This window comes from Haemorhous mexicanus, chromosome 19, assembly GCF_027477595.1.
Source record: "Haemorhous mexicanus isolate bHaeMex1 chromosome 19, bHaeMex1.pri, whole genome shotgun sequence".
In the NCBI taxonomy this organism is placed as follows: Eukaryota; Metazoa; Chordata; class Aves; order Passeriformes; family Fringillidae; genus Haemorhous; species Haemorhous mexicanus.
In genome coordinates this window covers 5,543,167-5,665,062 of record NC_082359.1, presented here as the reverse complement: position 1 = coordinate 5,665,062, position 121,896 = coordinate 5,543,167, and the positions used below count along the sequence as shown (strand labels likewise).

Genomic DNA, 121,896 nt, shown 5'->3' with positions numbered 1-121,896 from the left:
CACCGCGCAGGAGCGCACTGCTGTGTATTCTCCCTGACCGAGGGCCTTGGGGTGGTTCAGAGCTAGTCCTGGCCCAAGCGTGCCCGGAGGGGCTGATGCTGCTCAGGACAGGGGGCACTGCTGCCCACGTCCCTCCGGCCGGGCCGGCATCTCTCCGTACCCACACGGAGGCTTTTCCCGTGGATTCCTGGAAGCGGGCTGAGCAGCTCCCGTTTCCGCAGCACCCAAGGCCGGGCTGGGTCACGCTGCCGCCCCGCTGCCGTTCACCCGCCGCTCCGCTGCCGTTCACCCGCCACCCCGCGCCCCGCAGAGCCGCTCCCCACGTCCCCAGGGGCCGCCCCCGCCCCGCCCCGCGAGGATGTGACGCCGCCGGGGCCGCCCCTCGCGGGCGCGGCTCTGAAATAGGGCTCGGCCGCCGCCGCCGGGCAGCCGGAGCCGCGGAGCAGCGCGGCCATGCCCGCCCCCGCCGCGCCCCGCAGCCTGGCTGCCGCCGCCGCCCCCGCCGGCAAGGCCAAGCTCACGCACCCCGGCAAGGCCATCCTGGCAGGTAAGGGGATCCCGGGGCTCCCCTGGGGACTGGACTCGCCCCGCCGCTGCCAGCGTGGGCATCCGGCTGGGCGGCGGCTGCCGGGCCCGCCCCGGGGCGGTGGCGCTCCCGCAGGTGCTGCTCCATCCCGGGACTGCCCGCGGAAGGCGACCCCGCTGGACCGGAGTTTCCCTTCAGCCACAGCCAAAGAGCTCCCGCAGCTGCATCCCGAGCCTGGACGCTGGCTGCGGGCTTCCGCGATCCGCGGAGACCCCAGCGTCTCGCCAGGCTGTTCTGCACCCGGTGTTCCAGCCGGGAAGGTGCTGGTGGGCTCGGGCGTGACGGGAGTCGAGCGGCACTCGGGGGTTCAGCGGTGTTCAGCAGGAGGGAGCGGAACTGATGGGAGAGGCTGGTGCCAGCAAGGGCCCCACATGATCCCCCGAGGGTGTTGAGGGAGAGGGCTGAAGCAGCAGCAGTCGGTTGTCCCTGCCCCAGCTGTGTCCCACAGGCTGCGCTGATACAGCTCCTCTGAAGGCTGCTTGGTCCCTCCTTTGTGCCTGAGCATCAGTCTCTTGGATCAGGGCGTGTTTTCCCGTCCAGTTCTGACCACTTCCATGGGCTCAGAACAGTAACTGCACCGAGGGCAGCAGTAACTGCAGAGTTAACGTTCTGCCTTCTGCTTGTGGCTCTTTCGAGCTCTGAGCTGAATGGAGTCCAAGACAGTTGCAGGCTTGTTAAACTCCTTTGTAGCTGTTCATTAGCTCCCTGGTTTCTCCTGCCAGTCGCAGGACAATTCCCAGAGTGGAGATTAGCGTCTTTGTTTTGAAATGAGCCATCGTAGCCTCGACATGATTGGCATGTTTAGAGCTTTTGTGTTTTCCAGCCAATTCCCCCTCCTACGATTGTGCCTTTGTTTGTCTGTCCAACTCCCTGCTCCCCTCCAACCCCTCCAAGGGCAGAGCTCCAGCCTCCAGTAGCGGGACCGGGGAGCAGCGGGGCTCTGCCCGCACGGGGAGCGGAGCCGCGGCCGCTCCGCTCTGCCCACCGGCCCTGCCCCCGCCCGGCGGGCGGCCTCCCTCGCAGCCCCGGGAGAACTGGCGGAGGTGGATGCGGCCGCTGGAGCGTTCAAAGGGTGCCGAAGCCTCCCGGTGTCACGTCTCCGGGAAGGGACTTTGCCATCATTCAGCTGCCTGGCCAAAGGGCTGGGGCCAAGGAGGAGGCAGCCTCCAACGAGAGGATGACTTCTCACTCAAGTGAGCCCTTTGGTGAGACCCGGCTTCTCCGGAGCTCTGTGCTCCTCTCTGCTGCTCCATCTCAAAATGGGTTGTTTTTTTTTTTCAGGCCTCTTGACTTAAAGGTCCTTTAAATAGGACTTAATCCAATTTTAGGGTGGGAAGGACTGGCTCCTTTTTGCCCACTCTTCCCAGTCTTTCCCAACTTGCTGTTCATGTGCAATGAAAGCATCAGGTTGTCACTGCCTGGACCAATGTACCAGGATACTTTCATAGATCTTGTGTAGATTTGTAATTGGGATCATCAGTTTACCAGCATCAGCCTCCTGTGAGAGAGGCTGCAGCAGACTTGCAGAGGTAGAAGGACTCTATTGAGATGCTGGTCTTCTCCTCACAGGCTGTAATCAGAGTAATTGGTTAATGGGCAGAAGTCCAGCCAAGCCTCTGTGGCATCTAATTGTATTAGAGAACCACAGAAATGAGAGAAAGCTGCTGTTAACTCCCTGTGCCCTGGTCTGCTCAGCCCTCCAGCCCCTCACTGGGGGATGCAGTGCTGTTTGTGGCTGTCTCTGCTGACTTTAAGGGGATTGCTGACGCTCTCAGAGTTTCTCATCTGACATCTGTCTGTGCAACAGGGATGTGTGCTCCACGTTCTGGTGAGCTGGAGGTGTTAAGATGGAACATTCCTGCTGTGCTTCATCAGCCTGTGCTGGTGGAGTTAAATAAGCCATCATCTCTCCCTGGGTGCATATCTGCTCCCAGACCCGGTGGGTAATTGGGATCCTCTGCCAGGGAGGCACAGCTCCCTTGGCTGCCCAGACCTCAGCAGGCTGGGGTTGGCTCTTTTCTGAAGAGTAAAGCTCTGTCTGCCAAGAGCTCTTCTCCTTCAATTGTCACAACAGACAAAATGCAAGGTTAAAAATTAATTTGCTAATGGGCCCTCCTTTGTCCAAGCAGCTGTTGTGTGCCAAGGCAGCACTTCACCTTGCAGTGACAACGCTGCTGGTGCTGCTGTGGCCACGTGTGGCCTGAGCACATGAAAGCAGCTCGGGCTCTTCTGCTGGATGACAACCTGTTAGCAGGTGGGCCAGGAGCCCAGCTCTGTCTCCGGCCTCCTGCAGCCAGCCTTCCTGTTTTGTGCTGTGGTTTCCAAACAGCCCACCAGACTCCTGTCCCTCCCACCAGCATCCTGAAGGGCTCGGTGCTGCTGGTCTGCTATGCTCCCAGCACAAGGCCATACTGAAGTGGGGAGCTTGAAATTAAGGCAGTTAAGTGGTGAGACAAGAATGCTGGTGTCAGAGCTGGTGCCAGAGTCATCATTCACCTCTGGGAATCCTGAGAGTGCTTCTTCACTGGGTTTTTGGATGCCACGTTGGCAGCTCATTTTGGTGCTGTTGGATCAGCTCAAGTCAGCCTGCAGTGTGGGCTATTTCCAGCCCAGCACAAATGGTCTTTGCCTCGCACCCCTGCCCTCCTCTTGAGACCTTTGCTCGTGTTTATCAGTGCTCATTTGATGAAAGGCTCTGCCTGCCCTCACCAGAGTTAAGTACAGCCTTATTCTGTTTCTAGCCAGCTTTGAAGCCTGGGGTCTGCTCCCTCCCACGGAGAAGCTCCCAGCTGCCTTGTTCTCTGCATGGTATCTTTGCTCACCCGGGGGCTGTTGCACAGTTGCTGTTCCTACCTACACCTAATCCTGCCTGGCCAGGGAGATAGGATGCCTGGATACTGTCCTGCATGGTGCTGGATTTGGAAAGAGCTCACAGGGGTTGTGGCTGCTACCCTGGTGTTGAGTCCCACTGGCAAATAACAGTGATGTGCACCAGGGTCCTAGGGGGAGCACGGGCAGGGAGGGGGGGAGTGCAGGGAGAGGATAGGGCATGAAGCAGGGTTCAGCAAGGGAGCCCAGGATCCCAAACAAAGCAGTAATTGGAGCTTCAGTTTCCTCCTCTTTGTTAATCCTTGATATTATCTTTCTTAGGAAATGCTGTACCGGCAGAGGAGAGGAGTCAGGGACTGGGTGTGAAAGCTGAGACTTGCCTTTTGCAGAGCAGGTCTCCTTTCCCAAAAGTCCCAAGTCCATCTGGATTTCCAGGGCCATTGCTCTCAGGAGAGGGTGTGAGGGAGGTTGTGCTGCTGTGAATGGCTATGGTCCAGCACACTCCCTGGTTTTGAGATAGGTGCCTGGTGCTCACAGCAGAGTAGGGGATGTTTCTCCCTTCATTCTGAGCTGGGTGGAGGCCAAGCTCAGCCAGGGGAAAAGATTGGAGAGCGTGGAGGGAGCCAGTCCTGCTGGCCCTCAGTACATCACTCCTGGCTGTGGTTTCTCCCTGCAGTTGCCTCCTGTGGCTATCATCTGTTTGGGGAGTGGGGCACAAAGACCATGCTAGCCTTGAGTGAGTCCCTGCCTGCCTGGGAGCCCTCATGGGCTGCAGTGGAAACCTATAAGAGCCCCAAGGCTTCTGGTGGGAGGAGGATGTCAGCCCCAGGACCAGGAAACTGTACTGGTGTGTCCCTTTGGTCTGAATGGATTCTGTTTGAGCTGGGGTTAACCCTGGGCTCTGAAATGTGAGTTTCTGAGTTTTTCACATGCCTGATGTTCTGCTTGACATTCTGCAGGCAACCATTTTCTCTGGGTTGATGTAAACGATTGGAAGGAGTCGTCCGTCTTCCCAAGATGATGAGCACCATGAGCTGACAGCCTAGCATCTTTCAGCTCTCATGGTGCTGTGTGGCGCATGCCAATGCAGCCTCCCTGCTCCTGCTTGTGCCCTGAGGTCTCAGGTCATCTCTTGACAGCAGAGATTGGGGTTTTTTGGCCATCTTTTCTCCCTCTCTGTGCTCCAGTGCTTTGTACAGCAGTCACTCCCTTGTGCTGGGGGCTGGGAGATCAAAGCCTGTCCCCAGGGAAGTCTCAGTCCTGGCAGTGGCTCCTTCATCCAGCTATGGGACTGTGCTGGGGGAGTCATCCAACAGCCCTGGGCTCTGACACTGGCTTCCTGTTCCATGTCTTAGAGTTTTTTGACACTTGAAAAGTTGGTGTCTGAAGTGGTGGGATGGGCAGGAGGCAGCTCATGGTGACAAACCCGGGGCCATGCAGTGTGCGGGGCAGTGGGGAGAAGGTGACTTGAGCAGGACAAAGAACCTGGCAGTCCCCAAAGGTGGAATCAGCACCAAAGGCAGAGGACTGCTTTAACTGTGAGCATGGGGAAATGGCTTCTGCCATTATACTCACAGCTGAGAAATTTAAATTGTAAGAATGATTAATTGTCATATTGAGAGGTAAATGCAAAGAGGTGATGAATGAGTGAGTTGTGAAAGGACAGCCTGTTCAAACAGGACAGTTCCAGTAAGATTCAGGACAAATGGTCTCATCCCATCCATAGCGTTATCTGCAGCGCTGTTTGGACGGGGCTGTTTGCCCACAGTGGCACAGGGCACAGAGGGGCACCTCTCATGTTTGCCATTCTGTTTCACTGGGGGTTCAGACTGTTGCTAGCCTGCCTGTAGCACCATGACCAAAACAGCTGTGAATGTCTGCTTACTGCTGGGCATGCTGAACCCCTGTGCTCCCCACTGGCCTTGCCCCTGTCAGATGGGAGGGAGGGAGACCTTCCTAACCCCAGCATGGGGACAGACTCCCTCTGAGCCTGCTGGCCTGTTGCAGGACATGTTTTTTCCCTTCTAACCAACACACTGTTAAACTTCTGGCAGTCTGGTTTGGGGAAGCAGCCTTCCCCATCTCAGCACTGCGTCAGACTTTTGGTGGCAGAGCTGCCCCCGTGGTGGTTTTCCTCAAGGATGTGGCTGCGGATGGGTGGTGAAGGACTGTCCTGGCCGGAGGAGGTGCCCGGGTGAGGACAGCAGTGCTGGAGCTCTGCCAAGAGCCAGCTGTCCTGGAGAGCTGCAGCCCCAGCGAGGCTCCTGCCTGCTCCTGAGCCCCCAGTTTCACAAGATGGCCAGTGGTGGGAAGTGCCGGGAGGGTGGAGCTGTTAAACCCGTTTCACCGCTGCAGGCAGGCAGGGCAGGATTGCTCCACGGCAATGGATGGGTGAAGAGCAGCCTGGATGGCTGCCAGGGGGGTTGGTCCCTCGGTGAGGGGAGCAGGCGGCAGTCTGGGCTACAGAGACCTGTCACAAGCTGCAGGTGGGTATTTCTGCCTTCCTGGTTTGTAGCAGCCTGATAGTCTTTGGTTCTTGGGGTTTGTTCTTCCTTATCTCCCCAGCTCCAAAAGCTATGTTGGCTAATTAAAAGGGCACCAAGTGCCCTTGTGAGAGTGCTGAAACTGTAAGCACAGCATCCAGGAGTTGGGCAGGATTGCACCCTGTGCCTGTAGTGTGTGGTTGGTGTCACCCGTGTCAGCTGCTCAGCTCACCCCATCCAGCTGCACCTTCTGCACGTGGGCTGGGAGCCCCCAAAATGGGGAACTCAGGGCTCAGCCTGCACTGAGAGCCTGTTTGTGCTTTTCCACCATCTTCAGCCACCTGGCTGACAGAAGGAGAAGCTCCAGGCATGGGCCCTGGGAGAGCTCTGCTGCTTTGATTCCAGACCTTAGGAATAACTTCCTCTGGCCTGAAAGGATCCTAACGAATCTGAAGTTAAAAGGGGTTTTTTATATGGAAATCAGGTGCTGGTATGTCAGCATGTGAAATTACTCTTAAAATGGAGAGCCTGAAATTTCTCCCCAGGTGCTCACTTCTCATCAGAGCTGCAGAGACCTGCTGCTCCATCACTCTGCAGGAGCAGGATGCTTTTGCAGGCACAGCCACTTGCAGGAGTCGCAGAGGGGCCAGTGCCACCCCCTGCCCCTAAGTGGCTCCCAGACAGGGCAGTGGGTGTTCATTGGGGTGCTTGCCTCTGGGTAGGAGTTTGCAGAGGATGTCAATGCCAGTCCTGGCTGTGCAGCCTTGGTTTGTGTCAGTCCTGGGGCTCTGCTTGTCTTCCCCATTGCAGCTGCATCTTCTCACCTTCGGTGCTGCTCTGGTCTGGAGCTGGGTCCCTGGGTCGGGGTGGTCAGTGGTGTCCCAGAAGCTGCTCATGGACCGTGTGTGGAGCTGAACCTGTGTGTGCTGATGCCATCACGTGTTGTGTGAGCATTGCAGGGGCAGCACCCTCCCCCTGTCCCCAAAAAACCCTCTTTTCCCTCCTGCCAGCTCTCCCCAGCCGTGCCCAAGGGTTGCAGGCGTGTCCTCAAAGGACGGCCTCCTCGGGCCTCTCGGCTGGGGAAAGCTGAACTTTTTCTAGGAAAACTCTGCCAGGGTATTTTTCCCTTCTCTCCCTTCCCGCTGAGCCTGCAATGTCAGGATAGCTGGCAGCTGAAGCACTTGCAGGCTTGCTGCAGGCAGGGAGCCATTCCTGGTGCAGGGAGTGGGATCCCCCTGCCGGGGGCACCTTCCCTGGGGCCGGGCAGAGCGACCTTCCCTGAAGGTCGTTCCCTGTCCTCTGGCTCCTGCATCCAGTGAGCAGCCAGAGCCTTGGCCCGGTATCTCAGCTGCCCCGAGTGCCCTTTCACCTCCTGAGTGCTGCTGTTCATGCTGACTCTGTGGTGTTGCAATAGCTGGAGCTGCTGTGTAAAGTCCGGGTAAACAGGTTGCAAAGTCCCTGCAGCTCTGGAGAGGAAGGGGATTGGATAAAGCTGCTGCTCATGGGCAGTGGGGTGATTTATTTGCATAGAATGAGGTTTCTGCTGGGGCAAAACTGTGTGGGGAGAGGAGATGACAGCAGAGCAGGACCTCTGATGGGTCTTGCTTCCAGGGGGCTGCAGGGCAGGTAGCCTGTGCCACCCCATCTCTCTGTGGGCAAAAGAAAATGGACTAAAATTGCCACAAGTCATGGAGTGTGTTCACAGTCCCTGCTCTCTCTGCACCTTCCCATGGGATTTTAGGCCAGAACAACACTGGGGAACAGGGAGGGGACCTGGCAGCATGAGTGCCCTGTTCCTTCATCCTTGGCTAGGGCAACCTCATTGCCCCAGAAGCTGCCAGTTCCCAGGAACAACGTGCTGTTCCTTTGCTGGGCTCCTGTGGATAGCTTTGCCCGTGGGATGCTGAGCAGAGCCTCTGCCTCCCCTGCATGGGAGTGTGACCACTGAGGCTGTAGCAGGTTGCAGGAGGTGCAGCATCTCTCCCTGTAGCATTTGGTGTGGCTGCCATGAGCTGAGGTGCTGGTTGCCCCTGGGCTGCTGCTTTTCCTGGGTGCTTCCCTGCTGTCTGGCTTCTGGGTGTGCTGACGGAGGAGCTGGTGCTGGGGGACCAAGAGAGAACAAATATTTATGGTGCTTAAAACACCCAGCACTTCAGTTCTGCAGTGTGTGAGGGAGGGAAGTGGCCTTGGCAGCGCTCAGGGTGTTCGTGTGGCTGTGGTGGCGCAAGGCCGGTGGCACGGTGGTGTGTGGCGGAGTGGAGAGGTGCCAGCTGGTGCTCAGCTTTTTGGGGACTGTTGCACCAAGCTGGAGCACATTGTTCCTCATCGAGCTGCTCTCTGGGCCCTGCCAGCTGCTCCTGCAGGAGCTGTTTGTCTTTGCAGGAGAAATTAGTGTTCAGCCAGCTCCCTGCCATGGGACAGGCGGTGCCTGCCACTCTGATGGACACGCCTAGGGCAGGAGAGGGCTGGGGAGGCAGCAGGGGTGTGCTGGGGACTCTGGGGATGGTGGCTGTCCTCCTGTGATGCCGCAGGGGAGCTGTTGGCTGGCTGCAGTGCCGTGAGCTGGCTCTGTGTTTCCTCCCAGAGCAGCGGGTGCGCAGAGGCTGCCAGTGGTCACCCAGCACCGCCTCCTGAGGAGCGCCTGCCTGGGCTGGGCTGGGCTGGGCAGCTCCAGCCCCTCTGGGAACACAGTGGGAAACAAGGAGCCTTTGTTTGCTGTGGCAGAGCTGGGCTGGCCTCATGCCCTGTCCCCACGGCTGGGATGCTGCCCAGCTGGGCTGGCGAGTCCTGCCTTGGGTACTCAGTGCCACGGTGTCCCCATCCCTGCCGTGCCTGTGGGAGGAGTGGGATGCTCTGTGAGCACAAAGCTGAGCTTTGCATTGCCCCAGCTGTGTTGAGGCTGGCCTGGCTTCTTGGCTTCCTGGGTAAGAGGTGCAGCCTGGTGCTTTTTGTGCTTGGGGGGAAAAAACAGCATAAGGCTGTTTTAAGATGGGTGCTGCTCTGCTGCTGGGGACTGGGCTGAGAGGAGGCAGCAGTGCTCCCGAGGATGCCAGCTGCCAGTGGCACCAACAGGGTGGAGCTGGCAACACCAGAGAGATCTCTTGCATGTGTGAGGGCCGTGCAGAAGAAATACAACTTTGTGAGGAAGTCGCTGGTCCAAGGAGTTGGTGCTGCCTGTTGTTGTCACAGGGAACAGCCATGGGCCTTGGTGTCCCCTATCAGCATCTCTTCACGGGGGTACTTTGGGGGGATGCTGATAAGCAGAACTGTGCCACGTGGCTCCAGCCTGTGCTTCACTGCAGAGCAGGATAACAACCTCTGCACCCAGTCCCAGCCTCTCCTACAGAGGCAGTGTGCTCCCTGCTGGGGTGTCCCCTGGGCCCTGATGGGCCTCCAAACCTGGCAGTGGGGGCCACAGGCCTGCTGAGTCACACCAAGGACATGGCCAGGCTGGAGGAACCACTGGAGGCTGTATAGGAGAGTGGGAGTCCCAGCTGGGGGCTGACCACACGCTGCACCCCAGTGAGCTGGAGCATGATTCACCTTCCCTGGCCAAAGAGCAGGGAGGTCCTTGGGGTGCTCAGGGTGGTGTTGGCCCCAGTGGCAGCATCCTGTGCCCTGTCCTGGGCGGAGCAGGGTTGGCCCTGTGAGACCTGAGGGAGCTCAGCCCTGTGCTTCCTCCTGGTGCTGCCAGCACAAAGGGCTCCTAATGCTCGGCAGGGCCTGGGCACACTTTGATGCTCTGTGATCCATCATGGCCGGATGGGCTGAGCCCAGCTCCCCCAGCACAGCTGGGTCCAGCTACAAGGGCTCCAACCATGCTGAGGGGAGCTCCAGAGCTAAGAGCCAGCATCCCTTGCTGCCCAGGCCATCAGGAAAGGCTGCAGCCGATGTAATCAGTGCCCAGCAGCCACCACTGTGGGAGCCCAGGACAGCCAGACAGGCTTGATTATAATTGTGCTTCCTGCCAGCACAGCCAGGTCTGCAAATGGGCTCCTGCTGGTGTGGGGAGTGGTGCTGGGCCTGCCACAGCACTGATGGGTTTGTGCATCCCAGTGCTGGCAGCTCACCTGGAGGTGTGAGGCTCCAGAGAGGGAGAGATGCCTTTGAGGGGCAGCACACCAAATAGGCAGCCATGGATGTGGTGTTTTGCCCTGTTTTCCCACCCCTTTGCCCAGTGTCCTTGACAGCTCTTGCCATGGAAGGCCAGTGATGCCCATGCAAGGCACCAGGTTGGTACAGGGCCCTGCTGCTGCGTGGAGTCCTCAGGGTTTTGGTGAGGACAGGGATATTGTGTCCCATCCCAGACCTGGCTGCCAGAGGTCCCAGGCTCAGCCGTCATGGAGCTGGGAGCAGCCATGTGGCAGTGAACGGGCACAATGCTGCTCCTCCCTCAGTGTCCTTTCCTCTCCCATGCAGGTGGCCTGGCTGGAGGGATCGAGATCTGCATCACGTTCCCCACCGAGTATGTGAAGACACAGCTCCAGCTGGATGAGAAGGCAAACCCTCCCCGCTACAAGGGCATTGGTGAGCAGCCCCTCTCTGGGTTTGGGGCTCCTGGGCAGCCTGGCTGGTGCTGGGGGATTTGGCTGGGCGGTGGTGGGTGGTCCTCGGCGTGGCGGGTGACAGCGGCCCCGCTGTGCTCTGCCGCAGGGGACTGTGTGAAGCAGACTGTCCGTGACCATGGCATCCGGGGGCTGTACCGGGGGCTCAGCTCGCTGCTGTACGGCTCCATCCCCAAGGCTGCCGTCAGGTACGTGCCCCCGTGGCAAGGGGTGAGTGGGGGGGACCCCCAACAGCAGCAAGCAAGGGGGTGGCTTTGCCCTTGGTGTCTCTGTTGGTGTTTTACCAAAGCCATGTGGTCTCCCAGGCAGGGAGGGTCCTCTCACAGGGTGTGCAGCTGCTCCTGGACCCAGAACAGGGGGGTGCAGACCCCTGTCTGGGTGCCCAGGGGTTGGCACAGTGGCTCCTTTGCAGGTTCGGGACATTCGAGTTCCTCAGCAACCAGATGAGAGATGAGCAGGGGCGGCTGGACGGCACACGGAGCCTCATCTGCGGGCTGGGGGCTGGCATGGCTGAGGCTGTGCTTGTGGTCTGCCCCATGGAGACTGTGAAGGTGGGTGGGTGTGCCTGCCACTGTCCCCTGCCTTGGCACCCCTCGCTGGGCTGGGCTGGGAGGGGACAAAATCCAGGGATGCCCTACTTTTGGGGACCTGAGGGCTGTGTGCATTTGCCCAAGACTATTTTGTAGGGGTGGATCGGATGCTGGAAAGCCCTGTGAAGGTCAAGTCAGGTAGCCCTGGCCCCTTCTCTGCTCCAGGGAGGAGCCCCACACCCAGGAGCCATCTTGTCACCCATTTCATGAGTGTAGGGCCCACATGGCTGCCTGCAGGAGCAGTTTCCCATGTTTTCCTCTGCCAAATGCACTGCTGGCCATGGGCACAGGCTTCCCCCATGATCTCTCCCAGAGCTGCCTGGCTGCGTGGGTTGGCTCTGGTCTTGGGATGTCCCTGGAACAAGGCAGGAGGTGGCTGCCAGCCCTTGGGGCCATCACATCTGCATTACCTCAGCCAGGACAAGCACATCATCTCCTTGTAGGTGAAGTTTATCCATGACCAGACCTCTCCCAACCCCAAATACCGTGGTTTCTTCCATGGCGTCCGGGAGATCGTTCGGGAACAGGGTGAGTCCCAGGAAAGTGGCACCCTGACTCCCTGAGTACTGCCATGCTATGGGGACAGGGTGGGAGGTGGTGGACGGGCACAGACTGGGACAGGTGGCCTGGGGAGATTTTTCTCTGCCACTTGAGGCTGGTTTCCCCTCCAAACACCCTCTTCTTGCAGGACTGAAGGGGACCTACCAGGGCTTGACTGCAACTGTCCTCAAGCAAGGATCAAACCAGGCCATCCGCTTCTTCGTCATGACCTCCCTCAGGAACTGGTACAAAGGTATGGTGCCCTTGGCCCCCCAGGCCACCCTGGCTGTGCCTCTGGCTCCGTAGCCACCCTTGGGAGCTGGGATGGTTTTTCCTTCCACACACCTCCTATTTCTCATGCCTCAGTCACTTGGAATGGAGGAAGATGAATACTGGGGTGGGGTGGCACCAGCTTGTGGGGCTGATGGGTCCTAGTGCTGGAGCATCACTGTCACACCCCCCTGAGCCCCACAGTGCGGTGTGGGCTCTGTGGGGCAGGTGCTGCTGGACAGTCCCCAGCTCAGCACTGCCCCCTGACCACAAGCAGCCAGACCTGGGACTTTCCTTCCAGGCTCCCTCGGGAATGTACGTGGGAATCCCACCACCGCTCTGCCCTGACCCTCTCTTCCTTCCCAGGGGACAATCCCAACAAGGTCATTAACCCCATCGTAACAGGGGTGTTTGGAGCCCTTGCTGGAGCTGCGAGTGTCTTCGGCAACACTCCCTTGGATGTGGTGAAGACCAGAATGCAGGTACAGCGCCAGGGCCTGGTGTGGGACTGCTCTGCCTGCAGCAGACTGGGGGCACCCACTGCCTGGGAGCTGTTTGCTGCTGTCCCTGGGGCAGGCACACAATGCCCACGAGGTTTGGTTTGGGACTTGTCTGGGATTGCTCCTGGGCCGTGGGGAAGGATTGCACGGAGTGGGGACATCCGTGTGGGGTCTGATATTCTGCAGCAGTGGAGAGAGCTCAGTTCCTCATGGCACACCCCCAGTTCCCTGCCTCTCCCCTGAAATCCCCCAGATGCATCCCTGGCTCTGGCCTCTGATCCTGCTTTTCCCTTCCCACAGGGGCTGGAAGCGCACAAGTACAAGAACACCTGGGACTGTGCCTACCAGATCATGAAACACGAAGGGCCCCTGGCGTAAGCTCTGCAGTGGGGGTGGCTGGTGGGGAGGATGGGCAGGGAAGGGGCTGTGAGAGCACCCAGCCCCACTGCCCCCCTCTCTATTCCTGGCAGGTTTTACAAGGGTACAGTGCCTCGCTTGGGCCGTGTGTGTCTTGATGTGGCCATTGTCTTCATCATCTACGATGAGGTGGTCAAATTCCTCGACAAGGTGTGGAAAACGGACTGAGGGGCCGGGCCAGGCAGCCCCCACCTCCTGTGCCCCACAGGGCTTCAGCTGGAGAGCAGAGACCAAACCCACACCCACCTGCGGCACTGCTGGGGCCAGGTCTGCCCTGCACACCCCAAACCTGGCCACCTTTATCTTTAGGAACAGGCTCTGAAGCAGGTTAAATTACTAGTTGTGTGCTGAAAGGAGCAGGGAGGGAGCTGCTTCCCATCATCCCAACCCCCAGCATCCAAGTCATGCCCACCCCAATCTCCTGGTGACACTTTCCCCCAGCCCCACATCAGCTATGTGTAGTAGTTAACCAGACTGAGATGTCCCTTGGACAGTGGCCTTGGGGCTCCCAGCAACCAGGAACTCCTGACTGCCTCAAGAGCAGCTCTTTTGGGGGTGCTGAGAGCCCCCTCAAGCCATGTGGGTAAAATGCCAAACTGTACATCACAAGCTGACAATGGGGCTGATACCATGGCAGGGTCACAGCAGCTCTTGGAGGGGGCCCAGCAGCCCTGCACCCCCTGGGATGGGAGAGCAGTGACCCCCTGGTGTGACCCCAAGCTCCCTCCTCCCTCCCCGCCAGCACCAAGACCACTGGTGTACAACATCCCATCCTGTCCCGGGGATCCTGCTCAGCCCCGGGCTGCTGAGCAGCAGTTGCCCAAAATTGCACATCCACCAGGCCTTTATTCTGCTCACTGTGGGCTGGGGTTGGGGTGAGCCGGGTGCCCCCTCACCTGCCGTTTACAGCCGAGACGTGCGTGCGAGCCGGGCAGGAGGTGCAGCCCCAGGCCTCAGGCTTGGCCCCTCGGCCAGGGGTGCAAACCCCTTTCTTCTGCCACATTCCCTGCATCCGCCCTCCCGCCGCGTTTCTGTGGTGCCGTAGGTGATCCCGTAGCTTTTGGAGCTTTAGAGCTTCACGCTGACTCACTAACACCCGTGGCCATGGGGCTGGAGCCCTGCCCTGCCCATGCCAGGCTCGCCCCACTGGATTTGTGCCAAATTTCTCCCTGAGGGAGCTGGGGGTGCAAGAGCCAGGGCTCAACCCATCCCTCGTCCCCCTTGTAGCCAGCGATGAGCTCAGCCTTAACACTGGAGGGTGAAGGAGGAAAGCCTGGGCACGGTTTACCTGCGGCTTTTGGCTCTGAAGCCAGTGAGGGTTGCATTAGGTTTTTTTTATTGTTATTCTGTTTTACATTCGCAATTTGAATAAAATCAGTCTGGCTTTAGCGGCTGCGTTGCGTCCGGGCTGTGCTGAATGGGCAGCGAGTGGCTCCTGCCCTGTGGGTGGGGGACGAGGCTCCCCATCATGCCAAGATGGTGCTCCTGGGGGAACATCAGCTCCATCCCAGCAATGCCCACTCACAGATGCTCCCAGGCAGGGTTGTGTTGTCTCATGCACGGTGCTTTATTAATAACCCTGGTTAATTGTATGAAGTCCTTGCCCTGCCATGGAGCCGAGGGGCGGTGGAGCAGAAGGGAACGAGCTTTGTCCCCCCGCCCAGCCCGGGGGCGGTGCGGCACGGCCGGAGCTCCCCCCCGCGCAGCCCTCGCTCCTCATCCAGTGTCCGCTGGAGCGGGGCAGAGCCATCATCCCGCGGGGCTCGCAGGCTCCCGGTGCCATGCGGGGCCCGCTGCTCTGGGTGGGCTGGCTGCTGGCCACCGGCTGCCTGGTAGGAGCCACGGGCAGCTGCCGGCACCGCTGCTGTCCCGGCAGGAACAACGCCTGCTGGGCCCCCGGCACCCGCCGGGCTCGCTGCTACTGCGACTCGTACTGCCAGCGGACGGGAGACTGCTGCCAGGACTACCTCAGCACGTGCCGCCGTGCCGGTGAGTGCCGGAGGGGATGGATGGCACCGGCCTCTGCTGCTGTGCTCGGTGCCGAGTGTTTGCTGTTACCTGTTAGCCCCGTACTTTGAGTCTTAACAGGATGTGTCTGGGGGTGCTGCCTGCGCTGGATTTGTAGCAATGTCCCCGTTGTCCCCTTTTTTTCCTCGCTGTATGTCTGGCTGGCCCCAGTGCAATGGGAGAGCTCGAAGGGGCGGTCTCTGCTCTGCAGCTGATGGTAGTGCTGTCACCAAGCCTGAGTGGTCAGTGTGGGACCCAGCAAGACAAGCCCCGGTGTCACCTCTGCTACTGTCACAGGCAGTGCCTTGCACAGAGAACCGGGGGCTGCACTGAGGGTGCGAAACAGGGCTCATGTGCTTGGGGAGTGCAGAACCAGCCTGCCCCGGGGACCCAAATCTGAGTAGGCAGGCGCCGGCCACGGCCCCCTGGACAATTGCAGCAGTCAGCCCTTCCTAATCTCGGCGGAGATTAGCAGGGTCCCAGCTCAGCGCGATGCACACAGCGATAAAGTCCTGCGGAAGCAGCTCACAAAGCCCCTGCACTGGGGTCGGGGAGAGGGGCTGCTGGGGTCACTCTGGCCCTTGCCCTTCCTCCCCTCTCTGCATCCCCTGTGTTGCATCTCCCCTGCTCTGCCCTTTCCGTTGTTCATGACACTGAAACTCTTTCTTCTGCCTCTCCTCCGTCCCTGGCAGCGGTGGGCTGTGCCGTGGGGCCCTGGGGGCCGTGGAGCGGGTGCAGCTCCCCATGCGGGGTTGGCAGCAGGGCCCGCAGCCGCCAGGTCACTGTGCCGCCCCGGCACGGCGGGGATCCCTGTCCTGACCTCAAGCAGCGCCGCGGCTGCCTGGGGCAGCACCCGACCTGCAGGACGGCCGAAGGTAACTGGGCTGCCTGCTGCCCTCCTACGTGCTCTTCCCTGTGTGCTGCCGTCCCGGGGTGCCTTTAATCATCCCCCTGCCCCTCACAGCTGCTCTTCTGCCAGAGGTAGCCAAGATACTCCCCAACTCCTTCGGCCAGGGCTTCAGAGATCCCTGGCGAAGAGCTGGGCTGCCACTGCCGGAGGAGCTCTCTGGGTACGTGTGGGGCCGGGGCCCCTCTGTAACCCCCGTTCCCAAAGCCGGGGCCCCTCCTGCACCCCCTGCGGTCATGGCCTCTTTGCACCCCCAGACCCAGCGCCTTCTTGCTCCCCCCAGCCATTACTTTTCTCCCTTCCTCAAACCATGGCCCCATTGCATCCCCATACAAAACCATGGCTCTCTGCATGCCCACAGAACCACCATCCTTCCCACCCTCCAAACTAGGATCCCTCTGCACCCCCCTAGAGCCATCACCCTTCCCACCTTCCCAACCGAGGCCCCTCTCCCACCCCCCAAACCCACATCCCCTTTATACCCCAATCCATCAACAACCCACCACAACCTCGGCCCTACCTTCCGACCACCATTTTCCCTCTTTTCTCCTCCCATGTTCCCTCCTCTCCAGCTCCCCCCATCCCAGCTCCTGCGGATATTTCCGCCTGACCCAGGTGGGGTCCCTGTGCCGCGGGCGCGCCTGGAGCCGCCGGCTGCAGCGGGGCAAGCAGGTGTGTGTGGAATGCTGGGGGAATCTGCCCCACCGCCGTCCCCACTGCACCGGACACGGGCTGCCAGGAGCCAGGTAGGGGCTAATCTGTGCCATCCCCACCATGGGATCTCTCCTGGAACATCCCTCCCTGTCGCTAAGGCATTCTCCTTTTATATTCTAATTATAATATTTGTATACAAAGCTATAATTATGTTAAAGTATGCCACAATGTTATAGTATACCATCATATTATTAAATGAATCAATAACATGTCCTATAGACAGAGATAATAATATAAAAATAAACATATTTAAATAGAATTTAATATCTCTGTTGGAAGGGACAATGATCATCTAGTCCAACTGCCATTACTATATATGTAATGTAAACCCATATATAAAAGTATAATTGATTTTTTAAAAATGTATTTATTAATGACACACCCTAGTTCTCAGTGATTTTCCCTTCCAGGACATTTTGGGTGGCTGCTTCTGTGGTGGGGTGCCAGGGCTTGTGGGTGCAGGAGGGACTGCGGGAGGGCTGTGTCTGCTCCCCACCAGCTCTCATCTTTGTGTAGGATCCCCCTGGGAAGGTGAGCTGAGCCTCCCCATGGCACCATTCCTTGCTGGGGAGGTGGGGAATGAAATAAAAATGTGGTGTCTTTCATAATTTCACCCTCCTACAGGTTTGCTGTTCACCCTTGGTGCCAGCTCCCTCTGTTTTCCATTAAATATTTTGCTGAAGAATGGAAAAACCCTTCTTATAAAGACTAAAAATAAGGGAATTGCTGAAGTGTGGTGATTAATGGTAGAAGAACAGCATGATGAGGTTAATCCTGGGTGAGAAGATGATGTAGCAGTGACATGGTGTGATGATGTCACACTCAGCCATGACATCATACTTTCAACAAGCTGCAACTGGCAAGCAATGTGAGGATGGAGGCAGCATCGTCCCCTTGTCTGAGCTCACTCACTGCAGTCCCAGGTGAGCCATGCAGGGCACTTCAGCCCTGCTGGGCTTTGCAGAGAGGAATTAAACAGACACCCAAAGTCTGCACACGGGCCATGGTGCCGGTGTCCAGTTCCAGCCGTGGGGCTCAGCAGCCCCCACTGGAAGGAGTGAGGCTGGGCTGGGTGGTGCTGCTGCCCTTCCCCACTCCTCACCCAGCACAACATGACCTTGCTGTGGGGTCCCTGCTCCAGCTTTGGGTGGTGCTACCACAGCCTGTGGTGGGAGCACGTGCCATGCCAGGGCTGGATCTTGCTCCACTGCAGGCGGTGGCTGTTGTCTGTTTGCTGCCCAAGGACATGTCTGGCTCCTGCAGCCTGCTCTCACACCACCCTCCTGGGCAAGGGAATTAAAAGGCTTCAACACTGGGAATGTTCTTGGCCTCTTTATTTGGGAAAAAAGCCCAGGTCGGCCAAGGACCAAAGTGCTGGTTAAAAAATCAGGTGCTGGGAGTTGAGCATGAGGGGGTGTGAGAGTTCTGGAGCTCAGGTCCCCTCCTGCCAGCCAGAGTTGAGGGCAAGGAAGCCATGGACATAGGCCAAGGCAATGCTGCACTGGAGTCCTCAGCTGCAGAGTTAGAAACTGGGAACAAAAGTGTGTCCCACACTGAGAGTGGGGTTCCCCTGAGTTACACCACCAAACCTGCAGGCCTGGCTGCTGGTCAGAGAGAGCATCCAGGAAATGGAGGGAGATGGCTGCAGGATTTTGTGTCACACTGCTGCATGCCTGGAGCTGTCAGTCCCCAACAGTAGTCCCAGCTCTCCTGGTGCATTGTCCTGCTTTGGCACAGGAGCCAGCCCGTGCTGCACCAGCAGCCCCTGTACCAGCTCCAGCTCCTGCTCCAACTCCTGGGAGCCATAGCCCAGGCCTGGCGTGTTGGTGGCACCTTCCCCCAGCACCCGCAGCACCTGTGCCAGCAGCCGGGCCCTCACCAGCAGCAGGGCCAGGGCTGTGTGGAGTTTGGCACAGCCCAGCGCCTTCATCCCCCAGCGGACAGCAGGACCTGTGGGAGAGCGGGGAAGGAGCTGTGAGTGTGGCAGGGTCTCCTTGGGCAGAGCTGGCCTGGGGAACAAGGACACTGTTGCTTATCCCAGGCACTCCACGCTTGCCATACCTTGGCTCCAGCAGTGTTTGCAGTACTGCAGGTCCCTCAGCACGCCGGGGCCTGTGGCTTCCAGCCACTGCAGAGCCGAGGCATGGACTGGGCTGCCAGTGGGAGCCTTCTCCAGGAGCTGCACCAGAACAGGGAGCAGCTGCTGTGCCAGGACAGCTGGCTCTGCAAAAACATTGGGTTCGTCCTCCTTGTACAAGCTGGCAGCTCTGGGGGGAAAGCAGAGGTGTGAGTGAAGCCAAGGGCTGGCCCCATGGTACCCCACAATCCCTCGTGCCAGTCCACAGGTCCAGCAACTCACTTGTTGGCCTCCAACTCCTCCACAACACTCCTGAGATCTAAGATGGGGATGTGTTGAAGTAGTGAGTTGAAGGTGTCAGGGTGCTCCCCGAACTCTCCCAGAAGGAGCTCTAGGAGGCTCTGGAGCCCCACATTGTCCTGCACAAAGATGCAGCCATCTTGGAGCAGCTCCCCTGGGCTCTGCTGCAGGAGGCTGGCGAAACCTGAGGCCTCATGCCGGACCTCCCGCTCCTCATCTTGCAGAAGGTGAATGGCCATGTTTATCAGCCTGAGGAAAGGGAAGAGAAGGGAAGGGACGCATACTGCATGCCCCAAAGCATCCCAGCCGCCTTGGAGAGGAGGATGGGACCTCAGAAGAATGCTGTTCTGAGGGACTTTTTCCCTGGACTGTGAAAGACACAGGCACCACCCAAGAGCTTGGGAGGGTAGGGGCTGTGCTGGGGATTGAGGGACCCAGCAATGCCATCTGCTGCTCATAATGGACTGGCCACTTGTATTAAAATGCCACCCACACACTTTTTTGTAGGCTGTGAGCGCTTAAGTGCCACTGATTTTTGAATGAGTGGGGTTTTCTTCAACACCTTTGAGTTTCTGCAGGGGACACCTTTTGCAGAGTCCATCAACCTGCAGCAGGCTGGGGCTGGGGCTGCAGGGAGCAGTGCTGCAAGCACAGCCATCCCCAGAGACGAGCTGAGTGACCTACCGCAGAGCCACGGGGACGAGCGAGGGACGGGCAGCACGCAGGGATGGCTGCAGCACGCCGGGCCCTGCCAGCTGCAGGGAGCGGGCAGCACGCAGGGATGGCTGCAGCACGCCGGGCCCTGCCAGCTGCAGGGAGCGGGCAGCACGCAGGGATGGCTGCAGCACGCCGGGCCCTGCCAGCTGCAGGGAGCGGGCAGCTGCCAGCCGCTGCACCTCAGACCAGGTGCACCGGCTGCACTCCTCCAGCGCTGCACACCAGCGCTCCACCAGCGCAACGTCCTCGTCCCCACACCTGCCAAGGCCAGAAAAGGAGAGCGAATTCAAGCACACCTTGCTGCTCCATTAGGGGACCAAAGGTCACCGGCTGTCCTGAGATTGCAGGAGCCAAGTGCAATGCTGTGATTTATGGGAGGGAAGTCACGGCTGTTTCTAGTAAGGACTCGGGAAGAATCTGCTGGAAGAGTTGGGCAGCCCCCCAGCAGCAGCAAGGACCTACTGGTGGGCAAGCAGCAGGCTGGCAACACACAGTGCCTGGAAGAGGAGATCAGGCCCAGGACACTCAGCCTCCACCATGTGCAGCAGCATCTCCAGGCATGATCTTGAGGAGCCCTGGAGCTTACTGGAAGCTTCCTGGGACCATGATGAGGGATCTCTGTAAAGATGCAGCAAAGCCTCAAGGTACAATCTCAGGAACTCTTTATCCCTTCTCTCTTGCAGCACCGACTGCAAGCTCTCCTAGTTGACAATGGGAAAGAAGGTACATGGTTAGTGGTCCTAGCACTGTGCGACCAGGCAAGTGCACTGCACCCATGCACCCTCAGCCTGGGTAGCACCAAGCCTCTCAGCAATGGGATCTTAGGGGTCCCATCTGTGTGGTGCACTGGGGGCCCCCCTGCTTTACTTGGCGACTTTTGAGCCTCATCATACCAGCAATGTCAGCCCAAGAGCGTTCTCCACCTCCTTGCATGATCCTCCCTCCCCAGCAATCACCCAGCTCAGGATGGCAAGCTGGATGTCGGGGTTGGGCTGCTGGAGAAGTGAGCAGACAGCACCAATCCGCTCGCTGTCCGCCAGCCGGGCTGCCTCGCTGCACATGAAGTGGGCCATGGATTGGTGGAGGATGGCTGAGCCCACCTGCAGGAAAAAACCAGGATTCCCCTTCCAGTGCTCAGCCTGGAGCAATGGCTCCCCCTGTCCCTGCCCAGGCTCACTGCCAGTCAGGCACGGCCATGACTTTCCTGGCAGGAAGCGGTACCTGTGGCTCGGCACAGCCTGACTTTCCCCCCCGCAGGAGGCTGCCCAGCTCGGTGCTGATGGTGTCATGGATGTACTGAGCGAAGCCAGGGCTGAAGGATGTGGGCAGGAGGGCAAGGACCTGGAGGAAGGCAGCACGGACGAGGGGGCAGCGCTGGGCAGGGGTGAGCAGCCAGCCCCGTGCCTCCAGCTGCAGAACCACGGGGTGCAGCGCCTCGGCCAACAGCCTGCATGGAGACACAGCCTCACCACGGGGCAAGCACCGAGATGGGCATCTTCTGTGGCCAAAAGGCTGCATTTGGCACAGAGTGACCCCAGCTGGGGAGGCAGCGTGGTACACTCACCCCCCGGTGCCCCTGGCAGAGCCCAGCAGTGCCTGCATCTGCAGCAGGTGCCCGTGGACAGCGTTGTGCGAGCGGATGTGCCCGGGTGCTGCAGGGAGCTGCCGGGCCAGCTGCAGGAGGAGCCTGCAGCGCTGGGGAGGGGCGACAACGGGCACCAGAGCCTTGGCAGCCATCGCTCGTACGGCGTAGATGGGGCTCTCTGCCAGCCCTAGCAGTGGCCCCAGGAAGGGAGCAGAGGGACTGTGGAGCAAAAAGGGCACCATGTGGTGATGCTCTGGCTGGAGTAAAGTCTCGTAAGAGCCAGGGCCCTGAGAGCCCTTCCGACTGCAGGAGCTCTTGGCTGAGGCACAGCATCCCCACTGCCCCCATACCTGCCGGCAATGTCAGCGCCAGGCTGCAGCTGGGCCAAGAGGGTGAGGATGGCATGGAGTGCAGGGTGCAGGCGGGGCCCCCCTGTTGTGGGTGCTGTGGCCACCTTGAGCTCTCCGAGCAGCACAGCGCCCAGCTTTGGGTGCTGCCCGAGGAAGGCGTGCAGGCTCAGCCCTTCTGATGGGCAGCCATCCCTGTGGCTCCATGGCTGTCCCAGGAGCCGGGATGTGAGGGCGCCTGCAGGGACAGAGAAGGCAGTGACAGGTCCCATCCAACCCTGCCAACCCCCTGCACTTCACCCCACACAGGCTCTGAACCCTGGGGGCTGTGGATCTCTCTCTGTCAGTACTCACTGAAGAGCTGGATGGCTGCGTTCCTCATGGCCCAGCAGGGTGAGCCCAGACCCCGCAGTGCCAGGGCCATCATGGGTGTGGCATGGCACAGCACTGCCCCGCCCAGCCCCGCCCCACGGACCAGCGTCTGCAGCACGTGGAGGGCACACACCTGGGGAGAGCACAGGGGCTCAGGGGCACCATGTGGGGAGGGGGCTCATGCTACCATGCCAGGGGAAAAGGGTGGGAAAAGACAGGGGAGCCAAAAGGCCACCAGCTCCCAGGCTGCCAGGCTGGAGAGTGTGACCAGGGCTGTGGGTTTTTGCCCACTCTGAGTTCTCATGGTCTCACACTGGGTACCTGGCAGAGCTCCCTTCAGGGGACCCAGCACAGATCACCCTGTCCCCAAAGGGGCTCCAGCAGCCAGGGGTGCCACACTGACCTGCGGGAGGTCGAGGGTCTGGTCCCAGTCCTGTGGCAGTGCCGTGGCAGCCAAGGTCAGCAGTGTCTGGATGCAGTGGGTCAGGAGCGGCCGTGCCTGCGCCGGGGCCTCCCCGCTGACGATGCAGAGGAAGAGCATGGGGAAGCCGGCAGCACGGCGCGTGATCGAGCTGCTCCGGGGCCCACCCAGCGCTTCCAAGCCCTGAGAGAGAAACAAAATCCATCTGAGATGTGGCTGGAAACCTGTCACCTGGAACCTGCAGCTACCCTGCCAGGAGGGCACCAGCTTGCACCAGCTCTGCACTAGCTCCTCAGCTGCCAGGAGGGTGCTTGCCCCAGGGAGTGCAGAAATGCCTCTGGTGCTCCCTGGGGCACATGGGAAACAAGAGGCACCATGAGTACTGTACCTGCTCCAGCACAGCCCGTGGGATGGCCTGCAGCTCTGGATCTGGGTGGTTCAGCAGTGCAGCACAGAATTTGGTGAAGCCCATGCTGCAGCCCTCCACTGCTCCCTGGGGGAGAGCAGTGTCAGGACAAGCAGCCCAAAGGCTGCACCCACCAGACCCCCATGCCCCCAGACAACTCTTTGTGAAGGGGAAGAGCAAGTGAGAAGACATGATGGTGTGGGGATGTGACAGGGTCTGGCACTGGGATCCCAGCCAGAAGACTTCCAGCCATCCCCATGCCCTGCCCCACAGCAGACCCTGCCCCACTGCACTCACCCTCCCTCCACCCCAGCATGCCAGGGCAGGGACAGGGCTGCAGGGGTGGCCAAGGGCCCAGATCTGCCCTTACCCAGTGGCGGCACCGCAGCAGGATTTCCTGGAACACCCTGGTGGCCATCTGCAGGGTGGGGAGTGGCAGGAGGGGCCCCACTTCAGCAGGCAGTGCTGGGGATAGCAGCAGCTCAGCCAGGCCCCCCAGGAGCAGCCCAATCTCCTGGGAAGAAGAGGAAGGTCAGCAAGACTGGCAGGGAGGAGGAGAAGCTGGGATAGGTGTCAGCAGGGCTGCAAACCAGGTAGCCTGGCTCTGCCACAGCAGGGGACTATCAGTGTCTGGGAAGAAGCTGGGCTCCTTAAGGGCAGGGAGGGGGCTGCTTTTGGGGAGCCTGATAGCTGCATCCTTCCTGGGAGGGGGTGAGGACATCTGTGAGAGCACTGAAGTAAGGACAGAACTTCTCCCGTGCTCATCCTCAGCAAATGCCCCAGGGGGAAGTGAAGCTGGGGAAGGCTGGATGATGGGTGCCATGCTGGGCTGCTCCTCTCCCAGTACCATGAGGAGGGGTTCCCACCTTCACTGACACCCAGCAGCACGTCAGGATCAGGCTGTGCTCCTCTGACAGCAGGACTGAGTCACCCTCCTCTTCCTCTTGTCCCTGGCCCTTCCCCAGCATGATGAGGGAGCCAATGGCATTCCCCATCTCTGCAAATGATGGGGCAGCAGCTGCAAAAGGAAAAGCCAGGTCTGAGCAGGGCGTAGGGCAGTGGGAGGGGGATGCTGCTGGGGTTTGGGAGGACCTGTAGTCCCCTGTCAGAATGCACACAAATGGCAATGGCTCCTGCCCTGCCACATGGCCCACTCAGGAATGCAGCTGCATTTTTCCCACTGCTCTTTCCAAGGCCTGTAAGGTCTCTGCCAGCCCCTTCTTTCCCAACTGTTTTCATCTGGCAGGTGCCTCGCTGCTCCTGGAAGGCTTCTGCCCCTAGTGCTCCTGTTCTCCCATGGAGTTGAGAAAGGGACGCAAAGCCGGGCCCAGCCCCACAATGGTCCCCTGTGAGAGGAACTAAGCCCAAAGCAAGTGCATTCCCCTGGGGATGGAGGGCTGCTGGGCCAGGAATGACTGTGATGGAGTAGTCAGCAGCTCCCAGGGATGGATCCCAGGGCTGGTTCTGCCGCCATGGGGACACACTCACCTTGCACATCAGCACCAGGGCCTTGCTGGCTCTGCAGAGCCCCCAGGAGGAGGGAGGTGATGTCTCTCACTGTGGTCACGAGGCAGGTGAGGAGCTCCTGCCAGCTCTGCACCAACTCTGCTGCCTGCATGGAGATGGCCACCTCTGGCACCTGGAGCAGGCACCTGCGCAGGGCTGCGATGGCTCCTGCAGAACACCCACCTCTGCTCACTGTGCTGTCAGCACAGCCCTGGCTCTCCTGCCTGAGCCCGTGGCTGACGTGGCTCAGGGGCAGGGGAGTCAACAGGGCCCTGGGTGAGGGCTGTGCAAGGCAGGGGCAGTGCCAAAACAGGGAAACCAAGGCAAGGATGTGGCACCAGCAAAGAGGGGGGTGGCCAGAGTCCTGCTATGATTCTGGCCTGCTCCAGGTCCCAGGAAGCTGCTGCAGGAGCTGCTCCCTGCCCTGCCCAGCCCAGCTGGGGCCGTACCATGCATCGGTGCGGTGGCTGCTGCACACAGCAGGTCCTGGCATGCCACTTTGTACTGGGCTTGCAGCAGGTGCAGAAGGTGCTGGGCAAAGCACAGCCCTCGGCCGGGCAGTGTCAGGGCTGCCTCAGCCTCCAGGGACAGGCTCTTCATGGTGCCACCGTCTGACCTGGGGACACAGGCAGATCCTGCTGTGAGTACCAGGGAATTTCCTGCCCATCTTGTGCTACACAGCTCCTTCCTCCCCCAGTGCAGACTCCTGCACCTCAGCCCTCCCCAGCTTCCCACTGCAAAGCTATTGCAAACCCCATCCATGACCACAGAACTGGTGAAGCACCAGGGCTGCCAACACTTTCTTGGAGGGTCCTGTGCCACCACAGGGAGAGGGAGGGGCATGCCAGAAGCTCATACTTCTGGAGGATGGTCTTCATCAGCACAGCTCCAGCTTCAGCCTCCTGCACTCGGGGGCTGCCCAGGGTGTCCTGGGCCAGCTGGAAGAGAGCCAGGGCAATGGGCTCAGGGAATGTGGTGGGGAAGTAGCGGACAAGCAGCTCCGAGGCCAAGTCTCTGATCTGCCAGGACAGAGAAGACATGGGGAAAAGTGGGACATGGGAGAATGGGAACCATGGTGGGCTTCTCTGAGCCTGCTTGAGGCCAAGGCAGGCATCTTTATGACCTCCCTTGGGCTTTATGAGGCTCACCTCGTTAGTGCTGTCCTGCAGGCAGCTCAGCAGTGCCAACAAATTGGGCTGGGAGAAGAAGTCCCAGCAGCCCCTCTGCCTGGCGTAGCTCAGCAGTGTGGCCATGGTCCCTGTGTTGGGGACACGGGGCAGTGGCGTGGGATTGGCTGGGAGTAGCCCCACTGCTGCAGATGATACTCCAGGTAGCTTGCCTGTACTCACGTGGGGGCTGGCCTTTCTTCCTGTCGGGGCTCCAGGTGTCTGTGCAGGTCTCCAAAACAGCGGCCAGGAGGAGCAGAGCCGTCTTCTTCCTCTGGTAGTTGGAGCCTGGGCTGAGTGAGGCGATGCTGAGCCGCAGCAGCCATTCCACAAAGCCTGTGGGCAGAGAGCATGGCAGCAAGGGATGCCGAGCACACGTGAATCTCCCAGGGCTGCGGTGCAGGTGCTCAGTGGCCGCCTCACCTACTGCCTGGGCGAGCTGCTCAGCTCCCTCTGCCGGCCCCGAGAGCCGCGGCGCCTTCCCCCGCAGCTGGGCCAGCGAGCTGTCCCGCAGCCGGACCAGCGCCTTCCTCACCGCTGCCTGCAGCAGCTGCCGGAACGAGGAGGAGGCGCAGTTGAGGTTGAGGGGCAGGAACTCCCGCAGCAGCCGCACCTCGGTGCCCGAGAGGGGCTGGTTGGTGTTGGGGCTGCAGCAGAGCAGGCCCAGCGCTGCCAGCCGAACGCCCTCCTCGCGGGTGCCCAGGCAGCGGGAGAGCCGCTCCAGAGCCTCATCCCCCAGCGGCAGGGCCCCTGTCACACTCTTCTGTGCCTTCAGCACGGACACCCAAGCCCGGAGCGACATCGTGTCCTGGCCGCCAAACTGGGCGGCCAGCAGTGCCTGGGTGGCCGGGAGCTGCCGCAGGGTCCAGGTGAGGAGGTGGTTGGCACTGTTGCTCTGCAGGATGGGCAGGGGAGAGCAGAGGCCCTGGGAGAGCAGGGGGAGCCAGCACAGTGCCCACTGCTCTGCCAGGGCCTCCTCTGTGCCCCGCTGCCCATCCCGCCACTCGCTGCACTGCTGCCGCACCAGGACCTTGTACACCTCGGCAGCAGCGGGACACAGGTGGTTGGTGGAGAGGCAGCTCAGGAGATGCTCTGGCAGGTCTGGGTAGGCATCCAGCACCTGGGAGAAAGGCAGGTGACCCTCATCTCCCTGTAGGGCTGAAAGCTGCATTTGGGGGAAAGACAGATGGGTACAGGCCACACTGCAGTCACCCCTGGCACTGAGTTTCTCTGGGACCTCAAAGCTGCTTCTGGTGAACTTTTAGTGGGCAGTGACAGGCAAAGCTTTCCTTCCCACTGGCACTCCCCAGGGATGCACTGCTGTAGCTCACTACCACAGGGATGCTAAAATAGCCTCTCTGGGTGGGAAGGTTCCCTGCCCACACAGCTGAGTTGGGAGAAGGTGACAGGCAGTGGACGGAGGCTGTGACACCTCAGCAGCAGAGCCAGCTGACACCAAGACTCCCCATACCCCTGCCTTCCCTACCTGCTGGCTGCCCATGTAGGGGACGATGGCACACAGGGGCACGTATCTTGCTTTGATCTGCCATGGCATTGAGACCACCCTCTGCAGCATCTGTTGGTAGAGGGGTCTTTCCTGGTCCTGGAAGTGCTGGCACTCCAGGTGGTAGATCTCCAGGAGCAATCGGAAGGAGCTGTGGATGAAATCAGACACACCTTCCACCTGTGGGAGAAAGACAACAAACAGGGGGGTTAGGGTGGGCTCCCCCTCATGTCTTGCTGTCCTGTGGCAGGTGAAGCACAGCGACATGGCCCTCTAGAGCCTGTGTGTGACAAATGCCACGACCTCAGCAGTGTGACTGTCCCTGCCCTGGCAGCTGCACGCAAGGGAGTCTATTTGGCTAATGGAGCTGAACAGGCAGGGATGTGTTATGGGCTGGGAACAGCAGCTGAGCCAGGTGAAGGAAGAGCTGTTCCTGGCTGCCACACTTGGTGCCCTTTGGCACTTACCGGGGTCTCTGCGTTGTTCCACAGCAGCTGGGTGAGCTCCTGGAGGAGCTCAGAGTCCTGGGCCAGGATGTGGGTCCCCGTCAGGTGCCAGAGAGCAGCCAGGCCCTCCCGCAGGCGCTGCAGCCACAGTGCACAGGCTGCCAAAACACAGAGCTCAGCTGCAGCCCTCCCCCAGACTCACCTGCACCAGGGCCAGCACAGGCTGTGGCCTTAAGCACCCTGTGTGCAGGGGCAGCAGTTCCCCTGTTAGGTACACAAGACCCCAAGAGGGCAAGTGTCCATTGGGCAGGAATAGAAATTAATAGCAGTTTCCAAACCAGCTACTAAGACCCAGAAAAGCATCTTCCCTGGGAAGCATATTCCCTGCCATGGCAGGATCAGTCTCCTACCTTGGAAGCAGTAGTAGTGACAGTCCTTCTGATCCCTGGTCAGGGCACACACTGCAGGAAAGACCATGTCCAGCAGCAGGCAGGCCTGCAGGGGCACAGCAGCTCAGGGAGAGGGCAGGCATAGAATTTCCAGGGGGAAAACCCTGCCATGAGACAGGCAAGGAGAGTGCTGCCTGGTTCTCCTGCTCTCACAGAGCACACCTCTGCTCCCTGCCTGGCAGTCCTCAGCTCTTGAGGACTTGGGAGAGGCTAGAGCTGGGCAGAGATGAGGCTGTGCTCTGCAGGGACAGCCCCAAGTTCACGCCATGGGAACACAGGGTGAACACTGCTTTGCTTGTATAGGGGCTTCTGGCATCTCTTTGTTTCCCACATCCCCAGGAAAGAGAAATCCCTGCTTGGATGTCTTTGGAAAAAGCTCTTTGGCCAACTGGCTGAGCTCAGCGGGATGCATGGAGCTGCTGGTGTGGAGGGGTGCAGCCTGGCCTCATCCCCCAAAGATCTGCAGGCACCACAGGTGACTGCCATCCCTCTCCAAGGGCTCCCTCAAGCCCTGTCCACCAGGTTTGTGCTCTCCTACCTTGTGGGGGAGGCCCTCCAGCTGGCAGCTGAGGATGTCCATCTTGCAGCACGTCAGCACACCTCTGGTAAGCACCAGCTTCTCCAGCCCATCTGGTTCCAGGACAGGGGGCACTTCCACCACTAGCTCCCCAAACTTCAGCTCCCCAGTGCCTGCTGGAAAATGGCTGCACTGGATGGAAGGAAGGTGGCAAACCCAAATGCTGCTCTGAGAGCAACTGCCATGGCTCATTCCAGAACATCCATGGGAGCTGGCTGGAGACAGCTGGAGCTCCCAGACCCCGAGACAGGCACAGCAGCAGAGTCCAGCCTGGCACCAGCCTCTGTCCCCTCACACCCAAACATGCCTGCCACCCTTTGCCAGAGGCCCTCCTCAGCTCAGGAGAGAGCACGCACCTCGGCTGGGGAGCTGGAACAGGGTCAGCACTGCACTGGCCCCACGCTGGGGCTGGGGGGCCGTGTTCACCAACATGCTCAGGGCTGTGCCTGCCAGCAACCTCGTGTCCTTGTTCAGGGCCTGGGCTCACAGGGAGGCAAAGGCACAACTCAAAACAGCATTTAAACCCCAACCACATTTAACTGCCCCTGCAAACAGCTACATGGGGTCCCTCAGACATGCCAGACACTGGGCTGCCTCTGCAGGCTTGCCCTGGGGAGGGGAATAGGGAAAACACCCGGGAAGGACAGCACTGCTCTGCTCCTTGGGACAGACAGCTCCACCCCTCCCAGGGCTGTACCCACCTTCCCCCAAGCCACCTCCAGCAGCAGTCCCAAGAGGCTCTGCAGGGTCTCACTCTTTCCTGATGTGCTCCACACCAGGGGAGCCACATCCTCTGGCAGCACCTGGAAGACCTGGAGGCAGGCCTGGAGGAGCAGGAGGTGCCACAGGGCTGATCAGTATTCCTTAACTCTGAAAAAGCAGCAATGCCCCAGGAACGGCCACTCAAAGCAGCTCGATGCGTTACATCCCTCTGGACACTGCTGCTGGTGCCCGGCCTGGCCTTGCAGGTACTGATCCCTCCTCTGCTGCCCAGTGTGGCTCTTACCTTGATGACCAGGTAGCCCCAGGTGCTGCCAGGTGTGGGCTGGCCCTGCAGCACCCAGTGCAGGGTGCTGGCCAGGCGCTGCAGCAGCAGGGCCAGGTTCTGCCGCCAGTGCTGCCGGCCCAGGCTGCTCTCCTCCAGGAACATGGACACTGCGGGCAAGGGGACAGAATCAGCCCCCGGCCCTCCTGCAGCCAGCCCTGCTCCCAGTTCAGCCAAGGGCGTTGGTGAGTGAGGTATGAAGGGGCTGGGATGCAGGGGATGCTTTGGCTTGTCTGGTTTCCAGCTATGGGTGGGCAGAGCTGGATGCTGCTGGGACCTCTGCAGAGATCACATGGATCTGGCTGATCCCCACTCCCCTCCCATGAGCACAGAGGACCCATTTTGGGTGGGCAGGAAATGTTCTGTGCACTCGTGGTGTGAGCTGGGAGAAAACCCCAGAAGGTAAGGAAGAGAGGCTGACCTGACTGAAGGTCCTCAGGAGACAGCACCTGCAGGGACAGAGGATAGTTTGTCCTGTGTGACAACATGCTGGGGCCCAGTGCCTTGGGCAGGAGGGTTCCGCCAGTGCCAGAAGCTGCCCCGGGGATGAGCAAAGGGCTGATGTGATAGCCAGCCACATGCTGCCAGCTGCAAGCAAGGGCAAATCCCCAGAATCATGGGAAGTGAAGTGAAGGACTGGAGGCAGCTCAAACCAGGAGGTCCCCATGACACGTGGTCTCCAAACAAGTCCCCATGAAAGCCAGTGACACTGCACAGCCAGGGTTCTCTCACCTCTCCCTGCAGTGCCAGGCCAGTCAGCAGTGTGTCCACCTCCTGAGCCAACAGGGCTTCCTTCCCCACTGCCAGCTGGGTCACCATCTGCCAAGAGACACCCCAAGTCAGCTGCTCTGCCCAGACCCCTGGGAGACACCACTGCCAAGTGCTACTGGGGGAGCCTGCACCACCTCTGAGCCCCTTTGCTGCTAAGGATGCCAGAAAGCTCCAGAGCTGTGCCAGGAGTGGGCAAAGCCAGCCCAGCCTTACAGACCTGTTCCAGTTTCTGGAAGGAGCTGCAGCTGCTGGTTGCCTCCATCTGGAAAGCCAGGACACAGCGGAGCAGGGGTCGTGCCTCTGCCTCACCCAGCGCCTGCAGACCCTCGCTCAGCGTCCGTGTCAGCTGGAGAGCCTCCTCCAGGTGCTTCTCTTTGCATCTCTTGGCAGTGCTCCTGGAACAGGACAAGGGCAGGGGTGAGGATACCCTGGCTCGGTGAAGTTTGTAGCGGGGGAATAGCCTGACTCAGTGGGATCCGGGCTTGGGGTGCCCCAGCCTGCGGCTCTCCTCCCTCCCAGCCGCGCTCAGCACTGCACTGGAGCGGGCACGGAGGGACGGACGGAGGGCGGCGGGGGGAGGGAGCTACACGAAATCCTCAAAGCTCAGCGCATTGCAAACCCTTGGTGGGCAGAAGGGCACGAAAATCCTAAAATCCGCAGCCCTGCTGCTGCTGAGCAGGCTGGAAGGGAATGGGGAGCACCGTGAGCGTGGCTCGAACCCTCGCTTGGGATGGATCTGCCCACCCTCCCTTCCTCTCTCCCGACCCGCGCCCGCAGGATGAACGGGCGCTACACCCCGGGGATTTCCCGGTGCAGCCGCCGCGGGGGGATAGCGGGAGCTCCCTCCCTGCGGCCCGCCCTCTTACCCCGCGAAGTGCCGCAGGCAGCGCAGGCAGGAGAGCACCGTGGGGGCGAGGCCCCGTGTGCCGTAGAAGGCGGCGCAGGCCCGCGCCTCCCGCTCGGCGCCCATGGCGGCCGCACCACAGAGACGGGCCCGCGGCTGCGCTCGGCGGCGCCCCCTGGCGCTGCCCCGGCGCAGCACCGCCCGCAGCGGCAGGCCCGGGACCCGCGGCGCTTGCTTGCTTGCTTGCTTGCTTGCTTGCTTGCTTGCTTGCTTCCTTCCTTCCTTCCTTCCTTCCTTCCTTCCTTCCTTCCTTCCTCCCTCCAGCTGCAAGGCAGGAGTTAAGAAGCATCATCATCCCAAGCTGTTTCCGTAGTTGGGGAAAAGCGAGACAGCCCAGAACTTCTGAGAACTGGGTGCTGCCTGCCAAGCACAGAGGGATTTGGACAGCATGAGGCGGTTCAAGATCTCTGAAATGCCAGCTGGAATGCTCCAGGGTGAAGCAGTTGTCTGATCTCGTCGTGGTTCGTTGGAGAAGAGGGGGTTTGGTACCCCCCAGTCCTCGTGCTCCACCACGGACACCATCTCTGCCAGCCAGCACCACTATTGGTAGCATCCCTACTAGCAGAATCACTAATAACACTACTACCCAGTGGAGAGATTCCACTTCTTCCTGTGGAATGAAATGGCCTTTGGGGAGAGAGAGAGGTTTATTGTAATTATCATCAAATCAAAATGAGTTTATTAGAACCCTTAACGTTAGTTGGCACAGGGTTGAACAATTTTAATTGGCACAATTTTAAGATCATCTTTGAAGGCCCCTTTCAATCCAAACCATCCAATGATTTTACGACTTCTGGTTTTTTATTAAACATAGTTTTAACACCTGACTAGCACATCCCACTAAATTTCAGCTACACAGAAAATGTTTCTTGGTTTTGATTTTGAAGGCTTGTTTTTACCCTGGGTTCTTTCTCACAGTGATTCTGGATCGAGTAATGTGCATCCTTTGCTTGGATGAGTCATGGCACGGGCAGCCCAGGAAAACACAGCTGGCATGCACCAGTGGCTCCACTGGGTGGCCAGGAAGGCACTGAGACGTGGATCCCGGGCTGAGCACTTCCTTTGGGGATGGAAAGCCCCTGGACTGTAGTTTTTGGCAACATTTGTCAGCAGCCACCATTTCTGTTCTGCTTTAGAAATCAGTCTGGAATCCCAAATCCAGCCAGGAGTCCAGGTTTGCCCTGACTGCTGCCAATATCAATGAGTGAAAGAGCCCAGGATTTGTCCCAGGTAAGGCAGAGAAGTGCAGGGGGATGGTTTCATCCTTCCCATCTGATCCTCCATTTCCTCAGCATCACAGCCACCCCACACTGGTGATAGGGAGTGGGCAGAAGCGCTGCCAAAGGAGAGCTCCCATGGGTGCCAGCACACAGGCAGGGGCAAGGCAGAGGAGGGTGCTACCATGCTGTGGGTTTTCCAGTGTTCCTGTCCCCATCACCTTGTGCTGCCTGCAGAAGGGAGGGGCAGAGGAGGGAAATAGGGATTTTTTTCTTGTTTCACCATAGGAAGGATTTTCAAACCCTATAAATTCACTTTTGACAAGTGAACAGCTAAAGCAGATTAACCTTTTTGCTAATCCTCTATAATGGCTTTGGAATCTCCTTAACCAATAAGAAAATTATAAGAACCTGTTTCTTTTCTTTTTATCTATATCTATATTGTCTTCTCTTGTCTGCATGTTTTTTTCTTTCTTGTTTTATTTTCCTTTCCTTTTCTAATATGAAATAGCCCAGCGATCCTATCTCCCAGAGGCTCAGTAAACAGTACATCAGAAATCCCCTTCCTTTATTCCTCTCTGGTAACAGGGTGCAGAGAAGTGTCTGCCGATTGGGATTTGATTACCAGCAGCTATCAAAAGTCTCTTTGTACAATCTGGGTCCTAAATCCCATAATTCTTTGATAAAAGAAGTATTACCAGTCCATTTTCTGTAGTGAAAGGTATGGGAGGAATGAAAGAAAGCAATCAGCAGAGATCCTAATAGGCTAAGTGCGTGTGTGGTGGGAAGGCAGGGCTGGGACAGGATGCCCAGGGAAAGGCATCCTTTGTTAAGGATGGGGAAGGAGAATTAATCCTCTTCAGGCATCTGAACAGAGCTGGTCAGATCCTGCCCCTGCCCATGGCACATCCCAGCTCACCGGCCCTGTGGCCCCTGTGGACCAGCACAGAGTGGGGAGCAGAACCTGGCCCCACATCCTCCCCTTGTGTCAGGGTTTGGGTACATGCATAAAAGCTGGGAGCAGTTCCAGTGATCTCTGGAATTAGGGCATCCCCAGTGCCTCTCTGGAGTGCTGAGACCTTGGCAGAGCAGAGTGAACATGTCCAGACTGAGCAGCTACAAAGGTGCTTTTGTCCCCAAAGGTAAAGATTTGCAGAGCTCAGTTGTAATCCAAGTTACACCATTGGAACAGCTGAAGGAGAGGCCAATAAAGGGATGGAAGGAAAAGCAGCAGTTTGGTTTGAAGTGAGTCACAAGTAGAACAGCTATGGGGCATCTCTTCCCTGCACTGAGGGACCTGCAGGTGGGAAAGGACAGGCAGTGAGCAGGGCTGAGGAGAGAAGAAGGGAGCTGAGAGAGGCTCTCCTGGGGAGTGGAAGGAGAGATGCTGGACGCTGAGGCATTGCTGAGCTGTCCAGGATCTTTGGTGTGCAGTGGTTTCACAGCACACACCCGTGTGTCTCCTTGGGGTACCATGAGAGGGACTGCAAGGGAACAGCAGGTGTGAGCGCTCCCCACGTGAGCTCCTGAGGCCTCGCTTCTCACCTTGCCTTAAACTGCACTGAGGGTGAGGGAACTTGGGCTTAAACTTTGCTAAGCAACCTGATCTCCACCACACCTTCTCTTTTATTCCCAGCTACTCAGTCAGTTAAAAACACAGGATCCAAGATGTTCTTTCTCCTCCTGTGGATCTCAGCTGCCAGACCTTGCTGTTTGTCCTTGGGAGGGGCAGAGCCAGGCTTCCCTTCCCATCCTGAATCTTGGCCATGGCCTCTCCGCAGTTTCTCTGGCTGGGCAGGAGCTGGGAATTTAACTGGCTTTGGGAAAATTGGCTGTGGTACTGAGTCCAGACTCCTGGATGTGTGAGACCACACTCCTGCCTGGATGGCTGTGGCACCTCCCTGAGAGCACACAGAGGCACCAGCAGCAACAATCCTCCCCTTCCCTTCCCCACACAGCTGCATGGGAGGTGGTTACATACCACTAGGCTGTGGTGCAGAGCTGCTGCAAGCAGCTCGTAATCTAATTTATTAAAGGCTTTGAATCCTTACAAAGAGTATGTTGGATACATGCAAAGCATCTGTGTTATTACAGTGATTAGGGCAGCAGAGATGGGGGAAAGGGGAAGGAGGGAAAATACAATTTCTCTGCTTTCAGCAGAAAATAAATCAACTTTCACAGAGAATTCTGGCAAAGCCAAAGGCTGTGCTGTCATTAAAAATGATTTTTTATTAAGCTGAACTCTCTCTTCTCTCATATTGTATGATATGACAGCTCTCTTTTGATGGGAAAGCTTTCATTTGGCCAGAGAAAGGGATAATTTGCTTCTTTTAAGGAGTTAATCCTCTGGTCCATTTCCGGGCTGGGAACAGCTATCCTCCCCCTTCCTTGGATAGGAGGCTGCAGCACAATGGAGATCATAACCACCTCAAATCTACACCCGAGATGGAGAAATCAGATTTCCTTCTCCAGTCATTTTTGTGGGATTAGCTAAATCTTAGATCCACACTAACCCTTCACAAAGCTGCCAAGATTAGTTAGAATTTATTTTATTTGCAGGGGGGTTTACGGTTTTCTTTCCAAAGGGATTATATCTCTCTCTCTATATATATATATTTAGAGTGGCTTCAGTCATAACACAGCTAGGTCAGAGGAAGGAAAAGAGTGTGTGTGTGTAAAATAAAAACTCAGCTGCAAGAATGACAGTCACTTGAAACGCCAAGACAAAGCCATGGCTTTGGATGGCTTTGCCAGTCCATTTTAAAAGCCACATAAGCTGTCCTTTCCCTAGCAAAGCCCCACTAGGGAGCCAGTGAAGGGAGAGCAAAGCCCCCCAGCTGGGCTGCTGGCACAGCATGTCTGCAGAGCCAGTGCCAGGGGCTGATGCCAGCAGGAGAGGCCTGAAGAAGCCACGTCCGTTCAGCATCGAGGACATCCTCGCCAGCCCCGCGGAGAAGAGCCCCCAGGTCTTGGTGCCACTGTGCCTGCGGAGCATCTTGGACTGCACACCCCAGAGACCCTGTGAGCTGGAGGCCATCCCAGCCAGCTCCCTGCAGGAGGAGGAAGAGGAGGAAGAGGAGGAAGAGCTGGAAAGGGCAGGCTGCAGCTGCTGCTGCTGTTCTCACACGAGTGCCCGTTCCCTGCAGGACCTGCCAGCTTGGCTGGGTGAGTTTGGGCTGGGTGAGTTTGGGCTGGGTGAGTTTGGGCTGGGTGAGTTTGGGTTTGGTTCAGGTGTGGGCTCGCAGAGGGGCTGGTGCCAGTGCTGTGGGCAGGGAAAAACCTGGCTGTTAAGTGGCAAGATGGCATCTGGCCATGGTGGTCTTGGGCCCGAGGCCCAGCAAACCGAGCTGTTCTCAGCAGGTTCCTGAGAGTGGAAACTTTCACCTGGAATGCTGCCAGGGCTTGAAAAGCAGAGGGTGCTGACTGTCAGTGGATATTACTGGTTACTGTGAAACTCTTGAGAGAATGATGCTTCTAGGGGTGCAGGCTCTCTGTGGAGTGTGGGGCCCCATGGCCATGGTGCCCATGTGCAGAGCTGTTCCTGTGCTTCCTGACATCACCAGCCCTGGGGAACCTCACCTATCCTTTAAGGAAAGGTTTTGGCTATGTCTAGGAAAATTACTGTGGAAAATAAAAAGTAGCAAATCCTTAAAAATACAATTCAAGAGCATCCTGAAAGTTCAGAATTCCCTTGTGACGGGGCTGAAACACAGATCTTTGCTGGGCTGTGAGTTTGCAGTTGTTTTCTGGAGCTGGCCATAGTGCAACTATGTGAACAAAGAAAACCCAACCAGTGCTCACCACCTGCATTCTTCTCCCAGAGTCATGCCCTAAACTCTTCTCCCACTTCCATAGTGACCACTCAGCTTGGCACCCGCTCCAGGTGACTGGCTGCCTCCTTCCAAACAGAAGCAGGGATGCAACTCGTGCCCGAGCTGCCTTGAGCACGGCGAGTGTTTGAGCCCCACACCTGTAACCCTGCTGCTGTCCCCGTCCCCTCGCAGATGCACGGCTGCCCTGGCCCGTGCGGCTCTTGCAGCCGGCGCTCAGGGTGTGCAGGAGCTCCCAGGAGAAGGCTGGTGAGCTGCAGAGCCTGCAGCAGCTGCAGAGCCTGCAGCAGCAGCTGCAGCGCCGCACGCGCCGGCACCGCACCATCTTCAGCGAGGAGCAGCTGCAGGCGCTGGAGACGCTGTTCCACCAGAACCAGTACCCGGACGTGGTGACCCGCGAGCACCTGGCAAACCGCATCCACCTCAAGGAGGAGAGGGTCGAGGTGAGATCCTGCCACTGCCGAGGGCAGAGCTCTTGTGTTCCTGCAGCCCCCCAGGAACACACACTGGGGTGTTGTGCTGCCTTTTTTTGGGGAGCTGCAGACCCATGGCCTCGTTTTAACATCCATCCTTGTGCATTTGACAAAAGAGAGTTTAAGTTTGGTGAACAATGGAAGAACATAAACCATTTCAGCCGGGCTAATTTGTACTGGCACCCAGTCCCACAGACTCACATGTTGCCTCTCTCCCAGAATCACCCACAGACATGCCCAGCTCTGCTGCTCATCCCCTTCACCCAAGGGTGTGTTCCTCACCTAAGTGATCTGTGTGACTTCTGAATTTGTCCCAACTCCCTTGTGCCCCTCACATGTACCCGAGCAAGACAGCAGCAGAGGCACTGATTACGTTTTGTATCAAGCCTTTCCATCACAGTACCTTACAGCCCAGGAGGGCCACTGCCTGTTCCCCTCCCTGTGACACTTGACATGCAAAAGCCCTTTTTTGTTTTGCACTTTCCAGGTTTGGTTTAAAAACCGTCGGGCGAAGTGGCGGCATCAGAAGAGGGCGACTGCCTCGGCACTGACCCTCCAGGCCAAGCAGCCCCCCAAGGAGAGCTGTTAGTGCCCACAGGGAGCACCAGGCACCCCCTGCCCGTGGCTGACAGGCTCAGGGGGTAACCCGAGGGGGCTAATGCAGAAAAAGAGAACCTCTGTGGTTCTCAGGAGGAGGACAGGTAGAAGCAGACATGGCACTGTCACATGCCTCTTCCAAACCGAGTTCACATGGCAAATGACTGGGCAGGCAGGACGTGCAGGGGACAGAGCTGTACCGGTGTTAAATGTGTGTGCTTTAAGAGAAAGAGAAACTCCCCTTCTTGTCTTTGCTCTGTGCTCGTATTATTTGTGCTTGTTTTATTGATGTAGATTTGCAAAATATCCTGCAAATGAATGTTTCCTGTTTGCAGTACCTCAGTGGCATCTAGAGTTGCTTTTGGGGTTGAACTTGCTGGACAAGCGATTTGTTTCATAACAAAGGAACGCGGGTTTCTCCCCATAGCCCTGGGGAGAGGTGATGAACCTGCTGTGCTGAGAGGGCTGGCACGGGCAGCCTTTGCCCTCACCCCTCTGCCAGCCCTGGCACAAGGGGCCGTGTCCGGGCTCCCGGCGGGGCTGAGGAGAAGTCACGGGCTGGAAAGCAGCGACATCAATAAACCTGCCCTGGCACCGGGGCAGCCAGCCGGGCTCCGCTCCCCGCAGCCCGGGTCTTTCTGAGAAGTCTGAAGAGACCGTGGGGGCGTTGGGGGGTCCGCCCGGCGCCCATCCCGCGTCCCATCCCGGTTCCCATCCCGTGCGTATCCCGGTTCCAGCCCGTGTGTATCCCGGTTCCCACCCTGTTCCCATCCCGTATGTATCCCGGTTCCCAGCCCGGTTCCCATCCCGTGTGTATCCCGGTTCCCAGCCCGGTTCCCATCCCGGTTCCCATCCCGTGTGTATCCCGGTTCCCAGCCCGGTTCCCATCCCGACCCGGAGCCGCCGCTGTCACGGCCCGGCACCGCCCGGGTCCTCCGGACCGGCAGGGGGCGCGCTCGCTTCTCGGGGCGGGGCGCGCATTCCGATCCCGCGGCGCGGAAATGTGACGTCACTGCCAGTCGCGTCCGCGGCGGCGGAGGAGGAGGAGCGGAGCGGTTCCGACGCCATGGAGGCGATACCGGTGCCCCCGGCTTCTCCCGCCGCTCTGGTGCCGGCTCCTGCCGCGGGCCCCGTCGCCGTGACGGGGAAGGAGGTGGTGTCGCCGGCCGCGAGGCACCCGAAGAAGATCTTGGATGAGGAGGCCTATATCGAGGTAAGGCGGCGGGCCCAAGCCCAAGCCCGGGAGCGTCCGCCCCGCTGGTGCTTGGGCCGAGCGCTTCCAGCGCGGCGGGGCTCGTCTGGGCTCCGCGGGGAAGGGTCGGCCCGCGGCCGCTGCCCGCTGCAACCGCGGCTCGGTGGAAGTAGTGCCGGGGCCGCCCCTCGGGCTCCCGCCCCTCCTGAGGTGACAGCTGGCAGCGCTCTGCCACCGGCCCGGGACCGCCCGGCCTGCCCTGGCTTTGCACCGCTGGCCCCGAGCTGGGCCGGCGCTCCAGGTGTCCCAGCGGGGCACTGCAGCTGTCTCTGTCTTTGCAGAGCTTAGAGAAGATCATCCAGCGAGACTTTTTTCCCGATGTGGAGAAGCTACGAGCACAGAAGGACTATCTGGAGGCTGAGGAAAACGGCGACTTGGAGAAAATGAGACAAATTGCTATCAAGTTTGGCTCTTCCTTGAACAAATCGTCGAGGGACACACCTGCACCCTGTAAGATCTGGCTCAGTGGGGCATGAGGGGTTTGTATCTGATATTGCTGCTCTTCTTTATCTAACTTTGAGCAGGCAATGCTTATCTTAAAGATTCAAGGTTGATGTTGCATGAGAGCCAAGTGTACCAGTTTGGGCAGCAGCCAGTGACTGGTGGCTTGTGCTGAATTCTCTTTGATGGTGTCTAATAACTCCTTGAGGGAAGGGTTTTGGAAAAAGCAGCCCCTTAATAACCATTCCTTGGCGGCTTCTTTTGCCAAGTTCCTGCTCCCTAGGGAATGTTATGTGCTCTATACTATGAGAAATTCTAAGCTATATTTTGAATACTTATTTTGGTTTGTAGTTTTAGGGGTTCTTGTTGCATCTACAGACATTTGAGATTTTCATCTATCAGGGACAGAAGGTGTGGGAAGTTCATGGTTATCAGGGGTTCCCACAGCAGGTATCCAGTGTTCTGTTTTGTGTTTTCTTTCACTTCCAGTTCAGGTGTTTGTTAAAGCCCAGCCCCTGGCTGAGCTCTTGCAGTGGGGTTTGGGTAAGTGGCTTTCTTGTGACAAAGGGCAGGTGTCACCAGGTGCTGTCCCTTCCTCCCCTGCTGCAGGTGCTGGCCCTGCCCCGGGCTCAGTTTGATCTGCTGCTGCTGTTGGCAAAAGCAGGATGTAGGGTGACAAATACACTGGGCTGTGGCTCTCCTGGGAATTTCTCCCAGCAGGAGAAAAATGTCTTAGATGAGGCCAAAATCTTGTCTGGAGGTTGAGACAGAATTGAATAGAGCACTGTGGAGTTCTTTTCACAAGTTTTTAATTTAATTTTTATTCTCTTGATATGTTTGATACATCATCCTTACAGCAAATCCTGTTGTGTGCTCCAGTAACCAGGCGGTTGTTTTTTTTTGTTTTGTTTTGTTTTGTTTTTTTTTTTTTTTGTTTTGTTTTTTTGTTTTTTTGGGGGTTTTTTTGGTTTTTTTTTTTTGTGGCAGATGTTACCCCAGCCACGTTTGAAACCCCAGAAGTGCATCCAGGTAGCCTTCCAGTAGGACATAAATCTAAAGCTGGCATCAAGACTGCAGAGGAAGGTAGGAGAACTATGTTTCTCTAGCTGAATTCTTCCAAAAATAAATTGTCTACCAGCAGCTGGCCACTTGTTTATTTCACCTTTAAAATAAATTGCTATAAATGCCATAAAAGGGTTTGTTGAAAGCTGGTAATATGTGTTCCAAACCTGATTTATTACTGCACCAGTGGGTGTGTATCTATGTCTTGGCTAAGCTTGATGGTAGTTATTGGTGTGTGTGTGTGGAAGGCTTGCTGCCAGGAGGGTCAAGAGGTAGATCCAGTGCTCCCCTAGAGAGGGAGGCATTAACCTTCCTCAGGCTTCTTCCCTTCTCTTGGTAGGAGAAGCAGAAAAGGATGAGAAAGATGCTCTTCCCAGCCTGGACACATTCCTGGCCAAGCACACGAGTGAGGATAACGCTTCCTTTGAGCAGATCATGGAGGTGGCCAAGGAGAAGGAGAAGGTCAAGCACGCCTGGCTGTACAGCGCTGAGGAGGAGTACACCCGGGTAGGGAATGGCTCTGCTCTGCCCCTGCTCTGCCAGAGGCACACAGCAGGGAAATGCCATTTCACTCTGCTTCTGCTAAGACTCAGTTTCCTGTGTCCTGTGACTGCTCTTTGCTGCCTTGTGCAGTCCCGTTTTTCCCCTTCTGTCACATAAGAGCAGTGCTGGCTTAGTTGTTGAGGCTTTGTCTCTTCTGACAGCTTTGAGACTGCAAAGCACTGCACAGAGTGTGTTGCTGTCCTTGGCAGCCTCTTCTGTAAGCAGCAACACCAGGGAGAGCAGCTGAGCACACTTCCTGCCGTTTGTCTATCAGCCCCTCATTATTTGCAGTTTGTCTGTCTTATTTCAGTTTTCAGCTTCTGTTATCAGTGGTAACCCACTCAGCTGCTGAAGCACAGAGCTGCATGAGCATGGCTGGCTGTGCTGCCTTCCTCAGCCACCTGCAGGGGAGGTCCAAGTGCTGCTCTGGGCCTGCCTTGTCAGTCTTTAACCTCCAGCAGTGAGCAGCTGGCACACTGATGGAAGTGGGATGAAGTGCGTTTTCATGAGGTTTGGCACTGACATCTGGGTGTTTGCTGCTGTTTCTTGATGGAATGTTATTTTCTTTATCCCAACTATCCCTCACAGTCTGTTACATACCTTATGCACAGTGTTCTAGGGCAGGTGGCTGAACTTGTGACTGAGCTCTCCCAAGTTGTGTCTACCTGAATAAAAAATTGCAGGAGGCTGCTTCAGACTTTTTTTTTAACCTTTTAAAATTTTTTCCATTGCCCTTTCAGCGACAAAATGAAAACCTGGCACTTCCTTCAGCCGAGCAGCAAGCTCTGGAGAACGTGAAAGCTGGGCTGGATACCTGGGAATACACAGCTCGAAACACCCTCATGTATTATCCCACAGGTGAGGCATTGGCTCCAGACAGTGCTTACAGCATTTCCCTATGTGACTCAGCAGCTCTTACAGGCAAGGCTGTGCTTTTTCTTTGTAAGGTTGCTTTTAAAAAGTGGGTTTTTTCCTTTTTTTCTTGGCCTCTGATTCCAAAGTTTGATCATGTTCTATTTGCCATTGAAAAGCTCATCAGTATTACAGAAGTACTTGTTTTCAGCAGCCAAAGCTCTTTCTTGGTCTTTCTTCTTGATGAGCACTTGTTGTCATCTTCATTCGTTGTTTGCTTCTGCTCAGAGTCCTCCTTGGACTTGTTAGTCTGTTTGTTGCTAGAGAAAAATACATATTTTTGTAAATGTACTTTTCTTTTTTGGCTATAAATGTACAATTGATAATTTCTGTGAATCAGTGAAGTAAAGAGCTCTTTTTTAAGAGGCATTTTGCTTTTCAAGGTGTACCTGATGAGAGTGAAGTTTTTAAGAAGCCCAGGGAAGTTGTGCATCGAAACACACGTTTTGTGAAGGACCCTTTTAGCCAAGCTGTGAGCAAATCCCAGCTCCAACAAGCTGCAGCCCTCAACGCTCAGGTTGGATAATTTTAATTCTGATTCAAATCTAGTTAGGCTTTGCTCTCTGGTGTGGTTCATCCCCCAGAACTGTGTGTGTGTGTTGGATGCAGATGACTCTCACCTTTCTCCACATGAATAACTTTGGTTTTTTTATTTCAGTACAAACAGGGCAAAGTGGGGCCCGATGGGAAAGAATTGATCCCCCAAGATTCTCCAAAAGTGAATGGGTATGGATTTGTGGCTACCCCCTCTCCTGCCCCAGGTAAGAGGGTTTTCTTATTTCTTCTGCTTTAAGAGGAGTATTACTGCACTTATTTGTTGCTCTGTTCAACATTCGGGTGTCATTACAGGGTTAGATGAGGAGGTAAAACCTCATGCTGTGTATGCCAGCTGGATGCAGGGCTTAAATCCTAGTCCAGTACACTGGTAGGAGAAGTCACACTGCACCAAGAGACTCTGAAGTTGCTGTGCCATTGCTCAGGAATCATCTAGCTGTGGGGTACTTTCAGTTAGAACAAGCTGATTATTTTTCTTCGAGTTGAAACGTGTTATCTGAATCTGTAGCTGTTCTGCACCAGCCATGCTGTTTCTCTGTGCTTTTGTGGTTTTGCCAACACCTGAGCATACTGGGGCTTTCCCTCTGGAAACCCTGTAGGTGGCGTTTGGAGCACCTCCTTTCTCCATCGTAAATGGCTTCTCCAAACCCTGGACAGGGGGATTTTCCCGCCAGAGACTTAATCAGGCTCTTAGGGTCCTTTCTACACCTGTTAGACAAGGTGCAGTCACTGTTTGGTGCAGGCTGCCCCTGAGATGATTAGAGGGTACACTTGGCTATTACGTGTCCTTAAATCCTCTGCCTGTTTTCTTACTTTCAAGGAGTTTCCTGTGTTCAAGGGGTTTTCATACAGCAGCAGAGGGGAGGACTAGTACTGTAGAGGGAAAAATTAAAGTGTCACTAATCAAAAGCTTAGCAAATGGAAAAATGAAGACATGGAAAGGGTGGTGCTTGGTTGTTGTAACTGAGAGGGTGACACAGCTACAGGCAATCCCTTTTAATGGGAACCACATGTTCCTATTCACATTGGCTCTGATTTCCTCTGCAGTGGAGGGGCTCCTTTGGTGATGAATTTGCTGCATTTCCTAATTTGCTTCTGTCTCTCTTATTTTTATTTTTTTTTTATGTCTTGCATGGGCATAACTTGTTAAATTTGTTTTTAGGCGTCAGTGAGTCACCTTTTATGACATGGGGTGAAATTGAAAGCACCCCTTTACGTCTGGAAGGGTCAGAAAGACCATATGTGGACAGAACACCTGGCCCAGCTTTCAAGGTATTTCATGTCAGCATGACATTCTTTTCTGGGGGGGAAGAACTAAGAAGGGAAAGGCAAGTGAGTAAGTAATAGATTAACATGAAGCGTGACACATCTCTGGGTGGTGTTCCCTGTCCTTGAAACTAGTAATCTGGTTTGTGCTTGGAGGGTGGAGGTGAGCATGGATCCACATGAAGTCTCCTTGGTTGAGCTACCTGAGGTGGAACACATACTGCTGGCAGGAGAATGAGATTCTGCACTTGGTGGTGGGCCCAGACAGAGGAGCTTTCAGAGGAAGCTGAAGACACTCAATTTTTCTGATTTTAATGTGTGAATAGGTGGAAATTTAGCATTTCCCTCTGTCTTTATCTTCTGGCTGTTGCAGCCTGAGGCAGATGTATCAGTTGAGAGTAGGAAAGACACTCTGGCTTTGCTAATGGCACCTAATCCTGCATGCTACTTGTCTCCTGCTGGTGTCTTTGAATATGAGATGTCTGAGACTCTTAGTTAAAGAAAGGTAATTTGCTGTATGTGCCTCTGTTTTGTCAGACTCCAAAGGCCTTGACTGGTTCTCCTGCTGTTTAACAATGTCTGTGTATGCCTGAGAGCTGGCTGGCTACAGGCCAGGCAAGACACAGGTGACATTGTTTGTCTAGGAGAAACAGCAGGAGGAAATGCCAGAGGTAATGGCTGCTTCCTTGACTGGACTGGTTTTACAATTTTTGTTACTTGCTAAGGCAGGTTGAAGGTCTTTGTCCTCTCTGGCTTTAATGCAGCAGCAAAGAGGTGTGGGCTGACCCCACTTCTCCCTGCTTTAGATCCCTGTACATTGGAATCCAGCTTTGAAGGTGCTTTGACTCATTTTTTCAGCACTCTTGAGTGCCTTGGCAATGATCTGTGTGATGCATTTATAGATCCTGGAGCCTGGACGCCGTGAGAGGTTAGGACTCAAGATGGCCAATGAAGTGGCAGCTAAAAACCGAGCAAAGAAGCAGGAGGCACTTAGAAAAGTGACAGAAAATCTGGCCAGGTGAGACTTCTGTTTTGACAGCAGAACTGGGGGTGGCTATTATCTGATGAGATGTAAATCAGCACATGTAGAAAGGGAGGAGTGATGGTAGGGAAGGATACTGGAAGCAGGAAGAGGTACATTTGGACTGAAAGTTTTTAGAAATAAAAAATGTAGAAATTAAAAAACTTAATGCCTGAGGGAAAGTGGCTGGTGGCTGTCCCTGACACTTTGTCAGCATTACTGCTCTGCCCTACAGCCACCCAGCGATGCCTCTGGGTCAGTGCCTTGCCTCATTGCAAAGGGGAGACATGATAAGAGTTGCTTGGAGGGGTCACAGGAAGGACAGAATGGGCTCAAAGGAAAAGTCAGTGCCACTCAGGTTTGGGAGGGATGTAGGAGGTTTTTCTGTCATTTGTGTCTCTAGAGAGACAGGCTACATTTACCTGCAGGCAGCATGGCAGTGGGTCTGCTCTGTGGGGGAACTCATGTTGGGAGGCAATATTGCTTTTCCTGATAAAGGCAGATTTCTTTACTGTAAAATCTCTTAAAACTGTTTCTTCTGTTTCAGCCTGACTCCAAAAGGACTAAGCCCAGCAATGTCACCAGCTTTGCAAAGACTTGTAAACAGGACTGCAAGTAAATACACCGACAAAGCCCTGCGAGCCAGCTACACCCCCTCCCCAGCCCACACAGGAACTCCTGGTTACAAGACCCCAGCCAGTGGACCTCAAACCCCCCAGAGCACCCCACAGTCTAGGACAGTATCTCAGACACCAGTATCTCAGGATACTACATCCATCACGGACAATTTGCTGCAGCTTCCCAAAAGAAGAAAGGCATCTGATTTCTTCTGAACATTCCAGTCACCACCAAGGTGATAGTGATCTGGCTGTGCTCAGTGAACTGCAGACTGGTTACTGGAGACTGGGGAAATGGAGATCATTTCTTAAAGATATATTTCTATTTTTAAGAGAGCTGTGCATTTAAATTAATTTCTGTACACCTACATCTGTTTCTTAAGTGGGGTAAGCTTTTCTTAAAGGCTGAACTGGACTTGGCTCCAGCTTGTCAAACTTGAGTTTGCAGAACAGGGGACACAACCATGTGTATACTGAGGCATGACACAGAATTTTAGAGAGGTTCTCTTTAACTTGAGTTTAAACTGATGCAGTTCACAAGTTTGGCTAACTTTGTGATCTTGTTAAAACCAGCATTCCCTAAGAGGACCCCATTTCCTCCTTCACTGCTTACACTTTGCAGTATGGGATTTGCCTTCCTGCTTTTGCTCAGACTTTTCCTGCAGGTTTTGGGCTTGCCCTGTTCTGCAGCTGGCAGAGGGAAGGGATCAGATTTGTTTTATAGCTGCTCTGTGTGGGACTCCAGAGAGTTGATGATCACGATGCAGGGGCAGTCCTGTGTCATCCACCAGGATGACAGTGCCATTCTGAAGGACAGAAATGATACTTCTGATAGCCACACTGGGGCTTGTGTTTGGTGTTTTCTTCCCATTCTTTGAGATTTTTGGCTTTAGTTTTTATAATTGGCCAAAAAAAGGAAAAGCAATTTTAACTATACATAGCCTGCACTCAGGGCTGTGGTTGCTGCACATGAGCTGACATTTGTGTGTGGGATGAGCCTTTGTGTGGTGTGATCCAGCCTGGAGAAGCACTGTGCACTCTTCAGGAGGAAGCAGGTGTAGCCAGATGTTTTCACTTCTTGCACCACACCTGAGTACAGGACAGCCTGTGTGACTCTTGGCAGCGTTGGCATTTGCTGTAGTCAGGTGATGTTTTGCTGAGGGATCATCCATGGAAGGTCTTACCCAGCAACTTGAGGAGTGTCTGCAGTGTTCTCTGAGGTCTGGGGCATTGGGTGCTGTGTTTGTCTGGGCGGAGAGCTTCCTTTCGTGTGGTTTGCTCTGCCACTTCCAAAACTCATGTCCCCGACTTTGAAAACCCTTCAGAGGGACTCAGTTTTTATAGTGCACCTTGTAAAAATAAATGTATCAACATGGCATTGCTAGGACTCAAAAATTAGTAATTTTTACCTTTTTAGTCCAGAAATACTTGAAGGCTATGTTTTTTCTTTAAGCAAAAAAGTTATTCTCAGGTACTCATGAATTAGTGTAAAAGGAGTGCATTTAGTAAAGTTTTCATCCTCTCAGAATTGTTCTTTAAGGACCCAACTGACTAAATGTGAACCAAGTTCTTAGGTAACTTCAAATACTAATTATTTATTTCATAGTGAAATGCTTGTCTCCATGAAGCATAGGACCTCTCTTAGGTACACAGGCAGGAGGTCAGGCCCTGGCCTGCAGTTTGGGTCACTGAGCAGGCCAGGGATGTGGGATTCCTGCCCATTTGTGGGTGCAGAAGCTCCTGTGAGTGTGGGATGCACGGAAAGGCTGAGCAGCATTCGAGGGACTGCAGGTGGGACTCCTGACACGTGGATCAGGAGTGGGATGGGGCATCTCCCTGCCACAGCATTTCAAACTGGCTGTGCTCGTACCAAGGTGTAGCTGGAATAATAGGGAAATGTCATATATGAGGGTTGTTAGCTCCACATTGTGCAATTCTTGCTTAAAAGCAGGCTGCATTAAATATTCTGTGGATGGTGTTGGTTTTGTGTTTGCCCTCAAGTGAATTACCCTAGACAGCCCCACTAAAATCACAGTCTTGATTCTGCCACTGACGGGCCTTCACATGTTTGTTGGAAATAGAACTTATTTTCAGTTACATGCTGTAAAACTGGATCTGTTGAAAGGGCTGTAGTGCTCTTCAGATTGGCTGTTCCTCTGATGCCTGCTGTAATGTGTGTTTTCTGCTTCCTGCTGCAGTTCAGCCCCTGCTAGCTGTAATTAGCAAATCAGTGAATTCTTCATTGCCAGATATTTTTGCTGCTGTAGCAGTGGCAGATAAAGTGCCTTACAGGGCCAAATGCAGTGTGAAAAAACATCTTGGTTCTTGATGACTGGTGATTTCTTTTTCTCCCATTTTCAGCACATTATTTTTCTTTTGCTGTTGCAACATATCTGCATTTTCCTATGTGCAAGGCCCAAGCACACTTGCTCCCTCAGCCATAAGAGTATCTGGAGGTCTCCTGATGCTGCAGAAGTAGCTGGCAGTGAGCAGTGGTGGCCCCACACCTCTCCTGGGTGGCCAGGCTGGCTGTGCTGTGTTACTGGATGCTTGGAAGTCCTGGTAGACCTATGTCCGTGTGGTATGAACACCATTGCATCCAGAGGCTGTTGGGGCTTGCTGTCTGCAGCCTGGGCCTTGGCTCCTTGCCCCAGGCAGGAAAGAAAATGGGAGACCACAGAAGATTCTTGTTCTTCTAAGTCTAATCCCTGAGCCCCAAGCTGGTTCCCTGAGCCCTTCACCTCCAGGGCCAGGAGTGTCTCCCTGGCCCAGGGGTAACCAGCTCTGCCCTGGTGTGGGGACTGCAGCTTTTCACCCTTCCAAAAGCAGGTTCCAGTAAGGGAACTGATTCTTTGGGTCAAAAGGGAACCTGTGGTTGGAGATACTTTGTTGTTTTGGAGGATTGGGCTATTTCTCTGCAAAAATAAAGGAAATGGGTGCACTCACTCAGGGCAGGGGGAAATGGAGCAATTCTCAGTTCCTCATATTTGCACGTGTTGCCTCAATCCCAGCTCACGGCTGCTGGCCTTAGAGCAGCTGGTTACGAGCCCCAGCTCAGAGTCAGGCCAGGGCCAGGGATGGGCTCAGCTGCCCTCACCATTAAACCCTTTCCCCACCTCTCCCTGCCCCAGCAGCTGTCCTGGCACAGTCTGGGGCACTGGGCACCTCTCACCCTTCACTCTGGTGCTGCTGGGCCAGTGGTTCATGGCTCGTTTGCTCAGAGGGCTGCTGGGCACACGGGTGTGTTCGGGCCCCCCCTCTTCAGAGCTGGGGTGCTGTGGGACGTGGCATGGAGGGAACAAGGCCTGCCTTGCCTTGGGACAAAAGCCAGGGATTAGCACCCTGCTCTCATGGTGGAGGCATCACAGGATATTTATTTCTGCATCACCCTGTGTGGTGTAATGCCCTGGCCCTGGGGTGGATAAGGATACCCTGATCAGGCCTGTGAGGCTGTGCTGTACAAACCAGGCTCAGAACAGTCTGTGCCCACAGCATCCCATGGGAGGGGCAAAGCTGGGGAATTTGATGCTCACACTTTGTGCTGGAGGATGTTGTCATACTTCAGGTCCCCACAGGCTCTTGGATCATGGCAGTATTTGGCAGCACATGAGAGCTGGGAAATGGGGTTTTGGCCTAAATCTTCAGGCCGTGTCCTGCAGCTTGTGACGCACTCCAGTGGGTCCCCAAGCACATTCCTGGGCACACAGTGCTCCTGAGCCCCAGGGCTCACTGCTCCAAGCTCATGATTGCTGCTCCCCAGCTCCGAGGAGCTCTTGACAGGCACTAATTTCCCTTCCCGTGTTGAACTACACATTTAGGATTGAAGGAAGCACCTCCCTGGAGCTACTGACCTAAGCACAGCAACAGCTCCTGGGGGGACAGAGGCAGTGAGTGCTCAAGAGATCCCACAGAAGCTCCTGTTCCCTGTCTGCAGGTTGGCAGCTGACCCATGGGGCAGTCAGTGACTGAGGGGGAGCAGGAGCCATGAAAGAAGTAGCTCTACAACACCTGGAAAACCCTTGAGAAAAGTTTGCTGCTGGGTATAGTGAGTAATTGGAATTAACTGGGAAAAGGGGAGTGGGTAAAATTGGGTCAAAATGGACCTTACTGGAATTGCAATGTTTTATTTGAGAACTACAAGTGGTAGCAAAAGACTAGAAAACACCTCATTGTAAATATTAAAAATATAGAAGCACTTCCAAGGCAGCTTTCCAGGTTTTGACTTTGAATAGGGTGTACTAAAAAGCTGGAATTCCCTGCAGAGGAAAGTGACAGCTCTCTGCTGACCGTGGGCCAGCCATTGTGTGTGGCCCCTGGCTGAGCCTATGTCCTGCTGCTGCCCAAACACATCTCCTTGTCAGTGGAAATTCCAGATGAATTTGGGAAGTGGATCTTAGGCTAAAACTGCCTTTTGATCCCAGATGCCACCTGGGCTGACCTCCATCCAGCACCAGGAGAGTTGTGGCACCGGGCCACTGTCTGCAGCCAGGGACAGCCACCACCCTGCCCGGCTGACAACACCCAGGGTCAAATTCCTACAGGCACCTGTCACTTGCAGGGCCACTAGCAATGACCTGAGCCACACAATTAGTTCTCTTTGTGCATTTCCTCTCTGTCCGGGCTGGGAACTGGGAAGGCAATGTTTCCAGGAGCTATGGAAACACCTGGCTGGCTCGGGCACTGCAGGGTGCTGGCTGTGGGAATGTCCAGCCCCGGGTGCTGCTTGTCCTTGTCACCCTGCAGATATGAGAACAGGGACTGTCTCATCCTGCTGTGGGCAGGGGTGACCAGAGTAATGAAGAAGCAAAAGATGATCAACCTGGGAGTTGCTGGGGCTGGGAAAGGCCAGAGCTTTGTGCCTCTGCTGCAGGGCAGGCAAGGTGGTGGCATTGGGAAGTCCCTGCAGAGGCAGGGAAAGGCCATGGCAACAGAGATGGAGGGGACCGGGAAAGGCTGTCCCGGGGTACAGGGGAAACTGGTTGGGGCTGTTCCAGGAATGGGAAAGGCTGTCAGGGAGTGATGGATGCGAGCAGGAAAGGACACTCCAGCTGGGAACAGGGAAATGCTGTTCTGGGTGGAAGAGGGGACTGATAGAGGCTGCCCTGGGGAGGTAGAGCCAACTGAGCAAGACTGTCTTGGGGGTAATTGGGCTTCCATTCTGGTGAGGACGGAGGGGGGCCGATAGAGGCCGTGCTGGGGGATTATGATGGCCATCAGTGCCATCCGGGGGGGCCGGGGCGCACCCCGGGGGTCGCGGGGCCGCCCCGCCACCGCCCCCTGCCGGCGGCCCCGCCTGGGCCCGCCCACGCCGTAAGTGGGCGGGACGTGCGCTGATCCGCGCGCTCGGCCCCGCCCCCTGAGTGCCGATTGGGCGGGCGGCGCGCGGCGGGAGGGGGCGTGGCGCCGCGGGCACGGCGGCGGGGAGGCGCGGCCGCCATCTTGTGCGCCGGCGGAGCCCTGCGAGCCGCCCCAGCGCGGCCGCCCGACCCGCGCCGCTCCCGCCGCAGCCAGGGCCGCCGGCTCCGCCCGGGGCGGCGGCGAACGGCGGAGGGAGGGCAGGGGAAAAGCTCGGTGCGGACCGGGGCCCCCCGCGGGCCCGGCGGCGGCCCGTCCTCCCGCCGCTCCGCGCGTCCCTCCCCGCGGGTTTGTGGCGCTGTGCCGGGGGAGCATGAACGGAGGATAAATGGTGCCCAAGGCGGACAGCGGCACCTTCCTCCTCCTCTTCCTCCTGGTGCTGAGCATCACCGAGCCGCTGCGGCCAGGTAGGGGCGGCGGCGGGGCCGGGGGTGCCGGGCCCGGGCACACGGCAGGGTGAGCCCCCGGGGACAGCCCGGATCGGGGGGCGGAGTGGCCCGGAGTGGCCCGGAGCCGGCCCCGCCGGGCAGGTTCGGGCTTTGCTGCTGCTTTGTGCCCTTGAGCAGAGCCGGGACGCGGCCGAGCATCGGTCCCTTGTGCCGCTGCCGGGATCCGAGAGAGCCTGGATTTACCCTGCGAGTCGGGGTAAAACCTTGGTGTCAAAGTGTGAAAGCTTGCCTAGAAATCTACGTAACCCTACGGGTAATGAGCGCAGAAAATGTGGTGACGAAGTTTTCAGGTGCTTGTTGCTTACCTGCTCTCATGCTGTGGGCCTTGGATGCCCACACGGCCAGACAAAATGCTTGCTTTCGAAGTGCCATTTAATCCTGGCAGGAAGAGAGAAGAAAAGCCTGCCGCACCTGGTTCGTCTTTCTGGTTCTGTTTGGGCTTCTTTTAGGGGAATAATTCAGCGATGGAGTTCGTGTGCTAGCTGCTAGGCATGGTGCTTAAAATCATAAGATGATTAACTTGGGAGAAATGGTTGGTGTTTACGGGTAGAAAACTACAGTTTTTCTAGGTGTATCGCTCAGCTGGAGTTTTTTTTTGGGTGTTGAACTCTTGGAGCTTGGCAAAGCCCTCGGGTATCATGGGCAGCTCTTGGCAAAGAACATCGGTCGCCAAAGCGTGAGGCTGCCTGGGGTGGCTTTGCAGGTTTGGGAATCGCCCTCCCATCGCACTAGGAGACTGTTCCTGGGTGATACGTGCTCCTAGTAAATAGGAGAGTAGGAACCATGGTGTACTTTGAAACCCCCTTGTTCTTTCTCTTCGAAATAACTTTTATGACCCAGACTAATAAAATATAACAGTATTAATGAACTACGTCTAAGCAAGTTCCCAGCAGAGCTGAAACACAATTGGGTCAGTGTAGGCAGAGTTATTGAAATAACTAACTTGGATGTTGAAACGTCTCTGTGTCTGCCTTGTTTTGTTTTGGCTTGTTTTTTTGGCAGTGCAGTATGTACAGGGCTTATGATATGCACTTAAGTAGCCAAAAAGCCCCTGTTGTGTTGGTAGCCTAGTATTATTACAGCTAGAGGCTTTTATGGCTGAGAAGGTACTATGTAAAACTGATTTCAGGCATCTCCTTTTTGCTGACACTAAGTGCTACAGGCTGCTGCATTGCTGGGTGAAAAGGTTCAGCTTATTCAGAGCTGTCTCTGTGCTTTTATAGGTGGGTAGACTTGACCCTGAACTCTGCTGGTGTTGAGCACTGTAGCCTCCTAGAAATTCAAAAATGGCCTTTTTCATATTGTGTCACATTTGTCACACAGTTTGATAGTGTACCTCTGTCAACAGCTGATGCTTGATGGATGAACACAAGTTTTTCACTTAGATTTATTTTGTTAAGATGAATGATATTTTTCCACTGGTGCTGTAGCTGTAATGTACCTGCTTAAGAGATTTGTGGTGCTGTAGCCTCACTGGCAGAAGTGTCCTTGTGAGCAAACCTTTACTGATCTGCTCAGGTCCTACACCACTGGCTTTGAAACTTGTAGTGTTAGAATTCCCCTGTGGCAGCTCCATAAGCATTCCATGAATTTTGCTCAAGCCGTATGTATTCCTGAACCCAAGGTGATGCATCTGGATGTAGTGTTGCAGCTGGAATTCCTTGTATGTGAGGAGCTTCTGAGTTCCATTTGGAATAGACTCTTCCATCCTGTTTACGTGGTGGCTCCGGTTGAGCACGGTGGCTGAGCTGTCCATGGTGATGCCTCTCCCTCCTCCTCAGAGCAGAGCCCATCACTTCTGGGTGGCCTCACAGCTCTCTGCCGATGTCACCTGGCTTGTTTGGTTTGCTTCATTTACTGTCTTGAACTTGCTGTCTCAAACAAATCACCCATCTGATAGATTAGGAGCACATGGCTTGATCCTGAAACATGAGGTGCAAGTTGGGAAAACCTGGCTCATGCAAGTACAGAGGACACACAGAACCAAATTTACCACTTTGATCAGTGGTGAAGAAGTCTCCCTAGTCTCCTCTGGGGAGAGACAGCAGAAAGAGAAGAGTACTTGGACTTAGAATTTATTTCCCAGGTGGTGTTTGCTTTACTTTTTACTTTAAACCTGTGTGTTGTAGCAACTGCCTTTTTGGTTTAGGAAGGATGCCTGCAGCTTGCTTAGCTTAAATCTGTACTTGGAACTATCAGATGAGTGCTGCAGAGCCCTGGGAGGTTTTATGTACTCAGAGATGAATGTGTAGTCCCTTCACAATTCAGTCCCGGCAGATCAGGCATCTCTTTGTATTTCCATGTTAATTTGACACTAGCTTTGTATCCATGTTCTTGCTGTGCTCTTCAGACAAATAAAACCTTCTTTTAAGCCTCCTCAACTGTAGTATCTTTTCATGAAATCTGAAAAGCAGTGATTTTACATGGATCTATTTTTTTCTGTGTGTAGGGTGAGGTGAGCTTAAGTAAATTAGGAAGAAATTAATTTATTTTTTTCTTCAGTTTTTTTCTCTCTTGGTTACATGAGTCTGTTTTGTGCTACTGCCATACTAACAGCTCAAGGTCCTTTTAACATACCATGATATTGGCCCCAGCTGTGCAGATTTGGGTTCCTGAAGGCACTGTGGGCAGCTGGATTTTTCTGAACCTGTGAACTTGTAATGGTAATTTTGAGCCTTTGAGAATTGCCACTTGGATTTTTTTGTTTGTTTGTTTTGTGTTTCCGTCTTTCCCCTTCTTGTTTTGACTAGTTGCCTGCTTTATAGTGCATTTTTGAAAGCATTCTTTTTTTTTTTTTTTCAAAGTAGGGCATTTCTCCTGGAGTTGTGTTACTCACTGTTTTTGGAATCTGCTAATGTGAATTGAAGCTGAATGTATCAAACTCTTCCAACTATATGGGTGTAGAGTGAAAGACTAACTTATTAGTTCCTTTAAACACTTGCTGATTTTACTCTATCTGTTGCATTTTGGGAATATTTACCACAGTAGGGTTTAATTTAATAAAATCTTTTCCTGGACAACTCAAACCCATCTGCTTCAGGTTATCTGACTAGCTGGCTGAGAGAGCTGATGTCTTTGTGTGAGGAAGTATTTCAGTGCTGTGTGAACTCAGTTGCAGTAAGCTGTTCTGGTGCTAGCTTAGATTTTGCCCGAGTTTCTGAACCAGTGCATTTCTGTTTGTTGTTGGAAGAGCATCAGAGATGTAAGTTGTTATAAATTCAGTCTTAGACAGTTTGAAAATATTTATAAGCTTCTTTTTCTGTTGACATCCCAGTGCATCCCACTGAGAAGCAGAGGTTTTGGTGTCTTTGTTTAGCATTGGGAGCTTAAGCAGTCTGGAATGACCATGCTGACATGTTACAGAATGCTGTTTAGAGGATTAATTAAGATCATCATCACTAAAGACAATAACATGTTTTCATATTTCTCTAACAAGATACTGCTTCTTGCTAATGGAAAACACTTAAACATGGTCAGGCTTTATATTGGATTTTGTAATAGTGGTTTAGTACAGAGCCTTGTGAATGTAGGTCATCAGGCTTTCTTATTAGAGCATTTGCCAGGCAGCTAAAAGCCAATTGAGTTCTTGTTCTTGCAGCGTTTTTTCTCCACTTCAAAGCCAGCTAGAGGAAGTAATTTTATTACCCAAGTTCTGTTTCAAAAAAACATTGCACAACGTACTTAATCTGCAATGCTTAGAAAGACTTGCCAGTGCAAGTGGTCTGGTCAAAGCCCCACATCCAGCTCCCAGCTGGAACTTCCCATGCACTTGGGAGCTTGCTGGCACCTGTGGTTGTGCTCTTACAGGTGGGGTGTTTGTGTTTTGACAGGGTACAACTGACAAGTGTGTTCAAATTGCTAACTCTTCCTTGTCTTTTAGTCAAGAGGTGTTGGTCTTACATGGCAGAACTCATCAGAGTCGAGGTCTAAGCAAACCCATGATCAGCCCAGTTTCAAGGTGATCCTCTGGTGTGCTGTGACTGGATGGGTCTGGTTTTGTCCAGTTGAAGTGTATTGATTAATTCAAATGGAGACCCAAATGTATGAGTCATAGAATTTGCTCTGGCCAGTGTTCTTCTGCTCTGGAGAGATATTGTTGGTAGGCAAACATGAACCCTTATTTTGCACTTTGCTCACTGTCTCCACATCAGTGAGTGCTGTGGTGAGTGATATTTATTCAGGTTCATGTCGTTGCTAGCTGCAGTTCCTGTCTGTGTGTTTAGGTGAATTCCTAAGGGGAAGGTTCTAGGAGTGAGGGGTAGAAGGGTTTTTATCACACCTCCTCAGTTAATTTTGCTGAAAGTGGGGCTTGGCCTGTCTTCCAGTCTGGTGTATTTTCCCCTCATCCCTTTGCTTCTTAATCTACTGGTTTTAAGTTTTATTTTTCTTCCTACTGTTACCTATTATTGGGTTTTGTTCTGATGTTCCTTGCTCTGCTGTTTGTTGTTTTTACAGCTGCAGAGTGAGGCTGATGGATGCAAAAAATCTTTTTTGTGGCTGATCTCAGTGTAGCAGAGAGACAAAGCAGAAGGTATCAGACCTTATTAGCAGGTCTGATACTTTAAGACTGGTAATTCCTGATGTTAATTATAAAGCAAAATTTTTGAGGTGCAAGTGGATTTGCTGCTAGCTGTGGCTACAAAGTAAAGGAGAAAAAAGGAGTCAGTGGGCAGGGCTGTTTGCATTGCTTTGCTCTGAGAAGTAATAAACCAGAGGGGCACCTTGGGGGTTTGCAGACACATGACTTCTGTGTCCCTACAGTAGGTCTGGGGGCAGGGGAAGGTTGGTCCAGAACAGCAGAAGTGATGGAGGATAAAGCACTGTTGCAGCCTCTCTCTGCAGCAGGAGGAAGCAGCTGTGCTTTTTTCTTGGTATGTGAGGGGAAAGGCACAGTTAGGCTGAAGAGAGGAATTTTAGATACCAAGTGTGAAAGATGTAAAATCCCCTGGTGAATGTCAGAAAGCCAGTCAAGACTTCCATCAATCATTCTGTCCCCTGGCATTACTTTTGTGGGGGCTGGTGTTGATGTTGAACTGTAATGTAGGAGTAGTAGCTACCTGTGTGGTCCAACTTTGAGTAATGCCTGTGTCTCTGGGTTTTTATGTGGTGATTTTTTGCAACTTTTATAAGTTCTTGTTTGATGCATATGAATAACTTCTTTTGTGATTAGCAGAATTTCCCATTGTGCAGTGCAGAGCTGTGTACCTGGAATGCAGCTTCTGGTACCTGAAAGTTCTGTCTGGGGCAGAACCTAGAAGGAGCTGAGTGGAATCACAGCTTCTGCCCTTCAGGGCTTAATGTGTGTGCCCAGGGTTGTTCTGTATTTTGAAGTGGGCATGTGCATGGGGTTCTTGCAGTGATAGCCTGGACAAGGAAGAGCTTAGATAGAAAGGGAACAGAGCACAGCTAATGGCAGGCTCAGTGACAGGCTCTGCAGATCTTTGCCTGTGTGATCTGAAGGGTTAACCTGTGATGGGAAGATCCTTGCTAATCTTTTATTCTGTGTAGGCTGATTGAAAGTTATGGCTAAAAGGAGTATAAGCAATGGGGTCATCTGTCCTCCTGTCCCAAAAGAAAATCTGGCCAACCCAGGCAACCCCTGAAGGTGTTTGTCAAGCACAGTGTTAATTATTTCCTGTGATAAACTCCAAACACCAGGCTCTTTTGCTAACTCTAGTGACCAGTCTTTGTTCTGCAGTTATAGCTTATTATTTGTATAAATGCAGTCTAATGCACAGGACCTCCATGAGCTGCAGCTTTAAAGAACAGATTCACAGTTTTCCAGGACAGTTCAGGTGCCAGTTTTTCTGCAGCACTAAGTGTGGTGTGTGCCTGCCAGCACCCAGTCCTTCCTGGCTCTCCACTCTCTGGAAGAGTTTCTGTTTCATGCTGGATCCTTGCAGGGCAGGCTCTCATGTCTGCCCTGCAGCTCAGAGGTGGTTTTGTGGAGGATCCTGAGTCCAGGAGGAACCATGGATCAGGTGGTGAAGTTGCTTTCCTGCAGCAGGACTCGAGCAATTTAGTTGCTTCAAAACATGAGTTTGGGATTAACCTTTAATCCATATTCCCTGAACTGTGAAATCCTCTGGCATCTTGTGGTTTCCTGTGAAACTTTAAATTTTTCTTTGTTTTAAAAGGTCAGCCTGCTAATTCTGGGTTTCATGAGCAGCGTTTTAATGGTATTTGCTAAATGGATCTCCTGAGAAAGTTATTTGTAGCATTTTCCTGCCATTCAGAGAATTTAATATGGTTTTAAGTTTAATGGCAATTGATAGTTACTTCATTGTCTGTAACTAAACTAAATAACATTTAACTTCCTACTTAATTAAAATTAAAATTGGTTGGTCTGACATTATATTTAGCTTCTGTTCTGTTTACTGATTATTGTGCTTGAGAATTATCAGCCAGCTCAGGGGGTGGAAATGTAGAAGTAGCTTTTGGTGGCTGCTCTTGGGATATTCCCTGCTCTTTTGTCCTTTAACTGATTTTTCTTTGTCATATTTTCATTTGTGTAACTCTTTTTTCCTGTGTTGTCTTCTCTTTCATATGCTGCTTCTGTTGTGCTTCCTCACACCTTTCCCACTATAGGACCAGTTACTTGGGGTGCCCAGTGGGATTATTTGAAAATCAAAGCTAGTAGAAAAATGGGATTAAGTGCCATTTGTAGTAGAATGATGCTGTGTGTTGTGGGCTGGCTGCAGAACTGTGTTGGTGTTGTCCCTTAGCATTTCTGTGTTGGGTCTGTGTTAATATTTCTTTAGCAACATAAATAAAAAGATTTATTCTGACTTAAAAGTAATTTACCATCTTTTATTCACTTTAGAAGAAAACAAATAACCCTGCTTCTAACACCTGCTGGGTTTGAGTTTGTGCATGAGTAGCATTCTGCTTTTTTAAGCCTCTAAAACTTAATGGAGCTTGTTTTAATCTAGGGATGGTTAAAACTGCATTTGGGTTTTGTCTCTGTTGGATTTGTGGAAATTTGATACACTTAAATTACTCTTCACTGGTTCAAATCAGTGACATAAGAGTACTCTATTAGTGAGTTCTGGGAAAATCTGCATGAAATGTTGGGAATCTTGCAAGAGGGAGATCAGAGACTTAAGAAGGAGCATCATGCCACCTCAATTCTGGCAGTAAGCAGGTTGGAGGAGAGGATTCAAGAATGCTGTAGTGCCCATCTTTGTCTTTCTGAGCACTAATGGAATTGAATGTAGTTTTTCTATTGAGGTGGCAGCTATAAAATGGCAGAGATCAACTTTTGTGGCATTGTACCTGACACATGGGCATAATAGATATTGAAGAGTGCTGGCAGTACTTGAGTTGTTAGGAGGTGTTGGGGATGAGAAAACTGCTCTGAGAGGGTTCTGTGTGTTTTTACAGCTGGGGTGGATCTGTATTTGCTGACTTGTGGTGGAACTATTAAACTTAGGAGTTTGATACGTGGAATTTCTCCTCAGGTGTTTGATTTGCTGGGGAAGAGGGAAGCACAGGATCTCATCCAGGGTGGACAGACAGAGCTGAGGCTGACATTGGCCACATTCCTGCTGTGTTGTGCTTCAGTGGAGCAGGGGAATGCTATTCAAAGCATGAGCCATTTGCTCCAGTACAGACAGCCACTGCCCCAGCTCCTCTGCAAGGATAAAACTGGGTTTCTGGATTTGAGGTCATAATATTTCTGTGTATTGAATTTTTGCTCTTAAGTGTTCTAGGTGCTTGCTCATCGAGTCTCGTACAAGATGTGAACAGAAGTGAAACAGGAGCAAAAGCTTTTTTTAGTGTGACCTGCATTTGAATAGTGCTCAGGCACAGCTTTTCTGTCTCCCTGAATTGTTAGATTCTTGTTTAAGACCTTTAACTTTCTTAGGGCCCTGTAGAGAACTTCTTCTGTGTTCATTTGATTTTAAAGTTAAAAAAGGATATTACTTTTTGGAGAGTGGTGTAGTTAAAAAATACCTGATTTCATAGGTAGAACTTTGTCACCTATTTGCTTTAAAGACTACTGCAATTCTTGCAATGTTTTAGTTCAGCAAAGTTTTTAAAGTACATACTTAGCTTTAAGTTGTAGATTTTCATTTGATTTGTTAGGATTGTTCATGTGCTGAAAGTTTAAGGAATATGCTTAAATACTGCTGAATCGTGTGCTAAAAAAAAAAAAAGATGAGATAGGAACTTTTTTTCTTTTCCTGCAAAGAAGGAACATGTGTTGTCTTGCTGAAAGTAAATGGGCTTGCTAAGTAATACTGCTGAAATCTGGCAGTTCCTACTTTCAGTTTAAATGGTGGCTACAAATTAGCCTTGATTGCTCTGACAGTTCTTGAATTGCTGTTATCGTGTTTCATCTGGGTACTCTTCTTGTTGAAACGTGATCTAAGGAAAATATAAATTCAGTTCAAGTAAAATTTTGGATTTGAATTTTTCCTCTGAGGAAAATGAGTTTCTGTAGAGTATTTGCTATTTGCTAGCTTTTAGTTGTTTGGTTGGTGTTTTTGTTTTTTTTTTTTTTTTTTTTTTTTTGGTGGGCTTGGGGTTTGTGCTGGTTTTATTTGTTTGGGGATTTATTTGTTTTTTTGTTTGTACACCTATAGTTTATTTGGTCAAAGGGAATACAGCCTCTTCCTCTGCTGATTCCTAGTGAAACTGTTTTGTATAGAACAAATACTGATCCAGACTGACTTGGTGGGATGTATTAGTCTTAAGAATTCAGGAAGAGGAGAGGAACCATCTTGCATGCCTGGATTTTTTGGGGAATAGTTCTGGGTGGGCAGCTACCAGGTAGTAGTACTCACTAAAGTACTTTGAGCTGTGGAACCCAGGTGGTTGAAGGATTTTTAGTGTGTGTGGATAATCCATCTGCCCTGACCTGGTGTATGGATTGTAGGGAGAAAGCACAGTTGTTGATGGTGCCCTTTTCTGGACACAGTTATGGCTTGCTGGGTATATCACTGCTAATGTTCTTCTTAATGGACTTTTTCTTTGTTGCTGAATTTCTTGGCAGAATTGGTATGTTGTGTGTTTGGCTGTATTTAAGTTCTGTGTGAGGAATAATGCTGTTTACTTAGCTCTGTTTCCTTTGAGCATGTTTCATAAGCAGTGGGGCTTAATGAAACCTGGGCTCCTGTGGGCTTCTCTCTGTCCCTGTCCCTTCTCTGCTGCAGTACCCTTGCTTGGCACTGGTTTGATAAGGCCATATCTTGCCTGTGTCCCTCTGCCTATCCACAGTATGAAAAAGCTGGGGGTCCTGCAGGGTCCTTGCAAAGGTTCAGTTACCCCAGCTCCCCACTTCCCTCCACAGCCAGCTGGGAAACCACCCCCGGTGGTGACAGTGTGACAGGCAGGTGTGCTGTGGCATGCTGGCACCTGCTGAGAGCAGCACAAGCCATCTGAGGGTTTCCTGCCCTCTGAAGCTCAAGAAGGTCAGAATTTGCTTCTCTTGTGCAAGCTTTTGAAAGACACATGCAATTTTCCTGGTTTTTACTTCTCTCAAGCTTGCTCGAAATTGTTTAGTGAATTTGTGAGGTGTGATTTCCACTTTCACTGATCAGCTTTCTTTAGGGAAAGGGTTAAAAATTTGGTGCTGCACAGGTGTAAGTGCTTATCACTGTTGTACTAAAACACTGAAATTCTGCCTCAGGCTGTACAAAGCACTCGAGGTCCTGAACAAGGTTGTTAGTGTGGAGAGACAGTAGGCTTGAATTTTGAGCCATTTTAGAGGCTTCTTGAGTACCAGTGGCTTTGGTTTTATTTGTACTGACTGCTCTTTGTGCCTTTTCTGTATTTTGCTTTTCCCTTCTGCCTCTTTACTCATTATCATAATATAACAGTTTCTTGGGGGGAGAAGCGCAAGACTGTTGCTTAGCCTGGTATTCTCACTATGAAAATAAACTGGTTTTCAGTCTGGAATGCTGCATTGCCTAATTCACAGTATTCTTTCAGCTTAGTCCAAGTAGCAAGTTTTGTTTTCTCTAAGGTATTAGCAGTGCTGGAGAATTGGGAAATACATTTTTTCTCTTTCAGTCTTAAGAATAAGTGCCCACTTTCATGAAGCTCAAAGTCTGTATTTTCTAAGTCTTAAAAAATTATAGCCAGGATTCCCATTCAAGAAGCTCTAATGTTGTTGCTTTGGCTGAATGCTGTGTCTGTTCCCTGCCTTTGCTTTTTTATTTTTTTATAGTTATTTTGATTTCTCTTTTTCCTTCCTTCCTGGCCTTGAGTTTGCCCTCCAGACAAAGAGCAGACAATGAATTGCAGTGAATGACACTTGTGGGCAAGGAAAAACTGGGTCAGTTCCAAGCTCGTGCAGGGTGTAGGTATAATAAATATAGAATCATATAATCATTTCAGTTGGAAAAGACCTTTGAGACTATCCAGTCCAACCATTAACCCAGCACTGCCAAGTCCACTAGCACATGTCCCAAAGTGCTGCATCGACACCTCTTTTACATACCTCTAGGGATCCTGATTTCTCTGGGCAGCCTGTTCCCATGCTTGGCAACCTTCTTGGTCAATACATTTTTCCTGATGTCCAATCTAAACCTCCTCTGATGCAATTTAAGGCCAATTACTCTTGTCCTGTTGCTTGTTACTTGGGAGAAGAGCCTGACCCCCACCTTGCTGTCACCTGCTTCCAGAGGGTTCTAGAGGGTGTGAGGTCTCCCCTGGCCCCACTGTCTGAAGGTTTTTTACTGAGTGAAGAGTTTGCCCTCTGAACCATGAGCAGCCAGTTCATCCAGGAGAATGCTGCAGCAAGTGGTATTAAAGATTTACTAAAATCTACCAGGTAAATGACATCCAGAGCCTTTCCCTGGACCACTAAGTGGGTCACCTTGTCCTAGCAGGAGATCAGGTTGGTCAGGCAGGACTTGGCTTTCACAAACCCACGCTGGCTGGGTCGATCACCCGCTTGTCCTGTGCGTGCCATTCGTGGAGGATGATCTGCTCCACAGCCTTCCCTGGCACTGAGGTCAGACTGACCAGCCTGAAACTCCCCACATCCACCTTATGACCCTTCTTACAGCAGCTGGCTGTCATTCTTGCTGATTTCCAGTCAGCTGGGACCAGCTGAGCTGGTCAGGACTCTGTAAATGATAGGAAGTGGCTCAGTGCTTCCACCAGCTCCCTCGGGATCCTTGGGTGGATCCTGTCCAGCCCCATAGACCTGTGTGTGTCTGAGTGGCCATAGCAGGTCACTGAACAGCTCCCCTTGGATTATGGGGGCTTCATTCTGCTCCCTGTCCCTGCCTTCCAGCTCTGGGGAGTGGGTACCTGGAGAACAAAGATGAGGGGAAGGAGACTGCTACCATTCCTTACTGTGCTGTAACATCTTTGGATGGATCTAGCATAACTTACTATGACAGAACACTGAGTAATACTGAATGTTGATGAGTGTTACTCATTAAGGATTTACAGTTTTCAGCTGGAATGCTGTCACAATTTTAATTACTTCATGAAACAGCATGCTGAGGTTATGAAGAAAATGCCAATGCCTTTAACATGTATTATTTATTTATTTTTGAAACTGATGCATTCCTATTAGATGGGATTATAACTTCAGAATCTCCAATTTTCAGGAGCTGGAATTAGATTTGAGAATAAGTGTGGGCTGTGTTTTGGCTATGAGCGTGCCACATGTCCTTTTTTTCCCCCAGGCTCTGTGCTGTTAGGTGCTTTCATACTCTCCTGCGCATACTCAGGCCAGGATGACCCAAAGCTACATGCTCTAAGGGTACTTCCTAAACATGTTTTCAGTATCATGGGTGAATCACCAAGCATTTTATCTTCTGTGAAATTTGACATGAAAATGGAATGCTGTTTTTCACTAGCTTTTATTTCCTCTGAAGGGTTTTAATTTTAATTATTCTGTAGGCTTTGAATTTGAAGAACAGTAAATAGATCCAGTTTTATTGAGACACTAATAAACTATCTATGAAATGGGTAAATGATGGTGACACATGAGCTTTATAGATAGTTTTCTTCTCTGGAAAAGATCAGTTATAGTCTGCTTTCCTCCTACTGTGACTTTGTTATAAAGTACTGTATTTCTTTATTCTGCTACACTGAATGCAGCAGTGGGTGGTATAATGATAAACTCAAAAATACGTCATGGACGGGAGATTCAGCGAGTGACACAAGGACCTGCTGGGAAATGAGTGGTTGGTGGAGACTTCTCTGAGACCCGGAGCTGAGGGAAATACCATTTATGTATGGCTTCTCTTCCCTGAGAGCAGAGCCCTTGTATGGGATTGGGTTACCTCAAAGACAGGTTAAAAAGAAGAAAACCTGTTGAAGGCTGAGTCAGGGCATCCTCAGGTGCAGTTTGTAGTGAGCTGCTCTGTCCCCCAGAGCTGTTCAGAACTGGCATTGGTCACTGTGAGCAGAGGCAGGGCAGCACAGCCCTGCTCCTTCAGGCTGGCAGATGGTCAGGAATTTTGTGAGATGTACACCATACCTGCTCCAGTGACCTTCACCCATGGACTTGATTTGCTGAGGACTACATTATGATAACCATCATTATATTGTTGTGTTGGAAGTATTAAAAGTATTTTAAAGTTTATGTTACTGCAGTAAATACCAGTCTAGAGCAATATTGATTGTGTTGTGCTTCCTCTTGAGTGTAAATATTAGATATAGAGTGGTGTGTGTTTGTTTGATGGTGGTGGTTGTGGTGTTCCTTCAGCTGTTTTGTTTCTGGTGCTTGTTTGCAGGCATTTGGTGAGCACTGGTGTTCAGCAGAATCTCCAGGAGTGAAGGACTTAGGGAGCTGGGCTTTTGGCTGGCAGGGACTGGGATCTGATCATACTCATGCAGTGTAGCATGGCTCACTGGTTATATAGAAACAGTGATTTAAGAAAAAAATAATTTTCAGTTTTAGTAAACTTGTTCCTAAATGTGTTAAAATATGAAAGGATAGTGCAACATGTAGATACAGGTCTTAAGTATGTAGGTTGAGTATTACAAAACATAAGAAAGACCTGTTGGACAAGTTAAAATCTGAATTAGAAGAGTTACTGGTCTAAGCACTTGTAGTTAGAGTTTTTGTTAATGCTTAATCAGCTTTTGATGACTGAAATTGCCTCTTGAAATCTGAACAGAATATTCCCTTACAGGTTGGTTCATCTGGTCTGGGACAATGAGTGACTTACACTAAGAAAGGAGGAAGTATTTTTGTCCTTTGTTTTCCTTTGGTCTGTAAATAAAAGTGATGCCAGAGGATCTGCCATGTCCAACCTTGAGAAATGTGATCAAAATAAACAAAGTAAGTTTGATGTACCGAAAACCCTCCAATTGTTCATTAAAAGCTTATGTATAAAACCAGACCATGTACTTCAAGCTTATCTCTTCCAGTACATGAATTTCAGAGTAATAGCTTATAATTGAAATAACATTAAATACTGGGTGTACATTTAATCAAATCTCAATTTCCATACAAATGAAGCTCAGCAGACAAGAACAATTAGTGTAGCAAATAAAAAATTACATTTCTTTGTGTTAAAAACTGAAATAGATGAAAATCTATATTTGCTGTGTAAACAGTAACACCTAGTGCATCTGTAGTCTTAGCTGCTAAAAGACTATCTTATAATGTATCAGACTTTACTAACTGGTGAATCCTTTAATAAAGAAAAGTTCAGTAATTGTAGCCAGAAGAACCCAAACTTTCATAATCAGTGATTGTAGTAATTGAGTTTAATTTCTGTATCAAAGCAGTTTGCTGAATTGAGAGTTGTATTTTGGAGGCTTTAGTTTCAGCCTCTGGTTCCTCATCTGTACCTCTGAATTTGTGAATTGCTGTGATATCAAGGTTTTTATACTGCTGGAGAGTTTCTATTTTAGGGCTAGGAACATAGGTGAGGGGAATGTTCTGTTTGTCAGGGATGCGTTTTTACTTTAGGATCTATTGCTCCTTTTTCCACAGGTTTCTGTAATGTTAATCTTTGGTGTCTTGAAAATATAAGGTTGAAATTTAGATTTTGAGAACTTTGATGTGTTCACCTAATGCTTTTCAGCAGATGTTTATTACATGTGCATGAGATAGGGCTTCATCATTTTTATTGCACCTAATATTTCTTCCAGCTGAATTTCTTCTGTATCTCTGTCTTCCATTGAAGCAGGATAGATAATCCTACTAAAACAGTATCAAAGTTATCTCATTTACCCAGCAGCTTATCTTTGCAGGAAATGTTTACAGCTGCTGGCTTTTGCTTATTGCCATGAGCTGTTTCCACCCCTGCTCCTTGTGTCACCCCTGGTGTGTGACCTGGGACCAGCCTTTCGTGCCTCAGAGCTGTGACCCTGCTCCTCACTCCAGGCTCTTCTGCTGCTGTGGAGGTGAAGGTCCCAGCTGTTTCAATGTTTGCTGTTAGAACAAATATTTAAAACAACTGACACATTAGTAGATGTTCTGTCTTTGGTGGCAGACAACTGTTATGATGCTCCAATTCCACATTAATGGTTCCTGGATTTGTACAGCCATATTTCTGCTGAATTAGCTGGAGCATGCAATGTTTCTGGTTGCAAGGGGACAAGCCAGAGCTGATCTGACTTAATGTGGACAGACAGTAGCTAATTTGATCTAAAGCTTGCTGTTCCAAAGCCAACTGATCACATTCATTTAGGAAACTGAACCAGCAAGGTGAACTTGTTTTGAATCCCCATTTTGTCTCATATGTCTGATACAGCCTTGCTTTGGTATTGGAAGCTCTAAAATGAGATGTACTGTGTTGAAAATGTAGTTTCACATACTGGATATGGATCCTCCCTACCTTTCTTAAAATAAAACAATTGTTTTGAGTATCCATTTATCCCTTATGTCTTGCATTAAAAGGGGGAAGCTTAATAAAAAATTAATTGCAGTTTGGATGTGAGCAGGAAGTGTCTTAGTCCAAATGAACCTCAAAAGACTTTAAAAATTATGCAGGAAATTCAGGTTTTCAGGAAGTGACCAGAGTGCATCTGCTGCAGGAAGGATGCACTGCAGCTTCTCAGTGCTTGGGCTCCAGGAGGAAAATGTTCTCAATTACACAGAGGGAGTACATGAGGTTGTTGAACCTGAAGGGGCTTCCTGTAGTTCTGTAGGGGCCAAAATCTGTTTGTTTTGTGAAACACATGAAGCTGGCTGGTAACTAGAGGGAGCATGTGTACGTGTGTTTTTTATCATGAAGTCCTTCTTGTAGATAATGCTTCTTGTAAATGGGGCTTTTTTTTGAGTACTTTGTAGAAAATCAGGAAAGTATCCTGCTGTAAAGCAAATTCAAAAAGCTAGTTGACCCCTGGGTTGAAATAAACAATGAGTTCTGTGAAACACCTAGCATTCAACATGCAGTGGGCAAAATATTCAGAACAAAAGCTCTGTGAGCATGTAAGCAACCACCTTGAAAGATGAGGTTTTTCCTGTGTGAAACCTCAGGTTTTCTGTTAGTCTTGTTGGTTTTGCTGCTGGCTAGCTTAGAAAAATATGTGACAGCTAAAGCAGATGAAGGCCTCCTGTTTGTGTGGCAGTGTTTAAATTGATTTATAATATTGTCATTTTTGGTTTGATGAAATAAATTTCCAACTGTTTTGTAAGTTTTCTTTTAAATTTCGAATTATAAGTCCACAACTAGCCTTGGTAAGACTTCTTTCAGATGAGTGACTTGTGGATATATTATCTAATAACATGTCTAATCAAGTTGGTATAGGTTTTTTTTGGCCTTCATTTGACAGTAAGTTTTATCTTGGGTTATATATTTAGCTTGTAGAATTGATGGTCTGAATCTGATTTCAGTTTTTCTGCTCTTTTTAGATCAAGTTAAGAAATTTCTTGTTTTCTGTATCCAGTTTCTAGTAGAGAAACAGGTGAAATGTTACCAGAGAACACACTGTTGTTACTTAATATTTCTGACAGACATTTGTTCAGGTGCAGGTGTGCTGGTGAACAAGCAGGTTGCTTGGGGTCTAGGGAATAAACATGGTGTCATCATGAAGGCATAGAGCCAGCAGTCAGGACAGCTGGGTTCCTGCAGGCTCATCTTGTCTGTAGCCTTTGGCAAACTCCTGAATTGTTCTGTACTTTGTTGTAACTGTGGCTTGAGGATGCCCTGGTTGCTAAGATTGTTGAGGGTTAATGTTGTAGAAGTGCTCTGAGATAGTCTCTTCATTTCACTATCATGACACCTCACTGCTTCAAGTGTTTTCATGTTCTCACACTGCCTGAACTTTGTGATGTTTTGTAAGTTTATACTCTGTATAGTGCAAAAATTACAATTGCTGCTATTTTCAGTGTTGTAGTTGTCTCCTTTCTTCCCAGCAAATACCAGATAAATTTAATTGCTCTGCAATAAGATTTCAGCGTACTACATTTCATCTTGTAGCATAGCAAAGACTGCATCTGATGCTGAAAAGAAAAAGAGAATTGCACATGTGAATCATTATACTGCTGATGTCACTCATCACATCATCCGGGAATGCTGGGGGAGGTTGCATTTCCACATTTTCACCTCGAGGCAATTGTTGATGCCCTTGGCTTAATGTTGTCTTGTGCTTCTACTCCAACAGCTGCTTGCTCTTAGCTGAACTTGTGCCATTGCATATTTACTAATGATTTTGAAAATATGAAATGTCTCTGCATTTAACAGCTGGTAGAAAGTATGATTTTAGTCCTGTGTGGAGCTGATAGTTTAAGGTGCATTCTTCTTCCTTTCTTGCTGTGAGTTCCCATCAGCAGCTGTGAACTGTGAGGGATATCTGGCTTTAAGGACAGAAATGTACTGATATTTTTGAAATCTTTGTTGTTCTTCAAAAGAACTGAAAATATATGGGTGAAGAAGCAGTTTTTATTTACCTCGCTCCTGGAAAGTACAAAGTCTGACCATGTGTTAAGTGATTACTTGCATTCCAGGAAAGATGGATGGTCACATAATGTTGTACTATTCAGTCCTGCTCATACATCTTCCTGACTCTTGTCCTGCTGCTGACAGTGTAACTTGCCTTTTCTGTGGTGGAGATGGGCTTGAGATGTTTTCATTTATCTGCTGTTTTTACTTAAAAATAGGCTACTGACATGAAATATTTCACAGGATTCTGGAGACCAGCACATACCCTGTGCATCCTTGCCTCTCCCAAATACCTCCATTCCTGGGCTAAGTATCTTACAGCTTGGTTGTAGACTTCCATCTATTTTTATGTCTGTATCTTACTGCTGATGGCTATGAGTTGGGATGGCTCAGGAGGGCTTATTGACAGAGATTTTAATTTCACAGTATTTCTTTGTGTCACATTTGCCCCCTCTGCAGCAGAATTGCGTAGCAGTTCATGTTCCTTGGTCTGAAATAATTAGTGCATCTGACAGCATGATCTCCATTGGGAACAATGGTACAGCTGGTCTGAAAGGTGTTTTACTAGAAATGTTTTGTACTCTTCCATGTATCCACATTCTTCAGAGAGGAGTGTCTCTAACACAGGAAGTCATGACATTACAGCATGTAGCTGGCATTTTTTTAATGCCCATAATGCTGAGATGGAGTCATCCTTTTATCTGAACCACTCATATGTTTACAGTTGTACATAAAATAGTAATAGCATCTATGAAGTTGCAGACAGACAGAAGTGTTCTTTGCTGTTTCTCCCTTGTTGGCATGCAGGTTGGCATTCCTGGTGGATGCTGCCTGTGGAGCCAGAAGGCTGCAGAATAACTTTGTTCACAGGGTGTATGTGTATGTGTGAATTCCATTGAAATAAGCAGTAAAAGAAAAAATCAAGTTAATTTTAAAGTACTGGATTTTGCCATAACTATGGGTGGATGCAGTGCAAACCTGGAGCTGGGCTGAGAATAGTCTTTGATGTGATCTCCCACAGGCCCCGGTTTAAATTCTGTACTTGAAACTGTAGTAGCAAGACTTTCTAAGGAGCCTCCCACTGCGTCCTGACCTTGTGCAGAAGTGGCAAAAGAAGCTGCAATCATTTACCAAAGGGTGCTCTTCTGTGGACTTGAAATCTGAGTGCCTTCCATTTCAGCTTGAGGTTTTGTATTTGTTTGATTTGGTGGTTTGTGTGGTGTTGGGTTTTTCCCTCTAAGTTAGAAGGAGATTTAATTAACTCATAGATATTAGATTTTAAATTATTTAGCCTAAAGATAGATTTTAAATTTTCTCTTGCTAAGTGAAGCCTTTTCTCTCTTTTTTACATCCCCCCCCCCCCCCCCCACCTGTTTTATTCCTCTTTCCCTCTTCAGGCTAAATAAATTATGCCTTTTTTTTTTTTTTTTTTTCTGAGGGGGAAGTCATTATGACTGGTAATTTTATTTTTTCTCTTTGGGCTGAGTAAAGCTCTAAATGAGTGAGAACACTCGTTGTGCTGTCAGGTCTGTTGTTGCCCTCAGTAGTCTGGCAGGTCCGTGTGAGTTCTTAGCATCTTGTGACCTGAATGTTTGCTCTGAGTAGGTGGTTGCTAAGAGGATGTGCCTGCTTTTATTCTTCTCGAAGAGCAGGTCTGTGCTTTACAGAGGAACCAGTAGTAGGACTGGATTTTAGTCTAACATGGAATTAGAAGCCTGTTATCAATATGTTATACCAATTACCCGGTGTATGTGTACAGCTTTTATTCAGAGTGCCTGGTGACTGGGTTTATTATGCCCAGTCATGTTGTTTGAACACTTAAATGTGACCTCTGCCTTGATTTAGCCTAGGCATGTGTTTCAAGAAGTAACAATTGCAATTACAGTCTGCTCCTATGTTGTAAACTGTGGATGAGAGAGTGCATACCTCTTTAAATTCTCTTTTAGTGATTTCCTTCTACAAGACAGTTGCCCACTGGATTCATTCAAAATCACTATGTTTTACATATAAACATTTTTTTCCTGTTTGAAAAGGTGCTCATTCTCTAGACATATATTACCTGGGATTAGTGCAGCTCACTGAGAGGAAAATGTACTAAATTGCTCCAAAACAATGGTTGGAAATTTGACAACCACTGTCTAGAAGAAAGATGGACAGTGATGGTTAGGTGCAAAAGTGAGCCTGTGGATGGTGTTGGCCCTGGCAGACTGGCTGTGAACAAGCTCAGAATTGTTCACTTTTGCAGACAGAACTTTTTATTCCCTGAAAAGTGTTTTGAGGGACATAAAATGAAGCTGAGTTATTAGGTTCTGGCATTTGATAGATGGAATAGAAAAAAAAAACGTTTTAAAAAAAGTTGTACTTTTTATAATGCTAATTAGGTGTGACAGTGTAGTGATGACAAGTAGGCAGTGAACTCACAGAAGCAGGAGCAACATGTTTGCAGATAGTGACAGTCTCTAGTAAAGGATATGTTCACATGGAGAAATTCTATACAAGAGCTGAAGCTAGAAAGTGAAAACAGGTTCATGGATATAGGTACTGTGTTACAAGTAGTTCTGTGAAATATCTCTAAATCAGATTGGGCATTTGTGCAGGTCTAATGGGTTCTGGCATACACAGTGATTGGAATGGAAATAGGATTCTGAGGCTGTTGCATAATGCAGTGCTTACCTATGGAAGCATATTTTTGTTGAACATCAGCTCTGGGAAAATGGAACAATCACTCCTCAGTGCCCCACAAGAAGTAAATGGGTAATGCTGTGGTAATAGCTGCTCACAGGCTATCTTTATCAGGAAGGTTTTACCACGGATGTCTTGAGAGAATTATTTCCCATACCCTCCTGTCTGTTAAAACCACAAACATGCAGTTCAGGACACGAAGTGATCTGAGCTGAAGGAGTTTTTAACAGACTGAGTTAACAGAGATTTTATCCATTACACTTCAGTGATCCACGACATGGCAGATGATTAATAGATGTATACATTTACAAGAATAAATACCATTTCAGACAAAGCACCATTTTTTCCTCTCTCCCAGAGCTGCGCTGCACCCCGGGGCAGTTTGCGTGTCGCAGTGGGATCATTCAGTGCATCCCCTCCAACTGGCAGTGTGATGGATGGCCCACCTGCGAGGACGAGAGCGATGAAGTTGACTGTCCAGGTAAGGAGATCTAAGAGACTGCTCAGCCCTGTGCCAGCTTCCTTTGCAGCAGTACTTGGACTCTTTCAGGTTGTTTGGTAATTTTTATTTGAAATTGGTGATTGTTTGGTAGAGCTGTACCCATTATTAACAGGGACTGAGTTGGCTTCTCTTCATTTTGAGCAGCTAATACCACAAACAGTTTACTTGTCTGAATTATCCTTCCATTCTTACCATCAGAGCAGGTATCCTGAAGATGAGGAGAGTTTGTGGTCTAAAAAGAGACTCTCCTGACAAGGAAAAAATGTTGCAGTTAAACTGAAATGACACATAAGCCTGTGGTTAAATTTGGAATTACTGATTTGGTTGTGTATCACTCAGACAGTGCTGGGTGACATCGCTGGACTTGGGTTGAGAGCTTGTTTTATTGCTCCCTGTTCTGATTATGCTTCTTGTGTTTAAGTGGAGAACTTTGTTCTGCCAGACTAGGTGGTGTATTTGCACTTCATAAGCTCCTGTGACAGGCTTTGAGGAGCCTGTCACCAGCAGTGGATCTCTGCTAAATCTACTGGATACTGAGCTGTGCTTCAAAACAAGCAAAGAAATATTGTGACTGTACAATCACAATTTTAAACGTTTTAAGTTGTTCTTGAAAAACAGGCTGGTGCAGCTCTTTCTGTGTATCTTAAAAGTGAATTGACCTGTAATTTTTTTTCTGTTAAGAACAATGAGACAGGTATCTGAAAGCATGAATTCAACTGTGGCGCAATTGAAAACCTTTTATCTTTACAGTGGGACTAAATTACATTCAAAAACTGTTTTAAGAAGTTTTTTCCAGTGAATTACTTAATTTTCTTGGCAGAGAATCACCTGAACTCCGTGGCATTGCTATAACAGCATTCATCATTCTGAGTCCTCAGCTATTTTAGAGAGATGCTACAAAATAGTAACATTAATGTTTTACAGCAGCAAATTCTTTTAAATATTCATATTATCTAAAGGAATTAGAGAAATAAATCTAACATTCAAACTTTGAAACTGTGCTAGAGTTAGCCATCTCCCCAGTGTGTACTATGGACAAATAATTGAAAGAATGTCAGTGCTCCTTTAAGAAAACTTTTTGTTGGTTTGTGTGTGTGTGAATGTGCAGTAAAGGGGAAAAACAGTCGGTAGTTTGATCTGACACTGAAAATTAAGCTGTGCCATTGACAGTCTAATTAAGGATATTCTTTATAATGTGGATGTCCTAAAGAAAATTACTTTTATAGCTGTGCTGTTATTCTTCCTTTTTAGCTAACTTTGGCCAAATGTAAAAAAGCTATGGACCTAATAAAATTCTGGAGTATAATGGAGTTCAGTGGCTAGGGGAGGGCAGTGTCATGTTAGTGTTTGGATTTACTCAAAAAGCACTGAAGACTTTGCTTGTGGGAACATTTGAACTTCCACCTTAATAGAAAACTAATTTTGTCTTCTCCTGTTCGTGATGCATTAGTCAGCAACTTAAGTTATTGCCTGGAGTATGCACCAGGATGGTGTTGACTAAGGCCTGGAATTCCAAAGATGTTTGGTATATTGATAGGAGGGTTTTATGGGAGTAACATTTCTCAATACATAGGTTCTGGTGTTGTGTTTGGGGTGTAGACTGTCTAGCCTGACATGATAAGAAGAAGGTTAAAGAGTGTGGGAGAGACTTGATTCACCACCATGTCTGGGTACAGGAAGAGAAGAATAATGTCTGTAAATACCAGAGGGGAAAATGCTGGACAGCAGAGAGAGGAAAGTATTCCACTTGATGAGAGGAATAATTAGAGAAGTAATTGGTGAAAAGGCTGTGCTCAGTAAAACAGCCAGAAAGCAGGTGTGGTGTTTGTGAAAGAACTGAGATATTTGCACAGTAATGTGAGGAGTGCAGCCAGCAAACCAGAGGAACAAGAACTACTCGTGTAGGATGCAAAAACTATTATACCTGTAACAATGAACTTGGTGGGATTGCATTGTGACCTGCAATGGGTGCTGAAGGGCGGGTGTTACTCAGCTGTCAGGAGTAGGAGAGGTTGGTGTGCATGGGAATGCTGTGCTGGAGCACAAGGAGGAGTAGCATCAATGGAAGTAAACCTGAGGGCAGAATCAGTTTGGAAGAGCACAGTGTGCTTGTGTTGAGGACAGCAGTACAGACGTGACGAGTCAGAGGAGAGACTGTCGTGGGACATTGATTGGGGAGCTAATGCTACTAATAATAGTAACATAGTCATACTCAGGAGTGGCAACTTTCTTCTTTGGCCACTGAATTAACAAGAAGTGATGCAGCTTTAAATGTAGAAAATACCTTTGGATTAGATGAGCAGTTGTGTGATGATTCAGCTAAATGTAAATACTTTAATTAAAAAGTTCTTCCCTTCAATAAAGGCAGTCTGAAGACTAAAAGAGCTAGTTAGTGAAGCCACCTGGACTTGTGAAACTTGGAGAGTTATAACATCTTTAAATTAAAAGGCATGAAAACTCTCTGAACCATGAAAAGAAAGCATGTAAGAAAGGGCCCTGAATCTGGTTGAGAAGCTTGTTAATCTTCAGCCTTTGAGCCACTAATGGCACACTCCAACATGAGCAACTCAGAACAGATCAATGGCAGTGAATTAGGGTTTTGTGGTGGTGTTAAAAGTGTGTTTCAGTGACTCCTTAGTCATGTTGGTGTTTTGAAAGGTTTGTTACAAAGCCATTCTAAGTTGTTTGCCACTGTTGGTTCACCTTTTTTAGGCCTAATTTCATTTGTGTTAATAACAAAGGTCCTATTAAAAGAAGAGGATCCATAATTAATAAATTAGTTTAGTAATCATATATTGGCTGAAGTGCAAGAAACATTCCAAGTTGTAAGACTTTTTGTTTGAATTTCTTCTGGCATTTTTTTCAGAACACAATTAAGTAAGACAATTAATTGACAATCTGAATAAGTGTATGAGATGCCTATTTTTTGCTATATTTCTCTGAAGATTGTCATTATAGCTGTTTGTATTCTCACTGTCTCTTATCATAATGACCGTTTTCCTTTAGAACATGGAAATCCTCTCAGTCACAAATTTTCCATGTGCAAAGTACTGTTCCCCCTGCCCTTCCCACTAGGCACCCATGTGTCAGTGGAATCTGCAGCAGTGATTACCCTCAATTCATCTCTCTGACAGACTAAAACCACTGCCTGCCTACTCTTGTGAGCAATACTAAAAATTGCTGGGAGGGTTCATTATGTAGCATGTGCCTGTGACTCAATTCTGCTTAAGCAGTGGAGCTTCAAGAAATTTGTGGACTTTTCCATGTCAACAGTAATTGATCCTAAAAATAGTTTATCCCAAAGTGGTGTATTTTATGAAATGGTAAAAACAGGCATTAATATCTTAAACAAGGACTTTTACAAATGGAATTTATTCTTTCTAATAACTTTGTCTCACGTTTCTACACAAGCAATCAAAGTAGAAGCTTAACTTTTTCACCTTTATAAAAGTTCTGTATTTAAACCCGTAAGAGGAAAGGGATCTGCAGTTTACCTTTTACTGCTTATTGGATTTCCAGGCTTTGCTTCTACCAGAATATCAGATCAGCTTCTGCAGAGATCCTGCCTTCTTTGCAGGCCTGCTGGTGTAACTCATTTTCAGGAGGCTGAGCAGAGCAGGGTTTAGTATAGCTCTGGCTGTGTTTTCCTCCCAAGCTGCAGGCTTGATGTTTTTTTCTGTTGCCTATGAATGAAAATGGATGTCTTAAATTTGTGTGTCCTTCATAAATCCTATCCATATCAGTTTCACATCTTTCCCTTCTGATGAAGCAGCAGCTGCAGCAACCTGTTTTGAAGTGATCAAAAACAGCTTTGTGTTTTGTTTCACCAAGGATGTTTTGTATGCTTGAAGTGACTCTTGACATTTGTGCACTTTTTAGCACATCTGTTTTTTTAAAACCTAGGTATTAATGATAAAAACCTCTGAACATTTCCACACCTTTCCTGAGTCCTTGCTGAACTCCTATTTTTTTTTTTTTACCCTACCTTGTGGTGTTTAAATTATAAGCTGTTTTCTGCCAGTCCATTACCTTGAATAGCACTGAGCACAGCAGGATGCTGTTCTTGCTTGGCATTGATGTCCTTGCACAATACAGTTGATAACACACAGCATGGAGCTGCTTGATCTGAGAAGAAGCACTCCTCTCTAGGAGCTTCTGAACTATATTTCCAAATACTGAGGCACAAAACTGGACTTCATCTTGAAGTTCTCTCACCTCTCAAATTACCAGATGGAATTAGAAGCTTCCTAAGCTTTCAGCAGGTAATATGCTGGACAGAAATTTGAAGCTTTGGGTGACAAGGCAGCTTTTATGTAAATTTTGAGAATCTATGTGTTTAAACAGGAACAACTCAAATCTTGGAACTAATAAAGTATGGCAGGACCTGGTTTTGCTTCACAGGCAGTTTAATTTTGACATCTTTTGACATAGTACTTCCATCCTTATGAAGGGTTTTGCTGGAGTGACTTGACGTCTCTGACACAGTTTTCCAAAAGGTAGAAGGAGCTGTCAGCATGGCAGACTTCCATTCTGAATTGGTAGCTTCAAGTTTTAAACAACTGAAAATAGCCACAGAATCACCACTGTTAGACAACTTTCTCTTGATGGATAGCCCTGTGCTTAGACTATAATTGTGCTGGAGTGAATTAGATAGCAACTGTAAATTGGAAGGAGCTGGGTGAATACTAATCATGACTTGTTCAATTGGGAAACACATTGGAGGATGCTTGTGTTCACCACTCTGATATTCAAAGCGTGAAAGGAAATAGTGCCCCATAGGTTTTTCCTTGAACCCATTTTTGCATTTTCTGCACCAACTAGCCAGCAAATGACATTTCTGGAGTAATTATATAAAGTTAAAGAAACAGATCTCTATCTGTCTTGGCTAGTAAAAATACCACTGTTGCTTTATTGCCTGTGGTTTTAGTATTTAGAAGAATAAAGATCTTGGAAAATAACTGATCTTCCAGAATTCATCGCTTTCAGGATATGAAGTGTGCATCTAAGCACTGAAAATGATGGCTTTTCCTTTGTGAAACACTCAAACAGGGTTAGGTTCTGATCTTCTGAGTTAAGTTGTTATCTAAAGATGAGTCCATGGCAGTCTAATTTATTTTTAAAGATAAAATTATTTGTAAAAAGGAAGTAGGAACAGCACGTAAAATTCTTCCGCAGAGTATTGCAAAAGTGGAATAGAAATCCAGTCCAATTACACCTTTGCCACCAGAATCTGCCACAGCTTTTCATGGCAGTCAAGTGAGTTAGAGGCTTGTTAGCATCTCTTTATTGCCCTGGAAAAAGTTGTCATCGTTGCTTTTCTTGGGAGACAGATATTCAGGTCAAATAGAAGCAATTTAATATTTGAAGAGCACCAGTTTATTGAGCAGCTGACAGCGTTGGGCTCGAAGAAGTGGCTTGTGGTGGCTGCTTTGTGCCACTTCAGTCCTGGCTGCAGCATGAATCTGCTGACAAGGGCAGCTGCTGAGGAAGGAATGAGTTCTGCTTCCTGGGTGGAAGTGATGGAACTCTCTTGGTGTGGGATTTGTGTAGATGTTTTTCAAAGCATCTGGCATGAATTCTGTTAATTTATGATGTTAGCCTGTGTAACCCTTCCTTAACCTTGCATGTTAAAACCTGTGAACTTTTGTTTTATTCCTGGGGGAGATAAATTGTTAAGTCCTCGTGGGCGTTCTGTTTAGCTGCAGAGGGTCAGCCATATGGTGCTGCATCTGCTCTCACTTCTGAGAGGGAACTGATTCTTCATGTGTTTGGTTCTGACTGGTTCTTTGGGTTTAGCTGCTACCATTTAATGCCATGGGAAAATAGAGCTCCCCATGCTGAGCTCAGTAGAATTTAATAAAGCATTCTACAGTAGTTAGTGTTATTTTTAAAGTCTTGCTATAATTGAAGATTTGCTTTTTCAGTGTCTCAGTATCGCTCTGAAAATCATAGTGTAAATAGTGCTACTGAACCATTAGGATTAAAAACAGATTCTAAAACTAAAAATAGATTAGCCTTTAAAGTAATAAAAAATCAGTAATCTTCACTGTCAAATTATTTTACCATTTTGTGTCCTTTGAAATGTACACTGAATTTCTTGGCACTGACTTCTTGCCTGTGATAGATACAGTGTATTCTGATACTGAACACCAGAATTTCTGCTTTATTCCTGTAAGGCCATGTGAGTGTATTATGCACAGCCATTCCTTAATGGGTGATCTCTGTAGACATGTAATTCCTAGGATAATGTGATAATTAAATAGCCCTTGCTTATCCCATTAACCCAGGGCAAACTCAGTATGCTAGAGACAGATGAATGCAGAGTGACTCTGCTGTTCCTGGGCTCCAGCTAGGGATTTGTTTTGCCCATCAATGCCTACATTTGTTCCATGGAGTGCACTGTTTGATGTTGAGTCTTGTGGAGGTCTTTCCCCCTGGTAATGCTGTGAACAGCCTGCAGCTTGGGGTTTGAATTACCATGAAATTGCTGCGGACCTCTTGATTTCCAAAGATAGTCCAAAAGGAGAAAGTTTTATTGACTTGGTTTCACATGTATTTCAAACAGATGTAGTTAAACCTGTTGAAGAAGACTGTGTAGCTTCTCTTTATTTGGGATCATGTCTTTGTTTGTTTGGTTTAGTGAGGCTAAATGGAGCTAATCAGCTTTAAAGGAAAATAAGCAGATTTTTTATACAGAAATGAATGTTTACATAGCACTGTGCTGGTCAAACCCTATTACCTTCAATAACATCTAGTAGTATTAAGTAACATACAAGCAGATATTTATAATGCTTATATTGTTGGGGTTTTAATTTCTCTCTTTTTAAGATTAATCTCTTGTTTCCACATTATTCGTTCTTGGTGCCCACCTCCAACTTCTTCTAAGGTTTCTCCCCACCACCATGCCTGCCTTCCTGCTTAGGAACCTGCTAGTTGTGCTGGCTATGGCCCACCCTGCCTCCACCTGAACTGGGTGTTCCTTATTTACTCCCGGTAGGCACATGGAGCCCTCCAGCCCCTTTTCTTGAGTAACATCTTACACCATGTTCTTCCTGAGTTACTGAATCTGGTGGTCATGTACACCTGCTAACCCCGACACTGAGATGAGGGGGTGTGGGGCTTTATTTCAGAAGTCATCAACTAACTTTGCCTTTAGAAGCTTGAGAGTGAATAAAAAAAAGCCTCGTTCTTCTGGCTGAAGATCAGTCTCCTTTCCTGGTTTTAATTACATCCTGCATCTCAGAGCATGTGTTGGAAAATGTATTGGAGGAGTTGTCTTATGTCCTTGAACACACAGCTGAGGAACAAAGCAGCTGGGGAGTGGGTAGTTCTGTAAACAGGAACAGATACAATGCACTGGGGATGATGCATTTGCTGCAGCAGTTGAAATGATGAGCAGCAAGTCCTGTGTACAATTGCAGGCTGGTGAGAATCTGCCAAAATATTTCATTTACCCTGCACGACTCGTGTAATGGCTTGTTGGTTCTTTTCAATTGAAGGTGTTTCAGTTACCTGCTGAGTAAAATGGCCAAGCTGTTACTGCAGGGACCTGCCATCTTTGCTTACCTGAGTCAGTATCACATATATCTTGAATTAAAACCCAGAGAAAGTTTAATAAAACGAAATCTGCCTTTTGTTGCATCTTTCAGCAGTACTAACTATTCCTCCTTGTCCCCAGGCTTGACAGGGGACCAGAGAACTTACCATGGGAAGGAGAATGTGGACTCGAGGCACAGTCGGGGGCGAGGAGCAGAGACCACCCGCTTCCACACCGTCAACGTGGCACAGCCCGTCCGCTTCAGCAGTAAGTTGCAGACTGGGAAATCTGGGCCATCTCTCTGCTAATTAATTTACAAATTTAGGCTATTTTTAAATTCAAAAGTAATAGCCTTTTCTGTTTCATAGCTTTTTGACCAATCTTTGACATGCAGTGCTATTTCAGGTGTTTGTGCATTTCTTTTATATAGGTCCTTCTGTTTGAACTCATTGCAGAGTTGTAACATAATAATAAAAAAAGATAAAAAAAACCAAAAGAAGCAAAACAGAATAAAGAGGCTTGAGAACAGAACTGTGAATTGCATTGAACAGAAAACAGTTTCTGAATTTTAAGTTTCTTAGGCAATGCAAAATTAATAGTGCAGATGCAGGTTTAAATGTCATCCCCCTGTCCTGTGATTCTCTCTATTAGTCCTTGAGCCTGTTTCGTCCAGAAATGCCACAAGGCTTTTGTTTCAGGTTCCCTCAGTTGAGTTAATTGAGAGAAAGCAGAGACAGCAGTTCACACCATCACCTTCTTATTTCCTAAAGATCTGCCTTACAGTGATGGGTTTTACAAAGCAACCAAGGATTTCCCCAGAACTTCTGTCATCTTCAATGATTCACTCTGGGGGCAGGATTATATGAATACTATTGAGACTGTAAGAGTAGGTTGAAAACTTCACAGCAAGTTGGATGTATTGCTAATCACCTAATAGAAAGGCACAGTCATTAAATTGGCCACCTCTGGGGTTTTTGTGCTGCTTGTTTCTGCTTGGATTAATCAAATTTATTGGTTTTATAAAGATGTGCAGGGAAATGTCTTCCACAGTAGATGGTCAGTCTTAATTAAAGATTTTAAAGGCTGTGACATTGTGATGGGACTGTGCTAGGAGCTTAATCTTTTTAAAAACATGTAAAAAAATCAACATTTATCAGAAACTGTAGTAAAGTAACTCTTCAGGGATCTGTTATGTGTGCACCTCCTCCTGTGGAGGTGAAGTGTACACACTGTTGTATGTATGTGTCCCAGTGATAATTGATTAGGATGCATTATCTTCAAGATCCTAATTTGGGGGGAATGGTTTCCCTTCTATTCTTCATGTTTCCTAGGAAAGTGCCCAACAGGATGGTACCACTATGAGGGCACAGCCAGCTGTTACAGGGTGTATTTAAATGGGGAGAACTACTGGGATGCTGTGCAGACATGTCAGCGGGTGAACGGCTCCCTCGCCACCTTCACTGCAGACCAAGAGCTGAGGTTCATCCTGGCACAGGAGTGGGACTTGGAAGAAAAAGCATTTGTAAGGAAGGACCTGCATAGGTGAGTAGGAAGAAAAGGGCAAAGATCTCACGTTACAGAGAATGGTTTCTGTGTGCTACAAATGCTGGTGGTTCAGTTTGTGTAGAAAATCTGATGGTAAAATTTACATCAGGTGAATAAGCCAGTGTGAATGTGCTGGTTGGCTGTTTGGCAGTGCCCCATCTGCAGTTTGTTTTAATTAATATTAACAGATGATTCAATTCAGCAGAGTCTTTTTATCAACAGTCTTCTTATCTTCAGGTTGTCTCAGCAAGGTACAGGTATTCTTGAGCTGCATCAGGGAAGGTGGATTTAACAATGACTGCTGCTGCACTGCCTTGTATAGAAATAATTATGTAAATTTTTCAACAAGATTTTGATTTCCATGAAGTACCTGTAGCTCTAACAAAGAGCAGCTTTGAGGTAGGAATGAAGTAAAAAGGCATTTTGAGTTGCAACTACTGTGTTTGCATCATTTTAGATATTTCTTTCAAACCATTCCTCCTTTTTCTTTGTGTGGGTTTTTTGTCACTCATGGGCTGCCTGTCAGATCATCAGGAGTGGCTGAGTAATAGTGTGTTTCTGTCTCTGGAGAGTTAAATGGTTTGATCCAGAACAGTCTGACCTAAGTTGTTTATGTTCAGAAATACTTGACATCTGGATGCTGCTTTGTGATTTTTGGGTTTGAGATACTGAAGTGCTGCCATGACAACAGAATAAGGTGGTGCTTATGAGTAGAAATAAAGGTTATAATCAGTTATAATATCAGTTATAATTTGTAAACCTAGAAAACTAAGTAATTTATCAAGTATTTTCCTCTGTTCCTCAACTGTAGTCTCTCTACGTTGCTTTTACATAGGAAGATATTAGAAGGTTCTGTGTAATTTAATTTGTTACTGTGTTTTTGGCCTGTATCTTTGGAATGAAACTTAATTTGCTTTGCAGGTTCTGGGTGGGATACCAGTATGTGATCACCAACCGAAATCACTCTCTGGAAGGCCACTGGGAAGTTGCTTATAAAGGTGGGTCTCTCAAATTGCTGCTTACTTCAGTGCCCATGAAAACTGTACTAAAGCATGAATATTATTTGAAAGAACAGCATGATTTCTTTCACTGGTAGTGTTGAAATAGTATAGGTGAACTAGTGTTGAAATAGTACAGGTGAACTAGTGTTGAAATAGTATAGGTGAACTGCTTTGCTTCAGAGCGTAGAAGTGGAAGAGTTTAATACTCAACACCCATCTTATTTTAAAGTTTAAGCTTTATGGGTTTTCACTCTGGCATGCAAAGAGCATGTGTCAGTTTATTTGGGCTTTCCCTTTGATTAAATGAGAGAAAGGAAATTACTCTGTAATTTCTCATTCTTTGTGGTGAATGTTTAGATGAACTGCTGATTCCTGGTTCTAGTATTTGCATGTTTGGAGGTTTTAGCTTTTTAAAAATTGGTAGAATTTTGTATACTAAAACAACACACTTGAATTTTGCAGAATTTACTCAGAATTTTTTTCTTTTTAAAGTATCTCAGGTAGTTTAAGTAAACATGTCAGACTTTATGTAAATCCCAGAAATAGATCTCATTTTATATGAAAAACTGAACAATAATTTGATGGGCGTCACTGGCTAAACCCTTTCAATTGCAAAACAAGCAGCTCCCTCTGCTGAAAATGCAAAGCTATGTTTCTACACCTTTTATTATTTGCTAATTCAGTAGTGAGATTAAAGTCATAATGCAAACTCTTATGTGTACAGTTGCCTGTTTAATTCCTGTACTGGTTTAGGTAATGGGAAATTTATAACAAAGGTGTTGTTTTTTTAAGTGTCAGCACTGTGAATTCCAGTGTAGCATTTGAAAACTAATCTGAATAGGTTTTTCCTCACATAGTTTTCAGTATCCATGGATAATCTGGAAGGAAAACTCTCCTTTAGGTACAGACACATAATTATGATCAGAATTTTCAAACAGTTGGGTCTTGAAAAATACTTCCTTTGACACATGAATGCAAAGATTCTCCTTAAAAGGACCTTTCTTTGCTCTTTGGAAAGCTGACTGCACTGCCATCTGCTGACAGAGTGGTCAAAAGAGGGAGGCATGAATTACAGAAAAATCCTAACTTTATCATCAGTTTTATTTAATTTGATGCATTATATGATTTTAAACCTTCTCAATAACATATAATCTTCTGTTTTCAAGTTTTATGTTTAACAAAGAGATACCTCTACAAAGTGAAGTCCATAGTAACATTCAGTAGTTTGTGAAAAACTTTTCTTAGGCTTTTATTGACACAGACTCTGAATTTCTAATACCTGTTTGAAAAGTGGTTTAGGGTTCTAAAGCTTGAAAATTTTATTTTTTTATTGTGACATGTGTAACATAAGCCCTCCAGAAAATGCCCTCAACACCATTGGCACTGTTTGGAGCCCATCAGGATGCTGTTTCATGATTGAAAGGACCAAGCTGTGGATGCCCTAGTGCATCCCCCCAGACATGGAGCAGCTCTGCAAGGGCTGCACAGGTGGATGCACATCTTTGGAAGCACTGGTGGGTGCATGGAGTGCCAAGCACAAAATTGCTGTGTGGGTTCTTGCTCCACTGGTAGCATCTGTGACCAAGCTCATCGTGGTTTGAGGAGGTGTATGACTATTGTCAGGCAAACCCCATGGGGCTCTGTGAAGCAGCACTTGTGGAGATGTTGGAGTATCACTTCTGGTTCAGAGTGACAGAATTACCCAGTACTCTGAAAACAGCAGCCTCTCTTCTCTGTGAGTCACCCCTCCACTCCCAGCTGTTTGCCTTCCCCCAGAGCAGTGTTGGTAATGGGAGCTGGTGCTGGAGCACTCTTTGTATTGGAGTTGGTGTGCATGAAATGAGTGATGGTACAGAGCCTCTCTAAAGCTTTACATACCCACAGGCTGCTAATGCCAATGTGTCTTGTTCCAGGCTCTTCAGAAGTGTTTTTACCCCCTGACCCTATCTTTGGTACGGCTATGTCTGAAAAGGAAAACGTTTTCTGTGCCCAGCTCCAGTATTTCTATTTTCCTGCCCTCCGGCACCATGGTTTACACAGCTGGTTTGCTGAAAACTGCTATGAGAAATCTTCATTCCTCTGCAAAAGGAGTAAGTTGAGTTCAGTTCAGTGTTAACTGTGTTGTGTGTTTAAATATGCATATAATAAATAGCTGGAAATTGTTTCATTACCCTTTCTAATTTTTGCCCACTGAATTAAGAAAAAAAGGGTGGGGTTATATTTCTGCTTGATTTTAATAAATAAGAGCATCATAATGTGTGGCTGTCAAACAGTACAGAGTTTTACTAAAAAATCATTAGACAGCAGTGTCAGCCTCAACATAAACTTGGGCAAAAAAAGATTTTTGGGTTTTTTTTCTTAAATGCCTTGTTAGTAAATGTTGCTCTTAAGTTATTAATTTCACATTAAAATGAGGAAACACTTATTTTAGAGTATAGCAAATTCTACTAAATTCTTTCCAGCCAATTGTTAGACCTAGAAGGGAAAGACAAATGGAGCTCACTGGCTTAGAAGTAGAAAAAAACCCAGGCTTTTGTTCTGTATCTTGCATTCCTGTACTCCAAAAGCCTTGATACCAGCAGAGGTATTTGCAGTATTATCAGGTAATCTTAAACATTACCTGATCTAGATGGTGCTTCTTTGCAAGGAGAAAAGTTGTTTAACTCGAGGGTTATACAGGGTGCAGCTGACTGCCAGGGAAGTTGTGCAGCCTCTGTCCTCAGAGGTTTTTATGACCAGATTAGATAAAGCCCTGAGCAACCCATTGGGATGTCATGGCTGACCCTGCTTTGACCAGAGGTTGAGCTGGTGACCTCCCAGGTCTCTCCCAGCCTTACCTTCCCTGTGGACCCAGCAGCTGACCTGTGCATAGGCTGGAGGGGACAGGCCATCCTCCCTGAGCAGCCATTCCAGCTGCCAGCTCCCAGCACTGCTTTCTCTCTCTGGTTTTGGCACCTGCCTTTAGGTCAGTGGGCAAAAGGCAGCTAAGCTTCCCTTGCTGGGCAGGGATCAGGATGCTGCTAGGACAGTGGAAGTACTATTGCCTGGCTCCCTTTTTAAGTCTTGGCCTGTGAAAAGGCCTTCAAGTTTGATCTAGAAAAGATCCAGTTTTCCTAGTGCCAGGAAGAGGAAGGGAGCTGCAGCAGGCTTTGGCAGTGAAGATTAAGCTTCTCAGACCACCTGCTTTCCTCTGTCTTAGAGGGGATGCTTGGAAGTGTGTCATTTCCATTAAATACCTAAAACTCCCCTTGTCAGTGAGCTCAGAATCATCTCTGTGTCCCTGGGACCATCCATTATCCTTCCCTGGAGACCTCTTTTCACAGTTCTTTAATGTGAAGGCCTGGATTTTAACTGGTGATCTGCTTATGTTTACAAATCTCTTAACAAATGAAGCTGGATTCCACGGGTATTGCTATGCCTGTCTGTTCTAGGCCAGACTTGTGTTGATATCAAAGACAACATTGTGGATGAAGGCTACTACTTCACTCCCAAAGGGAATGATCCCTGTTTGAGCTGCACGTGTCACAACGGGGAGCCCGAGATGTGCGTGGCTGCCCTGTGTGAGCGGCCCCAGGGCTGCCAGCAGTACCGCAAGGACCCCAAGGAGTGCTGCAAATTCACCTGCTTGGACCCAGGTACGACTCTGGTGCTGCAGTTTTGTCAGTAAAGAGCAGTCGAGTGCTCAACTTGGGTAGCTTTGGGTGTTGCTTTGTTTGAAACAACACATCCTTGCAGTGCCTCTGTGGCAATGTTCCTCACTCGGGGCTCACCAAATGCAGTGGGGTTCCCAGGATGAGGGAAGAGATGAGAATCTTGGCTCCATGTTTCAGAAGGCTGATTTATTACTTTATGATATATATTATATTAAAAGAAAATGATATATTAAAACTAAAAGAATAGAAGAAAGGATTTCATCAGAAGGCTAGCAAAAAAAGGAAAGGAATGGAATGATAAAATCTTGTGACTGACCAGAGAGTCCAAGACAGCTGGACTGTGATTGGCCATTAATTAAAAACAACCACATCAGACCAATCAAAGATGCACCTGTTGCATTCCACAGCAGCAGGTAATTATTTTATAGATTTCATTTCTGAGGCCTCTCAGCTTCTCAGGAGAAAAATCCTAGCAAAAGGATTTTTCATAAAATATGTCCGTAACATGCCTCTACATTGCTGGGTACAACCACCCCGTGGGGAAGGGTCTCAAATCATGGGAAACAATTCAGGCTGTGGCTGGTAAAAATGAATTATCCCTGATGCTACTTAGAAAGGAGAAGCAGTAGTTTATTTTCAGTTTGGAGGGGGATAATACTGTGGGTTCTTAGTAGAGCATCTGGTACATTTCCTTTGTCATGTTTAGTTGTCATGAAAACAAAACACTTTTCTCTTGAGCACTAATTAAGCATCTTTTTCTGGTCATGAGCATATTTGTGTGTGTGGAAGTGTTCATGTAGGGATCATGTGGGAAGCAGAGTTTTTTAAATTAAATAGAGTTTCAGTAATAATCAGGACCTACAACCTTGATTATTGGATTTGGCATATCAATGCAGGTTTTTGTTTTGGATTGATTAAGTCAATGAAGTTGACTTTGAACTGTTTGTCAGTCACTGTTTTGGGGTGCAGATTTTGGGGAGGTTATTTTTCTGTACAGAAAAGAAATTTAGCTTGCTTGGAGTTTACTGTGAGAGTGGTCAGGTACTGGAGCAGATTGTGGAATTGCCTGCTGTGCAGATATTCAGTGCCTTGTTGGACTCTGTCCTGCACAGCCTGCTCTAGCTGATGCTGCTTGAACAGGGGTTGCACTAGATGATCTCAGATGTTCCCCTTAACCTCAGCCATTCTGTGAGATTGGTTTTATTGGTATTTTAAAAGAAGCTAATCTTATCTGAGTGCATTAAGAAACTATTTTTCTGAACTCTTGTGGAAAATGCAGAAGGTCAGCTCTTCCATCAGAGGCTTCTGTTTCAATCTGTTACAAATAAAGGGGTGCTGATTGGCTTCCAAATTTGCAGTCTTATTGGTCCTAACTAGAGAGATTAATCATTAAAGGCCACTGTCTCTCCTTGTCACATTTGTTCTGAGGGTTAAGCTTAACAGATGTTTGCAGCTAGTGTGGCAGGTCTGCAGTGAGAGAGTGGGGAAAAAGCAGGAGTCTTCCTCCCACTCTTATCAGCTGAGTTAAGACTTAGGCTTCACTTTTTTTATCTGCAGGAACAGTGTCAGCAAAGCATCATCCAGCAGACAGGATCAGATGACCTGGGATAACCTCGTGTCATGTTCTTTAATCCTTGCTTATTGCTGTGGGTCTTAACTATTTCATGAATACTGATTTGAAGAGTGTATTTTGCCACATCCTTTCTCATCCTTAAGCTCTTTTTCTGTTTTGTTGCTAAATGAGACTCTTTTATCATACTCTTGCTTGAAGGGTTCTGGTGGATTTTTTAGAAACTTAGTTTTTTAGAGAGGAATTATCAAGCAGTCATCCAACTTCTTTCATCATGAAGTTGCTTCAGCTAGTGATAAACACTGAAAATTTTAAATTAAACATTTCAGTTTTCCTTCTGGGTGGTTATAAATGACTATTCCAGATGACAGAAATTAATGAATTACTTTCTTTAATCAGCATGTATTTATCTTTGTCCGATTCTTTCATGTATCTTCCCTAAGTTCTGTTGCAAAGGAAAGAAAACAGTTTACTAATCAACAGTAAGTAAATTAATCACCCAAGGAGAGACCTGGGGGAAATAAATCCTGCTGTTGGGTTGGCAGGTAATCAGCTCTTGCAGCGTGAGTGGGTGAGCAATGATTACAAGTGGTAACAAATATTACTCAAGGACTTGGTAGTAGGGGGATTTTTCAGTGGTAGGAGTTAGCTGAGCAATCCCAGCTATACTCACTTAGAAGATGCTTCTCATTTAGCCAGAGATAAATAGCAGAGGAATATTTTGAAACCAAGGTAGTCTGTCTTTTGCTGCTCCATATTGTGGTAGAAAATACATAATTTTTCTGTTGTGGCTCTTGTTAAGACAGACCTGCAACTGTGAAAAGGTAGTAGAAGAAATAAAATACTTGGAAAGAACTGATGTGCTGAAGCTTTTCTAGTGACTGAACTGGTGCAGTTACAGGGCACTACTGAGGGTAAAAACAAGTTTTCTGAAATAATTAGTTTTGTATTTATGTGGACTTCAGGTGTCTGTGGTGATCTCAACCTCACCCTAGAGTCCATGCCCACTTCCTGCCACACGTTTTTGCACCTGCACTGTACTGTGATGTGGTTCTTTCTCATAGAAAAGTGCTGCCCTATCTCCACCTGGCTTCTCTTTTCCAGACAAATCTTGTTCTTTCTCATGGCATGTTATTACCAGTAGTCCTTGGTTATTAACAACAATTCTTGTCTGTTATTACTAACAGTCCTTGGCTGGCTCCACAGGCACCTGGTTGTTGGTGTTTGAGACATAGACATGAGCCTCTTATCTGAGAATTGAGAGATCAAAAGGATCCCACTTTGGGCTCCTGTTTATAGGGTCACAAGAGAATGGGCTCTGGTTGTAGTAATTTTCCATCCTGGCTATAGTTTGAGTCAGTAACTTTCTTTGAAGGTACAACAACAAAAATACCACTCCAAGTGGATTGTTATTCAGGCAACAAAATTAAGTTTCCAAGGCTGTTCGTTAAAAAACAGATGTTCTTTAGCCACCTCTTAGTTCCTGGGAACAGACAGTGTTTCTGATAAGCTCAGGAGGGCTTAGCCTAAGTGCAGCTCATCAAGGCTGAGGTCTAATGAGCATTTCTCAGATCACAGTGCAGCCTGCAGAGGGGGGATGCACCACCAGAATCCATCCCACGACTAAAGTCATCTTCTCTGGGCCTCTGCACCCATGAGTGTATTTTACTGAAGGCACTTCAGTGTTACTGACAGCCTTGAGTCTTCTGCAGTGATCGTGGAGTCAGCGTGGCCCTGAGATGGAGGAGGAGCAGGGGCAGGTCTGTGGTGTTCAGGAGGCTCTGCTGGTTGGGAGGTGTGTGACTGCAGCAGCTGAAGCTCTGTCAGTGGTGGTTGCTGAAGGGTTTGACAGCGCCCAGGCTTTTGTGCTGCAGAGCCGGATGTGAGAGGGTGTAATGTTGGAGCTTTATGCCTGGTGCACTATTAAATGGATCCCTTCTTGCCGAGGAGGTGTTACATAATAAATGCCATCCTGTTAGCCATGGACTGGAATGATACAAATCAGGTGGATTTTTCTGTTACTAGCATATGTAGCAAACTAATACTTAAAATTTTTGTGAGGCTTTTAGCCTTCTTTTATGAGGAATCTTTGATAAAACTTCAGTTGCTGTTAGTGAAAGGAAAAGTATGGAGGGAGCTCTTGCAACTTCAGTTGGGGTGGACAGGTGGCCAGGATCTGTCTGGTTCCTCTGGTAGTGACTGGGAAGAGGGGCCATCCCTGCTAGTGTTTGTGTCTTGCAGCAGCAGCAGGTGACCACGTTGTGAGGCCACCTCATCTGTTTCTTACCCACCCCTAACCTGGGTGTGTTTCTTATTCAGAACTCTTTAATGGGAAGTTAGTGCAAAGAACACTTTGTACATCATCATCCTTAGGACACTTTAGTTTGTGTAGAGCACCTCTGTGTGTGTGTGTCTGTGCTGCTTAGGCAAAACCAAGTGGGAATAGTTGACTTGTGAGAAATTAATGCCTCTTGTGCCTGGTGCTGGGAGTTCAGTGGTAATTTGTTCACAAGAGCCTTCCCTTTGTGGGTCTGGTTAACAATGGGATAGAGATCTCCAAGTTCTGAGCTCCTGGGTCTTTTTCTTGTTCTGCCACTTGCTTTTGGTATGACTCTAGGAAAAGGTTTAATCCCATTCACCTTAATCTCTTCAGTTCCTGAGTAATGATTACCATGTTCCTATCACTTAGTGGTGCTAACCAGTGTACTGGTGGCATATAGAATTTAGATAGCCACATCTGGGTGACAGTGACAACGTTCAGAGATTGTTTTAGTGGAAATGGAAGGGTTAGAATTTTCAGAAGTTACGTACTGTACAGATATGCCAGTTCTCAAGCCTTTTCTTCTTTAGTATAGTATGATCAGCCATGCAAGGGAAACAAGTGGATGTGCAAAATGCCACTAACCTTTATTTTTTCTGATTTTTGGAGGCCCGAAGCTTTCAATGTTTTGTCCCTTTTCCCAAGGAAGGTATTCTTAGAAACTTTCAGATCTTCTTGCAGTAAAAAGATAAATCACCTGATGATTCATGATATTCCTGTGTTTGAAATACGGAGAAGTGTTAAACCAGGCTAATGAATCTCCACTCCACGTTTAGCTCTCCGTTCCTGACAGATGAACATCAAGAAAAATGAAGCTTGAACAAAAATAACAGGCTGTTTTTCTATGTTTGATGAACAGATGGCAACAGCCTGTTTGACTCCATGGCCGGTGGAATGCGCCTGATCGTGAGCTGCATCTCCTCCTTCCTCATCCTCTCCCTGCTGCTCTTCATGGTGCACCGGCTGCGCCAGAGGCGGAGAGAGCGCATTGAGTCTTTGATTGGAGCTAACTGTGAGTATCAGCTCTCTCCTTGTGCTGGCTATTGACAGTTGGGGTATGGAAAGGGGAGAAATGTCATTGTCTTGCTTGACTGTGCCTGTGTCTTGGTGGGGTCTTCAAACTTGAACTTTTGTAGTGGATAATGGATGAATATTTTTGTTTGTATGTGCTCCAAATCTGAAATATCTTCTGTGTGAACAATAGTCTGTAGTTTGAAGAGGTTAGAGTCAAATTTAAATGTGATGCAGGACAAACAGACTGGGAGCAGGTGGGCCTGGGTATTGTGTAATTGCAGCAAGTTCACTTGGATGGGTTATGTAGACTTTTCTAGGTCTTCAGGAGACCTAAGTTTCTGGGGTGTGAAAAGTGGAAAAAAGTATTGAGATCTGACTTAGCTGAAGAAGACAGCATGAGATAAAGTCACTTACTCCTTTTCCTTCTCTTGAAACAGTGCACCATTTCAACTTGGGCCGCAGGATGCCTGGTTTTGATTACGGTCCCGATGGTTTTGGAACTGGCCTTACTCCACTGCATCTTTCAGACGATGGGGAAGGTGGAGCATTTCATTTTCACGATCCCCCTCCACCCTATACTGCTTACAAGTACCCAGATATTCAACATCCTGATGACCCACCTCCTCCTTATGAGGCTTCTGTCAATCCAGACAGCATCCTTTGTTCCACTCCAGGTATGCAGGCAATTTCTCTTTCCTCCCACTTTGTCATTTTGGCTAGAGAATGGATTTTTTTTAAGCTATAATAATGTGTTTTAGCAATTGTAATGGGAAAAGACATTTTACCAAAAAATCTGCAATTTCTGTGATGGAGAAATCTTTTGTTAAAATGTATCATTAAGCTTGGTTTTTCTCAAAGGTTTTTTGAGTCACCTAAATTAGCAGTGGAATCCAATCTGTAAGCAGTTTACCTCTTCAACCTTACCTGTTTTTGAGCCTAACCTTGGATGGATTAGCTGGTTACCTTTTTTCTAACATGCTGCTACCATTTTTGGCCTTTTGAAGGTGGGTTGATAGAGTTTGGTATTAAGAAGTAGAGCAAATGTCAAAAATAAGAGATTCTGGATGAAATGTATCCAGCCTCTTCTCTTCTCCCTGCTTCCCCCACCCACACCCCCCAAAAATTGACCAAAAATACCACTGCCTAATGATTCACCCAGTGTTCTTCAGTTTTGCAGCTGTGATATTCACATACTGTAGAAAACATTCCAGTTTGGGATTTTATAGCAGCATATTTCACAGGATAAGTGAGCCTGATTAGTGCAAGCATCTTATTTATATGTCAAAGTTTTATTTTTGTTACACAATTTTCCTGTTTTGCAGTCTCACCTTGTTTTGCATTTGCTCAAAACTGGAAAAAACTCAGAGCTCCCAGAAATATGGATCATAAATCAGTTTGGGAACGTGAAATGGTAAACTTCACGTTCTGATTCTGCTTGGTTTTTTTGTCCTTTGCAGATGGAGTTCTTTCTCAGGCTGTGCAAAGCAGTCCTCCATCACTAGGAAACTGTGATGTATCCCCACAGCTGACAGAGGGATCACTTCCTCCCTCAGTTGGTCCTTCTCCAGTGGAGCTGGAAGACTCTGCTGACAGCAGCACCTTTCTTGTCCCTCCTGACACACCCATAAATGAAAACACCCCAGCAGAAACTTTGACAGGCAGCCGCCACAGCCACTGTTCCCTGAACACCATTGTATAAAGGAGTGAAACGCCCCGCACCGCTCAGAGTTTTAGCAACTGTTTGCACAGACAAACACTAATCCGAGGCTTGAACTTCAGAAGGAATCTCCACTTTGTTTTTCAGACACTGCTTTTATGTTCTAGATTAGGATCGTGCCTCTTGTTTTTGGCTGTCGTTACTCATTCACTAATCAGTTTGTCCTGTAAATATGGATTGTACAACTGCTCTTTTTTCCATGGGCTGTGGAAAGGAGAGCAGAGAATTCCTTTGACTTCTGAGGAGGTGAGAAGTATGGGTAGTTTGGGTTGTTTTTTTTTTTTTTTTCCTTAACCTGAGAGGAATCAAAATCTGCATCAGAAAAAAGCTGCTTGGATTTGGCTGGACACCACTGGACCCAGGAAACAGACAATGGAAAAGGGTGGGGGCAATCACTGTTCAAGCAGAGAAGATGGAGCTGCAGCAGGCTGGGGGCCTTTTGTATGGAGTGGGACACATGCCATCAAGAGTTACACTGTGTAAAACACAGTGCCAGAACACCAGAGGAACTGGAGCAGGAATGGTCTACGCCGTATGTGACAAATGGGTACTGAGAAAACAGGGATTTGCAATTACAGTTATTTGTTGTATTGTTGGATAAACTTCTGGCCCATGAAGAAAACTGGGTCTGTGTGATGTCCCTTGTGTAGAACCCTCACGTGTGTTAGGAAGTACTTTAGGGAAGAGATGGGGAGCAATTAACTTTGATGCAGCCTGAGTTCACTGTGTGAAGCCCCTGTTTGTTCTAATCCCATAAGTAAGATTTGGGGTATTTTCTTAATAGGTAAACCCCTTTCTGGTTTAACTTCTTTACAGTGAATGGGTGCACAAAATTGGCCTGGATACAAGACCACTGTTCTTGCTTTTCTTATTGCATGCTATATTTAGCATGTGTGTTCCCTCCCCTTCATTTCACTTCTTTAAAGTTCTACAAATACCACTTAAAAATGGTGATCAACATGTACTATAGGTGATGTTTAATTCCAATTGGACACCTGTTCCTTATCTCAGTCCCATAAATAGCCAACCCTGTTCTAGAGATTTCCCCTGTGCCCCTCAAGCCATTTATCCAGGTCCCACAAGGGGTTATAATGAGGTTAGTGTACTTAAATCAATAAAGCAGTTTGCTTCAGTCTGATATGTCAACTTAAATTTCCCCCTCGTATTGAACTCTTTAAGCTAAGTTAATTTACAGATGGCAAAGATTCATTCAATCCCTCACGATACCCAAAGTCAAGCACTGTTGGTTTTGATAATGAGTATAAAATAATCTTTACAGACAATTTTAAATTTAAGTTTGGATTTCAGTGTACAAATAGTTTACCCTTTTCTCCCATACTCCCATTGCCTCTGCTTCTCCTTGACTTACTGTAACAGTCAGCAGATGAGATGAATTATAAGGAATTTGTAAAGAATGCCTCTTGTGAGTGGTCTCCTGTTACCTTATGAAGGGTACAAGCCTAGAGGGACAGGAAGAAAGCACTGCATGGGGCTTGTATGTGATCTATTTTTCTAATAATAATGAGAAATCATACTTGTATGACAAATCCTAACCCACTGTTGTGGTTTCCCAGTGCAGCTGACTCTTTCCCCATGGAATATGCTGCTACTTTCTATTCCCTGTCTTGCCTATAGGCTTATACTGTACTTGGGGATTGGTCTTGACAGTTCAACTCGTTTTGCACAGAAAACTGTGAGTTTGGTTATTGAGGTCCTATCTGGTGTCTCGCCTTGCAGACACTGCAGGCAGCCCTGACTCCACCGAGAGCGTGAATCACAGTTCTGGGAGCGCTGCTGGCACACGAGTGGGAGGAAGCACTGGTAGGAAGCTTCTCCTCTCTGCCTGGAGCTGTTCCACCACCCCATCCTGCTCTCTGCTGTGCCTGGCTCCAGCAGCAGTGGTACGAAACGAGAGGAGCAGTTCTCCACCCTATGGGGTCTCTGACTGAGTCCTCCTCCGAGTTCCAAGTCCAGGTCTAATGAAGTGGATGGATAGCAGTAGTCAGAACCCTGCATACAAATTATTGAGCATTTCTGAAGTATGAAAATAAAGCGGGTTTTGTGCATTTTTAAGCACATTCATACGTTTTATACATTGTATGTACTGATTTTTCTTTAGTTTTATAGGTACGAATGCGTGTGTGCGTGTGTGTGTTTCTGGGTGGTGATATATATATATCTCTATATATATATATATACCTATCTCTATACATACTGTAGAGAGTAACCTTTGTGCTGCGTCCAGCTAGGTGAAGCTAAGCACTGAGATAGAAATAAGGCTCTAGGGTTAATACTTCTATCGAGCTGGCTACACTCTCTTGTAGGGCAGGCTGTGATAGTGCACACTTAAATAGGATGCAGAGTCTATGCTATACAATCTGTTCCTGAAAAATACTTTGTTAGCAGTGCAAAGTAGAAAACTTCCAATTTCTTTTGAAGCCAGATGGAATATTTGTTCTTTGTACTATCCTAGCGCAATAACAAAAGGCCTTTTGGCTTGGTTCAGTCTCTGAGGCTGTATTTTGTGGCTGAGGTGAACAGATACCTTACCTCACACTTCTCCTAACACTGCGGGAATCTGTTCAGTATTTTTGTATTTTACTTTTGGTTCTGTGGTGAATTTTAATTGCAAATAAGCTCTGTTACAACTGGCAACTTCATTGTGGCTCCTGGTTGTAGCTATTCCAAATGGAGGCTTCTTTGTAGAAGCCTCGGTGTGATATTTTCCCCATTGCTTCTGAGCCTTTCCCACTTGTATATTGGCAGGAGGCTGCTATTTTTTCTGTTTTCCCCTATCCTCCTTCATCTTAAATGTAAACAAGGGAAATTCTGCCTTGAATAGAGCAGCTCACTAAGTACAGCTCGTTTGCCTCTCGGTGGGTTTCTAATTTGGCAATAAAATTGTCATTTCCCCCCCTTTTAATGTAGCTTTTTCACATTGAATACTTTCTCTTGGAGTAAGAGCCTTTGTAGCAGAAAATATCCCAACTACTCAGACCCCTGGACCCACTGGGGAAGAGTTAAGAGCTTTCTTGACAACAGTGGACTCCTCAGCAAACCTTCCTTGCCCTTGGCAGGGTGAGCAGTGGGCAGTTTGTCCTGAGGGCTGGACAGAGTTGGTGCTTGCCCAAGGAAAACCTCTCTGGTTTGATTGCCATTCAGTTGATGAGATCTTTGGAGTTACTTTCTGCATTGATTTTCCCTCACTGCCATTCACATCTCTGGATGTTCTTAACATCTGGTGCATCCTGAATGTCCCTGCAGCCCCAGCAGGGAGATAGCATTGCCACGTGGGAGCCCAGGCTGTGTTTTTCTTGGGATGCCCTTGACTGCAGTTGTTGTCAAGTCCCAGCACTTGGTTCTGTGCCAGGCTGGTCTTGTCCCACTGGTCTCAGACAAAGCTGCTCCTCAGCTTCCCTGTTCTGTGGTGCCATATTGAGGCCTCTGCTGTTCCCTAAGAGCAGCCTCAGACACTCTGGTTTGTCACTGATGCCCATCCACAGTCCCACAGCAGCCTCTGGCTCTGTACTGGGGGAGTTCAGGGTTAAAATGTTACAGGGGTGGTGGGTTCTGTTGTGCAGGATCAGCACCATCATCAGGTGTGCAAGGAGCTTGTCTGTGTAGTGTTCAGTCCTGTTTAGTTTGAGCCTCAGACTGTTCCTTCAGCCATGCACAGCAGGACACTGATCTAGATGAAGTATGAAGTAGGTGTACATTTTTTTCTGAAGGCTGAATCTAGCAGTTGGTGGGTGCTCTGCCTCCACAGGTGCCATGGGGTGATGGCCTGTTTCAGTACTTGGGAAGAAAATGTTTTTTGTTAGCAGTAATTATTACAATTCTTTTCCCATCTCACGTTAAATGAATTTGAACCTGGTACTTAAAGATGTTTTTATCTTTCAGATGTGACTTCTCAGTGGCAAGACACTGATGTTTTAATGTTGCCTCGTACAATCCATAATGTGCATCTCTTTTTTTCAGTTGCTGAAGCGTCTTTTTTGTCCCTAGCTAAGGAACATGTAATATGCAGAAATTTCTTTTATGTTTCCCTTGCAAGTTGGGAGCTGGACCATAAAATTAGAGCAGTTGAGTGTAGAGGAGGTGAATCAAAGTTCACGTTTGCTTCTCATGTTCCCCAGTCCCAAGTGAAATAGGTGTTTCCTTGGAATAGATGCTTTCAGTGATGAAGATGTGCTTCCCCCAATAAGAGTCAGCATTGCCTGCCTGCTACGGTACCACATAGCTTTAATTTTCTAGGATGTGCCCCTCGAGTGTTGAGTGGGTCAGGGTTGCTGCCAGCAGAGGTGGCTGTGCTGCACCATCCCTGTGTGTTGGGCTGAGGGTGCCTGGGAGGCTGCGAGAGAATGAGACACTGCTTTGTACCTTCCTCTGGAAAATCATTTTAGCCAGCGCTGCACTTGCAGGCTTCTCCTGTGTAGTTGGTTTGTGACTGGACTTAACTGTGGCAGTGTATAAAAGATTTTGATATTCTGTGAAATACCATGTAGAATTTAAATTTGATACTATAATAATTGAGTCCCTGTGACACTGGTTTTTGTTTTAACTTCTTTGGGGTTGGCACTAATCTCTTTTTTTTTCAAGATGCTGTGAGAAACATTTCATCCAAATGCCAAATAAATTGTGTTCTGTAAGAGAAATGTCGTGTTCCAGTGTCTGCTGATTTCTGCGTCGATGTGGTTGCCCAGCATTGTGAAGGAGGGTTTTGTTAAATCACTCTTCTGAGCTGTGATCTTGCAAAAAGATCAATAAATGCATTTAACTTTGAGCAGGTAGTCTGCCAGAGTTCCTATGTGTACAGATTCCAGTGGGATTCACCTGTATTAGTGTAATTTTAGGAAGGTTGTGACTTTATACCCAAGAAAATGAAGTGCAGTGTATTGGTGCTGCCCTCCCCAAACCCATGGGAAGCTGCTGAGTCCAGGGGCAGGGGGCTCTGCAGAATGGAGAGGCTGGTCCAGACTCCCAGCTCGCAGTGTTTGCAGCGGGCGCTGTGGCTGTGGGGCCAGGCCGGGCCCCGCTCCTGTCCCTGTGCCTGCAGAGGGCAGCTCCCACCGCAGCCGCTCCTCGGACCTGACCAGCGCAGCTCCAGAGCTCCACGGCGGCTCCAGGCGGGTGGAGCCGATGGGCGCAGCCCTCGCCCCGCTGCTGCTCCGGGGGCAGCCGCGTCTTCTCTCCGCAGCAGCTGCCGCATGAACCCCTCTTGGAGGGGCTCAGTGTGGCCTGGAGCCCGCGGGGCTCTGCTGCTGCTGGGAGATCCCGTGCAGGTACAACCTGCCCTCGTCTCCTGCCCCTTGCCTGGGGACAGGGCAGCTCCTGTGGGCAGCAGCATGGATTGTCCCAAGCACAGCCAGGGCTCTCGGGCTCCCCGCGTGTCCCGAGGCAGCTGTGTGTGCCGACCCTCGGCTGCTGTGGCATTGCTGTGGCATTGCTGTGGCATTGCTGGGCAGCCTCCTGCTGTAAGCTCTTAGCAGCTTAAAAGGCGTTTTTCTGAGCGAGAGCTGAGCAGCTGTGCCGAGCACGGCGTGTCCGGGGCGCTCAGGCCCTGGGAGAGCGCCAGGGCGGGGCCGTGTGCTGGCGGTGACCCGGGGATGCCAGGCCCGGGGGGAGATGTCGCTGACCCCGGCGGCGGCGGGAGCGTGGCATGAATGAAGGGGCTGTGCAGCGGCGTGTGCCCAGAGCGCATCTGCCGGCCACAGTGCCTCCTTTGTGTCGCCCCGGAGGGCCGGCCCCTGCTGCGCTCCCTGCCCCGCTCCCGGCTTTCTTCCTGGGCTAGCACCAGCTTATTATGGGGATCAAAGATCAGAGTATTTACTGCCTGTGAACTTTGCCTCTCTGGATGCCCGCCTCTCTTCGTGCACCACCCCTGTGTGATGTGAACCGCACTCCAGAGGCTCAGGGTTGGTCTTGTCACTGTCCCTGTCTGCCCGGGTCCCCGGCCAGGCTCCCGGGTGGCAGTGAAGGATTTACCTCCAGGAGCTGCTGGCACCTCTGCTGTGTGCTGGCACAGGGCTTGCTGATGGTGCACGTGGTGGGGGTTCCCATCAGGGTGGCATCGTGCCCACGACCAGTCGATGGTTGCAGCTTAAGTAATTATTTTTATCTTTCAGTGGTATTTTTCCCTTTATCGTGGCTCTTGCCCTTGGTGCTGTGTGTGTCTGCAGGGACCTCACCACCTCCTGGCTTGGTGGCAGCAGGCTGATGGACATGGTATTGCCCTATGAGGAGGACACAAAACTGCAGGATCAAGCTGTGAGCTCACCACCACCACGTCAGCAAGGCCGTCAGTTTCAAGGCTTGATCTGGTTCCTGTAGAAAGTGGAGGTTGCCCCTTCCTGGCATGAGTGCCAGCAGCCAGCCATGCACCCTAGGGAGCAGTGCAGGGTGGGAGCAGGGGATGGCTGTGCTGCTGCCACTGCCTTTCCATGTGCCTTCTAGATCCCACTGCTTCCTCACTCTGCTCCTGCTTCTTGTGGGGGCTCAGCACCCTGTTCTTGCCCCTCTTGCTAAAAATCACTACTAGAGAAGCCTGAAAATCTAAAAAAGTGTCCATGGGGCAATGAGTCTCATCTTCTGACCTCAGGAGGCTTGGGCTTCTCCCTCACTTCTGGCAATACAGGCTGTCCTGCTGTGGGCGTGTAGGAAGAGGGATCACTTGGTGGGCTCTTGTTTCCAAGGGAGGTGTTGATACTATAAGTGCCGGAGCAGCTCCCCTCTTTCCCGGCAACAGTCGGCAGCAGGCTGCGGAGCCGGTGCGACCCTCTGCCGCACCTGCCCGCCCCTTGCGGCTCTCTCCGGAAGGATGACCGCAGCCCTCTGCAGACTACATCATCCCTGGAGCAGGGGCCAAGTGTCAGCCACGGCACAGGTCCAGCCCAGCCCAGGGGACACCTGTGCTGCCACCCTCCTCTGCGCCCTGCACCAGGGCCCAAACGTGGCTCAGGCTGGTGCTGCCTGGCGGGGAAGAAGGTGCCCCAAAGAATCCCTGCTGAGATGAGCCCGTTGTAGCATTGGCAGCCAAGCAGCTCTGCTGAGCCAGAGCCCATCCCTGGCCAAGCCGGCAGCAGGGGCTGCTTCCCGCTGGCCGGGCGCTGCTGCCGGGTTTGTTCATCCTGGCAGTGACTCGCCGGTGCTCCCGGCCAGGGCCAACGAGGGGAGCTGCGGGCTGGGCCCCTTGGCCTCCTTTCCTCTGCTGCATGAGGATGGCACGGATATTTAAGGAGAATGTGATAACACCATGCTCCTGTGTTCTCACCCCCTTTCTACCTACCTAGCTACCTGCTGAGATCCTGGCTCCTGTGGGACCTGCCTGGACAGGTGCAATGGGATGGCATATGCTCACTCCGTGCTGAGGAGCTGAACAGCTGCCTCCACCAGCACGGGATGCCTGCACTGTGCTCCGGTGCTGCTCGGATGGGTGTGCAAGGCTTGTGCCCCAGCACTGCCCCCTGCACTGGCCAGCCAATGCCCCATGGCTGTGAGAGCATGAGCCACTGCAGCCTGGTGCCCACTGGAGAGGAAAGGGCTGAATCCTGCCCCAGCACTGTGCAGCTCCTTGGTGACTGCAGGGACTGAGGGTCACCTATAGCGTGGCTGTCCAGGCTGCCTGGGCCCCAGGATGAGGCTTCCAGGAGGTGCTCACTGGGCTTTGTCCAGAGAGGGGCCTGTGCTCGCAGGCAGGAGTTGGGTTGGGTCTGCGGGTCCCCATGGCACCACTTGCCCCTCATCAGGTGGGAACCACCACGCTCAGACACGGGAGATGCAGGACCCACTGCTGGCTGGGGAGTTCGTAACCTGGGGGGAGGGTACATCCCACAGCCTGTCTGCAAGGAATGGGGAGGGGATGGCCCAAAGCTGTTGTCCCCAGCCCGTTCTGCCTCCTGGCAGGGCCCTAAAGTCCATCTGTGGTCCCACACACTGTGCGGGGGCGGGCTTGGGCACAGCGGGGATGCTGCCGACCTCCAGCTTTGGGGATGGGGAGCGGGATGGTACCGGGCGGGGAGCGCCGCACCCGTGGGCTCCGCCAGCCCCCGCTCCCCGCCTGTCCCTGTCCCTCCCCGCGGGCAGGGACCCGGCGGGCGCGAGGGGCTGGCCGGGGGCCGGGCTCTCCCCGCTCCCTCCTAGCAGCCGAGGAGTTAAAAACTCAGCCCGGGTGATGAATATGTAAGAGCAGAGCCCAGGCTGGAGCCGAGCATCTCCCGGGCTGCGGGCGCTGCCAGCGCTGCCGCCCGCCCCAGCCCAGCACCGGGCGCACTGCGGAGGGACGGGACGGGACGGGGAGGTGCGGGGGTCCCCCCGCTGCCCCGCGCCGCCATGGGCCCCACCGGGCTCGGCATAACTTTACTGACACTGCCCCTCGTCGTGCGAGCGGCCGCGGGAGGTGAGCTGCGCCCGGGGCGGCGGGGCCGGGGGTCCCGCGGGCGGAGAGGGGCTTGGGGGGCGCGGGGTCGGGGGCTTGGGAGGCGCCGCTTTTTGCATTCTCTTCCCACGTGTCGGGGGTGATGCGGACTGAGGGATTGGCAACAGGGGCTGGGGGACCTAGTCTGTCCCAGGAGCCCTCTCCTGCCCTCCCACCGGCCCCTCCCGCTGCTGGATGGCCCTGAGTGCTGCCGGCCTCGGGGTGCTCGAGGTGGTGGGGCCAGGGCCCCCTTGGGACAGTGGGGTCTTGGGCTTCAGCCCATTCACCCCACAGACCTGCACCACCGGGAAGCACCAATGAGGACGAAACCTCGGAGCGAACGGGCGCTGCCGTCCCGGGCCGGGGCGCTGGGTGCTCACCTGCATCCATGCCAGGCTGGGGCGCCCAGCGCTACCTTGGCTCCTGCCGGAGGATGCTCGAGGGCTGGTGCGTGCAGGTCTGAGGATTTCTCAGGAGTTCTTCTTGCCCCCGGACCCCAAGATCCTCGCTTTGGGAACCGTCAGAGTCCTGCCTGCTCTGTCCCACTCGCAGTTCTCCTCGGGGGCTGGTGCCTCCTGTACCACTCTAGTGAGACTGTGGGTGCAGTGCCGCAGGCTGGGCCCTTGAGCAGCACAGGTGGAGGCCGCAGGGCTGCCTTTGTCCTGCTGCTCCGAGCGGCTGTGGCTGGCACGAGAGCGTGGCTCGGCTCGCCTGCAGCCGGCCCGCTGGCACGGACCCTCGGCCATCAGCGGGGACCCTTCCCGTGGGCTGGGCCCGGGCTGCACCGGGCTCTTCTGTGCCTCCTGCCAGGAGCAGAACGGGGAGCTGAGGAGGGAAGGGGTGCACTGCATCCCCTCTGCAGAGCTGATGGCCCTGGGTGGACGTGCAGCCAGCAGAGCAGGAGCGCGTCTTTCTTGGCATCCCCTCGGTGTCCCTGCACCTGCCGCACCAGCACTTGTCATCGAGCCCGTGGTACCCAGCGCCACCCGAGCGCTGGTGGGAGCTCGGCAGCTCTGGCTGAGATGGCCTGAGTGACGGGGCCGGCCACCATCCCCACAGCGTGGGCTCGGGCCTGCCCACCGCCCGCCTGCTGCCGCTGCCGGCCCGCCCGCGGGAGCCGCGGGACACCGGCACGGCGGGGAGGGACACCGGGCACGGCGGGGAGGGACACCGGGCACGGCGGGGAGGGACACCGGGCATGGCGGGGAGGGACACCGGGCACGGCCGCTGCTGCCGGGGGCCGCTGCTGTGGGGTGAGCCTTGTCTCCCCAGGATGGAAAAGGGGGATGGCTCCACGAGAGCTGGGGAAGGAGCACAGCGAGCAGGTTTGGCTGCCTTGGAGCAGCGATACTGAGGGAGGTTTCCCTGTGAAGCGTGTGGGGGAGGCAGGGAGGGTGTGAAAACACTAGCGCCAAAAATAACCGTGATGAACACAAGTGTTGGCGGGACCCCGGGCTGCGCTGGGGGATGTCCTCATTGTCAGGGGGTTGGGCACAGCCATAGGTGGGTTTGGGAAAGGGTGTCTGTCTCCATCACCTGCCCTGAGCTCTCCTTTCTCCCGCAGGGCAGTGGTGTTATGACTCACAGGACCCCCGATGCGGTGAGTGGTGCCCAGTGTGGGTGTGCTGGGGCTGTGCAGGGCTCAGACCCTCGTGTCTCCCCACAGTGTGCAGCTGAGAGCACCCTGGGCAGCACCAGCAAGGCCCAGGGGGGAGTGTGGCATGGAAAATGGTAAATTCCCCCATAGGAATGGTTAGAGGAGCTTGACTTTTGGGGGTGTTGCTGTAGAGACTTGACAAACACCTGAGCCCCTTGGAGCAACTCAGCCCCACCCCTGAGCCAGGTCCAGGTGCTCCTGGGGCAGCACCAGCTTTCCCCCTTCCACCTGAAACAAATTAGGTCCAGGTTTTAAAACACTCTGTTAGAAACCCCATGTAGTGTAGGCAGCAAGGGGGCCTGGGGGTCCAGGGGCCTGACTGAGGAGGGACAGCTCCCTTTGAGCAGCCTTGCCCGGATGGGGAGGGAAGCATGGCTGGGGGCACTTTGTCTCAAAACACACAAATACAAATTACAAATAGCTTGTAAAAGGTTAATTAAAGATCATCAAGCATTTAATCAGCTGTTACGGCCCAGCTGTTTTATAGCTCTTGGGTTTACATGCCCTGTGGCTGGTGAGCTGGATTGCTGGGCTCGGTCTCACCCGGTTCAACGCCGCTGGGCTGGCAGCAAGGGCAGGTTTTGGCAGGGCAGAGGGGCCGGTGGGAAGTGGCTGGAGCAATGTGGAGCCGGCTGTGTGCCTGCAGCAGAGCCATGTGGAATGTCCCCTCCTTATTGAAGGCACCTGGTAATCTGTGGGACCACCCAGTTACACCGTGCCAGGAACCTGGTGGGATGGTAGCCCAGCCTGGCTGCAGCTCCCAGGGCTTCCAGGCAAAAAGTTGCCTGAAGTAATGAGAGGACAACATAAAGGGTAAGGGCTGAGCCCAGGGGGGCAGGAGGTGGGATACAGCCCACAGTGTCTGTGGTTTTGTCTGCCCAAGAGGAAGGTAAACGTCAGAGCTGAGCTATGGGGCACTGCTGGGGGAACAGTTCCCCAAACCCTGGCTGTAGGCAAAGGCATGATGTGTGTGTGAGAAGAGCCAACAGTGCCTGCTGGGATGTGCTGAACTCCCCTGGGAACGGAGATGCCCTGGGAGGACAGGGCTGGAAACACTGAGGGAGCTCCTCAGTCCCAGCTGGGACTGAGACCAGATACTGGTGGCGCCCAGTGCTGACACCTCAGTCCTGAGCTGCAGCAGGAGGAGGACTGGGGTGCCATGGCAGCCACACTGGAGCAGTGAACAGCAGGGTGCCTGGCTGGCTACATCCTACAGCTGTGGGCCGCCGCAAGGGTTACAAGAAGAGATGATGCTGGGGCAATGGGGACAAGCCACATATATGGGTTGGTTGTGTGGTCTGGCAGTGGTGGCAGCCATGGGGACTCTGCTCACAGCCCCCAGGCAGCACTGTGGGTTTGCAGTGTGTGCAGTTGGCTGCCAGCACTGCTGTGTCCTCACCCAGCTCCTGCCATGGTGACCCCCCCCACCCCAGGAGCTGCTGATGGGCATTGTGTGGTCACTCTGGAACGAGTGTAGGATTTGCCCCAGGATGAGTTGTGTGGCCAGGTTGCATTGTCACCTGTCACAGCTGGACAGAACCAGTGTGAGTAGGCTGAGCATGCTAAACCCAGCAACGGGCAGAAGGGCAGGGAGAAAAGCCTGCCCTTCACCAGCATCAATGTGGAGGCTGCTGCCAGGCTAAATATAGCCCCCAGCCCCTCGAGGAAATCCTGCTGAATTATGGATGAGGCTGCAATAAGCCCCTGCTCATCAATAGGAAGGAAACTTAGCCGGGCAGGAGAGCAGTTCTCGTGGGATGCAAGACCGGGCTGGCAGGGACAGCAGGGCTGGTTGGGGACACAGCCACTCGTGGCCTTGTGTCCCCCTCTGGGGGCAGCGGTGGTTCGGTGGCTGCCCGTGGTGCCCCTGCTCCTCCTCTGCAGGGCCCAGCCACTGGAAGGAGCTGAAAGCCACATGTGGTGGGGACAGGCAGTCCCCTGTGAACATCGACAGGCGCCGGCTGCAGCGGGATGGTGGCCTCGGGGACATCCTCTTCGAGGGTTACGACCAGGCTCCCCCTGGCAAGTGGAGGCTGACAAACAACGGGCACACAGGTGCGTGCTGAAGCTGGGCACCTTCCCCTGTCCCAGTTCCCCAGCTGCCATCCTGACTGGGGCCTGGCTCTGGCGCCACTCCTGGGTGCTGCAGGATCCCATGCAGATGAATGCTAGCGCTGGGATGAAGCCGGGGGAGAAGGAGCTGTGCCAGGGCTGTTCCCCACCCTGAGCCTCCCCTCAGCCTGTCCTGCTGCCCTTGCAGTGATGCTGAGCCTGGCGGGCGAGTCGGCCTCTGAGCACATCACCATCAGCGGGGGCGGCCTCCCCGGGCGGTACCACGCGCTCCAGCTCCACTTCCACTGGGGCAGCCCGGCTGGGAATGGCTCCGAGCACACCCTCGATGGGCACCAGCTCCCCATGGAGGTACGTGAGAAAAAGCCCCAGCACGTTCTGGCTTGCCCAAGCCCTTGGTGAGGTGGGAAGGGGAGATGCTGTTGTGCAGCAGGTGATGGCTCTGTGACTCTGCACTGGTGGTGCTCCTCAACAGTGCTCCTGCACAGGCACCTGGCTGGTGAAAAATGAGCTGACGTGAGACTCGAGGTGTTTCTTTACCATGCATGGGCCAAGCTGCTTCGTCCAAGGCACTCAGTGGGTTTGGGGGGCTCTGTGCCCTGCTGGGACCACACACTGAGCTAGTGAATGCAAGTGAGAGCAAGCAGGAGCGTGCTGTGCTAAGCACATTGGGAACCTTCTGGATGAAAGAGGCTCTGCGCCTCTAAAATATTCATTATCTGCCAGAGGAAAGCAGAATTTATGTTCTGTGTCTGGCGAGCACCCCGGGACTGCTGGCCCCCTTTTGCACACCCTTCAAAGGATGCTTGCTTCATTGGGGTGCTTTGATCCTCCAAGCACCCACCCCACAGAAGTGCCAATAGGACCAGAAGGGCTTTACTGGGAGAAGTTGACTCAGAGTCTGGCCAAGCTGGCGGGAAGGAACCATAGCAGAATGTCCTGCTGCCAGGGTGTTGGCTGGGGGCAGCTCTGCACACCTGACTCCTCTGTGCTTTCCTCAGATGCACATCGTCCACATGAATGCCAAGTACCAGACACTGGCAGAGGCCAAGGGGCATCCCAATGGGCTGGCTGTCCTCGGCTTCTTCTTCCAGGTGGGTCTGCAGGGGCTCCCTAGAAACTGGGTGCTGGTGGTACAGCTGGGTGAGTGTTGTACGGGTGTCCTGAAGGAGTGGGAAGGGGCAGGAAGGCTGGGTCAAGGCCAGGGGAGGCTGGGGAACCCACTGACTGCAAGAGAACATTACTGGGAACCTTCCCCACTGCTCTGCAACAGGGGAGGCTGGCTCTTCCTGGGGTTGCTTGGCAGGACAGGATGACCCAGCTCTGCTCTGCTCGGTCTCTGCCTGACTTCAACCACTTATTCACCCTGTATACAGGTCTCTGAAACCACTAACACCAACTACAACACCATTGTGGCAGGTCTGAGGAATGTCTCCCACGCTGGTGAGTTGCCTCCTCATCAGAGTAGGGCAGGAAAGGAGGAGGGCAGGGATGCACCCCAGTGGGTTGGATGGGGGAGCCTGCCAGTCTCTGAGCTCATCTGGGTTCATCTGCTGAGGGGAAATGGATGAGGGCGGCCCTGCTGTCCCCACCACATCCCTGGCAGGGGACAGGCTGAGTGTCCCTGTCTTGCCCCACAGGGGACTCTGTGGATTTGGCCTCCACATTCCGCCTGAGCACGCTGCTGCCGCGGGCCGCCCGCCTCTCGGGCTACTACCGCTACCAGGGCTCCCTGACCACGCCCGAGTGCAGCGAGGCCGTCGTCTGGACTGTGTTCGAGGAGCCAGTGGAGATCGGCCGGGAGCAGGTACTGCCATGTACAGCCCCACGTGCCAGCACCCACCAGGCTGGGTCCCCACGGTGACCTCTCTCCTTGTCCTTCCTGACCCTAGAGCAAGAGCACAGGGAAAGTCATCTCTATAATAATGCTCCTGGCAACTTGGCAATTAATTAATTTTGTGAAGGTTAAGTAATGGAGATGTGGCCACATGCCAGTGGGGAGAAATCCCATCCATACTGCACTCCTGCCCAGCCTTGGCATTCAAAAAGAGAAATGGGAGTGAATCCATTGAAGCTCAGTAGATGTTCCAAGGAGATGGATGGATGCATGGATGGATGCATGGAAGGAAGGAAGGAGTTCTCCTTTGCTGCTCAAGCATTTTAGTAGATGTATTTTCTTGAGGGAGTCATGGGCCAGCCACTCTCTAAGTGCTCACTGTTGGCACCAAAACACAATTAGTTACTTTAAAACTCCAGACCTGATCCTTGTAAGGACCTGCCTCTGCTTACCGGTGGGTCTGGCTTCAGCAGAGCAGTGGGGGTGGTGGGAGGACACCCACTGGTGTGGGGCCATGCCACGGGTCCTGTGCCATTGGCAGTGGGGCAGTCTGAGCTGGGCTGACAGTGGTGGGGCCCTGGGGTGCCTGGCAATGCAGCTGCCCACCCTCCCTCTCTCCCTGCACAGCTGAAGGCATTCGTCAGCAGCCTGCACTTCCCACTCGAGGGATCCACGCTCCTAAAAATGATCAACAACTTCCGCCCGCCGCAGCCCCTCCGCAGCCGGAAGATCTTTGCCTCCCGGGGGGCCACAGCCAGCGGGGGGTCCCTGCACGGGGACCACCACCAGCTCCTGTCACCCCTGCTCCTCCTGGCCCTGCTCAGCCTCTTCTCACCAGCCCCGTAGGGTCTGGCCCTGCTGCAGTGGAGACGGAGGTGGTGCATCTTGTTCATGGGAAATGGGAAACAAGGAAACAAAAGCACCTTGAAACCTTGGCTGTGTGAAGATTTTGTGAACCTGCATCTCTGCAGAGGTGAATCTCTGCAAGCCTGGAGCTGCCCTGGGATGCCCCTGGAGATGGGCAATGGGAGCTGCTGGGAGGGGATTTTGTATTGACCGCAATAAAGCCAAGGTCCCATCAGTGGGTTGCTGCCTCTTTTTTGCTGGCTCTGTGTCCCTTCACCATCTGGGGCAGGTGCTCGGCATGGCACTGTGGGGTCATGGGGAGGGAGCTGGGGGTGCTCTCTGGGTGCCATTCAGGGATATCCCCTGCATGGTGGTGCAGGCAGGCAGGAAAGAGCCAAATCCCGGCCCTGGCTCGGGATGCGTGCAGTCCCTGTGCTGCAGACGCTGCCCTGTCGCTCTCCCCAGGCTGGCTGTTGGAGGGGTGGGGGCGTCACTGGGAGCGCAGCACCTGCAGTGCCCTTGTGCAGGACACAGGGATCTTTCCACGGAGCTCATTTTGTGCTGGCAGGAATAACTGCAGCTGCCGGGGCAGGGCTGCGTGAGCGGGGTGGTTCATAATTAATGTGCTGGAGCTCCAGGCATGTTCCCATCTTCTCCTGAATTATGGGTGAAGAGCACAGGCCGTTATCCGGGAGAAGAGGGGGCAGGCTGAGGTTTTTCATCATTGCTGGAGGGAACCACTGCCAGTGCCGGGCTCCAGCCCCCAGCCCCAGCGGTGGCCGCCCCACCCGTGGGTCCCGAGCATCCCCCTGAGCATCCCCCGCGCGAGGCTCCTGGGGGAGGCCCTCGCTGCAAGAGCCTCTCCGTGGGCGAAGGGGCCCCGTCCCAGATCCCCGATGCCCACGCCGGGGGATGTGGCTCTGTGATCCCCCCGGAGCTGTGGGCTGGAGCCGCGGGACACGGGGACACGCCGGACACGCGGGGGCGCCGCGGGCACGCGCACGGAGAGGCGCCCGCAGAGGCTTGGCGGCCGCCAGGGGGCGCCCCTCGACAGCGCCACCTGAGCCCCGTGCGCCTCGGTCCCCATCCCCGACACCGCCAGCTGTGCCCCGTGCGCTTCGGTCCCTGTTCCCCATGTCCTTGGGGCCCTTTCCTTTGTGTCCTTTGGCCCCTGACTCCTGGGCCCCTATCCCTCCCTTTTCCCCTCTGCCCTCTTCCATATGTTCTTATCCCCTGTGTCCTCATGCCCCTGTGCCCCATGTACTCCTGCTGCTGTCCCTTGTGCCTTCATACAACCATTCCTTGTATCTCCATGCCCCAGCCCTTGTGTCCCCTGTGCCACTGGCTCCCACGGCCTCTTGCCCCTGTCCCCCATGTCTGGATGCCATTGTGCCCTGTGTCATCATGTCCCTGGCCTCAGGATTCCATTGCTCCCTCTGCCCTTCCGCCCTCCCTGCTGTGCCCTCTCTTCCTCCCATGTCCCACCATGCCCCCCTATGTTCCCTTCCCCTCTATGTTCCCATATGTTCTATTCTGCCTGTTCCTTCATGTCCACCCATTCTCAGCCTCACTGTTCAGCTCCAGCCCCTTGTGCCCAAAGGCCACAGAGCAGCTGCCCCATGGACATGCCCAGGTCCAGCCCAGGGTGGGCTCAGCCCCAGCTGGTGAGAACAGGGGGCCCAGTTGGCCGTGGTGAGCCCCAAGTGGCTGCAGCCCCCCAGACCACTCCAGTGCCAGGCCAGACTGTGAAGGGCACCCAGGCAGTGGGACCAGGTGCCTGCCCAGGGGGACCATGGAGGGCACAGACTGTGGCTCCCAAAGGCATTGGGACCAAACTGTTGGGCAGTAGTTCTGGGAGCAGGCACTCCACAGGGTCCCTATCATCTGGGGGACCCGACCTGGCTGGCTGTGGTGTCCCCAGCAGAGGACAGTAGTGGCACCAGGCAGGGTCTGGCAGCAGAGACCCTCTGTACAGCTGGACACCAAAACCACCCCAAAGGCTCAGCACACCTGGGCAGCCCTGCTGGGACCCGCAGTCTGGGGTGGTGCTGTGCCTCTGCTGGGATTGCCGGGCTGCCCGGGAAGGAACACAGCAATGCCCCCCTCCATGGGCCATTGCTGAGCTGGGGCCACACCCCAGCTTTTCCCGCCTTTGCCCTGCCCTGGCATGGCCAGGCAGCGGTGCCCGGGTGCCACGTGCAGGGAAGTTTGTGCCGAGGCAGCGGAGCGTGCCGGGGCCGGGGCTATTCCTGGCTCCCAGCTGATGTTTGGCCCAGCAGGCTCTCGCTTTTGGCGGGCTCTTGCTTTTGGCGGGCTGTAATTTTAGCAAGGGCTGTTTCCAAGCAGCTGGGCTGCGGTCAGAACAGCTGCCTGGGAGGGTGCCTGGCTCAGCTGGGGGGCTGTGATGTTCATCGGACCCCTGCCCACAGCCAGCCAGGGGGGTCTGGCCAAAAGTGCCCAAAACATGGCAGAAATGTTTAAACCTGGTGGTTTTTCCCCGCAGTGGCTGCAGAGGAAGGGGAAAGGGCTGTGGCTCTGGCGTGGGGCTGGCAGCATGTGCACAGGGTGGGGAGCTGTTGGTGAGGGTGTCACTGGCTGGGGTAGGAACCCAGAACTCTTAGGGATGGACAAAGCTGTCTAAGATCATACTGACACTGCCAGCTCCAGCCATGTCCCTGAGCACCACATCTACAGGATGTAGGCTCCAGCCCAAGGGTGCACCCAGTGTTCTCCTCCACTCCCCATCCCGCTGTCTGCTCTGCCCACCCTGGCTGTGGAGATGGAAAAAGGCAAATCTGGCTAAAAGTCCTCCCTGACTGGGTGAGCCTAACCCCGAGGGCCTGGTGTGGACCTTGGCAGCCAACCCCATCACACCCCTCAGCCACCACTGCCACCACCTTGTTGGCACCATTCCCTACCTAGAAATTTCTTAACATTAAACTAAAAAGTCCTACCCAGGGAGTCATAACAAGGTCTGCAATTCAATGACCACGTTTCTCCAGAGAGGGAGCACTAACCCTGTAATCAAATCTTCATCAGCACACCTGACTGGGGATCAGCACCTGTTTACCTCAAATATGAGAGAAAACAAGGGTTTGCTGAGTCCCCAGGCCAGGCTGAGGCTCTCCTGGGAATTACATTTTACTGCCACAATAAAATTGAAATAATAAATATTTTGAAGCAGCTGAAAGGTGTTTATTTTTGAGTCGGTTCAGCTTGTTTACAATCTGCTTACAAGCCTGGGCACTTATCTTTGGGGCTGTTTACCAGGCTCTCCCCCAGGCTCTGGTGTGGTTTCATACACATCTAAATAACCCCCAGCTAGGGGGTACCTTCCTGCCAGCTGCATGCCCTGGCAGTTGCTGTTTTGACACCGTTATGCAAATGATTTCTCTCGTCTTCACAAATGGGCTTGAATGCTCAGGTTATGTTTTCAACCACACCAGCCTGGAACATTTATTTATTTCATTTAATTCTCTTCCAATCGAAGGGCAATAAACCTTGGTCTCTTGGTCTTGCACTCTCTGGCTGTCTCCAGCTGGGGCTTTGACCCAGGGCTGCCCAGGGGTGTTTGATAGTATTTTGTCATTCATGACTCGTATTTTATAATTTGTATCTTGTATTTTATTAATTTATAGCATGTATTTTATTAATTTATAAATTTATTTCCCAGACTTGGGGAAACCTGGCCCATATTTTGTGAACCTGGAGGCGGCCCCTGTACCCTGCAACAGGTCAGACTGAGGGGTGACCTCAGAGAAGGGGCTGCCTTGGCAGCAGGCAGGGAGTGATTAGTTTAATTCATTAAATGACTGAGTAAATTCAGGGTGACCTGACAGCAGGGTAGCAGCAGGAAGCTGTGGTGGTGGCACAGGGAGAGGAGGCCACAATGTCAGTGTCAGGGTCTCTCCTGGCTTCTGAGCCCACAGGAGTGGGGTCAGTGGTGCCCAGCTCGGGGCTGGAAGCTCTGGGGTCACTGGAGGGGGCTGTGTGTGCACATATCTGCACATATGTGTGCAGTGTGTGTGCACACGTGTGTGTGTGTGTGTGTGTGTGTGTGTGTGTGTGTGTGTGTGTGTGTGTACAGCAGCTGGGACATCCCACACCAGGGCAGGGACCACCCTGTCAGGCAAGACCCCACTGGCCCTGTCAGGGACCCTCAGGGGACAGGAGGGGTGACCCTGGCCTGGGGACACCCACCCTGCTATGGCACAGAGTCTTGGCACAGCCTTGGCACCAGCCCCAGTGGGTTCCTGTTCAGCACCACCCACCCTGCCAATTTTGGGCAGCATCATTCCACACTAAGTCCTTTCCCCCATCTCAGGGGCTGATGTCCCCCACAAGGTGGTGATGCCCCAGGGTGAGAGCCCTGGGGACTCAGAGCTGGCCACCATCTCAGGGGCTGATGTCCCCCACAAGGTGGTGATCCCCCAGGGTGAGAGCCCTGGGGACTCAGAGCTGGCCACCATCTCAGGGCTGAGCTGGCTCGGGCTGGGCCGCGTGGTGCTCGCTTGCCTTCACACGTCAGCACCCACTGGAGACAGTTTCACTTCCTTTTTTGGGGCGCCCTTTTGAATTTCTGATTGGGGACTGTAGTGGGTGAGGATTAAATTTAGCCAGGGGATGCCCCACTGCTGCACAGCTGCACAGTGGGGCTGGCTGGGGAAAACAGGGGCCAGTGCTGGCGTGGCACAATGTGGGCTCTGCACAGCCTCTCCCCAAGTCCTCCAGAGAGCACAGTGATGTGAGTGCAGGGGTGTCAGGATGGGGAGCAGGAACCAGCAGCACCCTCCAGGTGCTCGGGGGCTGCAGCCCCCTGGCTCAGGCAGGGCAGAGGCCATGGGTGTCACCCGGGCTTGGGACAGCTGTAGCACCAAAGCGAGGGCACTTGTGCCATCGTCCCGCTGCTGTCCCGGTGGCTCTGGCTCTGCCCCACTCCCCCCAGCCTGGGCTGGGGCTATTCTGGGACCCTGCTCTTGCTTTCGAGTTTCAGCCCTGCTGCCTCCAGGAACGCGGCTGTTTGTGCAGCTGCCTGGGGGCAGGCGGGACCCATCCCCTCCTCTCCGGCTGTGCCACGCCGCCCGTGCCTCTCCAGACGAGCTGTTTCATCAGCTCCAGGTGCACTCTCTCTGCTCCTGCCACGTCCCCACAAAAAGAGATCCCACCTCCTCCTAATACCAGACGTTGGGGCTTGCCTGGCCTGGGGAAATCACCCAGTGGTGAACAATAAATAAAAGCAGGTTAAGGCTGTTTTTTGGGGCACAAATGTGGCCGGAGGTGGTCATCACGGAGGGGACCCAGGGAGGGTTTGGGGATCAGAGCAGAGTTTTATGCTCGAGGTTTGTGGCGGTGGTTTAGGTACGAGGGTTGCAAGAGCTCCTATGGTCCCACATTCCTTTGCCAACATTCCTGCTTCCTTCACTCTGTTCTCAGCTGTGGAACCCCTCCAAGCCCATGATGTCCAAACCCCCAGGGTTTGTCAAAAGGCCCCTGAAAGCCTTGTTAAGCCCTTCCCTGGGGGCCTCAGCCTGAGAGAGCAGTTCTCACCAAGCCCAAACCCTTCATGGGATCCACTGCTTCTCTTTGCAGCTAATTAAAGCCTTCCCGAAGCATCTCATTTACTAAATTAGATCCCCCTCATTTTAAAATTACTGGCAAGCTGGGAAAATGAGAAAATAAATGACTGTTCAAATTGCAGTGCAGGAGCAGGCAGAGTGAGAGCAGGAGCTGCAGCTGGGGAGGGGAGGGAGGTTTCGGTTCTGCTCAGCACATTTGCTCACCAGACACCCCCAGCGAGGGTGGTGCGGGAGTGGATGCAGATTGCTCTTCCCAGGCACTGCTTCCCTCCCTGCCAGGGGATGGATCAGGCCCTGCATCCCTCTGTGATTCCCAGCCGAGGCTCTCTGGCCCTGTTGGAGGTTTGTTAAGGGTAAAACTCTGGCTGGGAATTTGCCAAGTTACAGGCAGCGGGGGAGGATGGGAGCCCCGGAGCAGCCAGGGCCACTGATCTATAATTAATCAGGCTTTTTTCTTGACAGTTGTTGCTTATGGAAAAGATTTAGTAAAATCTTTTAATCAATACTTAGTGAGGTTTCCTGCCTCCTGAGCCAGAGATGTGCTGTGCCCTGCCCACACAGACCTGAGCTGAAGTGAGACCCCAGCTCATGCCCCAGATTGAGCCCATGAAAGCTGGGGGGGTGTCTTGTGACCAAGGAATGGGCTTTGCTCAGGAAATGTCAAGATGAATCTCAGGACCTGGGGAAAGCATTGCCCTGCCAACCTCCCCCAGTGCCCCTCCCCAGAAATGTGGCACTTCTCAGGGTAAAACCTGCCAGCACAGCTGGGATGGGGGCTCTGTGTTACCTGTCATTCACTGCAGCCTCAACCACTGCTAAGGTGATTCAACAACTGCTGGAATTGGTAATTATTGAGGCTTGATCTTTGCAGCAGAAAAGAAGTGAACATCCTCCCTGGCAGCAGGTCTGGGTCATTGGGGCATTTCTGGCTGGCAGAGTCTCAGGCAGCAGCTCTGGCAGCACCACAAGGCTGGGGATGAGATGCCAAAGGCAGGGGTTTGCCAGGGAATAACCTTGCTTGAGCAAGGAAGGGGATCAGTGGCAGTGTGGAGGAGCTGCTGCCATCTCTGGGCTCACATTCCCAGCAGTGAGCTGGAATGGATGGATGCATGCCCAGATGTGGCCGTGCTGCAGGGACCCTCACCTTCAGCACCACCTGCCATAGCCCAGCAGTCCCCAGGAGCCAGCCCTGCCCCTCTGCCACAGTTGTCCCTCTCTGCTCAGGAAACTCTGTTATAGAAGCCTTTCTTGAAACACAGTGGGACAGATCTCTCCATCATCTGCCTTTCCTTCTTTTCCCTGGCTCTGATGCAGGCTAGCATTGTGCTGCTGGCTCCTTCCTTGAGGCCAGCAGCAGCCCAGGGCTCTGGCCTGCACATGGGTTAGCTCTGCAATGATGGGATTTGGGATTTCCTGTGAAAACCATGAGTTTGTGACCCCACACATGGGAAGGGACGTTGTGACTGACCCCCTGAGCAGGGTGATGGGAAGGGGGCTTTGCCCTATGCATGGGGCTGTTCCATGGCAAGGCCTCCTCTGCCCAGCTGGATTTAAAAAAAAGCAGGATTAAAGCCAGTGAAGTTGTTTTGGAGCATGAGGTGCCCTTTGGCAGCTCAGGTGGGGTCAGGGCCTGCTGCCAGCTCCCTGACAAAAAGCAGGAGGGAAGGGGCACTGTGCTGTCATATCAATACAGGCTGGGGCACAAGGGAGTTGACAACAGTCCTGCTACAAAGGATTTGAATAATGACCTGGCAATGTCCACCTGCAGCCCAAAAAGCCAGACATATCCTGGGCTGCATCAAATGCAGTGAGGGCAGTGGTTTGAGGGAGGGGATTCTCCCCCTGTACTCTGCTCTGGTGAGGCCCCACCTGCAGTGCCGTGTCCAGCTCTGGATCCCACAACATAAAAAGGACATGGGCCTGTTTGGGTCACTCTAGAGGAGGCCACAAAGATCTCAGAGCACTGGAGCACCTCTGCTACGAGGAAAAGATAGGAGAGTTGGGGCTGTTCAGCCCTGAGAGGAGAAGGCTCTGGCAAGACATTATAGCAGCCTTTTAGCAGGCCCTGATGCAATAGGACAAGAGATAATGTTTCTTAACTAAAGGTCAATTTAGGCTAGGTAAAATGAAGAAATTTTTTACTGTGAGAGTGGTGAGGTGTTGAAACAGGTAGCTGAGGGAAGCTGTGGATGTGCCATCCCTGGAAAGATTCAAGATCAGGCTGGAAGGGGCTCTGAGCAACCTGATCTGGTTAATGTCCCCGTTCATTCCAGGGAGCTTGGACTGGATGATTTTTAAAGGTCCCTTCCAACCCAACCCCATTCTAGGGTTCTATGATTCTGTGTCTTCAGAAGACACTTGCAGGGACATATGGCAACCCAAAGCCTGGAGCAAGGCATTCCACTAGCACAGCCTGGGGAGGGGGATGTGCTGTGCCCCCTTTCCCAGGAGGCTGGTGAGGGACACCTCCCCCAGAGCTGCACATGGCATGGCTGGGTGCTCCCAGCCCCTGTCCCTGGAGTGGCTCCTGGCTGCCCTGATGGGGTGACAACAGCAGAGCACTGGTACTTTCAGCACAGCAATGGCTGCCAGCCCTTCCAAGGACAGGGATGCAGGGAAACATCCCCAGGGCTGTGCTGGGGATGGGGACAGGGCATGTGACATGCAGGAGTCCCAGCTGTCGTGGCACAGGGTGTGAGGGACAGGCTGGTGTTTGTGCTTAACTGGCAGCTACACTGGGTCTCCCATTCTGGGAAGCACAGGGGTGACAATGAAATGGGGACAGAGCCAGGCCTGGTGGCAAAGGGACGTAGCTGGCTGTGCCCCCACCACAGCCCACGTGTGCCTGCGAGGCAGCTGGCACCCAGAGGCACAGGAGCAAGAGTCGAGGATGGCACAGCCAGGGCTATGTGTTCAATGAGTGCATGGGGGCTGAGTGCAGGCTGTGCCTCAGGCTGCTCATTCCCCATCTTGGCAGTGCCAGGAGGTTTCATTGGGGTCCCCAGGGTCAAGCAAAAGCTTCACAGAGCCCCTGTAATATGAGTGTGTGTGTACACATTAGTGTTCCCATCCCACCCTCCACAGGTGCCCCTGGGCTGCTGCCAGGCCGCGAGCGGGGAGCGGGCGCGTTGGAAGGACACAGAGCCAGGGATGCTGAGCCAGCGCTACTTCAGTGTCGCTGTTTATTTGTGTGACACTCACAGTGAGGGGACAGGAGCAGGGGACGGGCAGACATGGGCAGAGACACCTGCGGCTGGGGGAGCCGCTGTTCCCAGAAGTGGGGAGGAGGGAGGGAGCCAGCACAGGGCCGGCGGGGCGGGTTAGGAGCACTCGGATCTGTTCACGGTCTTCTCCACGTTTCCAGCCACGTGCCTGACCTTGCACGAGACATAATTGTAACTCTGCCACTTGGTGGCATCCATCGACAGGTAACTGCTGGCCATGTACTGGCTGTTGCTCTGCTGCTGGGGCTGGCTGGTCTCCACGCCAGTGGAGATGGTGTTGCCGTCACCCACCCATTCCACCGTCACAGTGCGTGGGTAGAAGTTCTCCATCAGGCACACCAGGGTGGCCTTGCCCAGTGACTCCATCTCCTCGGGGGATGGCGCGAAGAGGTGCACGGTGGGAGCAACCTGGGGCTGGCCTGCGAGGGACGAGAGTGGTACTGGGTCAGAGAGGGCCCTGTCCCCCACCACAGCCCCTGCCTGCTCTGCTGGCACAACCCAGAAACTCCCTGCTTTCCCCACAGCCAGAGCTTATCACTCATAACTGTAATGTATTAAAATCTGGGAGATATATATATATATATACACACACACACACACATATATATATATATATATATGTGCATATATGTGTGTGCGATACATATATATCTCATATGTGCTTGTATATATGTTTTATATACACTATATGCACATATATGTGAATATATGTATTACATATGATAGATATTACAGCTAATATACATAATATATATAATGTGTACAATATGCATACATATGTAGTCCATATCATATGAATAGATGTATAATTCTATAAAATACATTTGACATGAATATTTATACATTTCTGTATCTCATATATATCTAAAAAGACTTATTTTATATATATTTTTATATATATACACACTATATATATATATATATATATATATATACACATATATATATATATACACAGAGTTAAATCTTAATTTCTTTGCCACAAAGCCATTTCTTTCCTTTTACAAGGCATTTTTTTTTAAAAGCCCAAAATTTCACAGACAAACCATCCTGTTTTCTGCCCAGTTCTGCTTTCAGACATTTTCTTGTCTCTGAAAACTGCCACTAAAAATCACACAAAGGAAGATGGAAAAAAGATGTTTGGTCTTTCTGGTTCTGCTGCCTCCTCCAATGTTCAGTGTTTCTATTTCTATCTTCACCTCTATTTCTATCTCTATCTTCATTTAAAAACCAGGATGACTCCATTAAATACTTTTTGATGAAGAAATGCCCAAAGAACATTTTTCTTGGTCTTAGCCCTGCGTAATTTGGTTCAAATTGGGTTTTTTCACCAATTTTTTTTAAAAATTAGAGACAAAGACAGACAAACGACATTTCCGGCAGCATTTTCAGCCCAAGAATCTCCATTTTTGACATGTCTTACCTGGACAATGGGCACTTTAAGATACCCCTAAAATCTTCTGTCTAAGATTCCAGGGACATTTTAACACGAAGTCATGATGACTGTGGGCTGCTCACAGCCAAGGACAGGCTGTCCTTTCCCAGCACCTGCACCCCTGGCCATGGGACCCCGCAGAAGAGCCCCCGCCCCTCACCAGGGGTGACAGACTTAGTCCTCAGGACTAAGAGTTGAGAACTTAGACTCTAGACTGACAAATTTCTTTGACAAAGACAAAAATCACATCTTTTAGGGACCTAAACTTGAGTTTCCTTCCCCCTGAGACCCCAGACACATTTCCTGGACAAATTTTAAGACCTTTCGACTAAGAAAATACGCCCCGATTCTCCGCGGCGTGCACGGAGTCGTCGGAGTCCGCAGGGACGAGACAGAGCCCCCAAGGCCGGGCTTAGTGCCCGGCCCCAAACGGGCGGCAGGGCCCAGCCCGGCGCCAAGTCTGAGAAAAAACCCCAAATCACCCAAAATCGACCAAATGTCAAAATTCCGTGGTGGGAAAGGGAAGACCGAGGGGAAGTCGGCGACTCACCTTGGACGTTCAAAATCGTCCCGGCCCCGAATACACCACACAGTGACACAGGGCCACACAAAAACCTCCTGCCTCATGGCTGAGCAGTCCTGGACCCCACAGATGTGGGAGGGTGGAGAGGATGGTCTGGAAATATCCCAATGGGTGCAGTGGAATGAAGGTGATGGGATGGAGATGCCCCGATGGACACAGCACGATGAAGGTGTGGGCACAGCTGTACCTGTGGAATTTTGGTCCTGGCTGGGCTCTTCAGTGCAGCTCCCACCACCAGCAATGGAGATAATAGCTGAAGGTCTCTGCTGGCAACTTATTTTTATTAATATTTGCCCTAAAAATATAGAAAAGCAAGAGGTGGAGATGCCTACATAAAGTTGAGATAGCCAAGGAAGGGGCGAGCCAGAAAGGGTTTCAGCTAAAACTAATTAACTTCAAATTTCCCTGTAAAGGCTTGGCTGCTTCTTTGAAAAGTGTTTTCCCAATGTGGTGCCAATCCCACAGATTGGCAGATTCAGTGCTCATCTTGGATCACTGAATGCCAACAGCACCAACGTAAATTGAACCCACAGATTTTCAAATGATGTGGTTTGTGCAAGTGGTTATAGAAAGAGGCAGAGTCAGTGAACTTCCTGAGTCACAGGAACTCTATAAATAGTTCACTGTAGAACAGGTAACACTCGAAGATTTAGTGGTTTGAGACACTTTCTCTTTCAGAGGTTTTCTTTGCCTCTGGGAAGGTTTATGCTTTTGTGCAAAGTCTGAAACTATCAAAAAAAGAAAAAAACATCACTGAAATTGTATATGCAAAACATTTAGCTGAAGCCACTGCCCTCTATTGTGGATGATCATTTTCTGAGCATTTCTCAGGCTTCAATGGGGTTTCAGTTTCATTTTGTGGGAGGGGGACGATGTTAATCTCTTTAGCCCTGCTCTCCTTGGGGAGAGGCATGGAGGAGGACAGAGGCTGTGCTGGATGCAGCAAGGTGCTGCTGAGGTAGATTTTGGCATTGCCAATGGGGCAGGAGGTTGCAAAAGTGTCTCCCAGGCTGGCTGACACCTTGAACAGCTCATTCAGAGATGCTGCCTGGACCAGGGAATGTGGAGAGGGAGAGGGGAGATGAGGGGTGTCACTCAGTGCCCCAGGACAGCCCCCTCTGACCTGCTGGACAGGGCTCCTGTGCCAAAAAGTCCTGATGGAACAGAGGGGTCACTGCCTCAGACAGAGCCCAAGGCCTGAGCTCCAGGCCAGGGCCCCATGAAGAGACCTGGCAGAGCAAGAGGACATGGCTGGCAGCAGGATGAGGTGGTGGGGCTGAGGGCAATGCCAGGCACTGCAGAGCCCCAGGGCCTCCTCGTGCACAGCATGAGGCAAGCAGGAGGCCTTTCAGAGCCAGTGGTCATGGAGGGGGGACATGAAGCTGCATCAAGCCCACAGGCCTGGTCAGCCCTGAGAGAGAAGGCAGAGAAACTCCATCTTTAACTCCTTTGTTTCCAGAGGCTTGTGCTCCCTGTGGTGATGGTCCAGAGGCTCCTGGCTCAGCTGGGCTGGGGGCTGGGCTGGGAGGCATCAGCAGGTCCTGGGCACCAGCCAGGGAGATCAGGAGAATCTTGACTGTGGAGCACAGGCAGGCATAGGAGGTTATCCCAGCATTTCTTTATTGAGAATCTGGGCAAACACTGGACAGGTTTCCTAGAGAGCTGGATGATATCCCAGGCCTGCAAGTGTTATACAGGCACTTGGACAATGCCCTACATTTTTGTCATCCCTGAAGTGGCCACGCAGTTGGACTGTGCGATCATTGAAGGCATCTTCCATCTGAAATGGTCTGTTCTGTTCTATCCTATCTGCTCTCATCCACAAATGACAAGGAAAGGGCTGTAAGGATGGAGCTGTGTCACTGGGAACAGCCACATTCACCACAGGGCCGAAAAAGGCAGGGTTGTGCCAGGGACCTGCCCCACCAAACAGGGACAACAGAGGCTCCTAACAGGCCCCTGCCATGGCAGGAAGACTTTGTATCCCATCCCCATTGTTCTGTTTCACCATGGTAACATCATCACTGCCATTTTGGTAGTTACCACATTAACAGACAGCCTTGTCCTGGCCTTGGACCCCAGAGAAAGCTACTGTGCTCATGGAGCCAGGCTGGCATCTGGAGAATCCCAAAGGGATGTCTGGTGGTCCCAAGTCCTTGTAGCAGATCCCACAGCCAGGAAACTTAGGCTGGTACTGGTCGCAGCTGCTGCCATCCCTGGAGCAGATGACTTTGATGGTTTGTCCCACAATGCTGACACCAAGTAGAGCTGACAGAGCAATGCCTGGACCAGGGAACACAGAGAGGGACAGGAGGGAGAAAAGAAGATGAGGGTGAGCCAGTGACTTGGAGCATGGCTCTCTCTGATCAAGTGAACAGTGAAAGGACAAATCAGCCTGCAGGCACACACATGGGACACCCTGGGCCGTGACAGCATTGCTGGGAGGTCATAACTTCCTCAAATGACAGAGGATGGGCACAGTCTTGGGGCTTCAAGTGTAAGCTGAGGCAGGAGGTTTCTGTAGCACTTCCCCATTGCTCTATGTCATGGTGCAGCAGTACTGCTGCTGTCATAGCCACCACAGAAATAGACAGCCTCGTCCTCGGCTTGGACCCCAGTGATGGTTAACGTGCCCGTGGAGCCGGACTTGGATCCGGAGAATCGCGAAGGGATGCCCGAGGGTCTCTTGTCATTGTAGTAGATCACAGTGACAGGGGCAGTGCCAGGGACCTTCTGCTGGTACCAGCCATAGCTGTAGCTGCTACCAGAGCAGGTGATCCTGACCGTTTCTCCCACCTTGGCCGTAATCTCGGGTGGCTGAGTCAGCGCTGCCTGGACCAGGGAACCTGGAGAGGGAGAGAAGAGAGGGGAGAAGATGGGGGTCAGTCAGTGTCCCAGGAGCACAGGCCTGCCTGGGCAGCAGGATGAGGTCCCTGTGCCCAAAGGCCCAGAGCAGGCACAGCGAGTCTGGCCATGGCACCTGTGCTGTGGGCGAGCACCACGAAGAGAAGAGGGGCCCAGGCCATGGTTCAGTCCCACCGGCTCAGCGTCCCAGAATGATGGGGCTGTGCTGTGGACCCTGACTCCCTTTTAAGCCCCCGCCCGCCCAGGACACGTCCCCTCCATGCAAATCCGACCCTGCGGTCACGGCCGGATCCTGCCCGCGCCTCTCTCCGCACATCCCTCCCTACTCCACACCAGCCCCACCACTCCGGATGTAGCAGGGCTTGTCTCCAGACACAAAGCAGAGACACCCCCCAGCTCTGAGCCTGAAACCCACCAGCATTGACCCCTGTGTCCCCACACCAGGCTGAGTGGCTGCCATGCCTAAGGAGAGCTGGGCGCCGTGGCAAGGGCATACAGGAGTACCTGCAGCTCCCAGTGATAGGACTGGAACAACGCCAAGCTCTACCATTCCCCAACTAATTTTTGGCATTTTTCCCTCCCATGGGTGTTCCAGGCCTGTAAAGTATCCCCTTGCTCTCCTGCTTTTGTGCCCTGGCTCTTCCTCTGACAGCTGAGATCCACCACTCAAGACCAAGACCTTTGCTCTTCCCAGGCATTCACACCCCAGAACAATGGGAGTGGGCCAGCACTGAGCCCCGGGGTCCAGCAATGCCTCCCCATTAGCTGATCATGAGCCCAGTGTTCTGGGGCTCAGCAGCCAGAGCCGGGGCAGCTCCTGGTCAGTCCTGCTCCAACACAGGGCACAGGGATCATGGCTGTCTCTGGCAGTCCCAACCCATACGAAGAGTGGCTGCATCACCGAAAATTCCCTCTCCCCCAGGATCTTCCCTGTCCCTGACTAAGCTGTCCCCAGGGTGCCCAGGGCACCAGGAGACTGGCTGGCATGGGCAGGGCAGGGCTGCAGGGCTGTCTCCCTGTGAGCAGCATTGAGGGGACCTGCTGGAGCACAGCATGTGTTCCATAGCAGAAACTGCCACAAAGGCACAGATGCTACTCCATGTTGTGTCTGGGCAGCTGCAGGCAGTACCCAAGGGTGTCCCACTGGGGCAACAGTGGGCCTGTGTCTCCCTTTTCCTGTGCTGGGAGTTACCATGGCCCTGATCACCACTGGTGTCCCAGCCAGAAGAACAAGAGCCTCCTCCCGCTTCTCCTCCTCCTCTGCTTGGACCCAGCCATGGGTAATGTGGCCATGGAGGCAGGTGTGTTTCCAAGTGCTATATATCCCCTCCCCAAGTGCCAGGGAACAGCCAGGGACCTGGGGCTTTAAGGGAGTGCCAGGCGGAGACACCAGGCAGAGTTGCACTCAGTGCAAGGCAGCAAGGGCAGGGCCACAGTTGAGGGCCTGACCCCCCACCAAGCAGGCACAGCAGAGACTCCTGACTGATATCTGCAATAGCAGGAGGTTCTTGCATCACTTCCCCAATTGCTGCATGCCACTGTCTAAGCACTGCTGCTGCTGTCCTCACCACCACAGAAATAGACAGCCTCGTCCTCGGCTTGGACCCCAGTGATGGTTAACGTGTTCGAGGAGCCAGATGTGGATGCGGAGAATCGCGAAGGGATGCCCGAGGGTCTGCTGTTACCAGCATAGATCACAGTGACAGGGCCACTGCCAGGGACCTTCTGCTGATACCAGCCATAAGCATTGTTGGTGCCCCTGCAGCAGATCAAGGTGTTTTGCTGCAGAGACATGGACACTGGGGACAGCTAAGCCAGAGCCATGTGAGAGCCGTGGACTGAGGCAGAAGCTCTCCATGCCCAGCCAGAGCACCCAGGGCTCTCATGTCCTGGAAAATGTCCACATGCCCAGCCCTGAGCTGCCAGGGTGGCTGCAACGCTGCCAGGCCCTGGGCAGGGCTCAGACTGTGGAGCAGGTATGTGTTCTTGGGCACCTCCACTAGCTGCAGCTCCTAACATTGTCCCAGGCTCCTCTGCCCCTCACATGGGTATTGGTGAGTGAGGATGAGCCCAGATCAGGGCTTCTGCAACACCAGGGCACAGCCACTGGGAACATAGTCATAGAAGCATGGAGTGGTTTGAGTTGGAAGGGTCACTAAATACCATCAACACTCCTGCTTTGGGCAGGGACACCTTTCACTAGTCCAGGTTGCTCAAAGCCTCATCCAACCTTGCTTTGAACACTTCCAGGGATGGGTCATCTACAAGTTCTCTGTGAAACCAGCTCCAGGGCCACATCATGCTCAGAGATCTGGAACACACAGGGAAGGGAATGGAAGAGTCCCAAAGCTGGAGAGGTGGTCATGCCTGGTGGAGTCAAATGAGGCATCAAAGCCATCCAGCCTTTTTGACACTCAAGATCTTGCTTGCCTGTGGGACAGTGTCAC

General features: G+C 51.3%; 7 protein-coding genes, 1 long non-coding RNA gene and 1 gene segment (V, D, J or C); 6 read left to right on the top strand and 3 right to left on the bottom strand.

Moving 5' to 3' along the window:
- The first annotated feature begins 402 nt into the window (after nt 1-402).
- On the top strand, nt 403-14,168 carry SLC25A1 (solute carrier family 25 member 1). 2 transcript variants are annotated; one of them, XM_059863803.1, is made up of 9 exons: nt 403-547; nt 10,318-10,425; nt 10,552-10,651; nt 10,876-11,014; nt 11,497-11,581; nt 11,742-11,846; nt 12,230-12,345; nt 12,664-12,737; nt 12,834-14,168. In XM_059863803.1, the coding sequence occupies exons 1-9, from the start codon at nt 454-456 to the stop codon at nt 12,946-12,948; spliced, it is 936 nt and encodes a 311-aa protein (XP_059719786.1). In that variant the 5' UTR covers nt 403-453; the 3' UTR covers nt 12,949-14,168. The 2 variants fall into 2 exon arrangements, with proteins under 2 accessions (XP_059719786.1, XP_059719787.1); XM_059863804.1 differs by lacking the exons at nt 403-547; nt 10,552-10,651.
- Nucleotides 14,169-14,307: 139 nt separating this feature from the next.
- LOC132336378 (somatomedin-B and thrombospondin type-1 domain-containing protein-like) lies at nt 14,308-17,723 on the top strand. 2 transcript variants are annotated; one of them, XM_059863799.1, is made up of 5 exons: nt 14,308-14,769; nt 15,480-15,662; nt 15,752-16,440; nt 16,819-16,939; nt 17,033-17,723. In XM_059863799.1, exons 1-5 carry the CDS (start codon nt 14,391-14,393, stop codon nt 17,146-17,148), a joined length of 1,488 nt encoding a protein of 495 aa, XP_059719782.1. In that variant the 5' UTR covers nt 14,308-14,390; the 3' UTR covers nt 17,149-17,723. The 2 variants fall into 2 exon arrangements, with proteins under 2 accessions (XP_059719782.1, XP_059719783.1); XM_059863800.1 differs by lacking the exon at nt 17,033-17,723 and having other exon boundaries at nt 15,752-15,857; nt 16,267-16,440; nt 16,819-16,930.
- A 4-nt stretch (nt 17,724-17,727) lies between these two features.
- On the bottom strand, nt 17,728-31,088 carry LOC132336376 (thyroid adenoma-associated protein homolog). Of its 3 annotated transcripts, none has more exons than XM_059863796.1 (31): nt 30,964-31,088; nt 30,315-30,492; nt 30,059-30,145; nt 29,748-29,775; nt 29,288-29,436; nt 28,983-29,105; nt 28,638-28,758; nt 28,243-28,397; nt 27,666-27,750; nt 27,277-27,413; nt 26,792-26,989; nt 25,729-26,425; nt 25,489-25,641; nt 25,288-25,397; nt 24,998-25,158; nt 24,589-24,755; nt 24,122-24,307; nt 23,500-23,651; nt 23,004-23,147; nt 22,616-22,720; nt 22,210-22,410; nt 21,789-21,939; nt 21,438-21,672; nt 21,067-21,306; nt 20,724-20,949; nt 20,396-20,602; nt 19,965-20,203; nt 19,470-19,760; nt 18,768-19,034; nt 18,470-18,675; nt 17,728-18,358 (listed from the first exon to the last, which is right to left on the bottom strand). In XM_059863796.1, exons 1-31 carry the CDS (start codon nt 31,065-31,067, stop codon nt 18,066-18,068), a joined length of 5,796 nt encoding a protein of 1,931 aa, XP_059719779.1. In that variant the 5' UTR covers nt 31,068-31,088; the 3' UTR covers nt 17,728-18,065. The 3 variants fall into 3 exon arrangements, with proteins under 3 accessions (XP_059719779.1, XP_059719781.1, XP_059719780.1); XM_059863798.1 differs by having other exon boundaries at nt 18,768-19,068; nt 19,615-19,760; XM_059863797.1 differs by lacking the exons at nt 28,638-28,758; nt 28,983-29,105; nt 29,288-29,436; ... (2 more) ...; nt 30,315-30,492; nt 30,964-31,088 and having other exon boundaries at nt 27,666-27,808; nt 28,243-28,382.
- A 3,766-nt stretch (nt 31,089-34,854) lies between these two features.
- On the top strand, nt 34,855-37,354 carry GSC2 (goosecoid homeobox 2). Its single transcript, XM_059863805.1, has 3 exons — nt 34,855-35,383; nt 36,223-36,491; nt 37,009-37,354. The coding sequence occupies exons 1-3, from the start codon at nt 35,074-35,076 to the stop codon at nt 37,108-37,110; spliced, it is 681 nt and encodes a 226-aa protein (XP_059719788.1). The 5' UTR covers nt 34,855-35,073; the 3' UTR covers nt 37,111-37,354.
- Nucleotides 37,355-38,136: 782 nt separating this feature from the next.
- Nucleotides 38,137-46,765, top strand: ESS2 (ess-2 splicing factor homolog). The gene is made up of 10 exons (XM_059863801.1): nt 38,137-38,331; nt 38,652-38,820; nt 39,799-39,894; nt 40,214-40,380; nt 41,157-41,274; nt 41,712-41,845; nt 41,987-42,089; nt 43,046-43,155; nt 44,052-44,167; nt 44,718-46,765. The coding sequence occupies exons 1-10, from the start codon at nt 38,185-38,187 to the stop codon at nt 45,001-45,003; spliced, it is 1,446 nt and encodes a 481-aa protein (XP_059719784.1). The 5' UTR covers nt 38,137-38,184; the 3' UTR covers nt 45,004-46,765.
- Nucleotides 46,766-50,289: 3,524 nt separating this feature from the next.
- Nucleotides 50,290-95,598, top strand: DGCR2 (DiGeorge syndrome critical region gene 2). 3 transcript variants are annotated; one of them, XM_059863828.1, is made up of 10 exons: nt 50,290-50,549; nt 70,443-70,565; nt 78,265-78,392; nt 79,448-79,665; nt 80,590-80,666; nt 82,583-82,759; nt 84,101-84,304; nt 89,072-89,224; nt 89,664-89,900; nt 90,684-95,598. In XM_059863828.1, the coding sequence occupies exons 1-10, from the start codon at nt 50,471-50,473 to the stop codon at nt 90,923-90,925; spliced, it is 1,638 nt and encodes a 545-aa protein (XP_059719811.1). In that variant the 5' UTR covers nt 50,290-50,470; the 3' UTR covers nt 90,926-95,598. The 3 variants fall into 3 exon arrangements, with proteins under 3 accessions (XP_059719811.1, XP_059719812.1, XP_059719814.1); XM_059863829.1 differs by having other exon boundaries at nt 50,293-50,549; nt 78,265-78,390; nt 79,455-79,665; XM_059863831.1 differs by lacking the exon at nt 50,290-50,549 and adding an exon at nt 63,795-63,846.
- A 3,673-nt stretch (nt 95,599-99,271) lies between these two features.
- LOC132336347 (carbonic anhydrase 15-like) lies at nt 99,272-105,958 on the top strand. Its single transcript, XM_059863752.1, has 8 exons — nt 99,272-99,338; nt 100,921-100,956; nt 102,898-103,068; nt 103,274-103,434; nt 104,085-104,177; nt 104,460-104,526; nt 104,724-104,890; nt 105,548-105,958. The coding sequence occupies exons 1-8, from the start codon at nt 99,272-99,274 to the stop codon at nt 105,764-105,766; spliced, it is 981 nt and encodes a 326-aa protein (XP_059719735.1). The 3' UTR covers nt 105,767-105,958.
- An 8,535-nt stretch (nt 105,959-114,493) lies between these two features.
- LOC132336409 (Ig lambda chain C region-like) overlaps nt 114,494-121,896 on the bottom strand; it is a 13,826-nt gene continuing 6,423 nt past the window's right edge. Inside the window, 2 exon segments of the C gene segment in view lie at nt 114,494-114,985; nt 116,552-116,589. Coding sequence covers nt 114,663-114,985; nt 116,552-116,589 — 361 coding nt within the window.
- Nucleotides 118,184-119,132, bottom strand: LOC132336412 (uncharacterized). The gene is made up of 2 exons (XR_009488864.1): nt 118,994-119,132; nt 118,184-118,867 (listed from the first exon to the last, which is right to left on the bottom strand). It is a non-coding gene; the product is annotated as an uncharacterized LOC132336412 (long non-coding RNA).

What these genes read in the sequence shown, in the direction of transcription:
- SLC25A1 (XM_059863803.1), top strand. Translation starts at nt 454, where the DNA reads ATGCCCGCCCCCGCCGCGCCCCGCAGCCTGGCTGCCGCCGCCGCCCCC. An exon ending in TCCCCGCTACAAGGGCATTG is followed by an intron (nt 10,426 to 10,551) that starts GTGAGCAGCCCC and finishes GCTCTGCCGCAG; the next exon opens with GGGACTGTGTGAAGCAGACT. An exon ending in TGGTGAAGACCAGAATGCAG is followed by an intron (nt 12,346 to 12,663) that starts GTACAGCGCCAG and finishes CCCTTCCCACAG; the next exon opens with GGGCTGGAAGCGCACAAGTA.
- LOC132336378 (XM_059863799.1), top strand. Translation starts at nt 14,391, where the DNA reads ATGGAGCCGAGGGGCGGTGGAGCAGAAGGGAACGAGCTTTGTCCCCCC. An exon ending in GACCTGCAGGACGGCCGAAG is followed by an intron (nt 15,663 to 15,751) that starts GTAACTGGGCTG and finishes TGCCCCTCACAG; the next exon opens with CTGCTCTTCTGCCAGAGGTA. An exon ending in CACGGGCTGCCAGGAGCCAG is followed by an intron (nt 16,441 to 16,818) that starts GTAGGGGCTAAT and finishes TTTCCCTTCCAG; the next exon opens with GACATTTTGGGTGGCTGCTT.
- LOC132336376 (XM_059863796.1), bottom strand. Translation starts at nt 31,067, where the DNA reads ATGGGCGCCGAGCGGGAGGCGCGGGCCTGCGCCGCCTTCTACGGCACA. An exon ending in TGCCTGCGGCACTTCGCGGG is followed by an intron (nt 30,493 to 30,963) that starts GTAAGAGGGCGG and finishes GTCCTGTTCCAG; the next exon opens with GAGCACTGCCAAGAGATGCA. An exon ending in CACGGGCTGTGCTGGAGCAG is followed by an intron (nt 22,411 to 22,615) that starts GTACAGTACTCA and finishes TTTCTCTCTCAG; the next exon opens with GGCTTGGAAGCGCTGGGTGG.
- GSC2 (XM_059863805.1), top strand. Translation starts at nt 35,074, where the DNA reads ATGTCTGCAGAGCCAGTGCCAGGGGCTGATGCCAGCAGGAGAGGCCTG. An exon ending in GGACCTGCCAGCTTGGCTGG is followed by an intron (nt 35,384 to 36,222) that starts GTGAGTTTGGGC and finishes GTCCCCTCGCAG; the next exon opens with ATGCACGGCTGCCCTGGCCC. An exon ending in TCAAGGAGGAGAGGGTCGAG is followed by an intron (nt 36,492 to 37,008) that starts GTGAGATCCTGC and finishes TGCACTTTCCAG; the next exon opens with GTTTGGTTTAAAAACCGTCG.
- ESS2 (XM_059863801.1), top strand. Translation starts at nt 38,185, where the DNA reads ATGGAGGCGATACCGGTGCCCCCGGCTTCTCCCGCCGCTCTGGTGCCG. An exon ending in ATGAGGAGGCCTATATCGAG is followed by an intron (nt 38,332 to 38,651) that starts GTAAGGCGGCGG and finishes CTGTCTTTGCAG; the next exon opens with AGCTTAGAGAAGATCATCCA. An exon ending in CCTCATGTATTATCCCACAG is followed by an intron (nt 41,275 to 41,711) that starts GTGAGGCATTGG and finishes TTGCTTTTCAAG; the next exon opens with GTGTACCTGATGAGAGTGAA.
- DGCR2 (XM_059863828.1), top strand. Translation starts at nt 50,471, where the DNA reads ATGGTGCCCAAGGCGGACAGCGGCACCTTCCTCCTCCTCTTCCTCCTG. An exon ending in CACCGAGCCGCTGCGGCCAG is followed by an intron (nt 50,550 to 70,442) that starts GTAGGGGCGGCG and finishes CCTCTCTCCCAG; the next exon opens with AGCTGCGCTGCACCCCGGGG. An exon ending in CATCCTTTGTTCCACTCCAG is followed by an intron (nt 89,901 to 90,683) that starts GTATGCAGGCAA and finishes TGTCCTTTGCAG; the next exon opens with ATGGAGTTCTTTCTCAGGCT.
- LOC132336347 (XM_059863752.1), top strand. Translation starts at nt 99,272, where the DNA reads ATGGGCCCCACCGGGCTCGGCATAACTTTACTGACACTGCCCCTCGTC. An exon ending in GACAAACAACGGGCACACAG is followed by an intron (nt 103,069 to 103,273) that starts GTGCGTGCTGAA and finishes CTGCCCTTGCAG; the next exon opens with TGATGCTGAGCCTGGCGGGC. An exon ending in GGCACCAGCTCCCCATGGAG is followed by an intron (nt 103,435 to 104,084) that starts GTACGTGAGAAA and finishes TGCTTTCCTCAG; the next exon opens with ATGCACATCGTCCACATGAA.